The sequence below is a fragment of the Panicum hallii genome, chromosome 3 (genome assembly GCF_002211085.1).
Source record: "Panicum hallii strain FIL2 chromosome 3, PHallii_v3.1, whole genome shotgun sequence".
Lineage (NCBI taxonomy): Eukaryota > Viridiplantae > Streptophyta > Magnoliopsida > Poales > Poaceae > Panicum > Panicum hallii.
Genome location: NC_038044.1, coordinates 8,059,867 through 8,192,937, shown reverse-complemented (window position 1 = coordinate 8,192,937; position 133,071 = coordinate 8,059,867). Strand labels below are relative to the sequence as shown.

The 133,071-nt window shown below is 46.2% G+C and overlaps 17 protein-coding genes, 2 long non-coding RNA genes, 1 other non-coding gene and 1 pseudogene across 27 annotated transcripts in view; 15 read left to right on the top strand and 6 right to left on the bottom strand.

Annotated features, from left to right (window-relative positions):
• Positions 1–1,113: 1,113 nt before the first annotated feature.
• LOC112885907 (E3 ubiquitin-protein ligase SINA-like 3) lies at positions 1,114–3,205 on the top strand. Its single transcript, XM_025951601.1, has 2 exons — positions 1,114–1,459; positions 2,065–3,205. The coding sequence occupies exons 1-2, from the start codon at positions 1,289–1,291 to the stop codon at positions 2,836–2,838; spliced, it is 945 nt and encodes a 314-aa protein (XP_025807386.1). The 5' UTR covers positions 1,114–1,288; the 3' UTR covers positions 2,839–3,205.
• Positions 3,206–11,380: 8,175 nt separating this feature from the next.
• Positions 11,381–12,422, top strand: LOC112885119 (E3 ubiquitin-protein ligase SINA-like 10). The gene is made up of 2 exons (XM_025950792.1): positions 11,381–11,587; positions 11,916–12,422. The coding sequence occupies exons 1-2, from the start codon at positions 11,381–11,383 to the stop codon at positions 12,420–12,422; spliced, it is 714 nt and encodes a 237-aa protein (XP_025806577.1).
• A 1,979-nt stretch (positions 12,423–14,401) lies between these two features.
• Positions 14,402–23,176, top strand: LOC112885906 (disease resistance RPP13-like protein 4). The gene is made up of 11 exons (XM_025951600.1): positions 14,402–15,209; positions 15,312–16,180; positions 16,787–18,848; positions 20,284–20,409; positions 20,730–20,840; positions 20,931–21,110; positions 21,253–21,381; positions 21,722–21,817; positions 22,085–22,267; positions 22,471–22,643; positions 22,749–23,176. Exons 2-11 carry the CDS (start codon positions 15,342–15,344, stop codon positions 22,864–22,866), a joined length of 4,017 nt encoding a protein of 1,338 aa, XP_025807385.1. The 5' UTR covers positions 14,402–15,209; positions 15,312–15,341; the 3' UTR covers positions 22,867–23,176.
• Positions 23,177–23,588: 412 nt separating this feature from the next.
• LOC112884076 (E3 ubiquitin-protein ligase SINA-like 10) lies at positions 23,589–29,227 on the bottom strand. Of its 4 annotated transcripts, none has more exons than XR_003227028.1 (3): positions 28,882–29,227; positions 24,168–24,886; positions 23,589–23,737 (listed from the first exon to the last, which is right to left on the bottom strand). XR_003227028.1 is itself a non-coding variant. In XM_025949393.1 (2 exons), exons 1-2 carry the CDS (start codon positions 29,110–29,112, stop codon positions 24,362–24,364), a joined length of 756 nt encoding a protein of 251 aa, XP_025805178.1. In that variant the 5' UTR covers positions 29,113–29,227; the 3' UTR covers positions 23,842–24,361. The 4 variants fall into 4 exon arrangements, 1 of the variants encoding a protein (XP_025805178.1); XR_003227027.1 differs by lacking the exon at positions 23,589–23,737 and adding an exon at positions 23,842–24,068; XR_003227029.1 differs by lacking the exons at positions 23,589–23,737; positions 28,882–29,227 and adding an exon at positions 27,548–28,864 and having other exon boundaries at positions 23,842–24,886.
• Positions 29,228–29,523: 296 nt separating this feature from the next.
• LOC112885118 lies at positions 29,524–33,085 on the bottom strand (annotated as a pseudogene).
• A 14,471-nt stretch (positions 33,086–47,556) lies between these two features.
• On the top strand, positions 47,557–49,031 carry LOC112885117. The gene is made up of 2 exons (XM_025950791.1): positions 47,557–48,283; positions 48,460–49,031. The coding sequence occupies exons 1-2, from the start codon at positions 47,557–47,559 to the stop codon at positions 49,029–49,031; spliced, it is 1,299 nt and encodes a 432-aa protein (XP_025806576.1).
• Positions 49,032–49,927: 896 nt separating this feature from the next.
• Positions 49,928–51,481, top strand: LOC112886769. The gene is made up of 2 exons (XR_003227430.1): positions 49,928–50,815; positions 50,896–51,481. It is a non-coding gene; the product is annotated as an uncharacterized LOC112886769 (long non-coding RNA).
• Positions 51,482–52,343: 862 nt separating this feature from the next.
• Positions 52,344–53,216, top strand: LOC112885116 (E3 ubiquitin-protein ligase SINA-like 10). Its single transcript, XM_025950790.1, has 2 exons — positions 52,344–52,550; positions 52,965–53,216. Exons 1-2 carry the CDS (start codon positions 52,344–52,346, stop codon positions 53,214–53,216), a joined length of 459 nt encoding a protein of 152 aa, XP_025806575.1.
• A 5,353-nt stretch (positions 53,217–58,569) lies between these two features.
• LOC112887418 (disease resistance protein RPP13-like) lies at positions 58,570–66,288 on the top strand. Of its 3 annotated transcripts, XM_025953588.1 has the most exons (11): positions 58,570–58,729; positions 58,832–59,691; positions 60,272–62,411; positions 63,464–63,589; positions 63,910–64,020; positions 64,110–64,289; positions 64,432–64,560; positions 64,901–64,996; positions 65,263–65,445; positions 65,652–65,824; positions 65,905–66,243. In XM_025953588.1, the coding sequence occupies exons 2-11, from the start codon at positions 58,862–58,864 to the stop codon at positions 66,020–66,022; spliced, it is 4,086 nt and encodes a 1,361-aa protein (XP_025809373.1). In that variant the 5' UTR covers positions 58,570–58,729; positions 58,832–58,861; the 3' UTR covers positions 66,023–66,243. The 3 variants fall into 3 exon arrangements, with proteins under 3 accessions (XP_025809373.1, XP_025809372.1, XP_025809374.1); XM_025953587.1 differs by having other exon boundaries at positions 65,652–66,288; XM_025953589.1 differs by lacking the exon at positions 63,910–64,020 and having other exon boundaries at positions 65,652–66,288.
• Positions 66,289–67,015: 727 nt separating this feature from the next.
• LOC112887421 (E3 ubiquitin-protein ligase sina-like) lies at positions 67,016–69,695 on the top strand. The gene is made up of 2 exons (XM_025953593.1): positions 67,016–67,324; positions 69,080–69,695. Exons 1-2 carry the CDS (start codon positions 67,046–67,048, stop codon positions 69,161–69,163), a joined length of 363 nt encoding a protein of 120 aa, XP_025809378.1. The 5' UTR covers positions 67,016–67,045; the 3' UTR covers positions 69,164–69,695.
• A 647-nt stretch (positions 69,696–70,342) lies between these two features.
• LOC112887420 (E3 ubiquitin-protein ligase SINA-like 5) lies at positions 70,343–72,092 on the top strand. The gene is made up of 2 exons (XM_025953591.1): positions 70,343–70,474; positions 71,081–72,092. The coding sequence occupies exon 2, from the start codon at positions 71,148–71,150 to the stop codon at positions 71,661–71,663; it is 516 nt and encodes a 171-aa protein (XP_025809376.1). The 5' UTR covers positions 70,343–70,474; positions 71,081–71,147; the 3' UTR covers positions 71,664–72,092.
• Positions 72,093–73,799: 1,707 nt separating this feature from the next.
• Positions 73,800–75,418, bottom strand: LOC112885115 (E3 ubiquitin-protein ligase SINA-like 7). The gene is made up of 3 exons (XM_025950788.1): positions 75,404–75,418; positions 74,276–74,548; positions 73,800–74,225 (listed from the first exon to the last, which is right to left on the bottom strand). Exons 1-3 carry the CDS (start codon positions 75,416–75,418, stop codon positions 73,800–73,802), a joined length of 714 nt encoding a protein of 237 aa, XP_025806573.1.
• Positions 75,419–84,315: 8,897 nt separating this feature from the next.
• LOC112885114 (E3 ubiquitin-protein ligase SINA-like 4) lies at positions 84,316–84,671 on the top strand. Its single transcript, XM_025950787.1, has one exon. It carries the CDS (start codon positions 84,318–84,320, stop codon positions 84,669–84,671), a length of 354 nt encoding a protein of 117 aa, XP_025806572.1. The 5' UTR covers positions 84,316–84,317.
• A 1,407-nt stretch (positions 84,672–86,078) lies between these two features.
• LOC112887419 (disease resistance protein RPP13-like) lies at positions 86,079–93,510 on the top strand. The gene is made up of 11 exons (XM_025953590.1): positions 86,079–86,237; positions 86,340–87,199; positions 87,781–89,842; positions 90,677–90,802; positions 91,123–91,233; positions 91,324–91,500; positions 91,643–91,771; positions 92,112–92,207; positions 92,475–92,657; positions 92,865–93,037; positions 93,118–93,510. The coding sequence occupies exons 2-11, from the start codon at positions 86,370–86,372 to the stop codon at positions 93,230–93,232; spliced, it is 4,002 nt and encodes a 1,333-aa protein (XP_025809375.1). The 5' UTR covers positions 86,079–86,237; positions 86,340–86,369; the 3' UTR covers positions 93,233–93,510.
• Positions 93,511–107,314: 13,804 nt separating this feature from the next.
• Positions 107,315–112,440, bottom strand: LOC112884882 (heparan-alpha-glucosaminide N-acetyltransferase-like). Its single transcript, XM_025950506.1, has 13 exons — positions 112,106–112,440; positions 111,876–112,013; positions 110,938–111,019; positions 110,762–110,838; positions 110,556–110,662; positions 109,952–110,084; positions 109,121–109,237; positions 108,903–108,994; positions 108,671–108,737; positions 108,469–108,547; positions 108,280–108,371; positions 107,879–108,022; positions 107,315–107,710 (listed from the first exon to the last, which is right to left on the bottom strand). The coding sequence occupies exons 1-13, from the start codon at positions 112,310–112,312 to the stop codon at positions 107,570–107,572; spliced, it is 1,476 nt and encodes a 491-aa protein (XP_025806291.1). The 5' UTR covers positions 112,313–112,440; the 3' UTR covers positions 107,315–107,569.
• Positions 112,441–118,224: 5,784 nt separating this feature from the next.
• Positions 118,225–119,160, top strand: LOC112884883 (sentrin-specific protease-like). The gene is made up of 4 exons (XM_025950507.1): positions 118,225–118,384; positions 118,465–118,568; positions 118,688–118,763; positions 118,842–119,160. The coding sequence occupies exons 1-4, from the start codon at positions 118,229–118,231 to the stop codon at positions 118,962–118,964; spliced, it is 459 nt and encodes a 152-aa protein (XP_025806292.1). The 5' UTR covers positions 118,225–118,228; the 3' UTR covers positions 118,965–119,160.
• LOC112884884 lies at positions 118,881–122,031 on the bottom strand. Of its 3 annotated transcripts, XR_003227203.1 has the most exons (7): positions 121,795–122,031; positions 121,557–121,701; positions 120,823–120,903; positions 120,555–120,639; positions 120,356–120,436; positions 119,078–119,187; positions 118,887–118,982 (listed from the first exon to the last, which is right to left on the bottom strand). It is a non-coding gene; the product is annotated as an uncharacterized LOC112884884 (long non-coding RNA). The 3 variants fall into 3 exon arrangements; XR_003227202.1 differs by lacking the exon at positions 119,078–119,187 and having other exon boundaries at positions 118,881–118,982; XR_003227204.1 differs by lacking the exons at positions 118,887–118,982; positions 119,078–119,187 and adding an exon at positions 119,012–119,035.
• A 92-nt stretch (positions 122,032–122,123) lies between these two features.
• Positions 122,124–122,197, top strand: TRNAT-AGU. Its single transcript has one exon. It is a non-coding gene; the product is annotated as a tRNA-Thr (tRNA).
• Positions 122,198–123,434: 1,237 nt separating this feature from the next.
• Positions 123,435–128,178, top strand: LOC112885875 (importin subunit alpha-1b). The gene is made up of 11 exons (XM_025951559.1): positions 123,435–123,719; positions 123,855–123,951; positions 124,470–124,561; positions 124,660–124,791; positions 124,882–125,067; positions 125,157–125,320; positions 125,417–125,495; positions 126,413–126,541; positions 126,707–126,834; positions 126,946–127,314; positions 127,409–128,178. The coding sequence occupies exons 1-10, from the start codon at positions 123,501–123,503 to the stop codon at positions 127,310–127,312; spliced, it is 1,593 nt and encodes a 530-aa protein (XP_025807344.1). The 5' UTR covers positions 123,435–123,500; the 3' UTR covers positions 127,313–127,314; positions 127,409–128,178.
• Positions 128,179–130,522: 2,344 nt separating this feature from the next.
• On the top strand, positions 130,523–132,491 carry LOC112885861 (GATA transcription factor 23-like). The gene is made up of 3 exons (XM_025951540.1): positions 130,523–130,709; positions 130,835–130,936; positions 131,657–132,491. Exons 1-3 carry the CDS (start codon positions 130,686–130,688, stop codon positions 131,942–131,944), a joined length of 414 nt encoding a protein of 137 aa, XP_025807325.1. The 5' UTR covers positions 130,523–130,685; the 3' UTR covers positions 131,945–132,491.
• A 203-nt stretch (positions 132,492–132,694) lies between these two features.
• The window catches only part of LOC112885860 (nifU-like protein 4, mitochondrial), a 4,475-nt gene continuing 4,098 nt past the window's right edge, over positions 132,695–133,071 (bottom strand). The window contains exon 6 of the mRNA XM_025951539.1: positions 132,695–133,071. This exon is cut by the window's right edge and continues 28 nt beyond it. Coding sequence (XP_025807324.1) covers positions 133,028–133,071 — 44 coding nt within the window. The 3' untranslated portion in view covers positions 132,695–133,027.

Sequence of the window (133,071 nt, the reverse complement as noted above, 5' to 3'; positions counted from 1 at the left end):
CACACGAGAGTATATTATTGATCATTCATGTACAATTTATCTGAACAAATATACCGATTACATATTCCTCTGCATGCAGCGCAACGTGGGGCATGTCATCTGTTCGGCATGCCGTGACCACCACGGTCAAGGCTGCCACCATGAACTACAAGGATGACGATGATTACGAATTCAAGCTCCAACTCCATGATGGTTTCAATTTTCTCCTCGCTGACTGTGCCACTGCTGACAGCAAGCAAGGGACCATCCACGGCGGCCTGTATCTGTTCCTGTTGAATGCGGTGAGGCAACAGCTTGGATGCATCATCACTGTCCTCTGTATCCATCCTCACCATGATGAAACCGGCCGTGGTTGTGGACCGTCACCCTTAAAGGAAATACAATGCGAGCTCAGTTACTCACATCATGTGTACATCAAGAGCCGCCACATGGTGGTCATAAGTTAATCAAACATTACCAGGAATCCACGTTCGAAGTAGAATGCACGGATCTCTCCAATGGACTGCCCAACCCTGATGAGTGCTGGTTATTCTAATTCTTAACAGCCTTGACATGGTAATAGCAACCCATCAACCGGAAGCAAAGATGCCGAGGGCTATTCTTTTTGTGCTATCAATAGATGAGTTGCTCTACGGATGAAAAGAGCAGTACAAGTTCCAGCATCTTTGTTCTTGAACACATCTTCGTATTGTGAACTGAATGGTAATTTAGTATATTTTGCATAACATCCATGGTATATCGTCTGATATAATCAAAAGTGTCAAATATATTACAAAATGGAGGGAGTGAAATATGTGGACCTTTGAAGTTCTCGTATACTCCTGTTCTTTTTTTTTCTTAGAACAAGTTCAACAACAAAATCCACTACATCTTGAAACCCATGCCATGTCATCTAGAGGCAATACTAAAGACGACCAATACCATGAGCTAGCTATCTCTAATATTATCGTGAAATCTGGAGAGACCTGGCACCCAAATTCCCTCTTTTCTAAAACCTTTGTTCCCAGAAGAAGATGAACGGATGCGTCGCAAAATGAGCGACCCGTTGTAAAACAAAAAAAAAATGGTTCAACAAAGTCTTTCCTGGACTTGAAACGACAGTCCCAGTCTCCTTGGCTCCAAGATGGGCCAAAGCTGCCTCCTTGGCTCCCGTTCTCCGCTTGGGGACGCGTGCAAATCAATGTGAGAATGAAGTCCAGCGGCTCTATAAATTGGAGGTGAGGGTGAGCCGCACAAATCACAGCGGGGGAGAGGGCCGGGTGAGCTGCGACGGCCACCGGATCGCAGGATGCCGGCCGGAGGACGCGAGCCAAAGCGGAAGCGGTCAGCTCCCCTCAACGGAGGAGGATCGGAGGTCGCTTCATCCGGTTTGGCCATGGCGCCGTCGTCGTCGGTGGAGGACGCCGACGCCCTCGACTGCGGCGTCTGCTTCCTCCCATTGAAGCCCCCCATCTTCCAGGTACTGTGCACGACCACAACCTCAAGATTCTGCTCCCCTTTTTTGTGTGTTCGCTCTGTAGTCTGTTGTGTTATTGCATTCTTCATTATAAGAAAACGCCAGCATGTAGATGGATAAACTACCTAATGGTCTAGAAAATTACATAGAACTGATGACTCGAGTAGGACTTCTCTAATTTAAAGAGACAAATTCTTCTGATCCTTTTACAACCCCAAAGTGTAATTAATAATAGTGGTTGTTCAATCCTCAGGTGAAATATTTTTCACCCCCAAAGTGGAATTGAAGTTCTCAGAGTTTAGGTTCAATCCTCAACTGAAATCTTTTTCTCACCTCAAGGTACCCCAACTACATTACCATACCTAAAAAATAAAGTGTCAGAGTGAGTCCTCAGCTCTTATCTTTCTGTTTGTTTTCATGGTCAAAGTTGATTTTGACAGTAATGTATCATTTCTGTGATAAGCCATGCATCTCCATAAAAAACTGTTCGAATGCTTTACACGTCAACAGTCTCAGTTGTATCTGACCATACGCATGTATATTACATTATTACTGGCTTCACTCATGGATGACATACTTTGGTCAATGCTGATGACAAATGCACGCAGTGTGAAGTGGGCCACGTCGTGTGCTCGCCGTGCCGCGACAAGCTCAAGGCCACGGGCAAGTGCCACCATGTGTGTGGCGTCGCCACCGGCAGCTACCGCCTGTGCCATGCCATGGAGCGACTGGTGGAGTCCATCCGCGTCCCATGCCCGCACGCCGCCCATGGCTGCACCGCGAGGCCGGCCTACAATGATCGAGACGGCCACCGCCCGGCGTGCCCGCACGCGCCATGGCACTGCCCTGGTGAGGCATGCAGCTTTCTTGGCTCGACTAGCGCGCTCCTGGACCACATCAGCGAGGTACACAGCTGGCCGTGCATCACCAACCTCGAGGCCGACAAGTACGGCGAATTTGCTGTCCACCTCCATGACGGCTTCGACTTCCTCCTTGCTGATTGCCCCACAGCCAACATGAAGCAAGGCGCCACCGCTACCGTTCAGTGCCTGCTCCTGCTGACTGTGGCGCGGCAACCGGTTGGCCGCACCATCTCTGTGCTCTGCATTGACCCTCATGCCGCCGCCGCCGCCAGTGGTGGTGATGGACCAGCGGCCTCAAAGCAAATGGAATGCAGGCTTACATATTATCGGCCCTGGGACTTGAACGACAACAATCATCATGGAGGTCATCAGGTATGGGACCATCACCAGCAATCCAACTTCAGAGTAGCATGCACGGACCTCTCCGATGGGATGCCTAACCCCGATGGCTGCTTCCAGTTTGTCCTGACAAACTCAGTTATTGGAGCCTATTATAAGTACACCGGCCGGTGTGTGTAGTGATGTAAACTAGAACCTGCTCTGCTCATCACTGGTTTAGCAGTTTATGGACGTGCCTGCTATGCTAGGGTCGAACAAACTGCAAATGGCAAAGCGTAGTAGTATGTGTACTTTTATTACAGTGAATATGAAGAATGGTACTTTTATTACAGTGATAATGTGGGAAATTATCTCTAAATCAATTGATTTATCACATGGGTACAGCATGCCATAGGAGATGGATGAAAGGCAGAAAAACTGGATGAAATGGTGTTTGTGGTGCATTGTCAGAATGAGTCCAAGGTTGCTCAATTACAAGTTCTAAGGATATTAAGCTACACAGGGGGCTTACATTTCAGCCAATACCCCATTGATATGATGCAAGTGTTATAGTTTTATGTAGTTTCACCACTAGAATCCTAACTTTACCCAAGAGTTACTAGAATTCACCAACCCCCGGTTGGTAACGTTAGGAATGGCCAACTGCTGTTATATTCCCAACAGTGCAGCCTTGGCGTCAAAGCCTCTCTTCCCTCATCCATGGAAGGATCGTGCACATCCTGACGACTCTTGCGAAATCTGAAGCGGCCCATCAAGATGCCTGCACGCAGGAGCCGATTGCCGCCGCCTTAAGCCGTCGGCGGCTGTGATGTCGTCCTCACCATCACAAGGGGGTGCCATGCCGAGGGATCGTCAAAAGGTTAGTAAATCAGGACTACCAGGCATCTCTGATATGACGAGCACCATTATTGACAACCGTCCTAGCTCTTGCCCCCAATGTCCGGCGTGTTACGTCCATCCAGGTATAGGAATAGACTAATGTCTAGCCTGAAATCCTCAATCCATCCTGAACTAATCTGTTCTTATGCTTATTCTTTTTCAGAATTCGTCATCTTCCCAGAGAGATCACTGCACGCCAGAGGTATTCCCAATTAAAATCATTTGTTATTATATCAACTACAAACAATTTTTTATCCTCGGGTTCTAATCTGTTTGATTTTTTCTGATAGATTTTATGCGTCAAGGTTTCTGACAATGCGTGGAGGAGGTTGGAAAGAAGAAGACAAAAGATGGATTCACTTTTTTTAATCTTTTATGTGAACTTCGTAGCTGGCCTGAGTCCCTGAGAAAAATGTATGATAGGTTAATCTATGTAATTTTTGTTGTTTTGTTTTCTCGTTCAATGTATGCAGCTTTCCAGTGAGGTGTAATCTAATTAATATGAGACGCTATACAACTAACATTAATTTGACTCCTTTTAATTTCTGCTTTAAACTTTGGACCAATATGAAATGATGAAGATAAAATACAATATATGAATGCAATTTGTTTGTCGCATGTTCGCAGAACTTTACATGAAGCAACGTCAGAACTAGGATTGACAGAATAAAATATAATTTTAGTTGAATATTGGAATAAAGAGGGAAATAAAAATAATTTCAATTAAAATGGCCATGGGCCAAGAGTAATCACCCGTTGGCCACTGGATGGATGACCATCTCCTTCCATAATGTGGTCAGCACATCGCCGATGGTGAACTGTCGGATATTCACCGTCAGCGATGGTGAACTGTCGGATATTCACCGTCGCTAACGAAGTGGCCAACAGACCCTTGGCAATTGGTCGAATGGCCGACCAAGAGTCGCTGAGGGGAAGTTCCCGACGGTCAACTGTAGGCTATTGCTATTTCCCAGGGTCTTAGGTAATGACCGACTGTACAAGAACGCTCGGAGATTGTTAGGATTCTAGTAGTGTTTGTACAAGACTAGTGAATAGATGGTTAAGAAAATGGAAACAAAACCTGGAACAATTTAGAGAATTGGTTGTTAATTTGCACAACTCAGAAATACAGGGCTTGCAAGTAAATACAACGCAGAAACAGCAGGTTAGATGTCAAACAATGGTCAGGACAAAGTTTGTAATGAACTCATACTTATCGTAATAAATTAGAAGCAATGTAAACAAATGCCTCAGTATTGGAAACAGTATTATGTTCAGGTACCGCATCCAGTGCGAGACTCTAAATTGTGGAAACAGAATACTGGTTCTTTGAAACAAGTTCATGGGATTTGAGTAGAAATTTCCAGCAAGGGATTGCGCAAAATGTTAGATTGTTGCAAATCCATGAACAGTTTTTTAGTAGTTCATAATCGTCATAGGACGGTTCCTAATGTCATGCGAGCCAATCGCATACATAAATCACTCCCTGTCTCGTCGCGCGCGCGGCGACGACCCCGAGAGGAAGAGCATGCAGGGGACGGAGTAAGGCTAGCGACGGTGAGGTGGACGCGACTCTCTCCGGCGTGGCATGGGATCGACTGACGCAAAGGAGCCGGCCTCCACCCGCCGCGCCCAGCACAGTTCGTCGGTCTGAGTTCGGCGGCGTTCCAGCGCGCCGTGGCCGGGCAGGAACCCAACGGTGGACGGTATCTCGGATACCGACTGGGTGGACGGTATTTCAAGTACCGTCGACCCCCAAGGCGCGGCAGGCAAGGCTGCAATCACCGGCCTTGGCGCGGCACCAGCGAATAGCATGTCCGGAACGCGTCGCGGACGAGAGGAGCGCGGGCGTCTGGTCGTCGGTCCTTGTCAGGGCCGGAGCTCCGAGGACGGAGGGGTGGTGACCGCGTTGGGTGTCCGGCACGCTGCTGCAGCAAGCCAGCAGCAGCCTGATGCCATGGTAGTTCGTCGGCCATCGAATCAGAAATCTGCAGCATTCCCTACCTACCTGCATAATTCTGAAGATGATGCGATCCATATTGAGAGAGAGGACCTTTGAGCAGCGGTCTCTTCCCTCAGCACAACCTGGAAGAACTAAATATTCTTGGATTCTTTGGTTCAAAGTATCCTGCTTGGCTTGGTGCTACTCCCTGTTTGTCTTTAGTGAAATACATGAACTTCATGAATTGCAAATCGTGTAGTTCTCCAACTTGAAATATCTGCAGATCAAATTGTATTGTGAAGAATTGCATGCAGGTGTTGCTTCCTGATCTGCAGTTCTGCACGCATGTTGCATGTAACAGCAGCAAGGTACGTAGTCCATGTTTTGTTACAGTAAAACAATGTTTTCTCTGTACAACAGCAGATAAACACTGTCTCCTCATCATGGGAGCTTTACTCTGTTGTGCCGTTGGTCTTGTCGATTTCATATGTTCAGTGAGTTGTGATGTGAGGCTACTTGTCCTCCTGAATTGCAAAGCCGCCCTGCTTGCAGCAACTGATGACCAGCAGGCACAGGCATGCCATCTTCTGCTCGTTATGGCGGTTCTGCCGTTGTTTGTGTGCCCCTGTGATGATGGAGCAGAGGAATCAACTCAGGCTGGCCTGGCTCCTCGTCTTCCTCTGAAGACGCGTTGATCAATGAGTCAACGCCTACGCCTGCCTTTTGTTTGAGAAAAGTAAAGTGTATGGTTGGTCCTTAAATTTATTTGATTGTGTCATTTAGGTCTATACTTTGAAATTGTAGATTTAGCTCTTTAAACTTAGCCTCACATGTCATTTAGATCCATTTACTCTTAAAATACAAATCTAGGTCTCTAAACTTAGTCTCTGGTGTCACCTAGATCATGTACTATCAAAATGTAGTGACATCCTAATTAAATTAATAAAACTTATTTTATAGATATAATTTAATTATAGCCAAATAAAGTAAATTTTAGCTCAACATGTATAAAAGAATATTGATGAGTATGAATCCAGGAAGCTTAAATTGACGATGTTTTACTTTGGAGGCAATATCTTAGTTTGTTAGGTGTGCATGAAAACCGTACTTTATTCTTGGAAGATTATTCAAACTTAAATAACTTGTAGCTGAACATACCAATCTAGAAAATAGAATCAGGGGCTTATGAACACCATGAATTACCAAATGAAGGAGGAACAAAAGTAGTTAGAAAAGGAGGCAATGAAAGTAATGGCATGCTTGAAAACATAATATTTGATCATATTGTATTTTATTGATGGGGTGTAACTACATTTACATTTTAAGAGTATACGGATCTAGATGGCACCCGAAGCTAAGTTTAGGGATTTAGATTTGCATTTTGAGAGTATATGGACCTAAATAACACCCGAGGCTAAATTTAGGAAGCAAGATCTGCAAAGAGTATAGGAACCTAGGTCAGACAGCCGAACAAGTTTAAAGACCAGCCATGCACTTTACTCATGTGAGGAGGCCGAATCGCTCCCTAGAGTTTGAATCCGAGTCGTCCCACCACTCGGACTCTTAATTGACGAATGGTGCCGTGCTCGGATCCGCCGCTGCCTCTGTCGTCTATATGAATTATGAGCTCACCAAGAGATGTACCAGAAGCTGATCGGCAATTCTACTAACCCGGGGGGGGGGGGGGGGGGGGAGGGACGGCACTCCCTCTCCCCGTGGTTAGTAGACTCCTACACTGACACTGGCGGTGGCGTATGGGGATCTGGTAGGAACTAGGAAGAAGAGACTGTTGGAGCCGGGCCAGCTAGGAAGAAGAGACTGTTGGAGCCGGGCCGGCTGGCGTTCGTGGCGAGGGAGGACGGCATCTACCACTAGGGAGGGTAAAGGGTCTTAATTTTTAGCCTAGACAATCTATTAATCTTATACAATTTTGAGCTAAAAATATGTAAAGGTCAAGTTCGATTGTGAAAAGAATATTAGAGCCATGATCCGTTAGCACTCCTACCTACCACATTCTAGAGATGCCCAAGAAGCACAGGTGCGGCTATGATGTGGCAGTGAACCCGTGCCGCCGTGTCCGGTCACACCTCTTGACCGATGACGGCGGCAGCACGGCGGGTAGAGAGAAGAACAAGAGGAGGAGGGAGCTGGAGCTCGACGAGCCGAAGTTCGTGGCAGCAGAGGAGAGCAGCGGCGCCTACGACATCTTGGACATGCCCAAGAAGTACGAATGCTCTCGACGCCGACAAGGCGCGCTCGCTCGCCATGCTGTTCGGCATGTTGAGGGTCTCCGGCAAGTATCTACGGATGCTCAAAGCCATGGCCGCTGCCCATGGCAACTGATCAGATTTAGATCATGCATGGATCTGACAAAATTTTGTTCAATTAATATATTTGTGAAACCTCAAAGGTGATTGTGGCAAGGTTTCTGTTAAAAATAACAATGCATACTTGAGAAAGTTCTAGAAGAATTCAGAAATAGTAAGAAAGAGTAGTTGCCATGCTTCATGGCAAGGTAGGATCCCTTCAGTTTTTTATTGCATTTTGCCATGATATCTGAAACAAAACATTCTTTTAACCGCTGATTACACCATTACTATTTGTGTACCTGCCTTTGTTGGATTGCCACAACATCTCATTCTCGGTGGCCCTAATTTAAAACCTGAATAATTTCTGCAGCTCCCCATGCTAGGATGCAACTCACATGTAATATGTTTTCTTCTAAAAGAAAGGTTACTTTGATTGGCTTGTACAACTTTGCTGATCATAACTGAATTGAGATCGTTCAGGCAATTGGAATTCTAAAAGAGCAGTCTCCAGTCAAATTATCATCACAAAAATTATATTTCTACCATACCTTGGGATTGAATTTCATATTCCCACCATATCCTTTCAAGGAATCAAGGATCCCTTTTCAAAGCTTCTTATAGTCTTCCAGCCGATTAGTTACATGAAAGATGTTGTCATCACGCTCTTAATGTATTTGTTGTGTAGGTACAAATAACAACGTTTGTCCTGGTGAAATCTACCAAATCGAAATCTGCAGCAAAAGTTCAAAACACTTGACTAAAAGTTACAAATCTCATAGCATCCCCACATCCTTTTGCAATAACTCATATGCATGTGTGAAGGAAAAATGTAAGCCCCCTGTAGCTCAATACCCTTGCACATAGTAAATGAGCAATTTTGGATGTATCTTGAGTTCTTGACTGTGCACCACATCATCCATTGGTCTGTCTTATATCTAAGATCCATATCGGCATTTCCCAATGCGTAAACAATTTTGTTAGATTTCACTGAAATAACAGTGCTATGCTTCATACATTTTACTTTTTCATCCTCGGATGTCACAGGGAAAGAATCCATGTTGTTACCAGCAAATCCTAAGAATTGAGCACATGGCAGTAGAAGTTTCTTGGGAAAATTCCCTGGAAGGCCCTCAAGCAAATGACGCTTCCTTCTATGACCCTGGAAAACTGAGACGCCCTTCTGTGGCCTCCTTTTTATTTTCGTTCCCTTCGACGGCCCTCCCATTACATCTGCAGTTAAGTCCCAGTTAAGTGGCTGTGAAAAGACCATAGTACCCCCGGGCGAAATCCCCTGCAAGGCCCTCAAACAAATCACGCTTCCTTCTATGGCCCTGCAAAACTGCAACTTCCTTATTTGACCCTGATGAGCTCACAATGTTTCCTACATTTGAAGCACAAGAAGAAAAATGGCACATAAAATGAGTAGCCTACTTCCAGATATCATGAAATGGCAGCAAAGAAACTTCCTTATTTGACCCTGGAAAATGCCCGCAGCCGCCCGCTGAGTGCCCGCCGCTCGCCGCCCGCCCGGCGCCCGCAGCCGCCCGCACGCCGCTCACGGGATGGATGGGGAAGATGGGGTCGGGGGCGTGTGGGAGTGCCAGGGGCAGTTCAGACCAAGATATTTTTCTTCTCACCTCAAACCTTAAACCCTAACAGAATGGGCTAACGGATCTAACGGGAGGGCCATGGAAGGGAACGAAAATAAAAAGGAGGCCACGGAAGGATGTCTCAGTTTTCCAGGGCTATAGAAGGAAGCGTCATTTGCTTGAGGGCCTTCCAGGGAATTTTCCCAAGTTTCTTCTCTTGGTTTGCAACTAAAAAAAAATACGATCCATCTGTCAAGCGTACCTCATCTGTATTTGCATCTCTATTTGAAGAAACTTGAAAATCTTAAAAATAATTTATAGAAACCTGAACTTTTGTTTAGAAAGAAGAAAAATGGATATGTTCTGGAATATGCTTGAATAGTTAACCTCTGCTTTTATCTCTTAACACAACATTTGTTTATTATTTGTTCATTCCTGATAATATATATTGATATGCATGCTGATGACTGATGCCTGCAGTGTGCCGTGGGGCATGTGGTGTGCTGAGGCCACCGCCAAGTCATATGTTTGTGGTGACGCCACTGGTGGCTATCAGCGGTGCTACGCCATGGAGCGCATGGTGGAGTCCGTCCGTGTTCCATGCCCGAATGCCGCCTATGGCTGCTATGCTAGGCCGGCCTACTATGACCAGCAAAGCCACCGGGAGATGTGTCCTCATGCACCTTGCTCCTACCCGGGCAGTAAGGACAGTGGCTTCGTCGGTTCGTCGGAGGCAATCTTGGACCATTTCACCGGCGTGAACGACTGGCCATTCACAATGAAGATCAGGGCAGAAAACCTCGAGATGTGCAGCGCAGACCTCTATGACGGCTTCAGCTTCCTCGTTGCTGATCACACCCCCGATGATCAAGCAGAATGCTATCCGAGTGAAGGCATTTATTGAACATCCAGCATAGCCCCTTTTGAGACTTCAAAGTTTAGAACGTTTTCTCCAATCCAAGGAAGTATTTTTTTCCCCTTCTTGAGACCTTGAACCCGGTGACATAGTTATCCGCCTTGTTCAGTTGCAAGGTCAACTTCTGCATCAGTTGTTTTTTCTTTTGCTTAATTAGGACCTGCTGTTGGGCTGTCATCACTCACCACTAGTTTGGTTTCTGGATGTGTATATTGGCATACAAAGACTGGATTGATCTTTTTGTTGATCCTTGTAGCTAAATTTTTCGTGAAAGCTGCTAATTAACTCTCTCTCCTTTTTTGCAAACAATCTTTACATATAACTCTTGGACTCCTGGAGCAAGTGTGCAACACTTTGCACAAATTTGTGATAGACAAATTGTTTGTTGGAACGTTGTGGATTTGCACAAACTCGCACATTTGAAACATAATTTTTTAAAAATAAAACATAAGAAACAGAAGTGGATTTTTGTGACCTGGATGTCTCGAGTTCAACTCACCCCTGTTTGCGGGTTATGCTCACGAACCATGACAAATGCCCGTTAGAGATGGGCCTTGTGTTGTGTACTACACGAGAGTTTGCATTTTACGGTCTGACACGTCTTTTATCTCGAGTTGTATGAAAGTGCCTTCTCACAGAATTTCTTATGCTATTTATTTGTTCCAACTTCCAGATGTTATTGTAGAAATTTTCTCCGACGACATTTGAGTTTGCTAAAGTTTTTTCATTTCGTTTTCACCCTAAATGGATAGGCCAATAAGATTAATAAAATAAACTTAAAGCCCATGGACTTCCATGACGGCAAATAAACAATAATAGGATACACAAAAATCCAGAGAGAGAATTCAGTTTTTTGCGTGCTTGTCGGTTCAACTAATCTTTGGTTTCCTTCCAAGCTGCTACGAATTCTTGCCCGTTACCAGCAGTTACCTTTCTCTGCGGAGGAAGCCATCCACAAAACCCGCGTCAAAACGAAATTCAAATTGCATTTCGAAAATCAAATCGTTTCCCGTGGAACTATATGTCCCCATTTCATTCGATACAGAACTGAGAGCGAGAGGGAGAGAAGGGAGGGGTGCGGGCGCGGATGGAGACGTTCTCGTTTGGTGATCACCTACGCGCGAGGCTTGCAGCGGCAGCACAAGTGAAGGAGCGGAAGCGGGCAAGAATGATCACCTCCGCCTCCGGTCCGTCGTCGTCGGTGCCGCCGGTAGGTGGCGTCGTGGCGGTGGAGGACACGGACGCCCTCAACTGCGGCGTCTGCTACCTTCCGCTGAAGCCCCCCATCTTCCAGGTAGTCCTCATCCTACATGCGCTCGCACCTGTTCATGCTTGCTTCCAGTGCAGGTAGGCAGACAGATCGTTGCATAATTTAGCACCTTTTTTTTCAAGAGGCAAAGATTTTTGACACTCCAGAGCCACAAGTAACCGAAAAGTTGAAACCATCGGACAAGAACTCTCTGATGACGGAATTTAGCACTGGAATATGTATATAACTTCCACCATATTTCAGAGGTATACGACTGCCTACTACAATTGTATCTCTATTTAAATACTAAAATTGTACAAACATAAGCATTTCTTGCTTGAAAAAAAGGATCTTTTGAGAGTGTACGGTGTAGGTGAAGGATACATCTAATTTTTTTCAATCTCTGAACAATCTTGCACATATTGATATAAAACTTATCCATTTCCTGAATTATATTGATCCTGGGGCCTGGGCTAATCTTGGTACTCCATGCCTGCGGTGTGACGTGGGGCATGTGATGTGCTCGCCGTGCCGTGACAAGCTCAGTGACAACCGCAAGTGCCACGTGTGCCGCGGCTCCACCGGTGGCTTCTGCCTGTGCCACGCCATGGAGCGCCCGGTGGAGTCTGCCCACGTCGCGTGCCCGAATGCGGTCTACGGTTGCGCGGCCAGGCCGGCCTACTACGAGCAGCAGGCCCACCGGCAGCTGTGCCTGCACGCGCCCTGCCGGTGCCCCGGCGACGCCTGCAGCTTCATCGGCCCGACGGAGGCGCACCTAGATCACTTCGCCGGCGTCCACGGTTGGCCGTGCTCTACCAAGGTCAGGACCGGCGAGATGTCCAGCGTCCGCCTCAAGGACGGCTCATCAACTTCGTCTTGAAATTTTTTTTTGACAGTATAAATCTTAATCTTTTGGCATCACATAGTACTAATTCTATAATATACACAAAGATATAACATAGAATTGTGCAATTAATCATAGACTCATAAATTTCATCTGAAATTGTTGAACATAAAGCACAATAAATCACTAAATTTCAAGACTTCTATTCAAAAATACAAAATAATAATATGTTGAAATAGGAATCCAATTTGCAAAATTAAATTACAACTAGAAATCTGGCGCGTCTAAAATTGGCGCGCCCATAGGGCCGTGAGCTGATAATGCAAAAAGGAACAAACGATAAAAGAGTGCTTATGTTTGATAAACGTCTTGTCTATATTAGTACCTTCTCTCCAAGGTTTCATCAGTTTGCATAGTATTTTATTTGTATGTCCTTAGCACTCTATAATTAATTAAATATTTATTTATCTTTGAGAATTTATTTTAGAAATTGGCGGTAGTCTATCTCTCTTTCTTTTGCTTATTCTCTGTTGCACAGCTTTATCATTTTTTGAGACGGTTGCTAGTGTGCATGTAATCAAAATGAAATTCATAACTTTAATCCTACAAACTCGTCAGGTATAGAGATATTTAGGGCATGTTAGCTAATTAAATTGGTAAGGGAAATGAGGTTAGATAAATCGAATTCTTTATCAGTTTGCCAGATGATAGCTATTTCTATCTCTGTTCTTTTACTGTGTCTGTGCCACGAGCACAGGCTCGGTGAATCCTGATTCGGTGATTTAGTGAGCAGCAAGGGCAGGAAGGCCCAATCACCGATTGGGCCACTTCGTTACTGGGCCAGGAGCCTGTGCCGCCGACCAGCGCCTGTGCTTGAAGAAAGTGAGCTGCGAGCTCACCTACCAGCCCTGATGGGCCGACTTGGGCCGTGATCATCCAATTCTTTGATTTTATGAGCCGTGCCCAAAAAAAGAAAAAAATCTATGATTTCATCCCTACTTCTCCAGACCAATGCTTCCAAACGAGGATGCCGTTGAACTCTGTCACTGTCACGTGGGAAGCACAAGGAATCTGCGATAGAGTCGAGGTCTCGAGGATGCCACCTCCAGAGTAGATAAATCAACTGCAAATGGCATAGCTCAAAGTAAATTTAATGAATTATCTTGAGATTGGTCGGTTGAATATTTCAAATGACAATATGGATTAACGGGCTGTACATTTGGATGAAGGCCTGCGCGATGGAAATCGAACGCCCGAAAACGCTGCCTAGGGTAATCACACTGTGCATGTGATTTTTATGTCTCTTAACTAGTCCTAACAATCCTAGAATCCCTTATACGTACACGATCTTTTTGGCGGCGCACTTCAACACTCTCATGTCTCGTTTCATGCAATGCGACATGATGTTTTTATGATGTGGAGAAGAGAGAGCAAAGTAAGAGAAAAAATATTATTACTGTTTCATAAAACGACCATCTCATAAATTAAATTAAATTTTAGTACTATAAAATCACTCCACCATTGTATGATTTGTTGTTACCATACAACTCATGGTATCTTTTTTTCTGCATACTAATTAAAAAGCTATTATTATTATTTTTACAATGGAAAGTAATAGACGAGTGAGGCATTTAACCGAGGGTAGGTGGTGGTGTTACCGTATCAAAATCTGGCATGGTTGTTGGATTAAAAAATAAAAGACCCGGCATTGTTCCCCAAACGAATCACGCCATATTTTTTACCGGCGACCTACACGTATACATGGGTCGCATCTCGAAGTAGCATATAAAAAGAACAAACCACGAGGGATAATATTAAACGGGTGCTAAATCAACTTGTTTTACGTGTAAAGTGTGTTTGCAACTTGAAATAATATATAGGCTGATTTTTGCCATTTCCTCAAAGCTCGTAAAAGTATTGTCCTCGACTCCTCATCCTCGTCCTCATCCTCATCCTGCGGCTGTCCACTCCGTGTTCACATGGAACACCCCGAGTCAGAGACCGACCCCTTCCCTCCCCTACCAGCTGGATCTGGACGGAGACGCCAGGAGCACTTTCCTCACTGACTCACTGTGGATCCCCCGGCCAAGAGCTGGTGGCAGAATTACAGCGCTCCGCTCCGCGAGAATAGAGCAGAGCGCTGCCAAACGCCGCTGCTCCACCTCCGAACCACTCCGCACCGATTCACGATTTTGGCCTACGGGCGTGGAGCTGAAGATACCTGCTCCCCCCTGATTCACCTTCGATTCCCCTCCTTGTAAAGCCATCCATCACCTGCACCCCTCCTCGCGGCCGCATCCCTCTTCAAGAGGCAGCGCCGCCCCTCTCCGCCGGCCGAGCCGCCCCTCTCCATGGCTGCTGAGGTCCACCAGGGCATGTAGAAGCCATAGCCTGGGTGAATTGAGAAGAGGCTCACCGTGGGCGACGGATTTCGCGGCGTGGAGGTCCTTCTCTGGCGCCGCACCTCTTCCTCACGCTCGCGCAGCAGGTGGCGCAGGTTTTCACCAGCGCCCGCGACTCCTCGCGCGAGCCCTCTCTGGCGCCCAGACCGCCTCGCACGGGCGCAGCCCCCCGCGCCGCCCCTCTCCTGCCCCACGCCGCTTCCTCGCGACTCATGCTACAGCAGCCACGCCTTCTCACGCTTGCCTGCGGCTCGCCCTCCTCTTCCTCTGCCTCTGCGGCCTCCGCGCCGTCGAGCATGAGCAAGACGTGGAGCTGGAGCTGACCGGGAAGGTGTACCAAACGATTGGGTCGCGAATCGATACAGAGCCGGAGCTGGAGCTGGTTGGAGCCGCGTGAGAGCGGTACCAAACGGGCCCTTAGGTGAGCTTTCCTCACTGTCAAGTACATGCTAGCTGCTCACATTGCTACCAAGTACCAACACAGATAGGATCTTCCACACACTTACCAAGCTGCTGTGCGCAGGAGCCACCTGCTGAGCTTGGTGCTTGCAGCATGGAGCTGGTGACGGGTGCGATGGGGAGCCTGCTTCCCAAGCTGGGCGAGCTGCTCAAGGAGGAGTACGGCCTGCAGAAGGGCGTGCGAAAGAAGATCCAGTCCCTCTCGCAGGAGCTCGAGGCTGCGCATGCCGTCCTCCGAAAGATCGGCGACGTGCCACCGGAGCAGCTCGACGAGCTTGTCAGGCTCTGGGTGCGCGATGTCAGGGAATCATCGTACGACATGGAGGACATCGTCGACACGTTCCTGGTGCGCGTCGATGATGGCGCAGAGCCTGCCGACCCACACAGGCTCAGGCGCCTCCGGAAGAAGGTGGGCGGTCTGTTCAAGAAGAGCAAGGCTCGCCGAAAGATCTCTTGCCTGATCCAGGAGATCTACGCGAAGCTTGACGAGGTGGCAGCAAGGCATGGTAGGTTCACCGTCGACAGCATTGTAGCCAAGCCTGCAGCTGCGACGACCATCGATCCTCGAATTCTGAATCTGTTCAAAAGGGCAACAGAGCTTGTTGGCATCGAGGGGCCAAAGGATAGGCTCATAAACATGCTGTCCCTAGGGGGTGATGTTGATATGCCCCGTAAGAAGGCGATGATGGTCGTCTCGGTCGTTGGATTCGGAGGGCTGGGCAAGACCACTCTTGCCAAAGCTGTCTACGACCAGCTTAAACTGCATTTCGAGCGTAGTGCTTTTGTTCCAGTGGGTCGGAACCCTGACGTGAAGAAAGTCCTTAGAGACATTCTCATTGATCTTGACAGGGGAAAGTATGCCAACTCAGATTTGATGGTGCTGGATGAAAGGCAGCTCATGGAAGAACTTGAGGAATTCATCAAGGAAAAGAGGTACGACTACTATAATCATATCACCGACCAATGTTTTTAATATATAGTGACTTTTGTTTTTTGTAGTCGTATATATATTCTTTCTTTATTTTATTAAACCAAGTCTGAAAGGGGCTAGCATGTGCCATCTCATGTCTAGAAATTACTATGTTAGCCCTTATTAATTGATGATGCAGTTGATTTAAATGGTCGCTGATGAAGTAACTTTGTATTTTCAACAAGAAAATACAAGTGGTTGTGTAAAATACAAATCTGTTTTCAAATATAAATTGATATTGTCTGCCATTTTTGTTGCACTTTTACTTAAAATAGAAAAGATAATTACTACAATGGTTCATGAGGCATCGAACCACAAGTGCTATGTTTTGCTGTCGCTAATAAATTTATACCAAACTTATTAGGGTGCTTCGTGTTTTTCTTCTTGCTAGTTTTTCTTCCTCCATACTTCTTCGTGATTCATATAGGAACGAAGCATCTTCTCTTTTTCTATGGCTGACAACGCCCATTTATCTGTTCTTATGGTTGGCAGATCCATTTTCATATGGTTTTCTATACTTAATTTGAATCACCATCTCACGGCTCTTTTGCTATCATGTGAATGCGTAGGTGTTTCATTGTTATTGACGATATATGGGACAAGGAATCATGGAAACTAATCAGATGTGCTCTGCAAAACGGTCATTGTGGAAGTAGAGTAGTCGTAACAACTCGTACTTATGAAGTGGCTGCACAGGCAGACCAAGAGTACAAAATACAACCACTTTCTCGTGACAACTCTAAAAAGTTATTGTATGCAAGAATAGCTGATGGTGAAGGGAAGTACTTTGATAGTCCATCAGCTGAGGCATGTGACAAAATTTTGAAGAAATGTGGTGGTGTGCCATTAGCTATCATTACAATAGCCAGTTTGTTAGCTAGTAAACCATGGGAGGACTGGTCCGAGGTCTACAACTCTATTGGTTTTGGGCAGGGAGGCAATGATGATGTAGATAATACTAGAAAGATATTGTCTTTCAGCTATTATGATCTGCCTTCACATCTAAAGCCTTGCTTACTGTACCTAAGCATATTTCCAGAAGATCAAGAGATAAAGAAAAATAGATTGATATGGATGTGGGTAGCTGAAGGTTTTGTCGTCCATGAGGAACAAGCAGCAGGCATTGGATTATTTGAGCTCGGGGAGAGGTACTTCAATGAGTTGATAAACAGAAGCATGATCCAGCCAGTGGAGAGAGATGATAAAGGGTATGTAGATGGTTGCTTTGTTCATGATATGGTTTTTGATTTGGTCCGCTCAATGTCGAGCCAAGAAAATTTTGTCACGGTATTGGATGGCGATGATGAGCGACAGAAACTTTCGGGAAGCATTGCTCGCAGGATAGCCCTGCAGCGGATCGAACAGCATAGCGGCAGTCAACTGCTAGCTAATATTGCTGTGGATAAAATAAGATCCTTTATTACCAGTGAGTGCAATTTTGGTCCGTCATCATGCCCACACACTCCAGTTTTACGTGTATTAGATATGCAAGACTGTTATAATGGAGAAAAAATACATGAAGGTATGCTAGATCATCTTGGGAGTTTGCTTCACCTGAGGTACCTCCGGTTAGCATCATCAGTTGGAAAAACTAATATCAAACTGCCCAGGGAAGTGAGATATCTCAAGTTTCTGCAGACACTGGATTTATTGAAATTCTGCATAAATGAGCTGCCCGATGAGGTGGGATTGCTGACGCAACTGGTTTGCCTACGTGTTGGTTCGGGAACAAGGATTCCGAATGGTTTGATAGGTAAACTGACCTCGTTGCAAGAGCTGGAGAGATGGCCTCCTGCTGATGATGATTATGATGATGCTAGAAGAATGCAGGTTGTGAAGGAGCTGGGCATGCTGCGGGAACTGAGGGTGCTCCGCACTAAAATTCCTGTCAGGGATGAGAGCATGGCGAGAGCTTTGCTGGAGTCCCTAGGCAATCTGCACAATATCCGGATGATGCACATTAAGGGCGCATCGCTATATATTGTTAAGAGCATGACGAGTCATGAAGGATTCATCACCTGTCGTCATCTCCAATTCCTGTATTTGAAGTGCCTCGTGTTCTCTGGACTGCCTAAGTGGATAAATTCATCGCTTGCTCCAAACCTCTCCTATCTGTATGTGCAAGTGCAAGCTGTTAAAGGGCAGGACATGGAAACCCTTGCAAGGTTGCCAGAGCTCCGTAGCCTCACACTGATATTGTGTGATAAAACCAAATTAGTTAATATAAAGATTCCTTGCACGGCTCAAGGTGTTGGCTACTACTTTCGAAAGTTGAGAATCTTGAAGATCGATGGTGCACCTTTCTGGGTTGATCTGCGCGATTGCGTCAGCAACGGCAGTGTTGCATCTGCTATCATGCCAAGTCTTGAATCCCTTGAGTTTAAAGTCAGTGTGCAGTTCTTAAAAGATGCGGCCCTGCTTAGTTTTGGCAGGTTGCTTGGTTTCGAGAGCCTTGGAAGAACATCGCTCCGGAGTGTCATCGTGACAGTGAACTGTGAAGGTGCCCGTATTTTGGACGTGGAGGATGTGGAGGATGCGTTGGTGCGCACGGCCGCCGTCCATCCCAAACGTCCCTATCTTGGAACAGCACGGGAGCAGGAAGAAGAAATGCTCTCATCAACCTACCAAGAGGTACGAACTGATCACGCATGCAAATTGATTGACTAAGCAATTTTATGTTTTCAAAAACTGACGGCTCCATTTAAGTAATTATTGCTTCTCTTATTGATTCTTCTCTCCTGCCTTGTGAGGGCATCCACAATGTATAGCATCATTGGTAGTGCTAATGTAGGACGCACACAGAAGGTGCTAGCTTGGTAAATTTTGCTCGAGCGTATAGCAATTCTAGTGGGACCCATGGTAGCAGGTAGGGAAGTTAAAAAAAACTCCGTTCTCTCCCCACCATCCCCACGTGCAGCTCCATGCAGTGAGCACGGCTAATATACCAGTTTTACACTCTAGAGAGGTTACACAACTTTACCCACAAGTCGTGAGCTACGCTAGTTGTTCATCACACTTCCTTTGGTGAGATGACTAGCAAGCACACTACGAGACCGTTACAATTGGATCACGTTAGTAAGGTGTAACCGCTAAGGTTTCTGGATCAGCGATGATGGGCCCCACCTCACGGGGGTACAAGCACACAGCACAGACCAAGCCGGAGGAGCAGGGACCATTGAAGCTTACCACCCCTCTTGCCCCGCAGGTAAGTTACTCCCAAACCAAAATGACCTAATTAGTAAGTTGAGACCGTCCCATTCCAGTCTTGTGGTTGCGCGGTTGTCCCTGGTTGTCGCTCTATGAACCGGTCCTTATGGAGAGTGGCCACCGAGGTGCAGCAGGCCAATAAATGCAGAGGCACCAAACATTTTTTATTCTAGGAACCAGGTGTAAAATCAGGCACCAAGTGCCAGGATAACATCCCATACAAGATTCTCTCCAGTGCACCCTCTACATCGTTTTCTCTCTTTCTAGTACCCTCAAAAAACACACACCGGAGCTGCCCTGATGGGCTCAATAAATTTCCATCAGATTAATTCGTTGGTAAACTGCGAGTCGAATCTAGCTACTCCTAATCTCTCGGCTGTTCTGTCATTGGCTCCTACCTGCAAGTTAAGTCTAGCTACCCTAATATTCTAGAATTGACTTCATTCCTTCTTCCCTTCTATTGTACTCCACCTGTATGACAAATAATGCAACTATTGTAGGATTTTTTAGACAGCCTAGTGGGGAAAGCAAATGACTTATTAGCTGCCCTTCATTAATTGCAGTTTGTTACTATAAGAGCTTGATTAAGTTTTTCAGCACCTCCAAATAGAAAAAAAGTGTGATAACTCCTCAAGGATTGTAAAAATTTGAAGGAAAATAACCCCACTTTTGCTTACAATTGATGAAACCAGCCATACCATTGTGAACCCCCTTTGTTCTATTTGCGTAGTGTGTACTGTAGTTCTATTGCAGAAAGCTCATGACACACATGAGTTGCCAGCTACTCTTCCACAATCTTTTTCTTTATTTATTTGCTGCTTAATATGTTCATGTGCTAACTATAACGAACAAAATGTAGGCACGTATGGATGTTAGCAGAACCCCTGACTTCGTATTGAAGGCCTGGAAGTCGGCGGACATCGTTGACTCTGGACATATTCGAGCACTGCGTATTCCACCAGATCCAGAAGCATCTTCCACCAAAGTACGTTCACCAATTTTTGCATCTAATTTTTTTGGTATTAGTATGCCCTTGTTGAGTTATAACTTATAAATATTTAGCATGCAACATCAACCTGAAACATATGAGCTCATATTCTATTTAAGCCAGGGAAGGTCACAATATCAATTGATGTTTGCACGTGTTTAGTTCACAAATGTTTATATTTGTCCTTCTTGTTCATATTGTCTTTTGATGTGATACTCATTTTGTGCTACAGTATTAAAGAGATTATGGTCAGATTCAGAGCAGTATAGTACAAAATTCTGATAAAGTACTGTTATTATTTCTTTTCTCCTTCATAGGTCCTCCGTCTTCTGTATGCAAATAAGGGGAAATATCTTTTGACTCTCAGCTCCAATGCTACTCTTAAGCTGTGGAAATGGGGGCCCAGTGAAAAAAATCCTCGTGGCAGGGTTAGATGCATGGGAGAACTGAATTATTTTTATTTTGATATTGTAGTTCTTTTTAGTTGTTTTCTAAAAGCTGTCACAACTTTTTGTTAGCCCACCACATCTGTTCCACCTCTACTGTGGCAACCGAAAGAAGGCATTCTAATGACAAACGACACAACTGAAGCCAACACTGGAGCAGCAGCTGCCTGCATTGCCCTATCAAAAAATGAGAACTATATAATTTCTGCATCTGGTGGCAAAGTCTCGTTGTTCAACGCGAATACATTCAAGGTACTTTTCTTTAGCGTCACCAATATGCAGTTACTTTCATGATTTAGCTCTCACAGTATGACAGCTTCTGTAAACTAATTTTTGTTTCATGATTATGCCATGGCCTTTCATTGACTTCACTAATTTTGTGAATCTCTCACAGATCATGACTACTTTCATGGCACCTCCACCTGCCGCGACTTTCATCGCATTCTATCCACAAGACAATAACATCATTGCTATTGGGATGGAGGACTCTTCAATTCAAATCTATAATGTCCGCACTGATGAGGTGAGTATTAACGGTTAGTCTCTGTTATCCCCTGCTTTGCATGACCTGAATGAATTGGCTATCATTAAGGGGTATAGGTGACACTTTGGGCAAATTAAAACTGTCACTTTCAATGTATTATGATACTCATAGGAAGTTCCGTGTACCTCTCGTGAAATACCTCGCCATCATTTCAGACTACACACCTCCTCTTGCTTTTACTTAATTACTAGTTGATCGTGTGTGCTTTGCTACAGAACATCAAATACACCGTATTCTTGCCTTACACCATATTCCTTAGGTTTATTTATATTTAACATCAACATGTCAAATATTGACATATTATGATTGAATTACGTAGGTCCAAAGGGTGCTTATGGGCCATCAGAAAAAGGTAACTGGACTGACATTCTCGCAATCGATGAACGTGCTTGTATCTTCAGGCGCTGATGCTCAGGTGTGAATTCTAATGTTACCAAGTATTATTTTGGGTTGTTTATTAAAATGAAGGCTGAGTTAAATGTAAGCTTTGTGCATGTGAGCATAGCCTCAACCTCCTTATTTCATATCAGTACAATTTTAGGCCCTCCTTTTGTCCAAAGAAATTTAAAGATGGAATCTTGATTGCAAGGACAATTATTTTTTCTCCATATGAAATTTAGACGTGAGAATTAAAACTATACTTGTTTTTGTATAGTTTTTTATAATATATGAAATTTTGCAGCTATATGTTTGGAGCACTCGCAATTGGGAGAACAAGAAATCAAGATACATCCGACCTCCATCTAATGGTTCTGCTTTAGTTGGTGATACAATGGTGCAGTTTCACTATGACCAAACACATCTTTTAGTAGTTCATGAGAGCCAGTTGGCGATCTATGATGGGAAGCTTGAATGCCTACACTCGGTTAGTTATTCATGAACATTTTGTAACATGTTTGCATTTATTACTTAGTATTAGCATATATGCAATCTTGCGTTGAGTCGTGCATACCGTATTACATTGTGGTAGAAGTGTTAGATATAAATATTTATGGTGATCCTAATATCAAAAATGTACATATTTCAATCATCACACTGATGCTTAGTCACCATTACTTGATAATGCAGTGGTCCCCAAGAGATGCACTCCCTTCTCCAATTTCAAGTGCAATATACACATCTGACGGTCTCTTGGTCTACGCGGGATTTCGCGATGGAGCAATTGGAATATTCGAAGCAGAATCTCTTAGGTTACAATGCAAGATTGCAGCTTCAGCCTATATACCTTCTTCAGTATCTAGGTATGTGCAGTCTCCAACAGTTTCTGTTGAGTCTGGGGCGATCTTAATTCTGGTGGCCAACAATATCTTACTGCTACTGCCTTCTGGTTGCATCTTTATATCCAGCGGAGGTGGAGTCGTGTATCCCATGGCTGTTTCTGTGTATCCCTGGCTGAATCCTAACCAGATTGCACTCGGCATGAGCGATGGTGCCGTTCATGTGCTGGAGCCATTGGAAGACTGATCGGCTGGCGAGCTGACCTGCTGGTCAGCGGTGCAAAATAAATGTGGTTGTAGGCTGGATGGCACTGTATATGTGCTCGGCCTATGATTACTTACAGATTCAGTTAACTATTTGGCTTGTTTGTTAGATATTCGGTCAAAAAAGATTTATAGATTTTATGCACCCAGTTGCGTGTACAACAACGCTGGATTTTCTTGAGACCTTTGCACAACTAAGGCAGCACAATGGACTTACACATATTCCTCTTGGATCTGTCTGTCTGCTGCGTATATTTGCATTATAAAAGTTAGTCCTTGCTGTTTGGTTATAATGTTAGAGCTGCTTCTGCGGCCCATTGATCCACGTCGTGGTGCCGCCCCCACCTCAATCCTCTGTTTCATTTCTGTATCGTTTCGTTCCCCGTGGTTCCTCGGCTGTCAGCGCTCCTTTCATTTAAACAAATCTTGGATGAAACGAATGTAGAGATGAGCTCTGTTGTGAAAGGTTCACCGCCTCAGGAATCCTCGAGAAAAAATAACCCTTTATTCGTTCTGCTACAATTTTTTTGTACTTTATAATTTGAAATTGATGTGTTGCAAAAACAGCAGTTTATTCGTATTGTTAGAGTTTTATTGTTTTTAACCACATGGTAAATGATTTTATAATTAATTGGTTTGAAAAATAAGTGCTTAATCCAGGCGGTTATCTCTTTTTATCCCTCCGTCGAGTACACTGGTCTGTCCAATGGGCGTCCCAGCCCTAACAAAACCTCCGCATAATGGCTTCAACTTCCTCATCACCACCGCCCGCCTGCAGGAAGACGCCGATCAAGGCATTTGGCCGTGCCACCACTGCGTCCTGCCAGCAGGACTGAGCTCAGGCTCGCCAAACTCTGCTCAAAGACAGATTGAGAACAAGAGGCTTACTCAAAAGGAAGAACTTGGAACTACACACTTATGACTGTGTGCTATGCGTATGGGTGTGAGGCGAGGGAAGTTTAGGGCTGAGGGGAAACCCCAAACTCTGCTTAATCCTCCATTAGCCTAAACCTCCTCCAATTACATAGAGGAGTTAACTTGTTCCCAAATACTCAGAATACATTGGTTCTTTACATAGATAGAATCCAGTCAAATTACAACCAAACTTTCCAACGTCCTCCCAAGCAGCCTTAACTCCTAGATGACACCTTGCTCCAAGAGTAGGCCCTGCCGACTATGACATTCCTATAGCAGAATTTTAGCTGAAGTTGAAATCAAATGGCTCAGGTAGTAAAGGCCTCAACCTCAAGGGATCTATGAGTTGTTGGCAATACGGAACCCAACCTTGATAGTTTTCTCCTTGTCATCGTCTGCAAGAACGGAATTAGGCACAACAAACTGGAAGTCCTCGTCAGGGTTGGGCAGTCCAGTGGATCGATCAGTGCATGTCGCGGTGAACTTGGACTCCTGGCTATGCTCCACCTGATCACCGCAACTCAATGAAAGGTTCCATGAGTACGTGAGCTCGCATTTCATCTTCATGGAGCACGAACCCTGGTGCTCATCGGCAGCATGTGGGTGGATGAGGAGCATGGAGATCGTGCAGCCAAGCAGCGGGCGCACCACATCCAGCAGGAACAGGCACAGCCAGCGGGCAGTGGTGCCTTGCTTTTCGTCAGGGAGGATGACGGTGTTGAGGCCATCCTTGAGGTATAAGTTGCACATCTGGCCAGTCCTGACCTGGCAAAACAAGGCCAGCCATGGAAGTCGTCAAAGTGGTCCAGGAGGGCCTTTGTCGAGCCGACAAAGTTGCAGTCCACAATGGGACAGCGGCAGGGCGCATGCAGACATGTCTGACGGTGTCTCTCCTGGTCATAGTAGGCCGGCCTGGTGGTGCAGCCGCGACCAGCATTTGGGCACTGGACGCGGATGGCCTCAACCACGCGCTCCTTGGCGCGGCTCCGTGTGTAAGAACTGTTGGCAACACCACCACACATATGGCAGCTTCCGGTGGCTTTAAGCTTCTCGTGGCACAATGAGCACCTCACATGTCCCGCTTTGCACTGCACGCATATGCAATTAGAATGCACATTAAAATAGATAAGTGAAAAATGGGACAATGTTATAAAAATCATTTATGTTGATGTAAAACCACGGGTAACCCAGACCTGTAACCATTTAAGCTTCAACACATTCAAATGGGATACGAGAAATGTGTATAATTCCTCAACTAGATATGTAGATAAGAAATTGCTCAAACACCTACACTAGAGAGATTACAAAAAAAAATATGAATAGTGAATACCAAGCTAAGAAACAGAGCTACATATGCTTGCTTGTCATATATACTACGGATCCTATCATTGGTAACTACTAAAGCAAAACAGAAATCCACGTGCTTCTTTGTGACTCAAGAGGATAGCTCATTATTAGCTCACCGGAACTCCAATTGAAAAGGAATTCATGGCGAGTGTCCCTATGTGAAATTATCCTATGTCACGGTTATGCTGCTCCTGGCCAGGGGCGGGGAGCAAGGCTTGTCATCGGGGTCTGCTGACCCCGATGAATTTTGAAAAACAAAACAGTGGCAGATCACTGTATCTAGCTGTTAATGATTCATTACGACCCCATCCTCTTCAGACCCCGGTTCTCTTTTGGCCTGGCTTCGCCCGTGCTCCTGGTTTGCAACAAATCGTACTAAGACAGCTGGGTGTTAACCCATCTGATCAGTTTAGATTCATGCAATTCCACCAGTTCTAATCTACGTAATCCTTGATTCAGTTGAGCCGATGAAGCAATATTTGCATCATAAGGTTATCAGAGCCATATGTGCATCGATGTGAAGTCTACACCAGATTGTGTAGAACATGTCTCGTTAACAATCTAAATGGTATGATTTGACATGGTTATCTCATACCTTGTAAAATCCTCATCTCTACGCTGCAAGTCGCATGCAGTTGCATACCATGCCATGAAGTATTTTGCTGGTAATAAAATGGGTTTCTTCTTAACGTGACAACTGCTGCCTAGTAAACAATATGAAGAATGGTACTTTTATTACAGTGATAATGTGGGAAATTATCTCTAAATCAATTGATTTATCACATGGGTACAGCATGCCATAGGAGATGGATGAAAGGCAGAAAAACTGGATGAAATGGTGTTTGTGGTGCATTGTCAGAATGAGTCCAAGGTTGCTCAATTACAAGTTCTAAGGATATTAAGCTACACAGGGGGCTTACATTTCAGCCAATACCCCATTGATATGATGTAAGTGTTATAGTTTTATGTAGTTTCACTACTAGAATCCTAACTTTACCCAAGAGTTACTAGAATTCACCAACCCCCGGTTGGTAATGTTAGGAATGGCCAACTGCTGTTATATTCCCAACAGTGCAGCTAATCACCTTCGGGTATAATACAAATGGCCAACGGTTATTCTAATGATTGTATTCTTGTGGCGGTCGGCAAACTATGGAAATACGTGACAGTTTTCTCGGTACAGTCAGCAACCTATGGAAGTGGCCGACGGGTCTAAAGAAACACCATCGGCAAAACACGTCAACCAGAGAAATGAGGCGGATTGAATATTTGATAACCGTCATCGCTTACCTTTTCTTGATTTTTTATCGCATGATTTTTTTAGAGTCCCTCCCACGTTGTGATTAAAGCACCCAAGACCGTAAGATCGGGTAACCAACCATATCACAACCATTCATGATTGGATGATCGAGTACATATACCAACCCTTGGCGTCAAAGCCTCTCTTCCCTCATCCATGGAAGGATCGTGCAGATCCTGACGACTCTTGCGAAATCTGAAGCGGCCCACCAAGATGCCTGCATGCAGGAGCCGATTGCTGCCGCCTTAAGCCGTCGGCGGCTGTGATGTCGTCCTCACCGTCGCAAGGGGGTGCCATGCCGCGCAGCGTCGCGAGGGATCGTCAAAAGGTTAGTAAATCAGGACTACCACGCATCTCTGATATGACGAGCACCATTATTGACAACCGTCCTAGCTCTTGCCCCTAATGGCCGGCGTGTTACATCCATCCAGGTATAGGAATAGACTAATGTTTAGCCTGAAATCCTCAATCCATTCTGAACTAATCTGTTCTTATGCTTATTCTTTTTCAGAATTCGTCATCTTCCCAGAGAGATCACTGCACGCCAGAGGTATTCCCAGTTAAAATCCTTTGTTATTATATCAACTACAAACAATTTTTTATCCTGGGGTTCTAATCTGTTTGATTTTTTCTGATAGATTTTATGCGTCAAGGTTTCTGACAATGCGTGGAGGAGGTTGGAAAGAAGAAGAAAAAAAGATGGATTCACTTTTTTGAACCTTTTATGTGAACTTCGTAGCTGGCCTAAGTCCCTGAGAAAAATGTATGATAGGTTAATCTATGCAATTTTTGTTGTTTTGTTTTCTCGTTCAATGTATGCAGCTTTCCAGTGAGGTGTAATCTAATTAATATGAGACGCTATACAACTAACATTAATTTGACTCCTTTTAATTTCTGCTTTAAACTTTGGACCAATATGAAATGATGAAGATACAATACAATATATGAATGCAATTTGTTTGTTGCATGTTCGCAGAACTTTACATGAAGCAACATCAGAACTAGGATTGACAGAATAAAATATAATTTTAGTTGAATATTGGAATAAAGAGGGAAATAAAAATAATTTCAATTAAAATGGCCATGGGCCAAGAGTAATCACCCGTCGGCCACTGGATGGATGACCATCTCCTTCCGTAATGTGGTCAGCACATCGCCGATGGTGAACTGTCGGACATTCACCATCGCTAATGAAGTGGCCAACAGACACTTGGCAATTGGTCGAATGGCCGACCAAGAGTCGCTGAGGGGAAGCTCCCGACAGTCAACTGTAGGCTATTGCTATTTCCCCAGGGTCTTAGGTAATGACCGACTGTACAAGAACGCTCGGAGATTGTTAGGATTCTAGTAGAGTTTGTACAAGACTAGTGAACAGATATGGTTAAGAAAATGGAAACAAAACCTGGAACAATATAGAGAATTGGGTGTTAATTTGCACAACTCAGAAATACAGGGCTTGCAAGTAAATACAACGCAGAAACAGCAGGTTAGATGTCAAACAATGGTCAGGACAAAGTTTGTAATGAACTCATACTTACCGTAATAAATTAGAAGCAATGTAAACAAATGCCTCAGTTTTGGAAACAGTATTATGTTCAGGTACCGCATCCAGTGCGAGACTCTAAATTGTGGAAACAGAAGACTGGTTCTTTGAAACAAGTTCATGGGATTGGAGTAGAAATTTCCAGCAAGGTATTGCGCAAAATGTTAGATTGTTGCAAATCCATGAACAGTTTTTTAGTAGTTCATAATCATCATAGGACGGTTCCTAATGTCATGCGAGCCAATCGCATACATAAAGCACTCTATGCCATATGTGCTAGATACTATTTGCTGGTAAAAAAATGGGTTTCTTTTTTATGTGACAACTCCTCCCTAGGAAACAATGCGAACCATAGTACTTTTATATGGGAAATTATCTCTAGACCAATTGATTTATCACATGGGTACAGTATGCCTTAGGACAGAGCGACTGGATGAAGTGATGGCTAAGAGATTGGAAACAAAACTTGGAACAATCTAGAGAATTGGGTATTAATTTGCACAACTCAGAAATGCAGGGTTTGTAATAGACACTCGTACAGTAATCAATTAGAAGCAATATAAACAAATGACTGAAATTCGGAAACAATATATGTCCAGTTACCCCGTCGACCGCGAGACTCTAAATCATGGAACAGAAGGTTGGTTCTTTAAAATAAGTTGGTTCTTCAGATGGTGGCCAAGGGATTGTTCCAAAATGTTAGATTCTCATGAATTAATTTGACTGGAGGCTGACATTTTAAAACGGCCACCCACGAACTATTTTCAGGAGCACATGCGAACCAGTCGGATACACAAATCTGTCTTTTAGAAGAAACGCTACTGTAGATTTGCAGGGGAAGCTCCAGGAGCATCCGAAAGACGGGTGAGACGACCGTGAGAGCGCGCGCGTACCTGGAAGATGGGGGGCTTTAATGGGAGGCGGCACATGACGCAGTCCAGGGCGTCGGGGTCCACCACCGTCACGCCATCGACTACCGTCGCGGACGACGGCGGGCCGGAGGACGCCGTCATCTCATCGTTGAAGGCGGCGTTCCTCGAAGCCGCCTCTCCTCCTCCGCCGGCGAGGGGCCTCGCCCGCTTCTGGCTCCCATGGACCGCAGGCGAATCCCCAGACGCCGCCATCCGTGGCTGGCTACTCTTTCTCTCTCTCCCCCCTCCTCCCGGCCTCCGTCCTTGTGGTTTCCGCGGCGAGTGGGGAGGAAAACCCCAAGGCGATCTGTTGGGCGTCGGCGGAGGAGAGCTGTTTCGAGAGCTGCTTTTTTTTTTTGAGAGGGCCGTCTCGAGAGCTGGGATTTGGGAGTGGCTTGTGGGCCGCGTCGTAGCTGTAATGGAGGCCCATGTGAGCCTTTCGTGCGTGCGGCACTGCGGCCCATGTACGTGGAGCCGGGAACTTTTTTTTTTGGAACGGAGGATTAGTTTCCAAGAACGAAAACATATCACAAGAAACCATTATCGCAGTGCAGTACTCTGATTCCTAATTAAACTTGTGAGTTGTAACCATGTTACTGTTATTCAAGAGCCAATTAGTACGAATTACGGAGCTACTAGAAGGTTGCGGATCGAGGGCCGGAAGTGCTCAGCGACGGGACGGCGAAGCTGTCTGAACTGCTCGCACTCCTCGGCGCCGATGTTGACGAGAGCCTCGACGAGCTGCGGCATGGTGCTGGCGAGCGCGAGCCCGAACACCTTCGAGCACCGCCGCTCGCCGCTCCGCTCCGGCGGGGCGCGCGCCTCGGCGGCCAGCGAGCCGACGGGGCACCCTGTCTGCATGTACGCCGCGCAGGCCCGGAGCACGAGCCTCCCGCGGCGGCGGAAGTGGCCCTCGACGAGCGCCTCGAACCCCGCCGGTGGGCGCCGGAGCAGCTGCAGCATGCTCCGGAGCGTGAGGTAGGCGTTCTCGGCGTAGGGGGCGGGAGCGCGTTGCGCGCGCCCGCGGGCGTGCTGAGCAGCTCCTCGTAGCCGGCCTCGTTGTAGTAGGGCTGCTCCGTGAGCACCAGGCCCTGGATGGAGACGACCACCTGGAGGACGCTGGAGTTGGCCGGCGACCAGAGACCTCGGGGCCCTCGCCGTCGAAGGTGCCGAGCAGGCTCAGGCACACGGTGCCGGACTTGTCCAAGTTGGGGTTCACGCAGAGGCCGAAGGAGCGGTAGCTCACCTGGGGTGGCGCCGCGGGGTACGACGGCGGCAGCTGCAGCCTGCAGGTCGAAGAAGAAGAGGCCGTCCTGGTATGGCGTCCCCGCGGCGCCCACCATTGCCGCCCGGAGGAGGTCCATGCGGTCCTCGAATGCCCGAACGTAGATAGTTTCTGAATATACACATGAAAAATTCCGTTAGGACCTTCTCCTATATGTAGCAGGTATCCAGCTTAATGCACCGGCCACTTTTTTTTGTACTAAAAAAACTAAGCAGGTGGGAATCGTGGTAGAAATTTTTTCAATCATGTTGTACTGTACCTGGTAAGTAGTTCTGCAGAATTTTCCACTCATTTTGCACTCTCCTGTCCACTTTCTACCGACGGCAGCACCCTGCAGTTGATCGATTTAAAATAAAGTAAAACATCAATCAAGCCGTTATATATGCTCCCCAAATAGCTATGTAGTTAAACCTTTTGTTTTGATATCCATATAAGATGCACAGAGAAGATTATATTCTTCATGATATCTGCATTCACTTTTATAAATTTGTGTCAAACATATTGCAGTAAATTGTAACTGTCGGATTGCATTTTGATGAGTTTTAAGCCAAGGCACTATTCTAACTAAATGTAGTAGTAGCTACCTAGTTTTCGAAAATCAGCATCCTACATAAAAGTATGAATGAACATGATTGCATCACTGTTAATTTGCCAAATAACATATGTTCATGAAGATAGGGTCTGCGTATCGTGTACATTATTTTCAGTGGTGGGCGTGCATGTATATATGTGAGCACTAGGCTCTATATTATGTTTCATAAAAAAAGGTATCAAATTAACCACGCACCTGCTCCATATCACTTAGGTAACAGATCACCGAAGGGCTTTGCACGACGTCAAACTGTAGGAAGCGAAGTCACCGCCACCGGCACCGGCACCGGCAGCATCAACAGCCACCTTTACCTCCTCAGCACAGTCACCGCCACCGCCTCCATCGTCGTCTTGTCCTTCGATTCCATCAGCAGAATCGTGGTCTCCTTCCCTGTCACTTTGGCGCTCAATGAGAACAGTAGTAGTGGCGCCGCCATCGGTGGCGGCAAGTTCTTCATCCCCCTTCCCTTGTGCCTTTTCCCAATTGAGCCGTTGCTGATTCAGTTCGTCGTCATAGAGCTCGTCGACACTTTGCTATCAGATGACAGTTAAGCAAACTATTTTATTCCTCTCTTTCGAGAGGCAGAACCTGAAGTTGACAGATATCAAATTTGAAAACAATTTTGGAGTGAGTTAAGCGTAGTTTGGATTTTGTTCAGACTCCAGAATAGGCCGTTTCAGTTTTTAGTTTTTGTATAATGGAACAGTGTAACAACATCCCAGATTCAACATCCAAGGATTGAATAACAACTTTAAATCTGGCATAAGAACGTATATAATTTTAGCAATTTGAAACAGAGTTTCCTTTGTTGCTAGAGTATTTTTTTTGGTTAATTGGGAGATATGGTGATACCGTGGACGTGTTGCCATCGAACGATCTGACTTGGACGTGTCCATCGTCACATAGATCACTAACATGTCCAACCCATGAAATATCATCGGCAATGGCGGCGGTGGCGGGGGCAGCAACTCCCTTGCCGTCCTGTGCCGGTGCACCACCGTCGCCACTGCCGCCGCCGGCTGATGATCCCCGGCGGCGATGGGAGGCGTACGACTGCACATCCGTAGAAAATATCGCAATCCGTCCTCCGATCGTATGCGCTCACGGTTTCATCGCACTCCATCTCGCAGCTGGCGGGCTCCTCGCCCGGCCCGGAGACGACCAAGGCTTGAGCCACGACACGCGCACGGTGTGGTCACAGCAGTCGTGGCTCCTCACGACGTACGCCGACGCACGCCTCGCCGCCGTCGACGTTGTCTGCTTCGTCGCCATGGGAGCCGGCATCGGCAACGACACGCTCTCCCGGGAAGAAGTCGTGGTCTTTGATCACCGCGAATGGCTCCAGCGACGTCGAGGGCACGATGCGCTGCCGCGTGCCGTCCTGCCACAGCACGTTGATGGTGGTGCGGACGTCAGCGACGCACATGGACCGCTCGAACTCCGCGCGCGCCTGGTCATCTCGACCATGGGGATGACGGGGTTCCGAAAGAAGCGGTGGTCACCAACGCCCCACTCGGCATCGGGGTAGAAGGTCAGGCTGCCGACGTCGCGGTGGAGAGGAGGCGGCGCGGATGCCCGGACGAGGCCTCGGTCGGTGCCTAGGTGCGCCGACGCGAGCCAGTAGACGAGCACGGCGGCCATATGGTCACCTTGCAGACGGTGCCCTCGACGCAGCTAGGGTTCCAGCTAGCACCCGTTGAGCCACTGGCAGGGCTCGAAGGTGGACTACTGGTGGCCGGCGGGCGACGACGCGCTGCCCAGGATAGTAGGGGCTGTTCAGGGACGGGAGGTATACGTAGTCAGGCGCCTTGGCTACCAGATTAGCCAAGGCGGAGTCCGGGCCCACCCTGCAGACGGAGCCGTCGTCGAACAGCACGTCGACGTTGAGGAACACCCTGATGACGACCACGCCGAGCCACGGCCCGGACACGACCTAGTCGCCGTAGCAAAGCTCCCTGACGCGCCGCAGCTCGCCCGGCGACACGCCCATGGCGACCACCACCGGCGCCCCGGCCTCGGCTGCTGCTGCTGCTGCTTCCTCCCGGTTGCCGCCGTTCAGCCGGATAAGGTGGAGCTCCGTAGCGACGGCCGTGACGTTCTGACACCGATACATGGAGCAGCCGAGTCACCACGGTGCCGTTGACGCACAGAACGCGCGCCGACGACTCGCTGGCCGTGGGAAACGCCATCCCGCGGTCCCCGAGCGCGCCTGCCGGCTTGAACTTCACGAGCTCCATTATGTGAACGGTTACAGGACGCGCCGGCGTGGCCTCGCCGTCCGTCGGCACCGCGGGCTCGCCGCCGTCCATCGTGTGTTCTTCCCCTGTAGCTTTACGATGTTGGATTATATAGTATAATAATTTGTCATGCAGATAGATAGGGGTACCTTCTGCTAGTGTGTCCAACCCGAGAGGCGCGGGGTTATCCGTAACCTCACACTGAACCTTTGGATGACGAGGCGTATGGTCCGGGCCTGACAGCTGGGGTCATGGTCTCCGAACCTTACTGAAGCGTCCCCCCATCAGGGAAGACCTAAAAGTGTTATTTTATCAGTCCCAGAAGGCTGATAACACTTTTATTACATCAGATGGTACATCACCGTACAACCCTTCGCGGTAATGGGCAGTGAAGCGCCACTATCGCGAGAATTACAACAAAAACCCACACAACTATATTAACTATGAACAGGGGATCATCAGAGTCTTGCGCCATGCGGAGCTCCAACGGTGACCTCACCCACAGGCAAGACTGGGTGCAGGACGGGACCCTACTCGTCGTTCTCAGGGACGTAGTCGGGATCCTCCACTGTAATGTAAGAACGGGGTGAGTACAAACGTACTCAGCAAGTCCAACCACACCGCGAGGGGGGGTTATAACAGAATTAAATGCACAGGGTAATCCAAGGATAACGTTACGGTTCTTTTGCGGAAACACAATTGTATGCAAGGGTTCGTTTTAAAAGCACTTTTTCAAAACAAGTTTTCCAAGTATCAAAGGACACACGACGTTGATCCACACGGATCCAAGTTTCAAACCGCTACCGGACTCCCCGTCCGCCGTAGCGCACGGCACAACCGCCGGGTACTTCCCAAACAACTCACACCAGCTCAACCATTCCCAGAGAGAAACACTAGTTATGTGACCACACCGTAACTTGCCCATTACCGTGGGCACGGCTATTCGAATAGATTTTCAACTCTGCAGAGGTGTGCAACTTTACCCACAGGTGGGGTACCACAGCACGAACACCTTAGTGCCGGTGCAGATCCCATCGAAGCCCTTACCCACATTAGCTAGACCCGACTAGCCACCACGGGATCTATCAAGGGGTCATTCGACCTATCACCGAGGTTTAACCGGGGCATAAGTCACACAGAGCTTATCCCGTCTCCTTGATCACCCGCTACTCCCAGCCCTCCTGATGGCTATCAGACCAACTAGTGGGGTTAGGCCAAGCCGTTGCCCATACAACGGTCAAGTGGTTTGCACGACAGGAAGCTAGGTGAGACGACACATCAACTCGGTCCTTAGGGGTGACAAGATGGATATCTCCCTTCCACGCTCAACCACACAGGTACGAGCACACCAACGGCAATTCACACAGAAATGCCATCCATCCCGTCTGACTCACTTTTCAAAACCATATTTTATCCCTTCCCACACACACACGTTTTCTTTATAAAATCAGGTGTTCAAGGTATGGTTATCACAGCAAGGGTGGCTATCCTACCATGTTTACGGCACGCAAAACCATGCAATTTTATAAAACAGGCCACTGGGTTGTGTTTATAAAAACTAGGACAAAAACATGCATCAAAGGGCGGAATTGAACTTGCCATCGTCAAACCCTTGCGGGAAGTCCTGATCGAAGCACTGTCCTTCGGGTTCGGGGTCGCAGAACTGGTCCTCAGTTGCTTGGTCGCGGTCGGGAACCTCGTCGTTCACTCCGTGTCCTACGACGCAAACAAACAGACACACAATCAAGCGAAAGAACTAAAAGCTTTTATCGTTGGGCTTGAATCGGAAATAATTTAGTTACGGAGTTAGGGGTGGTATCTCTGGGTGGTTTCTTGATGGCATGGCTAAAACTATACCATGAAAGGCGTGGTAAAGTTTTGGGTCGATCGGAGGTCGTTTCGCACATAAAATGACGCGCTAAAGGTGGTTTCAGGGCTTAAACGGGGGTCCAGGGACTTGTTCGTAATTATCTAAAATGGGTAGGGGCTTATTTGCGAACCCTAGGATTAATCAGGGCATGCTAAAGGGTGTCGGGCATAGTTGGGTTCTTATGTAACGGAGGGATTCAATTTGAATTAATAGAATGGGCAGGGTTCCTTTTGCGAAAGGGAGCTATTAGAGGGGGGGGGGTCCTTGTTTAGAAATGAGAGCAAGGGTGGGGGGGGTTATTGGGCATTTTGCCCTGTTCTTCCTCCTCTTGCCGGTTGAAACAGAGGAGGGGGAGGAACAGGGCGCTGGCGGCGGCGGCCTTGCCGGCCGGCCGGGGCCAAGGGCCGCCCGGGGCAAGGGAGAGGAGGGAGAGGGGTGCGCGGGGAGCCCTCTCCCGGGCTCACCTTGGGCTGAGGCGGGCGAGGGGGGCGTGCCCACGGGGCAAGGGCGGCGGCGCTAGGCGGCTCGGTGGAGGCGGCGCCGGGCTGGGGGAGGCGAGGGGCCGGGTGGTGGAGTGGGTCGTGGGGTGGGTGAGCCGCGCGGGAAGCCCATTTATAGGGGAAGGAGGCGGCGGGGCGGAGGGGATTGAGATGGGGCGGCCGGCGGGCGGTGCGGGCGCCATTAATGGCGCTCCGGCCGCACGCGGCCGTCGCGACGCGGCATGGCGGCGGGGCGCAGGCGCCGAGGGCACGTGGGGGGGAAATGCTGTGCGGGCACAGGCGCGCGCGCGGCGGGCGGCGCGGGGTGCTAGCGGCGGGCGGCGCGGCACGCGCGGGACCGCGCGCGCGCGTGCGCGCACAGCGCGGCGGGCGGCGCGGCCACGCGATGCACGCGCTGGAAGCGCGCGCGAGCGAGGGCGGCCGAGCGCAGGGCGACGGGGTGCGAGGGAGGCAGGGGCGCGCGTACGGGGGCCGAGCAGGGGGGGCGGCGTCCGGGCACGCGGCAGAGGAAAGAGGAGGAAAAGAGAGAAGGAAGAAGAGGGAAAAGAAGGGAGGAAAAGAAGAAAAAGGGAGGGAAAGAGGAAAGAAAAAGAGAGAAAAGAAAAGAAATGGAGAAGGGGAAAGAAAAAGGAGAGAAGGAGGGAGGGGAGGGAGAGGCGCGTCGGCGCCGGCCGTGCCGGCCGGTCGGCCATGCGCGCGCGAGATTCGCGCGTCGCACGAGGAGCGCCGGCGCTAATCGCGGGCAGTGGTCGCGCGTGAGCGGTGCAGGATGGGGCGGCGGTCGAGCCTGCCGCCGGTTGAAACGGGCTAGGGTTAGGGTTTCGGTGACGGATGACTTTTAAACGGAGCACTCTAGCGCGTGATTATTTTGGGTGAATTTTTCAGGGCGTTACAAACCTACCCCACTTAAATGAATCTCGTCCTCGAGATTCGGCTGGCTCCTAAATAGATGGGGAAATTCCTTCTTTAGAGCCTCCTCGCGTTCCCAGGTTGCCTCTTCTTCTCCGTGTCTGCTCCATTGAACTCTGCATATCCGTACTTCGGAGTTTCTTGTCTGCCTAGTGACAATGTCCAGAATTTTGACCGCTACTTCCTGGTATCGCAAATCCGGCTGCAAGTCTATGGTTTCCACTGGCACATGTCCTCCCTCGGGCACTCTCAAACACCTTCTTAATTGTGAGACATGAAATACTGGGTGTATGTCCGACATTTCTTCTGGTAACTCCAGTCGGTACGCTACCGCTCCAACTCTCTTCAGAACTCGATATGGTCCAATATATCGAGGGGCTAATTTTCCTTGTACCTGAAATCTTCGCGTCCCTCGAATAGGCGAGACCTTGAGATAAACAAACTCGCCTGGGTTAAAACTTATTTCTCGCCTTTTCTTGTCCGCGTAGTTCTTTTGCCGGGACTGAGCTGCTTTCAGTTTCTCGCGGATCTCCGCTACTTTTTCTTCTGCCTCTTTTATAAAGTCGGGTCCTTCTAGGGCACGCTCTCCTACCTCCGACCACATTAGGGGGGTTTTGCACTTCCTACCATAGAGGGCTTCGAACGGGGACATGCCTAGGCTGGCTTGGTAACTGTTGTTATACGAGAATTCCGCATACGGCAGACTTTGTTCCCAATCTTTCCCGTAGGTTAGGACACACGCTCTTAGCATATCTTCCAGAATCTGATTCACCCTCTCGGTTTGACCATCCGTCTGCGGGTGATAAGCCGAGCTGAAGTCCAGCTTTGTACCCATGGATCGGTGCAAGCTTTTCCAAAACCTAGAGGTGAATTGGGTCCCTCTGTCTGAGACAATCCTACTAGGCACTCCATGTAGCTTTACTATGTTTTCTATATAGAGTTTTGCCAGCTTCTCTCCACCGTAATTGGTTCGTACTGGTATGAAATGAGCCGATTTAGTGAGTCGATCCACAATTACCCATATGGAATCGTGTCCCTTCTGTGTTCGGGGTATTCCCACTACAAAGTCCATCCCTATCTCATCCCACTTCCATACCGGAATAGGCAAGGGTTGCAATAATCCTGCCGGCTTTTGATGCTCGGCCTTTATCCTTTGACAAATGTCACAATGAGCCACGAATCTTGCAATATCCGCCTTCATTCCGTTCCACCAATATTTTTGCTTTATGTCCATATACATTTTGGTGGATCCTGGGTGGATGGAGTAGGCTGAGTTATGAGCTTCGTCCATGATTATTTGCCGGAAGTCTCCTTCCCGGGGTACACAAATCCTATCCTCGTACCATAACACCCCTTTATCGTCCACTCTAAAACCTGGTGCTTTGTTTTCTCCAGTTTGCTTGCAGATCTTTACTAGCTCTTGATCCGAGTTTTGGGCTTCTCTAATCCTATCTTCTAGTGTCGCTTGAACGTTTAGCACTTGGCTGGAACCTCGAGGAACAATGTGCACGTTTAATCGGGCCATTTCCTTGCGCAGATTGTCATCCTTGGGTCCATAGGATTTCCGGCTTAAGGCGTCGGCTACCACATTCGCTTTTCCGGGGTGATAATGGATTTCTAAATCATAGTCCTTGACTAACTCTAACCATCTCCTTTGTCTTAAGTTCAGATCTGGCTGGGTGAAGATATACTTCAGACTCTTATGGTCAGTGTAAATCTCACACTTATTCCCAATCAAGTAATGCCTCCAAATCTTGAGGGCATGTACTACGGCTGCTAATTCCAAGTCATGGGTCGGATAATTCTGCTCATGAGTCCTGAGTTGGCGAGAGGCATATGCAACGACTTTCCCGTCTTGCATCAGTACACACCCTAATCCTTGCCGGGATGCGTCACAATAAATGACAAAGCCCCGATGAATGTCCGGCAGGGTCAGCACTGGGCGGTTGTCAACCTTTGCTTCAGTTCTTGAAAACTTCTTTCACAATTTTCCGTCCAGGCGAACTTCTTCTCTTTCTTGAGAAGTTCCGTCATGGGTCGGGCTATCTTGGAGAATCCCTCAATAAATCTCCGATAGTATCCGGCTAATCCAAGGAAACTTCTGATTTCACTTACGTTAGTCGGTTGCTGCCAATTGGATACGGCTTCAACCTTCTCTGGGTCCACTGCCACGCCTTCCGCAGTCAGAATGTGACCAAGAAAAGCTACTCTCTCCAGCCAGAATTCGCACTTGCTGAACTTGGCATATAACCTATGTGCCCTCAGCTTTTCCAATACTACCCGCAGATGTTGCTCATGTTCCTGAATATTCTTAGAGTAGATAAGTATGTCGTCGATAAAGACTACGACAAACTTATCCAGCTCGTCCATAAATACTTTGTTCATGAGGTTCATAAAATAGGCAGGGGCATTGGTTAGTCCGAAGGACATTACAGTGAACTCAAACTGCCCGTAGCGGGTGACAAAAGCCGTTTTGGGGATGTCACTTTCTCTAATCTTGAGCTGGAAATACCCTGACCTTAGATCGATCTTGGAAAAGTACTTGGCTCCTTTTAGCTGATCGAACAGGTCATCAATCCTGGGAAGAGGGTACTTGTTCTTAATGGTAACCTCATTCAGTGCCCGGTAATCTACACATAACCTCATACTCCCATCCTTCTTCTTGACAAACAGCACTGGGGCTCCCCATGGCGACGAACTTGGTCTAATGAAGCCAATTCGCTGCAGTTCTTCTAATTATTTCTTTAATTCTGTTAACTCAGAAGCCGCCATCCTATACGGTCTCTTGGCTATCGGGGAGGTTCCGGGAATAAGGTCTATGACGAATTCTATATCCCTGTCCGGTGGCATACCGGGAAGCTCTTCGGGGAATACATCTGGGTATTCGTTTACTACCGGGACTCCTTCTAAGGGCTTGGTTTCCATGCTAAATACCATTGGGTCAAGCTTGCTATCCCGGGTATGGCAGATTACCTGTATTCCTTCGGGGTTCGTTAGGTGCACCACTTTGTTCGAACAGCCTATGAGACCATTGTGTCAGCTTAACCAGTCCATCCCAAGGATCACGTCTATTCCCCCAGGCTTAAGTACTACCAAATCTGCTAGGAAGTCTACCCCACTTAAATTGATCCTTACCCGGGGACAACCTAATTGACAATTGATGTCGCCTCCAGGCGTCCGGGTTAATAGGGGTGTTTTTAGTAGTACTGTGCTTCTCCACATAGCTCGAGAATATAAACGAGTGTGATGCTCCAGAATCAAATAATACTGTCGCCAGAGCTGAGTTGACTAAGTACTCACCGAGCACTACGCCCTGAGCTTCTTGAGCCTCCTGCGCGTCGATGTGGTTGACGCGGGCTCGTCCAAATGATTGCTGCTTCACCTGCTGGCTGCCGTCGTTGTTGCGGACGGGCACTCGGTTGGCACCGGTCAGGGCTGGTCTGGGCCCATTCACTGTGTTGGAGAAGGCTGACGTGGCCGGCTTATTCTTGGCGTAGGGGCAATTGGCGATGAAGTGCCCCGTCTCACGGCAGTTGAAACAGGCCCTAACATTGTTGTTGTCGGAGGCGGCCAGACTTGTGTTGCTCTGCGGGGCCCTCATGGTATTCTGACTCTTGGGCTGTGCTTCAGAGGCCCGTGATCCAGTCACTTGGGACTGAGTCCTATACTGCATTGGGGCCTGGGATCTTGGTGCAGTGTAGTTGGAGTTCCTCGGCTTTTGGAAGCGGTCCTGTTGGCGAGCCTTACTTTCCAAGAATTTGCGTTTATTGTCCTTTCTTTCTTCGGCCTTGGCCCTTTCTGTGAGGATGGCCTTGTTCATCAGGGTGTTGAAGTCCGGATAGATCTGGGGAGTAAGCAAGGTTCGGAGCTCTGGGCTTAATCCCTTCTTGAACATGTCTTGCTTTTTGTCGTCGTCGTTCACTTCTTCCGGCGCATATCGGGCCAATTCTATAAACCGGTGGGTGTATTCTTCCACCGTCATGCTCCCTTGTTGTAGTGCACGGAATTCATCCGCCTTGCGCTTCATAGTGGCCGAAGGGATGTGGTAGCGGCGGAACTCCCTTACAAATTCCCCCCAGGTGATGGTAGAGGCATCTTCGGCTGCGGCACAATAGTTTTCCCACCAAGATAATGCTGTTCCGGTGAGCTGGTGGGCTGCTAGAAGGACTTTATCCCGGTCCTGGCATTCGAATGGTTCGAGCTTCCTCTGAATTACTCGCAACCAGTCGTCAGCATCCAACGGATTGCAGGATCCGGCGAAGGTTGGTGGCTTGGTCCTTAGAAAGGCCGTCAGCTTGTCGTTCATATTTTGCCCTCGTGGCTGCCGGTTAATGAGGGCATTCGCCAGAGTCTCTAGTATGAGGGTCTGGTTATGGATGATCTGCGCCAGGTCTCCGAGGGGTGGGGGTGGTGGTAGTTGTCCTTCTCCTTGATTCTCTCCTTGGTTCTGGCTTACTTCTTGTTCTGCCTGAGGAGGACTCTGCCCAGCAGGCTGTGCTCTGGCACCAGCGGCTGCGGGGTTCCGGCTACGGGAGGCCCTCGTGACGCTCCGGGGAATCATCTGTTGATTGGGTAGAGTGGGATTACGATTAGGTGATGTTTAAGTTGTTTAATACGTATATACGGCGGAATCTACTTCCTGCCAGTAGATATTTAAACAAGCAGCACACAGCACACAACATCACACACAACAGGCACAAACAACTTTATTACTGCGGAAAGGGGGTACAGCTTGGGGTAGGGCTAGGTCTCGCACTACTCGTCCAGGGTCACGCCCGAGGGCACGACTTAGACAAAAAGGGGCTGGGTGTACACCGCTAGGGTGGCGTCGGTCATTCTACTCGCGGGGCAGGCCTTCTTCTGGGGCGGAAAGCGTGAGTGATCCTTGCTCGCCGTCCTCTGGATTTCCATTGGTCAAGGGTTGCGCTGCAGCATCTCCCTCGACGGCGGCAGCAGAGCTTTCAGGGTTCCCGGATGGGGCTCGTGTGCTCCCAAAGAGTGATCCCCACCCTATGACGGGTGTCCCGAGTAAAACGTGGTCTTCCCCTATTGCCGGGACTGGCGTCCCACTTTGGGTCCAATCTTGCATACGCCGGTCTCGGGCCTGCCTGAGGCTTTCTTGGGCGACTGCTTCGCTACTGACCGCGGCTGCGGCTCTCGCCTCGGCGTGGGCGGCTCTGATTTGCTGTATCCTGACCGCGAGCTCTGCTTGCTCGGCTCGATGGGTCTGCTCCCTTAGGAGGTTGGCTTGCTCGTCAAAGAGTTGGTCCAGGGCGGCTAGGTAAGTAGCCACTTGGTACAGGGGGCCCTCTTCATGGCGACGCCGCTCCAGGTTCCTCATGCGTGCTTCCCAGACTAGGGTTCTAATGGCCGGCGGGAAGAACTTCGCTGGCGTAGGGGCGAGGTGTTCTTCAAAAATCCGGCACAAATAACGGAGTGCTTTTCTGATGGCCAAGGGGTAGGTGTCTTGGTGTCTAAACCCTGTGGCGGTCGCCCGCCAGGGCTGGATGTCGGGGTAGCGGTTGCTCCTGGCGATGACCAGGATCACCCTGCAGTGGAGGGTACCATGGTGCTCGTACTCTCGGCTGTAGTACCTTGGGCGCTCTGTAACGCCAAGGCCTTCCAGGGTGTCGATCAAGAGGCTGGGGAATCCAGGTGCAGCTTGGCAATCGCCCTGGGTCCATCCTTCCTCAGCCATCTGAAACAAGGACAAGGTAAACAATAGGTGCAAAAGGGGGTAGATATCATTTATTATTACAACAGGGATGGTACAGTTTTCATGGGTACGTGGTCATCAAGGTAGGGTTCTAGCTCGGAGTGCTAATCCTATCATGGGGATTCTTCCTCGGTCCTGATAGAGCGCTTCTTTATTGGAAGGAACCGATCCATCTCATTTTCGGTCTGAGTACCCTTATCCCAATGGGTTTCCATGGGTTCTTCTTCTTCTTCTTCCTCTATCCATCCACCTATTCCGTTGCGGCTCTCGTATTCTTGCATCTGGGCTTGGAGGGCGGCTAAGGAATACTCGGCGTTCGCGGCTCTTGTCCGTTGTTCCTCCGATCCAGTTCTTGGGTTAACTTTCCAATCCCATGGATTAGCTGCTTCAGTTGTGCCGCCTGTTCGCGGTAGAGTGCATCCAAGCCAGTGAGGTAGATGGACAGGTGGGAGACCGTGTCTTCTAGATCTTCTTCTTCTCGTCCAAGTCCCCTCATTCGGGCAATCCAAGTGCGTCCTCTTCCCTCAGCGGGTGGGAAAAATCCCATAGGAGTCCGCTGAAGTTGGTGCCTGTAGAGCACACGCAGTCGTCGCAGGGCTTTACGAGCGGCCTTTCGATAGGTGTCGGGGAAGCGGAAACCAGTGGTGGAGATGAACCAAGGGTCCACATCAGGGTAGCGGGTGCTTTTCTCCACAAAAACCATTATGTCGCACCGAAGGGTGCCTCCGGCGATGTACTCACGGTAGGCATACTCCGGTGGTTCCATAACCCCGACGCGTTCCAGGCTGAGCAATAGCAACTTGGGGAGGCCGGGCTCTGCGTGGCAGATTCCGCTAACCCATCCATTGCCAGCCATCTGGAACAAGGCAAAGACCAGTGGTGAGTGTTTGTGCAGAAAGTTTCTAAATCCGGACAAGCTCTAGGGCCTAAAAAGGGGTCTCGCTCCTAGGGTCACGTCCTACGGCCAGCCTACGGCTCTGATACCACCTGAAGCGTCCCCCCATCAGGGAAGACCTAAAAGTGTTACTTTATCAGTCCCAGAAGGCTGATAACACTTTTATTACATCAGATGGTACATCACCGTACAACCCTTCGCGGTAATGGGCAGTGAAGCGCCACTATCGCGAGAATTACAACAAAAACCCACACAACTATATTAACTACGAACAGGGGATCATCAGAGTCTTGCGCCATGCGGAGCTCCAACGGTGACCTCACCCACAGGCAAGACTGGGTGCAGGACGGGACCCTACTCGTCGTTCTCAGGGACGTAGTCGGGATCCTCCACTGTAATGTAAGAACGGGGTGAGTACAAATGTACTCAGCAAGTCCAACCACACCGCGAGGGGGGTTATAACAGAATTAAATGCACAGGGTAATCCAAGGATAACGTTACGGTTCTTTTGCGGAAACACAATTGTATGCAAGGGTTCGTTTTAAAAGCACTTTTTCAAAACAAGTTTTCCAAGTATCAAAGGACACACGACGTTGATCCACACGGATCCAAGTTTCAAACCGCTACCGGACTCCCCGTCCGCCGTAGCGCACGGCACAACCGCCGGGTACTTCCCAAACAACTCACACCAGCTCAACCATTCCCAGAGAGAAACACTAGTTATGTGACCACACCGTAACTTGCCCATTACCGTGGGCACGGCTATTCGAATAGATTTTCAACTCTGCAGAGGTGTGCAACTTTACCCACAGGTGGGGTACCACAGCACGAACACCTTAGTGCCGGTGCAGATCCCATCGAAGCCCTTACCCACATTAGCTAGACCCGACTAGCCACCACGGGATCTATCAAGGGGTCATTCGACCTATCACCGAGGTTTAACCGGGGCATAAGTCACACAGAGCTTATCCCGTCTCCTTGATCACCCGCTACTCCCAGCCCTCCTGATGGCTATCAGACCAACTAGTGGGGTTAGGCCAAGCCGTTGCCCATACAACGGTCAAGTGGTTTGCACGACAGGAAGCTAGGTGAGACGACACATCAACTCGGTCCTTAGGGGTGACAAGATGGATATCTCCCTTCCACGCTCAACCACACAGGTACGAGCACACCAACGGCAATTCACACAGAAATGCCATCCATCCCGTCTGACTCACTTTTCAAAACCATATTTTATCCCTTCCCACACACACACGTTTTCTTTATAAAATCAGGTGTTCAAGGTATGGTTATCACAGCAAGGGTGGCTATCCTACCATGTTTACGGCACGCAAAACCATGCAATTTTATAAAACAGGCCACTGGGTTGTGTTTATAAAAACTAGGACAAAAACATGCATCAAAGGGCGGAATTGAACTTGCCATCGTCAAACCCTTGCGGGAAGTCCTGATCGAAGCACTGTCCTTCGGGTTCGGGGTCGCAGAACTGGTCCTCAGTTGCTTGGTCGCGGTCGGGAACCTCGTCGTTCACTCCGTGTCCTACGACGCAAACAAACAGACACACAATCAAGCGAAAGAACTAAAAGCTTTTATCGTTGGGCTTGAATCGGAAATAATTTAGTTACAGAGTTAGGGGTGGTATCTCTGGGTGGTTTCTTGATGGCATGGCTAAAACTATACCATGAAAGGCGTGGTAAAGTTTCGGGTCGATCGGAGGTCGTTTCGCACATAAAATGACGCGCTAAAGGTGGTTTCAGGGCTTAAACGGGGGTCCAGGGACTTGTTCGTAATTATCTAAAATGGGTAGGGGCTTATTTGCGAACCCTAGGATTAATCAGGGCATGCTAAAGGGTGTCGGGCATAGTTGGGTTCTTATGTAACGGAGGGATTCAATTTGAATTAATAGAATGGGCAGGGTTCCTTTTGCGAAAGGGAGCTATTAGAGGGGGGGGTCCTTGTTTAGAAATGAGAGCAAGGGTGGGGGGGGGGGTTATTGGGCATTTTGCCCTGTTCTTCCTCCTCTTGCCGGTTGAAACAGAGGAGGGGGAGGAACAGGGCGCCGGCGGCGGCGGCCTTGCCGGCCGGCCGGGGCCAAGGGCCGCCCGGGGCAAGGGAGAGGAGGGAGAGGGGTGCGCGGGGAGCCCTCTCCCGGGCTCACCTTGGGCTGAGGCGGGCGAGGGGGGCGTGCCCACGGGGCAAGGGCGGCGGCGCTAGGCGGCTCGGTGGAGGCGGCGCCGGGCTGGGGGAGGCGAGGGGCCGGGTGGTGGAGTGGGTCGTGGGGTGGGTGAGCCGCGCGGGAAGCCCATTTATAGGGGAAGGAGGCGGCGGGGCGGAGGGGATTGAGATGGGGCGGCCGGCGGGCGGTGCGGGCGCCATTAATGGCGCTCCGGCCGCACGCGGCCGTCGCGACGCGGCATGGCGGCGGGGCGCAGGCGCCGAGGGCACGTGGGGGGGGGGGGAAATGCTGTGCGGGCACAGGCGCGCGCGCGGCGGGCGGCGCGGCACGCGCGGGACCGCGCGCGCGCGTGCGCGCACGGCGCGGCGGGCGGCGCGGCCACGCGATGCACGCGCTGGAAGCGCGCGCGAGCGAGGGCGGCCGAGCGCAGGGCGACGGGGTGCGAGGGAGGCAGGGGCGCGCGTACGGGGGCCGAGCAGGGGGGGGCGGCGTCCGGGCACGCGGCAGAGGAAAGAGGAGGAAAAGAGAGAAGGAAGGAGAGGGAAAAGAAGGTAAAAGAAGAAAAAGGGAGGGAAAGAGGAAAGAAAAAGAGAGAAAAGAAAAGAAATGGAGAAGGGGAAAGAAAAAGGAGAGAAGGAGGGAGGGGAGGGAGAGGCGCGTCGGCGCCGGCCGTGCCGGCCGGTCGGCCATGCGCGCGCGAGATTCGCGCGTCGCACGAGGAGCGCCGGCGCTAATCGCGGGCAGTGGTCGCGCGTGAGCGGTGCAGGATGGGGCGGCGGTCGAGCCTGCCGCCGGTCGAAACGGGCTAGGGTTAGGGTTTCGGTGACGGATGACTTTTAAACGGAGCACTCTAGCGCGTGATTATTTTGGGTGAATTTTTCAAGGCGTTACACTTACCCCGCGCTCTAGCAGGTCTGGTGTCTCCACGTGCCAATGAGGACGAGGTCCTCAGGAACAGCTACTGCGAACCCGGACCACCACGGGGTGGTCTTGGGCCCCTATGTATGGAAGCCGGACCCCCAGGGGACCTGTGCGCCTGTGCCAGCCAGGGCGGCCCGGACTTCCCTTCCCACCGGGGAGGAGGTCCGGTGCCGCCACGTGTCCCTGGGGAAGCGGCCGCTAAAACCAGCACCGCCACGTGTTTGGTGGCACCTAGCCTTCTGCGGGAAGCCAGCCCAACTACCGCATTAAATGCGGGTGGTTGGGGTGCGCGTGCCCGAGACAAGGCATGACCTGCCCACTGACACGTTGGGCAGGTATGCTGACACCACGGTAAGCCCGCCAGTTACCGAGGCGGCGCATCGCATCACCGCACTGCGTGCGCGGGCGAGCGGTGTATAGTCACATCACAGCGCTACGCGCGTGAGCGAAGGGTCATAATGACCTGCTGCAGGAGGGCCGCGGCGTGCGCTGCTACAATTTGTGGAGGCTACAGCACGGCAGGTCAACATAGCCCTTTCGCCTGTCAGCGGAAACTAACCCTACAGTGGTAGCACGTCTCCGACTACGCATGTCACTGACAGCTAACCCTGTGCCTGCGAGACGGCATATGACCATACCCTGGAAGAGGATACGCACATCAACTTCCCGATCGAGGACTACAGGGAGGAGCCGAAGAGGAAGATTTTCTAATCTGTGGCATTTAAGGCTCCGATATGTACGTTATTTAATATGTCGCCGGGTCCACTTGTCGGGACCCCGCTCAGTGTACACGCTCCCCTTGAGCCTATAAAAGGGAGAGCGCGCAGGTTAGAACACAAGCTCTCAGGCTTTCGAGCTCACAAGCTTTTTTACATTCCACCAACACACAAGTTTCACAGACTCGCAAACAATACAGCACATAGTGGACGTAAGGTTTTACGCTCCAGCGGCCTGAACCACTCTAAACCTTTGTGTGCATTCCGTGTTCATACGCCTCTTGATCTAGCATTTCTTGACTTCCCCAAACTCATTCTAAACTAGGATTAGGCGAGTGCACTCCGCCACCCGGCTGGAGAAATCCTCCGAGATAATCCTAATTTATCTATGAGCTCTGATGACGAACTGAAGTCGTATTGTAGCAGCATCTGCTGGATGTCCTGGTATTCTGGTAATAACCAATAAGGTCCTCAACAGGGAACAATTAGTACCTCATTGATATTTCATATATTTATTATTTAATCTTCAAGTTCTAATTGAATTCATCTTGCTGAACCCAGGGGTTGCCTATTCACAAACAGTGGCCGGATCGGACATGAACACGGTACGGTGATCGTTAATGGGTTGAATTGCAAGCATAGTCGTCCTTATCCTAGGCGTCTAAATTTACAATTGTGTTTCTTCCCCAATTTGTAGGGATACGGTTATCCACAAGGCAAACTCCTTTTGTATGTGGAAAACAAGGCCGGGGAGGCTCGTCGGCGGCCATCTAGGGTTTTAGTTTGGAAAAAGTAGACACACGGATATAGCTCGACGTATTAGTCCTAAGAAAAAAAAACATGGAGGTCGAGAGGGCCAGCTCGTACCCCAGTCGTCGTTGGCGATCGCCAATTGTGTTCGAGGCCGGGGACGCCTCGTCGTTCTCGTTCAGAAGGACGAAGCGGAGTCGTATCTTCGACGACTCCAGCGACGACGACGACGACCTCCGTTATGTCAAGGCTGTGAACGACGGCGGCGACGAGGAGGAGGTCGACGGAGACGAGGGGGAGCAGGTCGAGAGCGAGACCGAATACAGTCCCTTGAATGCGTACTACGGCGGCGGCGGCGGCGGCGATGCTGTGGCGGAGGATCCGTCGCGGCGAGGTGGAGGACGAGCAGGAGAAGATCAACTGCCGCGGCCAAGGGCGGCGGAGGAGGAGGAGGACAGCGATGACGAGAGACCTATACGTTTCGTTCGTCGAGGCTCCGCTGCACCAGCGGCGCTTCGTCGAGGCTCCACCGAACCGTCACGGGCAGCGGCACCGGCGCCGGTGGCGAAGGCACCAGAACCGTCACCGTCATCGTGCTCGGATAGCTCGTCAGTGATCCGGGACGCGACGGTGGAGGACAACGGCGCCCTTGATTGTAGCATCTGCTACCTCCCGCTGAAGCCTCCAATCTTCCAGGTACAGTACACCCTCTACTCGGCCATGGATTCCATCCATGGAGTTTACTCCTCTTACTTTGTGATCATAAACTCAGATTTGATCAAAACTATATGGTTAGTTGTTCAAGATGATCAGGTAGGTTAATATGTTGACGCGTGTGTGTGCAGTGCCACGTCGGGCACGTGGTGTGCTGCCGATGCTCCGACAAGCTGAGGCAGGCGACCCAGCGCCACAAGTGCCGCGCCCCGACGCCGGGCGGCTACCGCCGGAGCTACGACATGGAGAACCTGGTGGGCGCCATCCGCGTCCCGTGAGCGCACGCCGCCCCCGGCTGCGCCCACCGGCCGGCGTACCACGACCGCGAGGCCCACGCCCGGGCGTGCCCGCACGCGCCGTGCCGCTGCCCCGGCGAGGCCTGCGGCGACGCTGGCCCGGCGGCGGCGCTTGCCGACCACGGCTGGCCCTGCACCGCCGAGAACGAGGACGGGGCCGGCACCAACCTCATCCTCCGCGACGGCTTCAACTTCCTCACCGCCTCGCGAGCTGCTGCTTCCCCCAACCATGGCGCCGCGAACAAGTTCCTGTTCCTGCTGAACATGGTGCCGGCGCGGCCGTTTGGCCGTGCCATCACGGCCTTCTGCATACACCCAGACCGCACCGCCACCGCCACGCTCCAGGTCAGCATCTACGGTGGCGAGAGGTGCAACGACATGTGCATCAAGCACCTCCAGTGGTCAAAGTTCAAGGTCTGGTGCACGGACCTCTCCGACGGGCTGCCCGATCCCAGCAGCGGCTGCTTCGTGTTCGTCGTGCCCGGGCCCGGCCGTGAAGAGGGAGATGACACTACCAGGAACATTGTTGGCGTCACCCCACCACACATCCAGTAGTAGATCATCCACACATTTAGTATCTGTTCAAATTCTATCGATCATATATGGAGTAAGTATAGTATTATTAATAATTCCTCAGTCTTCTCAGACAGTTCTCATTTTCTTTGTATGCACGAATTATAAAGCATTGCTGATCATCATTATGTTTGAAACTACTCCCTCTGTTTTTATTTACATGTCGTATTAGGTTCGTACTAAGTTAATGTAGCTAATATTGACCAAGTCTATAGAAAAATATAGCAACAACTATATTATCCAATATATGCACTATCAATGTATACTTCATGGTGGATTTAATGAAACAAATTTGATATTATAAATGTTATTATTTTTTCTATACATTTGATCAAAGTTGATCAAGTTTGACTTACGATAAACCAAATACTACATGTAAATAAAAACAAAGAAAGTATCAAGATTTGCATTCCTTTCTTTTTATTTATTTTATATTGGCATGCTAAATACTCGTTCACCATTACGAACAAAACTCATGATTTTTTTCAAAAAGACGGTAAGTGGTAATATTTATCAGAAGAAGAGAAAACAAAAGGACAAATCGGACCTCAAATCACTCAACTAGGGTGTGCACCACCCTTCATGCTCGCGAATCGAATGACTCCCTCGAGTACACTACTAACCCTGTTTGGCACAGCTTCTCCACGTGCTTCTCCACCGGCTCCTGAAGGAGCTGTACTATAAACAGCTCTAGAAAAAAATAGCTCGTCTGATGAAGCATCCGAGAAGCCGTTTTGCAAATTGGGCTTCACCACTGGCTTCACCACCGGCTTCTGGTGAAGCCCTACCAAAGGGCCACATTTAAAATAGCTCCACCAGAGAAGCCTGAAAAAGTCCCGCAGATCCCGCTCACACAGACCGATCGACGGAGCCGGAGCCTAAAATAGTGGCTCCGCCCGGCTCCTTCCCCAGCCCCGCACCATCCCGTACCAAAATACCCCCGAATTTGCTCATAATTACACCCAAATTGCCACCGCCTGATCTTTCTCCGTCATCTCCTCACGCGCTCCCTGCCCCCGTTCCTCTCTTCTCCTCTCCTCCACGGTGGCGGCGGCGCATGGATCCGGCGACGGCGCAGCCCGGAAACCACGCCCGAGCCGCCAAGATCGATGGATCCGGTGGCTCTGAGCCCATTCCGGGCGGGGGCGCCCTGCATCCGGCCTTCCTGTGGGCGGGAGGGCCGCCGCTGGGTCCGCTCGACGCACTCCTCACGGCCGTGGGAGCGCCACTCAGCGGCGGGGCGAGCAAATGGCCCGGCGCAGCAGGGGCCGGCGCGGCTGGCGCGTGGCCAGGCACGGCCGGCTCGTGGCCGGGCGTCGCGGGTGCCGGCGCGGCCACGGCGTAACGGGGGCAACTGGCGGGCCAGCCGCCGCGGGTGCAGGCGCGGCCTCCGCGTGGCCGGGTGCAGCCGGCAGGCTGGCCGCCGCGGGTGCCAGCGCGTGGCCGAGCGCGGCAGGCACCTCAGGATCCGGGCGCGGTGCCCGGCGCGGGGGCCAGCGCGGCCATGGCTGTGCCTGGTTAGTGGGGCTGGTCGGAATGGCTTGCCGGAGCTGCGACGGCTCTTGGGCTGGATTGGCTTCATTCGGAGGCGGGCACTTCGGTCGGCGTCACCGGCGACAAACGGGGGATGAGCCGATGCTGGTTCGCGCCAGCTCTGCTCCAGCTCGAGGTGCCTCTGCTCGGCGACGTGGTGGCCGCGCACCTAGGCCGCCACCATCGGCTACTGTTGTTCCTAGTTCTGTTGATGTCGACGATACTGATACAAGGTATGGTTAATGCTCTACTGCTCTTTGCAATGTCCGCACATTCATACGCAGCTTCTGATATCATATACATGTGTATTTAGGAAAATGTTATATAATTGATGCTGGATATTCAAATAGATCAGGATAACTAGCGCCATACAAAGGTCGGTATCACGTGCCAGATTGGAGTTGGGGCCCTGCTCCTAATGGTGAGCAAGAACATTTTAACCATTTACATTTAAGTATTCGCAATATGATAGAACACTCTTTTGGTGCGTGGAAAATGAAGTGGAGAGTCCTTCTCGAGTTTCCCAATGGCAAAACAAATGATGATTGTTGCTGCAATCATATGTCTTCGTAACTTCATTCGTGAGAACCATGCACATGATAAAGATTTCCGAAAATGCGATCGCAACCTGATTATGTGCCCACTGTACCTTCAAGATATAGGAAATATCATATTCCCCAAGACGCAGGAGATACAGTCAATTCGGAATCTGATGATCGCACCATGGATAAATTCCGAGATGATCTTGCGCGGGCCATCTTTCTTTCTAGATCATTCTGAGCAAATGTTATGTCTACTCTTGTAAATTATGGACAGTTAATTATGCCTGCTCTTATAAATTGTGGACACTTAATTATGCCTATTTTGTAAATTATGCCTTCTCTTTTAAAAGCTGGAAAGATGCTTGTCGCACATGTTGCAGTCAGCCTGCTGAAAGATGGAATCAAAAGCCTGAAAGGCTGTTGCGTGATCCTTTATGCCTAGTTTTGCTTCCCCTTGTTTGCTGCTGCCTGCCTATCTCCATTTTCAAGATGCTGCTGCTGTTCATGCATGCGTGTCCGGATGGGAGGATGGGATGCCTAATGATGGATCCAAAGCAAACCCAGCAGGAGCAACACGGACCAGCGGCAGCGGAGGGCAAGCGCAACCAGAGACCCGCGGACACGGAGCTAGCTAATAAGGGCATAAAGGATATTAGCAAAGGAAAAACCATTTAAAAAAGAAACCATTTTAAAAAAAGCAAGAGAAGCCGTTTTGCCAAATAATTTCTAAAATAATGTTATTTATTTGTATGAAAGTGCCTTCTCACAGAATTTCTTATGCTATTTATTTGTTCCAACTTTCAAATGTTGTTGTAGAAATTTTCTCCTACGACATTTGAGTTTGCTAAAGTTTTTTCATTTCGTTTTCACCCTAAATGGATAGGCCAATAAGATTAATAAAATAAACTTAAAGCCCATGGACTTCCATGACGGCAAATAAACAATAATAGGATACACAAAAATCCAGAGAGAGAATTCAGTTTTCTGCGTGCTTGTCAGTTCAACTAATTTTTGGTTTCCTTCCAAGCTGCTACGAATTCTTGCTCGTTACCAGCAGTTACCTTTGTCTGCGGAGGAAGCCATCCACAAAACCCGCGTCAAAACGAAATTCAAATTGCATTTCGAAAATCAAATCGTTTCCCGTGGAACTATATGTCCCCATTTCATTCGATACAGAACTGAGAGCGAGAGGGAGAGAAGGGGAGGGGTGCGAGCGCGGATGGAGATGTTCTCGTTTGGTGATCACCTACGCGCGAGGCTTGCAGCGGCAGCACAAGTGAAGGAGCGGAAGCGGGCAGGAATGATCACCTCCGCCTCCGCTCCGTCGTCGTCGGTGCCGCCGGCAGGTGGCGTCGTGGCGGTGGAGGACACGGACGCCCTCGACTGCGGCGTCTGCTACCTTCCGCTGAAGCCCCCCATCTTCCAGGTAGTCCTCATCCTACATGCGCTCGCACCTTTTCATGCTTGCTTCCAGTGCAGGTAGGCAGACAGATCGTTGCATAATTTAGCACCTTTTTTTTTCAAGAGGCAACTATTTTTGACACTCCAGGGCCACAAGTGAACTCTCTGATGACGGAGTTTAGCACTAGAATAGGTATATAATAGGTATATAACTTCCACTATGTTTAAGAGGTATACGACGCCTACTACAATTGTATCTCTATTTAAATACTAAAATTGTACAAATATAAGCATTTCTTGCTTGAAAAAAGATCTTTTAAGAGTGTACAGTGTAGGTGAAGGATACATCTAATTTTTTCTCTGAACAATCTTGCATATAATGATATAAACTGATTCATTTCCAGAATATATATTTTTCTGAATATATATTGATCCTGAGGCCTGGGCTAATGTGGATGCTCCGTGCCCGCGGTGTGACGTGGGGCATGTGGTGTGCTCGCCGTGCCGTGACAAGCTCAGGGACAACCGCAGGTGCCATGTGTGCCGCGGCTCCACCGGTGGCTTCCACCGGTGCCACGCCATGGAGCGCCCGGTGGAGTCCGCCCGCGTCGCGTGCCCGAACGCGGCCTACGGCTGCGCGGCCAGGCCTGATTCTATCTCTGTTCTTTTACTGTGTCTGTGCCACGCCTGATTCGGTGATTTAGTGAGCAGCAAGGGCAGGAAGGCCCAATCACCGATTGGGCCACTTCGTTACTGGGCCAGGAGCCTGTGCCGCCGACCAGCGCCTGTGCTTGAAGGAATTTTTTTTAAAAAAGGGTTTAAAAAAATTAAAATTCGAAAAAGGGGTGCCGGTTGAGAAAAATTTGAAAAATGGGTGCCTCCCGCCCGATCATCGGGCGGGAGGCGTGGGGCCGGGGACATCCCGCCCAACCAGCGGGCGGGATCCTCAAAAAACTTTTTCCAGACCCCCCCGAGGACCCCTTCGCGAATAAGAAACTATTCTTATTCGCGAACGGGTCCCTGAGGGAGCATCCCGCCCGGCCAGTGGGCGGGATGTTTAGAGCCATTTTTTTTTGTTATTTTCCTTTGGAATTTATGATTTACAATCTATTTGAAATTCAGACTGTTTTCAAATGCAATATTGATTCGCCATATTCTTTTGTGTACATATAAAATTTTAATTCAAATTTACGAAGAAGATTGCTCTATCTAAAATTCGTATGAAGATGGTTAAACGATAACGTTTTGCAACGTAGAATCCGAATATTACGACAGTACGATAGATCAACCGATTAAAAAGAAAATAGTATCATACAAAAACAGTTTAAATATAAAAAGTTCACCAAATCAAGAGTATCTACTCCGCATGTCCCGGACCTCGCGCTCTCTTGGGCCTCCCGCCTCTAGTCCTAGGCCGTCGGCGTATGTGGTCCTCCGAGTACGTAAATGCATCTGGAGCACGGTGAGGACGAGGCGGAGGAGGTGCAGGTGTGAAGGGGTCATCCTGGGACTGTGCACCTGGAGCGTCATATGTCTGGGATGGACCAATGATGTCAGGCTCGGCGCCGCCGCCCACCAGCTCTGACCAAGTGGCGGAGCCGCCCTCCCAGGCGTCCCAGTCCGGCACACCGAATGGACCGCCGTATGCAGGAGCTCCCGTCGACCATGCATGCTGAGCATAGCCATAAGAGTACGGTGCAGCTGGCCTCGAGCCTGACGGGAGAGACGGTCCTGGAGCATAGGCGCCAAACGTCTGAGGCTCCATTCTTGCAGGAGGAGGTCCCATTGCCGTCGAGTGCATGACTACAAAAAGAAATGAAATTAGTCGTGTAAATCATAGGTGATTGAAATGGCAATTATGAAGAACTTACAGCTTGAACTAGCGGCAGTACCGCTGGACGCTGCGTGCGGTGCTGTAGAGGTCGACGGGCCAGCTGTGAACACGTGGGCGGACGCATGAGATGAACTGGAGGTCCCCACGTCATCTCTGCCGCGACACGTCAGTGCACGTAACGCTCGCGTCAAGCTGTCTTGAATCTTACGGAAGCTGTCCTTGTACTGTGCCTCCGGTACACGCACTCCATGTTCAATCAACGTGATCTGAGATGTAGCTTCGACCTCCGCGAAGTTGATCAGATCGATCTGCATACGTAATGGGATGCAGATTACTATTGGTATCGATATTTTAGAAAAAATATTTAATAATTCAAGTTGCGAAACACGTACCGCGCCACGCTGGTCCTGATCACGGTACGAGGGATACGTGTCAGAAATGGTCGGCTGGTGCTGATCCTCCGCGTCATGAATATGCGAACGAGTGACGTACGGACGCGTACGAAGGAGGTACCAGCGGAGGTATGCGCTGTAAGACGCCTCTGTGTGTGGCTGCGGCTCGTCCCACACATCATCAGGTGCGTCTAGCCACCCTTGCACGTACTCCTGCATCTTGACGACCCAGTTCACCTCGTTGGCATGATATCCCCTGCGCGAATATCTGTTGCGAACATTTGAAATTCAACATTGCTTTATGATAACGAATATATAAGTCATACAAAACGTGTTATCACAAACTTACTCGTGTACGTTGCGCGGCACGGCCTGGAACGCTCGAGGTACGAGAGGAAACTGCTGTCGTCGCCCGAACTGTCTCATCACACGCTCGACGCAGTACGGCTCGACGAGAATATCGAACACTAGGTTCGCCTTTGTCAGCCAGTACTCCTCGTCACGCGTGCAGAGGGAAGACAACCCATGCGGCGCACGTGTCTGGATAGCCGCAGCGGTGTACGGTGTCCAGATGACATCCTGTGGCCGCATCCGATCAAATTCGGACACGAACTGAGGGTATGCTTTTCGGACCTGCCGATGTGCCCAGCTCATCTGAAAAAATTACACAACTGCATCGGTACTCCTCGTATACAGAAACGTATAACAGTAAATTAAAGAGCTTAAAAGAACTTACCCGTCGATCGGTCCAAAGCGAACCCATCGTGGGGCTATCCTCGTCCCACATCCCGTACATCTCGGGTGGATAAGGCTCTTCGCTGATTAGGGGACGCGCTATGGCGAATCGCTCGTACGACCATAGCTGCAGCAGAAGTGGGCAGCCTGTGATGACGGCAGTCCTCTCCGTCTTCAAACAGGCCTGGCAAAGACCTCGGTACGTCGCAGCAAGCACTGCCGATCCCCAGCTCCACCCAGGTACCTGGCCCGGCTCCGCATCCGTAATCGCGCGCGCGTATTGCATGAGCACCTTGTCCACGTAATTGCCGGTAGAGTTGCAGAAAAGAGTCCAGCCGAACAACCATAACAGATACGCCTCCAGGTATCGTGACACCTCGTACTGCCCAGCCAGAGGGTGCAGATCCTGAGCCTGTAATATATTTGTTCAAAACTTAGAGGTACTCACATATGATTCAATTAAATTAAATAAAAAATAACTGGACGTACCCTAAATTGTATTACCCAACTCTTGGCGGGGCCGGGCAAATCAGGTACGTTCACAACAAGTGGCGGGTTCGCGGGACCAAACCGCTCCTGCAGCTCCACCCTCCAGAAAGGTGGCACGGCAACCGGGCCAACAGCTTCACCCGCAATGGGAAGCCCGAGCAGGTACGACACGTCCTGCAACGTGGGGGCCATCTCCCCGCACGGCAAGTGGAATGTGTGCGTCTCCGGACGCCACCTGTCCGCCAACGCTGCAAGTAGAGAGCGGTCCAGCTGCATCCGCTTCTTCGCGCCACCGTCTTGGCCGTCGCCGGCCTGAAGCATACGTGCGAGTGGCAGCAAACCAGCCTCACGTAACCTGTATATTTTGCATTGTGGTTACAATTATCTTACACGCTATACATTAGTTTCGTAAAAAAATATAAAGTATCACCTGTCAAGCCAGCGGTCGTCCAGGTGCAACAACTCCTTTGCTACACGAGGGCGCAACTCGTGAAGCTCCTGCCCCTCCACCGCAGCCAGGTACGACCTGTGCCGTTCATCGATGTGCGCGTCAAGGAGCTCTGGTGTCTGCGCCATATCTGCATGAAAAATATAAGTACCGTAAGACACATTCCTACGAACAATTGAAAATACTATAAACTATTTACAATAGAACTAACCTAACAAATATTTGTAAAAGCTATTCAAAATACTGAAATCTATTCAAAATATAACTACCCTAAAAAATATATCTAAAAACTACTGCAATTATAAAAACTATTCAAAATATAACTACCCTAAGAAATATTTCTAAAAGTATTCAAAATACCGAAACCTATTCAAAATACCGAAACCTATTCGAAATATAACTACCCTAAAAAATATATCTAAAAACTACTGCAATTATAAAAACTATTTAAAATATAACTAGCCTAAGAAATATATCTACCAACTATTAAAATACTCAAAACTATTTAAAATAGAACTATCCTAACAAATATTTCTAAAAACTATTGAAAATACTGAATTCTACGTATAACTACCCTAACAAATATTCGTAAAAATAATTAATAATTATACGATTATAATACCTCCAAACCGACGTGTGGACAGGGCTTCGCCGCTTCATCTCCTCTCTTCCTCTCCTCTCCTCCTTTTCTTTTTTCTAATTTTTGATGAATTTTATGAGAATTAGGGGGTGGGTGGGGGCTTAAATAGTGGGGGGGGGGGACATCCCGCCCGTTGGGAGGGCGGGACGTGCGCCTCCCGCCCGTTGGGGGGGCGGGAGGACCACGTCCCGCCCTCCCAACGGGCGGGAGGCCCCTCGGAGGACATCCCGCCCGTCTCTTTGCGAAAAGTCAAGGGACATCCCGCCCTTCCAACGGGCGGGAGGTACCCATTTTTCGAAATTTCCCAAACCGGCACCTTTTTTTGAATTTAAATTTCTTTTTAACCCTTTTTTAAAAAAAATTCTGCTCGAAGAAAGTGAGTTGCGAGCTCACCTACCAGCCCTGATGGGCCGACTTGGGCCGTGATCATCCAATTCTTTGATTTCATGAGCCGTGTCCAAAAAAAAAAATATATGATGTCGTCCCAACTTCTCCAGACCAATGCTTTCAAACGAGGATGCCGTTGAACTCTGTACTAATTCATCTGAAATTGTACTAATTCTATCATATATACAAAGATATAACATAGAATTATGCAATTAATCATAGACTCATAAATTTCATCTGAAATTGTTGAACATAAAGCACAATAAATCACTAAGTTTTAAGAGTTCTATTCACAAATACAAAATAATAATATGTTGAAACCTCGGAGGCCAAGTCGAACGCCAGCATCTTGCCACCTCGGAGGCCGTGTTGAACTCTGTCACTGTCACGTGGGAAGCACAAGGAATCTGCGATAGAGTCGAGGTCACGAGGATGCCACCTCCAGAGTAGATACATCAACTGCAAATTTGGATTAACGGGCTGTACATTTGGATGAAGGCACGCAGGTCCATCCGATCCCGCGCGATGGAAATCGAACGCCCGAAAACGCCCGAAAATGCAATGCGACATGATATTTTTTGATGTGAAGAAGAGAGAGCAAAGCAAGAGAAAAAAATATTATTATTGTTTTATAAAACGACCACCTCATAAATTAAATTAAATTTTAGTACTATAAAATCACTCCACCATTTTATGATTTGTTATTACCATACAACTCATGGTATCTTTTTTTCTGCATACTAATTAAAAAACTATTATTATTATTTTTACAATGAAAAGAAATAGATGAGTGAGGCTTTTAACCGAGGGTAGGTGGTGGTGTTACCGTATCAAAATCTGGCATGGTTGTTGGATTCAAAAACAAAAGACCCGGCATTGTTCCCTAAACGAATCACGCCATACTTTTTACTGGCCTGCACATATACATAGGTCGCATCTCGAAGTGGCATATAAAAAGAACAAACCACGAGGGATAATATTAAACGGGTGCTAAATCAACTTGTTTTACGTGTAAAGTGTGTTTGCAACTTGAAATAATTTATAGACTGATTTTTGCCATTTCCTCGGAGCTCGTAAAAGTATTATCCTTAACTACTCATCCTCATCCTCATCCTCATCCTCATCCTGTGGCTGTCCACCCCGTGTTCACATGGAACACCCCGAGTCGGAGACCGACCCCTTCCCTCCCCTACCAGCTGGATCTGGACGGAGACGCCAGGAGCACTTTCCTCACTGACTCACTGTGGATCCCCCGGCCAGGAGCTGGTGGCAGAATTAGGTGAGCTTTCCTCACTGTCAAGTACATGCTAGCTGCTAACATTGCTACCAAGTACCAACACAGATAGGATCTTCCACACACTTACCAAGCTGCTGTGCGCAGGAGCCACCTGCTGAGCTTGTTGCTTGCAGCATGGAGCTGGTGATGGGGGCGATGGGAAGCCTGCTTCCCAAGCTCGGCGAGCTGCTCAAGGAGGAGTACGGCCTGCAGAAGGGCGTGAGGAAGAAGATCCAGTCCCTCTCGCAGGAGCTCGAGGCCGTGCACGCCGTCCTCCGCAGGATCGGCGACGTGCCACCGGAGCAGCTCGACAACCTTGTCAGGCTCTGGGTGCGCGATGTCAGGGAGGCATCCTACGACATGGAGGACATCGTCGACAACTTCCTGGTGCGCGTCAATGAGCCTACCGACACACACATGCTCAGGCGCCTCCGGAAGAAGGTGGGCGGCCTGTTCAAGAAAAGCAAGGCTCGCCGCAACATCTCTTGCCTGATCCAGGACATCACCGAGAAGCTCGAGGAGGTGGCAGCAAGGCGTCGAAAGTACTCACTCGACAGCATTATTGTCGCCAAGCCTGCAGCTACGACGACCATCGATCCTCGCATCATGAATCTATACAAAAGGGCAACGGAGCTTGTTGGCATCGAGGGGCCAAGGGATGAGCTCATAAGCTTGCTGTCCCTAGGGGGTGATGTTGATGTGCCTGATAAGAAGATGAAGATCGTCTCTGTCGTTGGATTTGGAGGACTAGGAAAGACCACTCTTGCCAAAGCTGTCCACGACCAGCTTAAATCACATTTCGAACGCAGCGCTTTTGTTCCTGTGGGTCGAAACCCTGACGTGAAGAAAGTTCTTAGAGACATTCTCATTGATCTTGACAGGGGAAAGTATGCAAATTCAGATTTGATGGTGCTCGATGAAAAGCAGCTCATGGATGAACTTAAGGAGTTCGTCAAGGACAAGAGGTACGAGAGAGTATAATCACTGATCCAATGCTGATCACAACTTACATATATCAGCTTCTAATTTCAATAGCTGTAAAAATATTTCTTTATAGTTTATTTATTTCATTACATAAGGCTGAAAGAGGCTAGCATGTTTTCTTCCATCTCAACTCTAGAAATTATTACGTTCATCATTAATTGATGCAGAATAATTTAAATTGGTAATAAACAAAGTAATAAACTTGTATATATTTTCATCAAGAAAGAACATGTAGTTGTAATGGACATTAATTCTGTTTTAAATAAAAATGAAATGTAATTGCTATGATTGTTCTCAAAAGAACGAAACCACATCTGTTAGATTTTGATATCCGTAATAAATATACATCAAAGATGAGGTGATTCATGAATTCTTTAGTTGGTATACCCATTTCTTTGTCCGTACTTTCTGCTTGTGGATGATCCATATAGCAAGCCTGCCTTTTTATGGTTGGTAATACCATAATTTTTTTCAGATGGTTGGCACACCTACTTTTATATGCCTCCTCGATAGTTTTAATTACTATCTGATGCCTCTTTGTGCTGTCATGTGAATGTATAGGTGTTTCATTGTTATTGACGACATATGGGACAAGGAATCATGGAAACTAATCAGATGTGCTCTGCAAGACGGTCATTGTGGAAGTAGAGTAGTCGTAACAACTCGTACTTATGAAGTGGCTGCACAGGCAGACGAAGCTTACAAAATACAACCACTTTCTCGTGACAACTCTGAAAATTTATTGTATGCAAGAATAGCTGATGGTGAAGGGAAGTACTTTGATAGTCCATCTGTTGAGGCATGTGACAAAATTTTGAAGAAATGTGGTGGTGTGCCATTAGCTATCATTACAATAGCCAGTTTGTTAGCCAGTAAACCATGGGAGGACTGGTCAGAGGTCTACAACTCTATTGGTTTTGGGCAGGGAGGCAATGATGATGTAGATAATACTAGAAAGATATTGTCTTTCAGCTATTATGATCTGCCTTCACATCTAAAGCCTTGCTTAGTGTATCTAAGCATATTTTCAGAAGATCAAGAGATAGAGAAAAATAGTTTGATATGGAAGTGGATAGCTGAAGGTTTTGTCGTCCATGAGGAACAAGCAGCAGGCATTGGATTATTTGAGCTCGGGGAGAGGTACTTCAATGAGTTGATAAACAGAAGCATGATCCAGCCAGTGGAGAGAGATGGTGAAGGGTATGTAGATGGTTGTTGTGTTCATGATATGGTTTTTGATTTGGTCCGTTCATTATCGAGCCAAGAAAATTTTGTCACTGTACTGGATGGCAATGATGAGCGGCAGAAACTTCCGGGAAGATTAGTTGCTCGCAGGTTAGCCCTGCAGGGTATCAAAGAGCACAGAGGTGATCAACTGCTAGCTAATATTTCTGTGGATAAAGTCAGATCCTTTATTGCCAGTGAGTGCAGTTTTAGTCCGTCATCACGCCCATACACTCCAGTTTTACGTGTATTAGATATTGACTCTGGAGAAAATGTAACCGGAGGTACGCTGGATCAACTTGGGAGTTTACTTCACCTCAGGTACCTCCGGCTAGCATTGTCATATCCACATAGTAATTTCGAACTGCTCAGGGGAGTGAGATATCTCAAGTTTCTGCAGACACTGGATTTAACGGAATTCTACATATATGAGCTGCCCGAGGAGGTGGGACTGCTGACGCAACTGGTTTGCCTACGTGTTGGTCCGGGAACAAGGATTCCGGATGGTTTGATAGGTAAACTGACCTCGTTGCAAGAGCTGGCGAGATGGTCTCCTACATACGATGATTATGATAATGCTGGAAGAATGCAGGTTGTGAAGGAGCTGGGCATGCTGCGGGAACTGAGGGTGCTCTGGGCTCAAATTCATGTCAGGGATGAGAGCACGGCGAGAGCTTTTCTGGAGTCCCTAGGCAATCTGCACAATATTCGGATGATGCACATTGAGGGCTTACCGCCAGATTGTGATATGTGCATGCAAAGCTATCTGGAGTCCCTAGGCAATCAGCACTGTATCCGGATGATGTTTATTGAGCGCTTACCGCTATATGTTGTTAAGAGCATAACGAGTCATGAAGGATTCATCACCTGTCGTCATCTCCAATACCTGTATTTGAACTGCCTCGTGTTCCCTGGACTGCCTAAGTGGATAAATTCATCGCTTGCTCCAAACCTCTCCTATCTGTATGTGCGAGTGCAAGCTGTTAAAGGGCAGGATATGGAAACCCTTGCGAGGCTGCCAGAGCTCCGTCACCTCACACTGATATTGTGTGATAAAACCAAATTAGTTTATATAAAGATTCCTTGCACGGCTCAAGGTGTTGGCTACTACTTTCAAAAGTTGAGAAACTTGAAGATCGGTGGTGCACCTTCCTGGTTTGATCTGCGCGATTGCGTCAGCAACGGCAGTGTAGCATCTGCTATCATGCCAAGTCTTGAATCCCTTAAGTTTAAAGTCAGTGTGCGGTTCTTAAAAGATGCGACCCTGCTTAGTTTTGGCAAGTTGCTTGGTTTCGAGAGCTTTGGAAGAACATCGCTCCAGAGTGTCACCGTGATAGTGAACTGTGAAGGTGCCCGTATTTTGGACGTGGAGGATGTGGAGGATGCGTTGGAGCGCATGGCCGCCGTCCATCCCAAACGTCCCAATCTTAGAACAACACGGGAGCAGGAAGAAGAGATGCTCTCAACCTACCAAGAGGTACGAACTGATCATGCATGCACATTGATTGACTGAGCAATTTTATGTTTTCAAAAGCTGATGGCTCCATTTAAGTAATTATTGATTCTCTTATTGATTCTTCTCTCCTGCCTCTGCCTTGTGAGGGCATCCATAATGTATATGTATAGCATCTTTGGTAGTGCTAATATAGGACGCACACAGAAGGTGCTAGCTTGGTAAATTTTGCTCCAGCGTATAGCAATTCTAGTGGGACCCATGGTAGCAGGTAGGGAAGTGAAAAAAACTCCGATCTCTCCCACCATCCCCACGTGCAGCTCCATGCAGTGTCTAAACCGAGGTGCAGTAGGCCAATAAATGCAGAGGCACCAAACATATTTTATTCTAGGAACCAGGCCCAAAATTAGGCACCAGATGGCAGGATAACATCCCATACAAGATTCTCTTCATCCTCTACATCGTTTTTCTCTCTCTTTCCAGCACCCTCAAAAAACACACACTGGAGCTGCCCTGATGGGCTCGATAAATTTCCATCGGATTAATTCGTTGGTAAACTGCGAGTGGAATCTAGCTACTCCTAATCTCTCGGCTGTTCTGTCATTGGCTCCTACCTGCAAGTTAAGTCTAGCTACCCTAATATTCTAGAATTGACTTCATTGCTTCTTCCCTTCTATTGTACTCCACCTGTACGACAAATAATGCAAGTATTGTTGGATTTTTTAGACAGCCTAGTGGGGAAAGCAAATGACTTATTAGCTGCTCTTTATTAATTGCAGTTTGTTACTATAAGAGCTTGATTAAGTTTTTCAGCACCTCCAAATACAAAAAAAAAGTGTGATAACTCCTCAAGGACCGTAAAAATTTGAAGGAAAATAACCCCACTTTTGCTTACAACTGATGAAACCAGCCATACCATTGTGAACGCCCTTGTTCTATTTGGATAGTGTGTACTGTAGTTCTATTGCAGAAAGCTCATGACACACATGAGTGGACAGCTACTCTTCCACGATCTTTTTCTTTGTTTATTTGCTGCTTAATATGTTCATATGCTAACTATAACGAACAAAATATAGGCACGTATGGATGTTAGCAGAACCCCTGACTTCGTACTGAAGGCCTGGAAGTCTGCGGACATCGTTGACTCTGAACATATTCGAGCACTACGTATTCCACCAGATCCAGAAGCATCTTCCACCAAAGTATGTTCACCAATTTTTGCATCTAATTTTTTTGGTATTAGTATGCCCTTGTTGAGTTATAACTTATAAATATTTAGCATGCAACATCAAGCTGAAACATATGAGCTCATATTCTATTTAAGCCAGGGAAGGTCACAATATCAATTGATGTTTGCACGTGTTTACTTCACAAATGTTTATATTTGTCCTTCTTGTTCATATTGTCTTTTGATGTGATACTCATTTTGTGCTACAGTATTAAAGAGATTATGGTCAGATTCAGAGCAATATGGTACAAAATTTTGATAAAGTACTGTTTTTATTTCTTTTCTCCTTCATAGGTTCTCCGTCTTCTGTATGCAAATAGGGGGAAATATCTTTTGACTCTCAGCTCCAATGCTATTCTTAAGCTGTGGAAATGGGGGCCCAATGAAAAAAATCCTCGTGGCAGGGTTAGATGCATGGGAGAACTGAATTATTTTTATTTTGACATTGTAGTTCTTTTTAGTTGTTTTTTAAAGCTGTCATAACTTTTTGTTAGCCCACCACATCTGTTCCACCTCTACTGTGGCAACCAAAAGAAGGCATTCTAATGACAAATGACACAACTGAAGCCAACACTGGAGCAGCAGCTGCCCGCATTGCCCTATCAAAAGATGAGCGCTATATAATTTCTGCATCTTGTGGCAAAGTCTCGCTGTTCTTCGTGAAGACATTCAAGGTACTTTTCTTCAGCGTCACCAATATACGGTTACTTTCATGATTGAGCTCTCATAGTATGATAGCTTCTGTAAAATAATTTTTGTTTCATGATTATGCCATGGCCTTTCATTGACTTCACTAATTTTGTGAATCTCTCACAGGTCTTGACTACTTTCATGGCACCTCCACCTGCATCAACTTTTCTCGCATTCTACCCAAAAGACAATAACATCATTGCTATTGGGATGGAGGACTCTTCAATTCAAATCTATAATGTCCGCACTAATGAGGTGAGTATTAACGTTTAGTCTCTATTGTCCCCTGCTTTGCACGACCTGAATGAATTGGCTATCATTATGGGTTATAGGTAACACCTTGGGCAAATTAAAACTGTCACTTTCAATGTATTATGATACTCGTAGGAAGTTCCGTGTACCTCTTGTGAAATACCTCGCTGTCATTTCAGACTACATACCTCCTCTTGCTTTTACTTAATTACTAGTTGATCGTGTGTGCTTTGCTACAGAACATCAAATACACCGTATTGTTGCCTTACACCATATTCCTTAGGTTTATTTATATTTAACATCAACATGCCAAATATTAACATATTATGATTGAATTGCGTAGGTCCAAAGGGTGCTTATGGGCCATCAGAAAAAGGTAACTGGACTGACATTCTCGCAATCGATGAACGTGCTTGTATCTTCAGGCGCTGATGCTCAGGTGTGAATTCTAACGTTACCAAGTATTATTTTGGGTTGTTTATTAAAATGAAGGCTGAGTTAAATGTAAGCTTTGTGCATGTGAGCATAGCCTCAACCTCCTTATTTCATATCAGTACAATTTTAGGCCATTCTTTTGTCCAAAGAAATTTAAAGATGGAATCTTGATTGCAAGGACAAGTATTTTTTTTCGATATGAAATTTAGACATGAGAATTAAAAGTATACTTGTTTTTGTATAGTTCTTTTAATATATGAAATTTTGTAGCTATGTGTTTGGAGCACTGACAATTGGGAGAACAAGAAATCAAGATACATTCGACCTCCATCTAATGGTTCTGCTTTAGTTGGTGATACAATGGTGCAGTTTCACTATGACCAAACACATCTTTTAGTAGTTCATGAGAGCCAGTTGGCGATCTATGATGGGAAGCTTGAATGCCTACACTCGGTTAGTTGTTTATGAAATTTCTGTAACAACGTATTTGCATTTATTACTTATTATTAGCATATATGCAATCTTGCGTTGAGTGGTGACATACTGTATTACATTGTGGTAGAAGTGTTAGATATAAATATTATGATGATCCTAATATCAAAAATGTACATATTGCAATCATCACACTGATGCTTAGTCACCATTACTTGATAATGCAGTGGTCCCCAAGAGATGCACTCCCTTCTCCAATTTCAAGTGCAGTATACACATCTGACGGTCTCTTGATCTACGCGGGATTCCGCGATGGAGCAATTGGAATATTCGAAGCGGAATCTCTTAGGTTACGATGCAGGATTGCACCTTCAGCCTATATACCTTCTTCAGTATCTAGGTATGTGCCGTCTCCAACAGTTTCTGTTGAGTCAACAATATCTTACTGGTACTATCTTCTGGTTGCATCTTTATATCCAGCGGAGGTGAAGTCGTGTATCCTATGGCTGTTTCTGCGTATCCCTGGCTGAATCCTAACCAGATCGCACTCGGCATGAGCGATGGTGCCGTTCATGTGCTGGAGCCATTGGAAGACTGATCAGCTGATGAGGTGACCTGGCCTGGTCAGCGGTCCCAAATTTGTGCTGGATGGCACTATATATTATATGTGCTCGGTCCCAAATTTGTTGGATATTCAGTCAAAAAAGATTTATAGATTTTATGCACCCAGTTGCGTGTACAACAACGCTGGATTTTCTTGAGACCTTTGCACAACTAAGGCAGCACAATGGACTTACACGTATTCCTCTTGGATCTGTCTGTCTGCTGCGTATATTTGCATTATAAAAGTTAGTCCTTGCTGTTTGGTTATAATGTTGGAGCTGCTTCTGCGGCCCATTGATCCACGTCGTGGTGCCGCCCCCACCTCAATCCTCTGTTTCATTTCTGTATCATTTCGTTCCCCGTGGTTCCTAGGCCGCCAGCGCTCCTTTCGTTCAAACAAATCTTGGATGAAACGAAAGTAGAGATGAGCTCTGTTATGAAAGGTTCACCGCCTCAGGAATCCTCAAGAAAAAATAACCCTTTGTTCATTCTGCTACAATTTCTTTGTACTTTATAATTTGAAATTGATGTGTTGCAAAACAGCAGTTTATTCGTATTGTTGGAGTTTTATTGTATTTAACAACATGGTAAATGATTTTATAATTAATTGGTTTGAAAAATAAGTGCTTAACCCAGGCGGTTACATCTTTTTATCCCTCCGCCGAGTATATAGGATAGAATTTATGCATTCAGGTTTGTGACCCAATGTGGTTTATAGGGATGTTGTGTTTTACAAAAGAGTAATATGTGAACTGTGAAAAAAATAGCATCCCTTAATAAAATAAGCCATGCATATGCACTTCGGACCATAAAAGAGAGGTACAGTAACCATTACGTTTAGTTTTCGAATACCGCATTTATGAAAAAAAAAGAATGTATACGTATGTGTGTTTGACAAGGAAATCTACGTGTTCATTTCTGTTTTTATTTTTTTTCAAATATTTTTTTTTTTATTTTTGAAGTATTTGCCTGCTTGGCACCAGAGCACAGAGCAGAGCCGTCGACGAGCCATGGTGTCATGGTGAGGCTTCGCGACGGCGAATCGCTCCCAGTGCGAGAGTTGCCGCGGCGGTTGCTTGTCGTAGCGGTGCGGAAGAAGGCAACCACAGCTCAGGCAAGCGCTGGCGTCCACAAGATGAGCAAGGGCTCCGGATCCTCCCATCCGGCAATGCCGTCGCCGCCGCCGTCACAGATGCAGCCAGAGGGAGCTGCGGCGGCCGGGGACGTGACTGTGGAGGAAACCGACGCCCTCGACTGCGGCGTGTGCTTCCTCCCACTGAAGCCCCCCATCTTTCAGGTACACGCGCGCGCACTCCTTGCGCATTCGTCGGATAGATCCCTAACCAATGGAATCGAATGCACTCATTGATCCATGCGTCGGATCGAGCCGTAATCGATTGAATCCACGGAAGAGCTCATCCTTTGATCCAATCCACGAGTCCTACAACCAATCCCCATTGCTATCCGAGTTGCCGAGTACCAAAAGCAGCATAATCTTCCGGAGCCAACATTCCGAGCTGCAGAGGGGCGCTGTACTGGCTCTGTGTACTCAGTACATCGACACACAAGAACAGAATATGAGTGACACTCCAAATTTGTTCTCTTGGATACATGTAGCGTAGTCTTCTGGTTGATGAAAATGGATCCTGACCTCTTCTTGATGCCCTCCAAATTGCCGACTTTACCTGTTCCTGAGCCTTGTCGTTGTGTCAATGCCTCAAACAAGTCTTGTACTCCTTAATCAATTTGGTCCACAATCCCGTTTTGACTTCACACAACTAAGGCAAGGATCTAAACCTGAATCCCCGATTGAAACTTCTATGGAATATGAGTGTCCCTGACCATCAGCAGCCTTGAGACCCTCTTCTGGCTCCACCCTCTCAAGTGACCTAGAAACCTTTTTCTCTTGATAATCACCATGCCCACAGGGCTAGAAACCGACGGAACCACAATATCCATCAATTGAAGACCCTCTGAAGGCACTCCTATCCTGCACCCGACCTCACTTTCCCTTTTTCTGTTATTTTGATTCTGAATGGGTGAATCCAGAGCCTTATTTGGATCGCCCCACAACCTTCTACACCCAACCATAACACTCTTGAAGGCTATTGCTGACTCTGTTTCTGCTGTCAGTAACTCTTTGGTACTTAGCTGACCTTCTGTGTTACCTGCCTGTATCTGTGTGCAAAAAATTACTGCCATCCATATCATTAACGTTATGATATTGTTGCGCATTCCACCGCTTCTAGTTCCGTGGTCCCTGAACAACCAACAGTATGCATATTAAGGGCCATTTGGTCTAAGCGTCTAAAAATACCCCGAATCCATTTGCTCTCCTCATCCCCATCAGGAGCATAATGTTTTCCTTCACACTGGATATAACTTGAACTAGCACTAACCATCGAACAATTTGTAAACGTGGGTTCCTGATTTTTACCCAAGCAATTTCCATGCTGCCCACAGCACCAACTTCATCATCCTATTGAGGCGTGGGCTGATGGGCTGCTAAAATTTATAAAGTCTCTCATAGCTCAATAACCTTATTCCTTGTAAGATCAGCAATTTTGGACACATCTTGACACTGGACTGCAGACATTATTTTATTATCGAATTAGCATATCTTACATTGAGAACCACAAGACACACCCAACTGATCCAGAATAAATTTCGTAGAATTATAGTCTGACGACAATACATATATGTTACTTTTCTCTCCTATGGAGCAATTACCAGAAACAAATGCCTAGAATAGTAGCAGCATATGGTATTGGAATTTTCCATCCAGTTCGTATCTATTTCAAGCAATTTTCATCCACTTGGTATCTATTTCAAGACATTTCAAGCGTAGCTTAGTAGCTTGTTTAAAGAAGATTACAGAAATAAAAAACATTTTTGGCATAGAAATTGAATTTGCCTTCAAATATTTTAAGCAACTTCAGTCTCTATTACCTGGTTTTGTGTCCGAAGTCCAAACACACGAGAGTATATTATTGATCATTCATGTGCAATTTATCTGAACAAACATACCGATTACATATTCCTCTGCATGCAGCGCAACGTGGGGCATGTCATCTGTTCGGCATGCCGTGACCACCACGGTCAAGGCTGCCACCATGAACTACAAGGATGCCGATGATTACGAATCCAAGCTCCAACTCCATGATGGTTTCAATTTTCTCCTCGCTGACTGTGCCACTGCTGACAGCAAGCAAGGGACCATCCACGGCGGCCTGTATCTGTTCCTGTTGAATGCGGTGAGGCAACAGCTTGGATGCATCATCACTGTCCTCTGCATCCATCCTCACCATGATGAAACCGGCCGTGGTTGTGGACCGTCACCCTTAAAGGAAATACAATGCGAGCTCAGTTACTCACATCATGTGTACATCAAGAGCCGCCACATGGTGGTCATAAGTTAATCAAACATTACCAGGTATCCACGTTCGAAGTAGAATGCACGGATCTCTCCAATGGACTGCCCAACCCTGATGAGTGCTGGTTATTCTAATTCTTAACAGCCTTGACATGGTAATAGCAACCCATCAACCGGAAGCAAAGATGCCGAGGGCTATTCTTTTTGTGCTATCAATAGATGAGTTGCTCTACGGATGAAAAGAGCAGTACAAGTTCCAGCATCTTTGTTCTTGAACACATCTTCATATTGTGAACTGAATGGTAATTTAGTATATTTTGCATAACATCCATGGTATATCGTCTGATATAATCAAAAGTGTCAAATATATTACAAAATGGAGGGAGTGAAATATGTGGACCTTTGAAGTTCTCGTATACTCCTGTTCTTTTTTTTTCTTAGAACAAGTTCAACAACAAAATCCACTACATCTTGAAACCCATGCCATGTCATCTAGAGGCAATACTAAAGACGACCAATACCATGAGCTAGCTATCTCTAATATTATCGTGAACTCTGGAGAGAACTGGCACCCAAATTCCCTCTTTTCTACAACCTTTGTTCCCAGAAGAAGATGAACGGATGCGTCGCAAAATGAGCAACCCGTTGTAAAACAAAAAAAAAATGGTCCAACAAAGTCTTTCCTGGACTTGAAACGACAGTCCCAGTCCAAGCCAGGTGTGGGCATGCAGTTCCAAGATGGGCCAAAGCTGCCTCCTTGGCTCCCGTTCTCCGCTTGGGGACGCGTGCAAATCAATGTGAGAATGAAGTCCAGCGGCTCTATAAATTGGAGGTGAGGGTGAGCCGCACAAATCACAGCGGGGGAGAGGGCCGGGTGAGCTGCGACGGTCACCGGATCGCAGGATGCCGGTCGGAGGACGCGAGCCAAAGCGGAAGCGGTCAGCTCCCCTCAACGGAGGAGGATCGGAGGTCGCTTCATCCGGTTTGGCCATGGCGCCGTCGTCGTCGGTGGAGGACGCCGACGCCCTCGACTGCGGCGTCTGCTTCCTCCCATTGAAGTCCCCCATCTTCCAGGTACTGTGCACGACCACAACCTCAAGATTCTGCTCCCCTTTTTTGTGTGTTAGCTCTGTAGTCTGTTGTGTTATTGCATTCTCCATTATAAGAAAACGCCAGCACGTAGATGGATAAACTACCTAATGGTCTAGAAAATTACATAGAACTGATGACTCGAGTAGGACTTCTCTAATTTAAACAGACAAATTCTTCTGATCCTTTTGCAACCCCAAAGTGTAATTAATAATAGTGTTGGTTCAATCCTCAGGTGAAATATTTTTCACCCCCAAAGTGGAATTGAAGTTCTCAGAGTTTAGGTTCAATCCTCAACTGAAATCTTTTTCTCACCTCAAGGTATCCCCAACTACATTACCATACCTAAAAAATAAAGTGTCAGAGTGAGTCCTCAGCTCTTATCTTTCTGTTTGTTTTCATGGTCAAAGTTGATTTTGACAGTAATGTATCATTTCTGTGTTAAGCCATGCATCTCCATAAAAAACTGTTTGAATGCTTTACACGTCAACAGTCTCAGTTGTATCTGACCATACGCATGTATATTACATTATTACTGGCTTCACTCATGGATGACTTACTTTGGTCAATGCTGATGACAAATGCACGCAGTGTGAAGTGGGCCACGTCGTGTGCTCGCCGTGCCGCGACAAGCTCAAGGCCACGGGCAAGTGCCACCATGTGTGTGGCGTCGCCACCGGCAGCTACCGCCTTGTGCCATGCCATGGAGCGACTGGTGGAGTCCATCCGCGTCCCATGCCCGCACGCCGCCCATGGCTGCACCGCGAGGCCGGCCTACCATGATCGAGAAGGCCACCGCTCGGCGTGCCCGCACGCGCCATGCCACTACCCTGGTGAGGCATGCAGCTTTCTTGGCTCGACTAGCGCGCTCCTGGACCACATCAGCGAGGTGCACAGCTGGCCGTGCATCACCAACCTCGAGGCCGACAAGTACGGCGAATTTGCTGTCCACCTCCGTGACGGCTTCGACTTCCTCCTTGCTGATTGCCCCACAGCCAACATGAAGCAAGGCGCCACCGCTACCGTTCAGTGCCTGCTCCTGCTGACTGTGGCACGGCAACCGGTTGGCCGCACCATCTCTGTGCTCTGCATTGACCCTCATGCCGCCGCCGCCGCCAATGGTGGTGATGGACCAGCGGCCTCAAAGCAAATGGAATGCAGGCTTACATATTAGCGGCCCTGGGACTTCAACGACAACAATCATCATGGAGGTCATCAGGTATGGGACCATTACCAGCAATCCAAATTCAGAGTAGCATGCACGGACCTCTCCGATGGGATGCCTAACCCCGATGGCTGCTTCCAGTTTGTCCTGACAAACTCATTTATTGGAGCCTATGACAGGGATGGTATCGAGGTCAGAGTTCGTATTTATAAGTACACCGGCCGGTGTGTGTAGTGATGTAAACTAGAACCTGCTCTGTTTGTCCATGTCACCGGCTCACAGCTCATCACTGGTTTAGCAGTTTATGGACGTGCCTGCTATGCTAGGGTCGAACAAACTGCAAATGGCAAAGCGTAGTAGTATGTGTTTTGTTGCTCTGAATTAAGCATCTCTGTTTGCGACACGGTATATATGTGAATGTCAGACTTTTAGTGTGTATGCAGTATGCTTATTGGCCATTCATCCGATCGTCCCTGGCATGCATCTTCTTTGATTAATCAGTGATGATGACCAGTATGTATTACCCGTTCATTGCAGCACCATCATATGATCATATCGTCTACCAAAAATTCATCAGTGACTTGGTATGCATCTACAAATGTTAGAACAAGGTTTAAGGTCCTAGTGCCTAGGATGGAGGCTCAAGAGCTAGGAAGATTGTTCTGGGTCTTGCTGGAACATGAACTAGGAGTATTACTCTACCCAACGCCATGAGTAGACAGCGGTGTGCTCGACCTGCTGCTGCCACGACAAGCTCAACAAGGCCACCGGAGCGCCCCGGCCGCGTCGGAACGGGCGCCAAGGGCCCTCCTCGATCAGGTGCCACGCCATGGAGGCCAATCCGTACCGAGCAATGTATACCACCCCGCATCAAATGGATGGGCAGCTCTCGATCTCGATGGTTCCGTGTCTAAATTTTGGAAGCTCCTCCGGTTCCATTCTTTACAGATTTGCCACCAAAAACGACCATCAGTCGATCAAAATCCCTCCGTCCGATCCGCAAGTTCTTCTCGAACTTGTTTCGACATCATGGTCCTTTTGTTTAATTTTGGGTAGATATATTCCTCAAAAAAAATGGGTACAAATGAGTAGGATCTCAGCAGTGTGTTGGAAATTGGGTAGAAATGAGTAGGATCTCAGCAGGTTAAACTTCACTGTAACCTAGCTTAAACACACTAGTAAGGTAGTGCATCACTGAAACCTGATCATTTCGGGAGGATGGATGATCTGCGATTCTATTTTCCACAATGTTTGCTGGATGATGATGATTAAATACGAAGCTGACCTCAAGCTCGTGGAATATTACCTTTTCAATTCATATGGTTTCACTTCCAACTCCTACTGTACTGTAAAATTCTGCTTTTGCATTTGTGTTCTAGCTTGTTAATTGCTGTCTGTTCGAAGCAGGCACCTAGAAAGAGTCTGGCAGGCAAGCAACATACATAGTCCCGATTCATGACTTCCTCTATTTTTCTAGGTGTCCTGTTTCATATCTTCCCCCATGTAATCAGTAAACAAATACAGATATCTAGGACTCTTACTGAAATTCATTTACACAGCCAGTGTTAGAAGCAATTCGCACTGGTCTGTCCAATGGGCGTCCCAGCCCTAACAAAACCTCCGCATAATGGCTTCAACTTCCTCATCACAACCGCCCGCCTGCAGGAAGACGCCGATCAAGGCATTTGGCCGTGCCACCACTACGTCCTGCCAGCAGGACTGAGCTCAGGCTCGCCAAACTCTGCTCAAAGACAGATTGAGAACATGCAAGGGACTTACTCAAAAGGAAGACCTTGGAACTACAAACTTATGACTGTGTGCTATGCGTATTGGTGTGAGGCGAGGGAAGTTTAGGGCTGAGGGGAAACCCCAAACTCTGCTTAATCCTCCATTAGCCTAAACCTCCTCCAATTACATAGAGGAGTTAACTTGTTCCCAAATACTCAGAATACATTGGTTCTTTATACAGATAGAATCCAGTCAAATTACAACCAAACTGTCCAACGTCCTCCCAAGCAGCCTTAACTCCTAGATGACACCTTGCTCCAAGAGTAGGCCCTGCCGACTATGACAGTCCTATAGCAGGATTTTAGCTGAAGTTGAAATCAAATGGCTCAGGTAGTAAAGGCCTCAACCTCAAGGGATCTATGAGTTGTTGGCAATACGGAACCCAACCTTGATAGCGTTCTCCTTGTCATCGTCTGCAAGAACGGAATTAGGCACAACAAACTGGAAGCCCTCGTCAGGGTTGGGCAGTCCAGTGGATCGATCAGTGCATGTCGCGGTGAACTTGGACTCCTGGCTATGCTCCACCTGATCACCGCAACTCAATGAAAGGTTCCATGAGTACGTGAGCTCGCATTTCATCTTCATGGAGCACGAACCCTGGTGCTCATCGGCACCATGTGGGTGGATGAGGAGCACGGAGATCGTGCAGCCAAGCAGCTGGCGCACCACGTCCAGCAGGAACAGGCACAGCCTGCGGGCGGTGGTGCCTTGCTTTTCGTCAGGGAGCTTGACGGTGTTGAGGCCATCCTTGAGGTATAAGTTGCACATCTGGCCAGTCCTGACCTGGCAAAGCAAGGCCAGCCGTGGAAGTCGTCAAAGTGGTCCAGGAGGGCCTTTGTCGAGCCGACGAAGTTGCAGTCCACAATGGGACAGCGGCAGGGCGCATGCAGACATGTCTGACGGTGTCTCTCCTGGTCATAGTAGGCCGGCCTGGTGGTGCAGCCGCGACCAGCATTTGGGCACTGGACGCGGATGGCCTCAACCACGCGCTCCTTGGCGCGGCTCCGTGTGTAAGAACTGTTGGCAACACCACCACACATATGGCAGCTTCCGGTGGCTTTAAGCTTCTCGTGGCACAATGAGCACCTCACATGTCCAGCTTTGCACTGCACGCATATGCAATTAGAATGCACATTAAAATAGATAAGTGAAAAATGGGACAGTGTTATAAAAATCATTTATGTTGATGTAAAACCACGGGTAACCCAGACCTGTAACCATTTAAGCTTCAACACATTCAAATTGGATACGAGAAATGTGTATAATTCCTCAACTAGATATGTAGATAAGAAATTGCTCAAACACCTACACTAGAGAGATTACAAAAAAAAAATATGAATAGTGAATACCAAGCTAAGAAACAGAGCTACACATGCTTGCTTGTCATATATACTACGGATCCTATCATTGGTAACTACTAAAGCAAAACAGAAATCCACGTGCTTCTTTGTGACTCAAGAGTGTAGCTATTATTAGCTCACCAGAACTCCAATTGAAAAGGAATTCATGGCGAGTGTCCCTATGTGAAATTATCCTATGTCACGGTTATGCTGCTCCTGGCCAGGGGCGGGGAGCAAGGCTTGTCATCGGGGTCTGCTGACCCCGATGAATTTTGAAAAACAAAACAGTGGCAAATCACTGTATCTAGTTGTTAATGATTCATTACGACCCCATCCTCTTCAGACCCCGGTTCTCTTTTGGCCTGGCTTCGCCCCTGCTCCTGGTTTGCAACAAATCGTACTAAGACAGCTGGGTGTTAACCCATCTGATCAGTTTAGATTCATGCAATTCCACCAGTTCTAATCTACGTAATCCTTGATTCAGTTTGAGCCGATGAAGCAATATTTGCATCATAAGGTTATCAGAGCCATATGTGCATCGATGTGAAGTCTACACCAGATTGTGTAGAACATGTCTCGTTAACAATCTAAATGGTATGATTTGACATGGTTATCTCATACCTTGTAAATCCTCATCTCTACGCTGCAAGTCGCATGCAGTTGCATACCATGCCATGAAGTATTTTGCTGGTAATAAAATGGGTTTCTTCTTAACGTGACAACTGCTCCCTAGTAAACAATATGAAGAATGGTACTTTTATTACAGTGATAATGTGGGAAATTATCTCTAAACCAATTGATTTATCACCTGGGTACAGCATGCCATAGGAGATGGATGAAAGGCAGAAAAACTGGATGAAATGGTGTTTGTGGCGCATTGTCAGAATGAGTCCAAGGTTGCTCAATTACAAGTTCTAAGGATATTAAGCTACACAGGGGGCAGAATGCCTGATTGTATTCTTGTGGCAGTCGGCAAACTATGGAAATAGGTGACAGTTTTCTCGGTACAGTCGGCAACCTATGGAAGTGGCCGACGGGTCTAAAGAAACACCATCGGCAAAACACGTCAACCAGAGAAATGAGGCGGATTGAATATTTGATAACCGTCATCGCTTACCTTTTCTTGATTTTTCATCGCACGATTTTCTTAGAGTCCCTCCCACGTTGTGATTAAAGCACCCAAGACCGTAAGATCGGGTAACCAACCATATCACAACCATTCATGATTGGATGATCGAGTACATATACCTACCCTTGGCGTCAAAGCCTCTCTTCCCTCATCCATGGAAGGATCGTGCACATCCTGACGACTCTTGCGAAATCTGAAGCGGCCCACCAAGATGCCTGCACGCAGGAGCCGATTGCCGCCGCCTTAAGCCGTCGGCGGCTGTGATGTCGTCCTCACCGGCGCAAGGGGGTGCCATGCCGCGCAGCGTCGCGAGGGATCGTCAAAAGGTTAGTAAATCAGGACTACCAGGCATCTCTGATATGACGAGCACCATTATTGACAACCGTCCTAGCTCTTGCCCCTAATGGCCGGCGTGTTACATCCATCCAGGTATAGGAATAGACTAATGTTTAGCCTGAAATCCTCAATCCATTCTGAACTAATCTGTTCTTATGCTTATTCTTTTTCAGAATTCATCATCTTCCCAGAGAGATCACTGCACGCCAGAGGTATTCCCAGTTAAAATCCTTTGTTATTATATCAACTACAAACAATTTTTTATCCTGGGGTTCTAATCTGTTTGATTTTTTTCTGATAGATTTTATGCGTCAAGGTTTCTGACAATGCGTGGAGGAGGTTGGAAAGAAGAAGACAAAAGATGGATTCACTTTTTTTTAACCTTTTATGTGAACTTCGTAGCTGGCCTGAGTCCCTGAGAAAAATGTATGACAGGTTATCTATGTAATTTTTGTTGTTTTGTTTTCTCGTTCAATGTATGCAGCTTTCCAGTGAGGTGTAATCTAATTAATATGAGACGCTATACAACTAACATTAATTTGACTCCTTTTAATTTCTGCTTTAAACTTTGGACCAATATGAAATGATGAAGATAAAATACAATATATGAATGCAATTTGCTTGTCGCGTGTTCGCAGAACTTTACATGAAGCAACGTCAGAACTAGGATTGACAGAATAAAAATATAATTTTAGTTGAATATTGGAATAAAGAGGGAAATAAAAATAATTTCAATTAAAATGGCCATGGGCCAAGAGTAATCACCCGTCGGCCACTGGATGGATGACCATCTCCTTCCGTAATGTGGTCAGCACATCGCTGATGGTGAACTGTCGCACATTCACCGTCGCAAACGAAGTGGCCAACAGACCCTTGGCAATTGGTCGAATGGCCGACCAAGAGTCGCCGAGGGGATGTTCCCGACGGTTAACTGTAGGCTATTGCTATTTTCCAAGGTCTTAGGTAATGACCGACTGTACAAGAACGCTCGGAGATTGTTAGGATTCTAGTAGTGTTTGTACAAGACTAGTGAACAGATGGTTAAGAAAATGGAAACAAAACCTGGAACAATTTAGAGAATTGGGTGTTAATTTGCACAACTCAGAAATACAGGGCTTGCAAGTAAAGACAATGCAGAAACAGCAGGTCAGATGTCAAACAATGGTCAGGACAAAGTTTGTAATGAACTCATACTTACCGTAATAAATTAGAAGCAATGTAAACAAATGCCTCAGTTTTGGAAACAGTATTATGTTCAGGTACCGCATCCAGTGCGAGACTCTAAATTGTGGAAACAGAAGACTGGTCCTTTGAAACAAATTCATGGGATTTGAGTAGAAATTTCCAGCAAGGGATTGCGCAAAATGTTAGATTGTTGCAAATCCATGAACAGTTTTTTAGTAGTTCATAATCATCATAGGACGGTTCCTAATGTCATGCGAGCCAATCGCATACATAAATCACTCCCTGTCGCGTCGCGCGCGCGGCGAGGACCCCGAGAGGAAGAGCATGCAGGGGACGGAGTAAGGCTAGCGACGGTGAGGTGGACGCGACTCTCTCCGGCGTGGCATGGGATCGACTGACGCAAAGGAGCCGGCCTCCACCCGCCGCGCCCAGCACAGTTCGTCGGTCTGAGTTCGGCGGCGTTCCAGCGCGCCGTGGCCGGGCAGGAACCCAACGGTGGACGGTATCTCGGATACCGACTGGGTGGACGGTATTTCAAGTACCGTCGACCCCCAAGGTGCCTGCTGGCCGTTCGATCCAGCCTTTGCGGTACAGATTGGGGGCATCTCAAGAGCGTCTTCTTCGCCTGGCACGCGCGGCGCGGCAGCCGGTGGCCGCGGTGGCTCAGGAAAAGCGGCGACTTGCTCACTTGGCCGGCGAGTCGGCGACGGTGGCCAGCGGTGGCGCGACCACGTACGGACGTGCTCGTCGAGGCGCTGGAATCGGCGCGGCAGGCAAGGCTGCAATCACCGGCCTTGGCGCGGCACCAGCGAATAGCATGTCCGGAACGCGTCGCGGACGAGAGGAGCGCGGGCGTCTGGTCGTCGGTCCTTGTCAGGGCCGGAGCTCCGAGGACGGAGGGGTGGTGACCGCGTTGGGTGTCCGGCACGCTGCAGCAGCAAGCCAGCAGCAGCCTGATGCCATGGTAGTTCGTCGGCCATCGAATCAGAAATCTGCAGCATTCCCTACCTACCTGCATAATTCTGAAGAGGATGCGATCCATATTGAGAGAGAGGACCTTTGAGCAGCGGTCTCTTCCCTCCGCACAACCTGGAAGAACTAAATATTCTTGGATTCTTTGGTTCAAAGTATCCTGCTTGGCTTCGTGCTACTACCTGTTTGTCTTTAGTGAAATACATGAACTTCATGAATTGCAAATCGTGCAGTTCTCCAACTTGAAATATCTGCAGATCAAATTGTATTGTGAAGAATTGCATGCAGGTGTTGCTTCCTGATCTGCAGTTCTGCACGCATGTTGCATGTAACAGCAGCAAGGTACGTAGTCCATGTTTTGTTACAGTAAAACAATGTTTTCTCTGTACAACAGCAGATAAACACCGTCTCCTCATCATGGGAGCTGTACTCTGTTGTGCCGTTGGTCTTGTCGATTTCATGTGTTCAGTGAGTTGTGATGTGAGGCTACTTGTCCTCCTCCTGCAATGCAAAGCCGCCCTGCTTGCAGCAACTGATGACCAGCAGGCACAGGCATGCCATCTTCTGCTCGTTATGGCGGTTCTGCCGTTGTTTGTGTGCCCCTGTGATGATGGAGCAGAGGAATCAACTCAGGCTGGCCTGGCTCCTCGTCTTCCTCTGAAGACGCGTTGATCAATGAGTCAACGCCTACGCCTGCCTTTTGTTTGAGAAGAGTAAAGTGTATGGTTGGTCCTTAAATTTATTTGATTGTGTCATTTAGGTCTATACTTTGAAATTGTAGATTTAGCTCTTTAAACTTAGCCTCACATGTCATTTAGATCCCTTTACTCTCAAAATACAAATCTAGGTCTCTAAACTTAGTCTCTGGTGTCACCTAGATGATGTACTATCAAAATGTAGTGACATCCTAATTAAATTAATAAACTTATTTTATAGATATAATTTAATTATAGCCAAATGAGTATGAATCCAGGAAGCTTAACTTGACGATGTTTTACTTTGGAGGCAATATCTTAGTTTGTTAGGTGTGCATGAAAACCGTACTTTATTCTTGGAAGATTATTCAAACTTAAATAACTTGTAGCTGAACATACCAATCTAGAAAATAGAATCAGGGGCTTATGAACACCATGAATTACCAAATGAAGGAGGAACAAAAGTAGTTACAAAAGGAGGCAATGAAAGTAATGGCGTGCTTGAAAACATAATATTTGATCATATTGTATTTTATTGATGGGGTGTAACTACATTTATATTTTAAGAGTATACGGATCTAGATGGCACCCGAAGCTAAGTTTAGGGATTTAGATTTGCATTTTGAGAGTATATGGACCTAAATAACATCCGAGGCTAAATTTAGGAAGCAAGATCTGCAAAGAGTATAGGAACCTAGATAAGACAGCCGAACAAGTTTAAAGACCGGCCATGCACTTTACTCATGTGAGGAGGCTGAATCGCTCCCTAGAGTTTGAATCCGAGTCGTCCCACCACTCGGACTCTTAATTGACGAATGGTGCCATGCTCGGATCCACCGCTGCCTCTGTCGTGAGCTCACTAAGAGATGTACCAGAAGCTGATCGGCAAATCTACTAACCGGTGTGGGGGGGGGGGGGGGGGACGACACTCCCCCTCCCCGTGGTCAGTAGAATCCTACACTGACACTGGCGGTGGTGGCGGTGGCGTATGGGGATCTGGTAGGAACTAGGAAGAAGAGACTGTTGGAGCCGGGCCGGCTAGGAAGAAGAGACTGTTGGAGCCGGGCCGGCTGGCGTTCGTGGCGAGGGAGGACGGCATCTACCACTAGGGGCGGTAAATGGTCTTAATTTTTAGCCTAGACAATCTATTAATCTTATACAATTTTGAGCTAAAAATATGATAAGGTCAAGTTTGATTGTGAAAAGAATATTAGAGCCATGATCCGTTAGCACTCCTACCTACCACATTCTAGAGATGCCCAAGAAGCACAGGTGCGGCCATGATGTGGCAGTGAACCCGTGCCGCCGTGCCCGGTCGCACCTCTTGACCGATGATGGCGGCAGCACGGCGGGTAGAGAGAAGAACAAGAGGAGGAGGGAGCTGGAGCTCGACGAGCCGAAGTTCGTGGCGGCAGAGGAGAGCAGCGGCGCCTACGACATCTTGGACATGCCCAAGAAGTACGAATGCTCTCGACGCCGACAAGGCGCGCTCGCTCGCCATGCTGTTCCGCACGTTGAGGGTCTCCAGCAAGTATCTACGGAAGCTCAAAGCCATGGCCGCTGCCCATGGCAACTGATCAGATTTAGATCATGCATGGATCTGACAAAATTTTGTTCAATTAATATATTTGTGAAACCTCAAAGGTGATTGTGGCAAGGTTTCTGTTAAAAATAACGATGCATACTTGAGAAGGCTCTAGAAGAATTTAGAAATAGTAAGAAAGAGTAGTTGCCATGCTTCATGGCAAGGTAGGATCCCTTCAGTTTTTTATTGCATTTTGCAGTGATATCTGAAACAAAACATTCTTTTAACCGCTGATTACACCATTACTATTTGTGTACCTGCCTTTGTTGGATTGCCACAACATCTCATTCTCGGTGGCCCTAATTTAAAACCTGAATAATTTCTGCAGCTCCCCATGCTAGGATGCAACTCACATGTAATATGTTTTCTTCTAAAAGAAAGGTTACTTTGATTGGCTTGTACGACTTTGCTGATCATAACTGAATTGAGATGGTTCAGGCAATTGGGATTCTAAAAGAGCAGTCTCCAGTCAAATTATCATCACACAAATTATATTTTTACCATACCTTGGGATTGAATTTCATATTCCCACCATATCCTTCCAATGAATCAAGGATCCCTTTTCAAAGCTTCTTATAGTCTTCCAGCCGATTAGTTACATGAAAGATGTTGTCATCACGCTCTTAATGTATTTGTTGTGTAGGTACAAATAACAACGTTTGTCCTGGTGAAATCTACCGAATCGAAATCTGCAGCAAAAGTTCAAAACACTTGACTAAAAGTTACAAATCTCATAGCATCCCCACATCCTTTTGCAATAACTCATATGCATGTGTGAAGGAAAAATGTAAGCCCCTTGTAGCTCAATACCCTTGCACATAGTAAATGAGCAATTTTGGATGTATCTTGAGTTCTTGACTGTGCACCACATCATCCATTGGTCTGTCTTATATCTAAGATCCATATCGGCATTTCCCAATGCGTAAACAATTTTGTTAGATTTCACTGAAATAACAGTGCTATGCTTCATACATTTTACTTTTTCATCCTCGGATGTCACAGGAAAAGAATCCATGTTGTTACCAGCAAATCCTAAGAATTGAGCACATGGAAGTAGAAGTTTCTTGTCTTGGTTTGCAGCTAAAAAAAAATACGATCCATCTGTCAAGCGTACCTCATCTGTATTTGCATCTCTATTTGAAGACACTTGAAAATCTTAAAAATAATGTATAGAAACCTGAACTTTTGTTTAAAAAGAAGAAAATGGATATGTTCTGGAATATGCTTGAATAGTTAACCTCTGCTTTTATCTGTTAACACAACATTTATTTATTATTTATTCATTCCTGATAATATATATTGATATGCATGCTGATGACCGATGCCTGCAGTGTGCCGTGGGGCATGTGGTGTGCTCGCCATGCCATGACAAGCTCGAGGCCACCGCCAAGTCATATGTTTGTGGTGACGCCACTGGTGGCTATCAGCGGTGCCACGCCATGGAGCGCATGGTGGAGTCCGTCCGTGTTCCATGCCCGAATGCCGCCTATGGCTGCTATGCTAGGCCGGCCTACTATGACCAGCAAAGCCACCGGGAGATGTGTCCTCATGCACCTTGCTCCTACCCGGGCAGTAAGGACAATGGCTTCGTCGGTTCGTCGGAGGCAATCTTGGACCATTTCACCGGCGTGAACGACTGGCCATTCACAACGAAGATCAGGGCAGAAAACCTCGAGATGTGCAGCGCAGACCTCTATGACGGCTTCAGCTTCCTCGTTGCTGATCACACCCCCGATGATCAAGCAGAATGCTATCCGAGTGAAAGCATTTATTGAGAACTAACTATTACATCCAGCATAGCCCCTTTTGAGACTTCAAAGTTTAGAACGTTTTCTCCAATCCAAGGAAGTATTTTTTTTCCCCTTCTTGAGACCTTGAACTCGGTGACATAGTTATCCGCCTTGTTCAGTTGCAAGGTCAACTTCTGCATCAGTTGTTTTTTCTTTTGCTTAATTAGGACCTGCTGTTGGGCTGTCATCACTCACCACTAGTTCGGTTTCTGGATGTGTATATTGGCATACAAAGACTGGACTGATCTTTTTGTTGATCCTTGTAGCTAAATTTTTCGTGAAAGCTGCTAATTAACTCTCTCCTTTTTTGCAAACATTCTGTACATATAACTCTTGGACTCCTGGAGCAAGTGTGCAACACTTTGCACAAATTTGTGATAGACAAATTGTTTGTTGGAACGTTGTGGATTTGCACAAACTCGCACATTTGAAACATAATTTTTTAAAAAAAACATAAGAAACAGAAGTGGATTTTTGTGACCTGGATGTCTCGAGTTCAACTCACCCCTGTTTGCGGGTTATGCTCACGAACCATGGCAAATGCCCGTTGGAGATGGGCCTTGTGTTGTGTATTACACGAGAGTTTGCATTTTACGGTCTGACACGTCTTTTATCTCGAGTTGTATGAAAGTGCCTTCTCACAGAATTTCTTATGCTATTTATTTGTTCCAACTTCCAAATGTTGTTGTAGAAATTTTCTCCTACGACATTTGAGTTTGCTAAAGTTTTTTCATTTCGTTTTCACCCTAAATGGATAGGCCAATAAGATTAATAAAATAAACTTAAAGCCCATGGACTTCCATGACGGCAAATAAACAATAATAGGATACATAAAAATCCAGAAAGAGAATTCAGTTTTTTGCGTGCTCGTCAGTTCAACTAATCTTTGGTTTCCTTCCAAGCTGCTACGAATTCTTGCCCGTTACCAGCAGTTACCTTTGTCTGCGGAGGAAGCCATCCACAAAACCCGCGTCAAAACGAAATTCAAATTGCATTTCGAAAATCAAATCGTTTCCCGTGGAACTATATATCCCCATTTCATTCGATACAGAACTGAGAGCGAGAGGGAGAGAAGGGAGGGGTGTGCGGGCGCGGATGGAGACGTTCTCGTTGGTGATCACCTACGCGCGAGGCTTGCAGCGGCAGCACAAGTGAAGGAGCGGAAGCGGGCAAGAATGATCACCTCCGCCTCCGGTCCGTCGTCGTCAGTGCCGCCGGCAGGTGGCGTCGTGGCGGTGGAGGACACGGACGCCCTCGACTGCTACCTTCTGCTGAAACCCCCCATCTTCCCAGGTAGTTCTCATCCTACATGCTCGCACCTGTTCATGCTTGCTTCCAGTGCGGGTAGGCAGACAGATCGTTGCATAATTTAGCACCTTTTTTTTTCAAGAGGCAAAGATTTTTGACACTCCAGAGCCACAAGTAACGGAAAAGTTGAAACCATCGGACAAGAACTGTCTGATGACGGAATTTAGCACTGGAATACGTATATAACTTCCACTATGTTTCGGAGGTATACGACTGCCTACTATAATTGTATCTCTATTTAAATACTAAAATTGTACAAACATAAGCATTTTTTGCTTGAAAAAAGGATCTTTTGAGAGTGTGCAGTGTAGGTGAAGGATACATCTAATTTTTTCAATCTCTAAACAATCTTGCACATAATGATATAAAACTGATCCATTTCCTGAATATATATTAATCCTGGGGCCTAGGCTAATGTTGATGCCGGTGTGACGTGGGACATGTGGTGTGCTCGCCGTGCCGTGACAAGCTCAGGGACAACCGCAAGTGCCACGTGTGCCGCGGCTCCACCGGTGGCTTCCGCCGGTGCCACGCCATGGAGCGCCCGGTGGAGTCCGCCCGCGTCGCGTGCCCGAACGCGGCCTACGGCTGCGCGGCCAGACCGGCCTACTACGAGCAGCAAGCCCACCGACAGCTGTGCCTGCACACGCCCTGCCGGTGCCCCGGCGACACCTGCAGCTTCATCGGCCCGACAGAGGCGCTCCTGGATCACTTCGCCGGCGTCCACGGCTGGCCGTGCTCCACCAAGGTCAGGACCGGCGAGATGTCCAGCGTCCGCCTCAAGAACGGCGGATCAACTTCGTCCGCCTCGATAGCGATCAGGGCGGCGCCACCACCTGGGTCGACAAGCGGTGCCTGTTCCTGCTGGATGTGGTGCGCCAGTTGCTGACCAGGGTCGGGCTCAGGTTCTGGAGAATAGGTCTTCAAAATTTTAAAGGACAATTTTTTTTGACAGTATAAATCTTAATTTTTTGGCATCAAGTAGTACTAATTCTATCATATATACAAAGATATAACATAGAATTGTGCAATTAATCATAGACTCATAAATTTCATCTGAAATTGTTGAACATAAAGCACAATAAATCACTAAGTTTCAAGACTTCTATTCAAAAATACAAAATAATAATATGTTGAAATAGGAAAAATTAAATTACAACTAGAAATCTGGCGCGTCTTTGGCGCGCCCATAGGGCCCGTGAGCTGATAATGCAAAAAGGAACAAACAATAAAAGAGTGCTTATGTTTGATAAACGTCCTGTCTCTATTTGTACCTTCTCTCCAAGGTTTCATCAGTTTGCATAGTATTTTATTTGTATGTCCTTAGCACTCTATAATTAATTAAATATTTATTTATCTTTGAGAATTTATTTTAGAAATTGGTGGTAGTCTATCTCTCTTTCTTTTGCTTATTCTCTGTTGCACAGCTTTATCATTTTTTGAGACGGTTGCTAGTGTGCATAACTTTTATCCTACAAACTCGTCAGGTATAGAGATATTTAGGGCATGTTAGCTAATTAAATTAGTGAGGGAAATGAGGTTAGATAAATCGAATTCTTTATCAGTTTGCCAGATGATAGCTATTTCTATCTCTGTTCTTTTACTGTGTCTGTGCCACGAGCGCAGGCTCGGTGATTTAGTGAGCAGCAAGGGGAGGAAGGCCCAATCACCGATTGGGCCACTTCGTTACTGGGCCAGGAGCCTGTGCCGCCGACCAGCGCCTGTGCTTGAAGAAAGTGAGTTGCGAGCGCACCTACCAGCCCTGATGGGCCGACTTGAGCCGTGATCATCCAATTCTTTGATTTCATGAGCCGTGTCCAAAAAAAAGAAAAAAATCTATGATTTCATCCCTACTTCTCCAGACCAATGCTTCCAAACGAGGATGCCGTTGAACTCTGTCACTGTCACGTGGGAAGCACAAGGAATCTGCGATAGAGTCGTGGTCTCGAGGATGCCACCTCCAGAGTAGATAATTAAAAAAACTGACGGTAGGCGGTGGTGTTACCCTATCAAAATCTGGCATGGTTCCTGAATTCAAAAACAAAAGATCCGGTACTGTTCCCCAAACGAATTACGTCATACTTTTTACTGGCGACCTACACATATACATAGGTCGCATCTGGAAGTAGCATATAAAAACAACAAACCACGAGGGATAATATTAAACGGGTGCTAAATCAACTTGTTTTACGTGTAAAGTGTGTTTGCAACTTGAAATAATTTATAGGCTGATTTTTGCCATTTCCTCGGAGCTCGTAAAAGTATTATCCTTAACTCCTCATCCTCATCCTCATCCTCATCCTGTGGCTGTCCACTCCGTGTTCACATGGAACACCCCGAGTCAGAGACCGACCCTTTCCCTCCCCTACCAGCTGGATCTGGACGGAGACGCCAGGAGCACTTTCCTCACTGACTCACTGTGGATCCCCCGGCCAAGAGCTGGTGGCAGAATTAGGTGAGCTTTCCTCACTGTCAAGTACATGCTAGCTGCTCACATTGCTACCAAGTACCAACACAGATAGGATCTTCCACACACTTACCAAGCTGCTGTGCGCAGGAGCCACCTGCTGAGCTTGTTGCTTGCAGCATGGAGCTGGTGATGGGGGCGATGGGAAGCCTGCTTCCCAAACTCGGCGAGCTGCTCAAGGAGGAGTACGGCCTGCAGAAGGGCGTGAGGAAGAAGATCCAGTCCCTCTCGCAGGAGCTCGAGGCCGTGCACGCCGTCCTCCGCAGGATCGGCGACGTGCCACCGGAGCAGCTCGACGAGCTTGTCAGGCTCTGGGTGCGCGATGTCAGGGAGGCATCCTACGACATGGAGGACATCGTCGACAACTTCCTGGTGCGCGTCGATGAGCCTGCCGACCCACACATGCTCAGGCGCCTCCGGAAGAAGGTGGGCGGCCTGTTCAAGAAAAGCAAGGCTCGCCGCAACATCTCTTGCCTGATCCAGGACATCACCGAGAAGCTCGAGGAGGTGGCAGCAAGGCGTCGAAGGTACTCACTCGACAGCATTATTGTCGCCAAGCCTGCAGCTGCGACGACCATCGATCCTCGCATCATGAATCTATACAAAAGGGCAACGGAGCTTGTTGGCATCGAGGGGCCAAGGGATGAGCTCATAAGCTTGCTGTCCCTAGGGGGTGATGTTGATGTGCCTGATAAGAAGATGAAGATCGTCTCTGTCTTTGGATTTGGAGGACTAGGAAAGACCACTCTTGCCAAAGCTGTCCACGACCAGCTTAAATCACATTTCGAACGCAGCGCTTTTGTTCCTGTGGGTCGAAACCCTGACGTGAAGAAAGTTCTTAGAGACATTCTCATTGATCTTGACAGTGGAGAGTATGCAAATTCAAATTTGATGGTGCTCGATGAAAAGCAGCTCATGGATAAACTTAAGGAGTTCGTTAAGGACAAGAGGTACGAGGGAGTATAATCACTGATCCAATGCTGATCACAACTTACATATAGCAGCTTCTAATTTCAATAGCTGTAAAAATATTTCTTTATAGTTTATTTATTTTATTACATAAGGCTGAAAGAGGCTAGCATGTTTTCTTCCATCTCAACTCTAGAAATTATTACGTTCATCATTAATTGATGCAGAATAATTTAAATTGGTAATAAACAAAGTAATAAACTTGTATATATTTTCATCAAGAAAGAACATGTAGTTGTAATGGACATTAATTCTGTTTTAAATAAAAAATGAAATGTAATTGCTATGATTGTTCTCAAAAGAATGAAACCACATCTGTTAGATTTTGATGTCCGTAATAAATATACATCAAAGATGAGGTGATTCATGAATTCTTTAGTTGGTATACCCATTTTTTGTCCGTACTTTCTCCTTGTGGATGATCCATATAGCAAGCCGGCCTTTTTATGGTTGGTAATACCATACTTTTTTTTCAGATGGTTGGCACACCTACTTTTATATGCCTCCTCGATAATTTTAGTTACTATCTCATGCCTCTTTGTGCTGTCATGTGAATGTATAGGTTTTTCATGGTTATTGACGACATATGGGACAAGGAATCATGGAAACTAATCAGATGTGCTCTGCAACACGGTCATTGTGGAAGTAGAGTAGTCGTAACAACTCGTATTTGTGAAGTGGCTGCACATGCAGACGAAGCTTACAAAATACAACCACTTTCTCGTGACAACTCTGAAAAGTTATTGTATGCAAGAATAGCTGATGGTGAAGGGAAGTACTTTGATAGTCCATCGGCTGAGGCATGTGACAAAATTTTGAAGAAATGTGGTGGTGTGCCATTAGCTATCATTACAATAGCCAGTTTGTTAGCCAGTAAACCATGGGAGGACTGGTCTGAGGTCTACAACTCTATTGGTTTTAGGCAGGGAGGCAATGATGATGTAGATAATACTAGAAAGATATTGTCTTTCAGCTATTATGATCTGCCTTCACATCTAAAGCCTTGCTTACTGTACCTAAGCATATTTTCAGAAGATCAAGTGATAAGGAAAAATAGTTTGATATGGATGTGGGTAGCTGAAGGTTTCGTCCATGAGGAACAAGCAGCAGGCATTGGATTATTTGAGCTCGGGGAGAGGTACTTCAATGAGTTGATAAACAGAAGCATGATCCAGCCAGTGGAGAGATATGATGAAGGGTATGTAGTTGGTTGCCGTGTTCATGATATGGTTTTTGATTTGGTCCGCTCATTGTCGAGCCAAGAAAATTTTGTCACAGTATTGGATGGCGATGATGAGCGACAGAAACTTCCGGGAAGCATTGCTCGCAGGATAGCCCTGCAGCGGATCAAACAGCACAACGGCGGTCAACTACTAGCTAATATTGATGTGGATAAAATAAGATCCTTTATTACCAGTGAGTGCAATTTTGGTCCGTCATCATGGCCACACACTCCAGTTTTACGTGTATTAGATATGCAAGACTGTTATGATGGAGAAAAAATACACGAAGGTATGCTAGATCATCTTGGGAGTTTGCTTCACCTGAGGTACCTCCGGTTAGCATCATCAGTTGGAAAAACTAATATCAAACTGGCCAGGGAAGTGAGATATCTCAAGTTTCTGCAGACACTGGATTTATGGAAATTCCGCATAAATGAGCTGCCCGAGGAGGTGGGACTGCTGACGCAATTGGTTTGCCTACGTGTTGGTCCGGGAACAAGGATTCTGGATGGTTTGATAGGTAAACTGACCTCGTTGCAAGAGCTGGTGAGATGTCGACCTCCTGCTAATGATTATTACGATGATGCTAGAACAATGCAGGTTGTGAAGGAGCTGGGCATGCTGAGGGAACTGAGGGTACTCCTGACTGCGATTGCTGTTACAAGTGAGAGCACGGCGAGAGCTTTGCTGGAGTCCCTAGGCAATCTGCACAATATCCGGATGATGCGCATTGAGGGCACAGCGCCATATGCTTCTAAGAGCATGACGAGTCATGAAGGATTCATCACCTGTCGTCATCTCCAATTGCTGTATTTGAGCTGCCTCGTGTTCTCTAGACTGCCTAAGTGGATAAATTCATCGCTTGCTCCAAACCTCTCCTATCTGTATGTGCAAGTGCAAGATGTTAAAGGGCAGGACATGGAAACCCTTGCGAGGTTGCCAGAGCTCCGTAGCCTCACACTGTTGTTGTGGGATGAAACCAAATTAGTTAATATAAAGATTCCTTGCACGGCTCAAGGTGTTGGCTACTACTTTCGAAAGTTGAGAATCTTGAAGATCATTGGTGCACCTTTCTGGTTTGATCTGCGCGATTGCGTCAGCAACGGCAGTGTTGCATCTGCTATCATGCCAAGTCTTGAATCCCTTGAGTTTGAAGTCCATGTGCGGCTCCTAAAAGATGCGGCCATGCTTAGTTTTGACAGGTTGCTTATTGGTTTCGAGACCCTCGGAAGAACATCGCTCCAGAGTGTCACCGTGATAGTGAACTGTGAAGGTGCCCGTATTTTAGACGTGGAGGATATGGAGGATGCGTTGGAGCACACGGCCGCCGTCCATCCCAAACGTCCCAATCTTAGAACAGGACGGGAGCGGGAAGAAAAAATGCTCTCAACCTACCAAGAGGTACGAACTGATCATGCATGCACATTGATTGAAAAAAAACTAGTGGTAAATTTTGCTAGCTTGGTAAATTTTGCTCCAGCGTATAGCAATTCTAGTGGGACCCATGGTAGCAGGTAGGGAAGTGAAAAAAAACTCCATTATCTCCCACCATCCCCACGTGCAGCTCCATGCAGTGTCTAAACCGAGGTGCAGCAGGCCAATAAATGCAGAGGCACCAAACATTTTTTATTCTAGGAACCAGGTGCAAAATTAGGCACCAGGTGCCAGGATAACATCCCATACAAGATTCTCTCCAATGTATTAATTCGTAGGGTAAACTGCGAGTCGAATCTAGCTACTCCTAATCTCTCGGCTGTTCTGTCATTGGCTCCTACGTGCAAGTTAAGTCTAGCTACCCTAATATTCTAAAATTGACTTCATTCCTTCTTCCCTTCTATTGTACTCCACCTGTACGACAAATAATGCAACTATTGTAGGATTTTTTAGACAGCCTAGTGGGGAAAGCAAATGACTTATTAGCTGCCCTTCATTAATTGCAGTTTTTTACTATAAGAGCTTGATTAAGTTTTTCAGCACCTCCAAATAGAAAAAAAGTGTGATAGCTCCTCAAGGACCGTAAAAATTTGAAGGAAAATAACCCCACTTTTGCTTACAATTGATGAAACGAGCCATACCATTGTGAACGCTCTTGTTCTATTTGGATAGTGTGTACTGTAGTTCTATTGCAGAAAGCTCATGACACACAAGAGTTGCCAGCTACTCTTCCACGATCTTTTTCTTTGTTTATTTGCTGCTTAATATGTTCATGTGCTAACTATAACAAACAAAATCTAGGCACGTATGGATGTTAGCAGAACCCCTGACTTCGTACTGAAGGCCTGGAAGTCGGCGGACATCGTTGACTCTGGACATATTCGAGCACTGCGTATTCCTCCAGATCCAGAAGCATCTTCCACCAAAGTATGTTCACCAATTTTTGCATCTAATTTTTTTGGTATTAGTATGCCCTTGTTGAGTTATAACTTATAAATATTTAGCATGCAACATCAACCTCAAACATATGAGCTCATATTCTATTTAAGCTAGGGAAGGTCATAATATCAATTGATGTTTGCACGTGTTTACTTCACAAATGTTTATATTTGTCCTTATTGTTCATATTGTCTTTAGATGTGATACTCATTTTGTGCTATAGTATTAAAGAGATTATGGTCAGATTCAGAGCAGTATAGTACAAAATTTTGATAAAGTACTGTTTTTATTTCTTTTCTCCTTCATAGGTTCTCCGTCTTCTGTATGCAAATAAGGGGAAATATCTTTTGACTCTCAGCTCCAATGCTACTCTTAAGTGGTGGAAATGGGCGCGCAGTGAAAAAAATCCTCGTGGCAGGGTTAGATGCATGGGAGAACTGAATTATTTTTATTTTGACATTGTAGTTCTTTTTAGTTGTTTTCTAAAAGCTGTCATAACTTTTTGTTAGGCCACCGCATCTGTTGCACCTCTACTGTGGCAACCGGAAGAAGGTATTCTAATGACAAACGACACAATTGAAGCCAACACTGAAGCAGCAGCTGCCTGCATTGCCCTATCAAAAAATGAGTGCTATATCATTTCTGCATCTGGTGGCAAAATCTCGCTGTTCAACATGATGTTCAAGGTACTTTTCTTCAGCGTCACCAATATGCGGTTACTTTCATGATTGAGCTCTCATAGTATGATAGCTTGTGTAAACTAATTTTTGTTTCATGATTATGCCATGGCCTTTCATTGACTTCACTAATTTTGTGAATCTCTCACAGGTCTTGGATACTTTCATGGCACCTCCACCTGCCTCGACTTTCCTCGCATTCTACCCACAAGACAATAACATCATTGCTATTGGGATGGAGGACTCTTCAATTCAAATCTATAATGTCCGCACTGGTGAGGTGAGTATTAACGGTTAGTCTCTGTTGTCCCCTGCTTTGCATGACCTGAATGAATTGGCTATCATTAAAGGGTATAGGTGACACCTTGGGCAAATTAAAACTGTCACTTTCAGTGTATTATGATACTCATAGGAAGTTCCGTGTACCTCTTGTGAAATACCTTGCTGTCATTTCAGATTACATACCTCCTCTTGCTTTTATTTAATTACTAGTTGATCGTGTGTGCTTTGCTACAGAACATCAAATACACCGTATTCTTGCCTTACACCATATTCCTTAGGTTTATTTATATTTAACATCAACATGCCAAATATTGACATATTATGATTGAATTGCGTAGGTCCGAAGGGTGCTTATGGGCCATCAGAAAAAGGTAACTGGACTGACATTCTCGCAATCGATGAACGTGCTTGTATCTTCAGGTGCTGATGCTCAGGTGTGAATTCTATTGCTACCAAGTATTATTTTGGATTGTTTATTAAAATGAAGGCTGAGTTAAATGTAAGCTTTGTGCATGTGCGCATAGCCTCAACCTCCTTATTTCATATCAGTACAATTTTAGGCCATTCTTTTGTCCAAAGAAATTTAAAGATGGAATCTTGATTGCAAGGACAAGTATTTTTTTTCGATATGAAATTTAGACGTGAGAATTAAAAGTATACTTGTTTTTGTATAGTTTTTTTTAATATATGAAATTTTGCAGCTATGTGTTTGGAGCACTGACAATTGGGAGAACAAGAAATCAAGATACATCCGACCTCCATCTAATGGTTCTGCTTTAGTTGGTGATACAATGGTGCAGTTTCACTATGACCAAACACATCTTTTAGTAGTTCATGAGAGCCAGTTGGCGATCTATGATGGGAAGCTTGAATGCCTACACTCGGTTAGTTGTTTATGAAATTTCTGTAACAATGTATTTGCATTTATTACTTATTATTAGCATATATGCAAGCTTGCGTTGAGTGGTGACATACCCTATTACATTGTGGTAGAAGTGTTAGATATAAATATTTATGATGATCCTAATATCAAAAATGTACACATTGCAATCATCACACTGATGCTTAGTCACCATTACTTGATAATGCAGTGGTCCCCAAGAGATGCACTCCCTTCTCCAATTTCAAGTGCAGTATACACATCTGACGGTCTCATGGTCTACGCGGGATTCCGCGATGGAGCAATTGGAATATTCGAAGCGAAATCTCTTAGGTTACGATGCAGGATTGCACCTTCAGCCTATATACCTTCTTCAATATCTAGGTATGTGCCGTCTCCAACAGTTTCTGTTGAGTCAACAATATCTTACTGGTATTGCCTTCTGGTTGCATCTTTATATCCAGCGGAGGTGGAGTCGTGTATCCTATGGCTGTTTCTGCGAATCCCAGGAATCGTAACCTGATCACAGTCGGCATGAGCGATGGTGCCGTTCATGTGCTGGAGCCATTGGAAGACTGATCAGCGGTGCAAAATAAATGGTCAGCAATGCAAAATAAATGTGGTTGTAGGCTGGATGGCACTGTATTTGTGCTCTAACTATTCGGCTTGTTTGTTAGATATTCGGTCAAAAAAGATTTATAGATTTTATGCACCCAGTTGCGTGTACAACAACGCTGGATTTTCTTGAGACCTTTGCACAACTAAGGCAGCACAGTGGACTTACACGTATTCCTCTTGGATCTGTCTGTCTGCTGCGTATATTTGCATTATAAAAGTTAGTCCTTGCTGTTTGGTTATAATGTTGGAGCTGCTTCTGCGGCCCATTGATCCACGTCGTGTTGCCACCCCCACCTCAATCCTCTGTTTCATTTCTGTATCGTTTTGTTCCCCGTAGTTCCTTGGCCGTCAGCGCTCCTTTCGTTCAAACAAATCTTGGATGAAACGAAAGTAGAGATGAGCTCTGTTATGAAAGGTTCACCGCCTCAGGAATCCTCAAGAAAAAATAACCCTTGCTCATTCTGCTACAATTTCTTTGTACTTTATAATTTGAAATTGATGTGTTGCAAAAACAGCAGTTTATTCGTATTATTGGAGTTTTATTGTATTTAACAACATGGTAAATGATCTTATAATTAATCGGTTTGAAAAATAAGTGCTTAATCCAGGCGGTTATCTCTTTTTATCCCTCCCCCGAGTATATTTGATAGAATTTATGCATTAAGGTTTGTGACCCAACGTGGTTTATAGGATGTTGTGCTTTACAAAAGAGTAATATGTGAACTGCAAAAAAAAATAGCATCCCTTAATAAAATAAGCCACGAATATGCACTTTGGACCATAAAAGAGAGGAACAGTAACAATTACGTTTAGTTTTCGAATGCCGCATTTACGGAAAAAAAAGAATGTTTACGTATGTGTGTTTGACAAGGAAATCTACGTGTTCATTTCTGTTTTTATTTTTTTCCGAATAAACTTCTTTTTATTTTTGAAGTATTTGCTTGCTTGGCACCAGAGCACAGAGCAGAGCCGTCGACGAGCCATGGTGTCATGGTGAGGCTTCACGACGGCGAATCCTTCCCAGTGCCGAGAGTTGCCGCGGCGGCTGCTCATCGTAGCGGTGCGGAAGAAGGCAACTGCAGCTCGGGCAAGCGCTGGCGTCCACAAGACGAGCAAGGGCTCCGAATCCTCCCATTCGGCAATGCCGCCGCTGCCGCCGTCACGGATGCAGCCGGAGGGAGCTGCGGCGGCCGGGGACGTGACGGTGGAGGAAACTGATGCCCTCGACTGCGGCGTGTGCTTCCCCCCGTTGAAGCCCCCGATCTTCCAGGTACACGCGCGCGCACTCCTTGGCTCCTTGCGCATTCGTCGGATAGACCCCGAACCAATGGAATCGAATGCACTCATCGATCCATGCGTCGGATAGAGCCGTAATCGATTGAACCCACGGATGAGCTCATCCTTTGATCCGATCCACGAGTCCTGCAACCAATCCCCATTGCTATCCGAGTTGCCGAGTACCAAAATCAGCATAATCTTCCGGAGCCAACATTCCGAGCTGCAGAGGGGCACTGTACTGGCTCTGTGTACTCAGTACATCGACACACAAGAACTGAAGATGAGTGACACTCCAAATTTGTTCTCTTGGATACATGTAGCGTAGTCTTCTGGTTGATCCTGACCTCTTCTTGATGCCCTCCAAATTGCCGACTTTACCTGTTCCTAAGCCTTGTCGTTGGCTCAATGCCTCCAACGAGTCTTCTACTCCTTAATCAATTTGATCCACAATCCCGTTTTCACTTGCACACAACTAAGGCAAGGATCTAAACCTGAATCCCCGATTGAAACAATGTGTCTTCACAACTTTATTCGTGAGAATGATGCATTTGATGACGAATTTCAAAGGTGTGATCGAGATCCTGATTATGTGCCTACAATTCCTACACGCTATAGGAGGCATATGCCTCAAAATGCATCGGACACATCCACCACAGGAGCTAGTACTAGGAACATGAATAGGTTTCGTGATGATCTAGCTAAGGCAATTTGGGAGAGAAGGTGATTGGTTCTGTATTGTGGTCATGACTTGTGTATTTTGGAGATCCCTATGCTTTTGCGTTGTATCTTGGATGACTCTAGGCTGACAATTGTATTTTGGATGACTCTAGGCTGACACTTGGAGATCCCTATGGTTTTGCGTTGTATTTTGAATGACTCTAGACTCTCAATTGTATTTTGGATTACTCTAGATCCTTAATTCTCTATATATAATATTTATATATAATATTTTGATTTTGTTTTAATATTATTTCAGTTTTGTTTGCAAGTTTGCAAAAAGAATATACAATGAAGGGTATTATACATATTTTCATGCAATCAGCACATAAGAATCAGTTTGCCTGCCAAATGATTTTTCAAACTGATTCTGATTCTCCAGGAGGATCAGGAGAAGCAGCTCCCAAGGAGAATCAGGGAGCGGATCAGAAGAATTAGGGAGCGGAGCTCTGCCAAAGGGACCCTAACACGTCAGAGTGCAATTAACATACACAACGAATCTACATACCTTTCCGATCCGATTCCCTTCCATGCATCTTATATCTCTTACCTTTCCGATCCGATTCCCTTCCATGCATCTTATATCTCTTGATCGCCTTCTGCTATGTTCCACAAACTAACCAGTCGGGCACGTCCCACGCCTCAGACATCTTTGGCTCTGGTTGGGACAGCCAGACATTGACGCCACCTCCTCTATTCTATTGCTTGGCACTGTCATCTAGATCTTCTAGAGGTAGCTAGCACTAATGCTATTCCTTCTATCCAGTTACAACAGTGAACTGCAATGTTAATATCATGTGTGTCATCTTTATAATATGGGAAATTTGTCTATAAGACACTATCAAAGTATAGTTTTGTGCAGAACACATTGTCAAAGTTTGATCTTATCTACAGCACATCATGAAAGCATGGTTTGGTCTACAACGCACCCCATGGAGTAAAATGATCAATTTGCCCTTTTATCAGGATGCACCTTTCTTTTCTCCTCTCTTCTCTTTCTATCTTTCCCCTATGCCGGCCCCTCTCTCTCTCTCTTCTCTGCTGCACCTCTCCCCTCCCAATTTCCTCTCTCCACGATGGCCTGGGCGATGGAGGCCTCGCACCCGAGAGCCGGCAGGCAGCTAACACGGGCGGGCAGCAGCACATCTCCTGCAGTAGCGATAGCCGGCAGCTTGCACGTGACACAGCTGAAACGACACAACTCGCGACGTTCGTGGCAAGGAGGTCGGGCGGTGCTGTTCGCGGCAACCGGTGGCGGGGGAGTGCGAGCACCAAGCGGCTGCGTGAAGGAGCTCCAGCGAGAGCAGCTCAGTAGCACGTGAGGTCGCCAGCGGGAGAAAACAGAGGGCAGCGGAGGGGGAGAGAGAGAGGAGAGGGAGAATATGACACGAGGGCTCCGGTGAAGGGTAAATTTTTTTTTACATGTCCTTTCAGCTAAGAATGATTAATTTATACGATGTTGTGCGTAGCAGACCAAAACATGCTTTCGCCGTGTGTTGTAGATAAAATCTACCTTATCAATGTGTTGTGCACAAAAAAGCTTTTTCATGATGTCCCAGGGACAAATTTCCCTTATAATATCGCTACTCATCTTGGGCATCTAGAATATTTTATTTATTTTTCTAATTTCTAATTTATTTATTTACCAATCGTATTCAGTATGGACTCTTTGATCATATCCTAGTTTTTCCTATTTCTCAATTCCGAAATTAGCTATTTATTAATACTCCCTCCGTTCCAAAATGTAGAATACTTTAACTTTTCTAGGTTTGTAGATTTTGCTATGCACCTAGACATATATTATATGTAGATACGTAGCAAATACTATGAATCTAAAAATCCCAAAACAATCTATATTTTGGAACAGAGTGAGTAGTATTTGATATGGACTCTTGAGTTAATTTAGACCGTTAGATCTTCGTAAAATACAACGGTGTAAATCCTTCTCTTTTTTTAGATTAACATGGAAATGGAAATTTCTGGACGCTCTTGGTGAACATGGTGATTTGTTTTAATACTCCGTAAGACATGTAATTTTTGGTTCGTATCCGGTGAACCCGAAAGTTTGGTTATACATGCTGAATCTATATTTTGTCAAATTATTTCGGGTTGGCACGTAGCGCTTGCAAATGAAACCATACAGCTTCGAAATGCCCCGCGTGCATATGAGACGGTATTTTTTTTTGAACGCGTGTCCATTTGAGACTTCAACAAACTCATTTTAGAAACAGATACAACCACCTACAAAATCAATGAGAAAACATATATACCACACGATCGGTAAAGTGTTTTTGTCAAATAAATTTTTGTTTGGCTTCTTTTAAACATATATACAAAATCAATGAGAAAACATATATACTCATTTGATCCGCTAAAAGATTAGCACGCCATGCCATCATGCTCATTGCCGGCACGATACTATTTTTTGGACCATGGGTCTGTATCGCCAAGTAGAGATACCTGTAGCGGCGCTAGCTTAATTGTATCATGGATGGTTGCGCACGTGAGACACGTGCTGCCGGTCTTCTTAATCCTCTAGGCATGCACCGAGCTCAACCAGCTTGAGGGATCTTCTGCACTTTGTGGCACCAGAAGTGGTTGGAGGGAATTGGGCGAGCTTCCGCCATGCTGAAATAAACTTCTGCCTTTGCTGCTGCCAGTCCAGGACGCCAAAGTAGCCGCGTTCCTGGCACTGATGATGGACCTATGGATGCTTGCAATAGTGTAGAGGATTTAGTCCCAGATGCCTCCTATTCCCAACAGACTATACCGTGCTTCCAACTCCAAGCGATTGCAGTCTCGCTGGAACAAGAAGGCTAACGATAAAATGATGTGCATATCTTCTTGTATGTAATGGGTACTGCTTTTCAAGCCTTCAAGAAACAGAGGCTATGTTGTTCCGTGAGTGGATGCAGCATTTGCTTCCGCTGCAGTGGACACAGATCCAGACGACTCTAATTCCCAGCACACTGACTGCTTGTGTAATAAGCACCTTTTGATGACACCCATGGGTGTGGTTTCCCATTGCCTTTGCTTGCTGTTTCTCTCTCGTTCGTTGAGTTGGTTTTGGGCTATTTGTACTCTTTTCAGAAACTGGTTGTATGTTTTGGGCTACCTACTAGCTTGCACAAGGGGAGCTAACACTAACGAGATATCTATAGCACTAGCAGAGAACCAATATATATACACCAACGTGTGTACCACCGGTTTAGAACCCTTTCTACATGTAGATTCCGAGTCGACTATGGGTTACTATTTGTACAAGTGGATGGTGAATGGACCCTGCTGATACCTATTTGCTCACTTGGTTGCCAACCAGCCAGCCAATGGTACAAACAGGATTACTACAGTCAAACAGACTGGAAAAATACAACTCCCCTTCACATGGTTTGCACAGGCAGTATTACAGCACATTCATCACAGATAGGAGGCAGCATTCATCACAAATATCGTCAAATGCAGTGTTATGTCATCACAGATATCATCTCAGACAGTATTTTTTTTCTATAAACTTGATGATCAAATTTAAAAAAATATTGACTTGGACAAAACTAAACAGAGTTCCATTTTGGAACAGTGGGAGATATCTCATAGCTGGCTGCCGGTGGGAGTTTGTGCACTGCAAAACATGATCGTGTAGCTCATTCTCTATCAGTAATCTGCAACTCATTCTACATGTGTTTGTCTATCTTAGTATCATGCCATGATTCTGATGAGTCTGCCCAAATTTGTTACATGAAAAGAATGGTCTCTCTAGGACCATGAAAAGAATGGTTGAGTTAAGCAGAACATACTATTATGCATTAAGATGAGAAACTACTAATTAAGGTGTGCTTTAGAGACTATCCAGAAGTTTACCAGTTTCTTTATTTATTCCCTAATGATATCAATCCATGGCGTGTAGCTCTACACAACATGTTCTAAGGGGCAAAGGCCCTGAACACTACTGCCCTGCCCCCAACCTGTGAATTGCTCCCTGGCGTCGACCTGTTGTTGGAGGTTGTGCTGAGAGATCCCGCACGCGTCGCCAACAAGATCAGAGAACCTCTGAGCACCCTGGCAAGTTGCTGGTAGCATAACCGGAGCATGTGACGTAGTAGCCTGAATGGCCTGTGATCTGCTACATATGCAGGCATTAGTGCATTGGACGCAGTTCCAGATGCCTCTAATTTCTAGTTTGTCGGTCGTTCTGGCCCATGGATCTAATTGTTTCCTGAGAACTATATATGTGATCCCTTGCATATATACATATATATCGTCATATTTCGTTGTGCAAAAATCTACAGAACCCATTCATTTAAATGATCGCATTAATGCATGAAATTAGTTTGGAGATACTACCTTTAATTTGGTTGATATATGAATAACTTAGTGCGCCATTGTTCATATAGTAGTGCTACAGAGAGGGGCATCACAAGTGCTAACTAATTAGAGAGTGATATGATTTCCCACTGTATTGATCTAACATTAATGGTATGGTAACCAAAGCTATCTAGATAGTGCTCACTGCTTTTCTTCTTTATGTATACGCACCAATTTTCCGGAGTTATTTGGCAAGGTAGATTTTATTCATATTCTTCAGATGGTAGGAGGGTTCACAAAACAACTGAATCTTGCAACATTTAGAGGCACAAAAGCACTGTATTGACCAGTGGATTTTTTTTGTAAGAATGAATACTGTGCATGCATTTTTCTCATCTTCGGTATTCGGACGAGGCCATGAGGCAAGGCCTGATACTGAAGCAGCAACTTCCTACGTTTTTCTAATCACTTAACTCAAAAAAAAATGACATGGTACTGGATTCAAATCTCCAGTCTCGAAACCCTGGCTTGTTACTCACATATCTAGCTATTCACTCAAAATCTCTGCTCTCATTTCACCTCTCCTGTTACCCTAGCTAGCTGATGTGGAGTCCATGCAGGGGAAGCGTGATCGGAGGAGGACGGCGCATCAGCTTGTCTCGGTGCTCCTGTGGGTCCCCTGGCGTTAGACAAGATCATGTTCCAGATTCTTCGCATTCCCAGTTCTTTAAGCATTGCATGTTTTTGATCAACTCTAGTGCACTGACTTAAAGAAAAAAACTCGTGCCCTGGTAGTTTCTCATTCTCCTTTGCCAGCTTAACCAAGTCTGTTGCCTCTGTTTTCAGGCTTCTGCCTAGCTAGCTAGATATATAAGTAGATAGACTAAGAATGACAATCCAAATCTAAGATAAAGAGGATGCCATGAGAACAAGAATAGTATTGTGCAATAATCAGACCATCTTGTAGATGTGCACCTGTGAACTCACCATCTAATTGATTCACTGGGTTTTTTTCAAAAAAAGAATTGATTCACTCGGTACCAAAGTGCAGTACTGCATTCACCCACAAACTAAATAATAACCACACCAACCCTTCTTATTGAAAGGTTGAAGGGTGGTCGTCCACTCGTCGTTAATTGCATCATCTTCTCAGTCTTGTTCCTGTGACCTCATGCTCTCTCTATATGCACGGCTTGCTCACTTATGCACGGTGATATGCATCGCTGGGATGTAGCTCTGCTCCACATACTGGCAGCATGCATGATGCTTCTAAAGGTTAGCCAAGAGCTACAACGGACATTCCTGATGCCTCATATTTCCATAGCACTAGCCGTGACACTGTTGGGAGCTGGGATCCAAACCAGTATATATAGTTTCTCTCTCACGGGCCTTTCCTCTCTCCAGAACTGACCCTTTCTATTGTTATGATTTTTTCTTGTCTTGGTTTCGGTATGTATTAGGCGCTCCCAGTCAGGTATAGTCGAGCACAGCCATGTCTTGGGTCACAGACTAGCCTATGACTCTCAGCGAACACGCTGAGCAGGAAGCACTCGAACTCGTGCCAGGACTATCCATCACGGGGGACGTCGGCGGCAAGAATCATACACTGCATGTACCAGACAGCCTTGAGCGTCGAGCCACAGCTGAGTCCGAGTCGAGCGAGGGCCGAATCCCGCCTGCTCTCGCTAGACGATTCTCTTGCTGCGAAACATGGTGGAGCCAAGCTCAGCCCGCTCCTTGCTGATTCTTCCCTGTGCAACAGTGGAAAGGATGTCCCTGATGCCTTTTACTCCGGACCAGCGTACGTGTTTGCTCTTCGTGCTCCAGCTCCTTCTCAGCTGGTAGGGTTCTCATCAAACTCTGTTGATTTCTCTTTGTACTGATTGTGTTTTGTTTTGATTTCGAGAGCTGTTGCTGCTAGATGCACCTAGTTGTGTGCAGCTCGTTCGACTGAAGATATAGAGGAGGAGGTGACCGGGCCATGGGAAGGAGACTACCCTCTTATATTATTACTACGGAGATGCAACACTTGGATGATGTAGTGAGAGATACTTATATTAAGAAGAGGCAAAGTGCTGTGGACTTTTAGCTAGAAAACAGATGGTAATAAACGAGGGGCAGAGGTCGAGGATGGTTCAAGCATGCATGGATGATTATTTCTCCTGCTCTATCATCCAGTACAAACGTAGGTCAGGAGCATTCATGTACCCTGGTGACATACGAATATGAGAGTTATTAGGAGGCAACAAGGAATGTTCTATGCAAAATGCAAAATCATGGTATCAACAAACCAATAATATGCAAATTTCGCAGGCACAAATAGAAGTAATAAGGTCGCAAGAAGAAGTGGCATGACGATCGATATATTTGTTGCCTCTTTATATTTGCGTGGTGCTTCAACAAGAGGAGGGGAGGTCACATTGATTATATTATTGTCCAGAGCTCAGCTATGCGCTTGATGATGATGAGAAGGGGTCAACCGGCCTCACACCAACGGGTTTTGTGGCCAGTATGATGAGATTGGAGTATGATAGGGAGTAGTAGTATAATGGGGAGGGAGGACGGTGCTGGCGCCAACATGCATGATCACTGCCACTCGCGTCGTAGGTGATGTACAAGAGTGAGAAAACTAAGGTTTTTCGCAACAATAGTATCCTTGTAATATATAGCCTGGACCTGCTAAAATTGGAGCCAGGTTAATGGCTCTTACTGAACCACACTTGGTACTATTCGCAATGAAATCATGGGAAACTATCCCACCTGTTGGTAGATGAAGAACTTGTCCACATGGTACTACATAGAACTTCTCAAGTTCACCAGCCTATCTAGCTCTTCCTGTATCCCACACGACTTCATCGCTGGGCTGGCCAAGCTGGTTCCACCTTCCAATAGCCCTGGTGGCAGATGTCTTCGAATAGCAGGACTGGGGACCTGTCCTGCCAGTTTGCCATGCTCTGCCACCATGCATGCATCACAGAAGCCGGGGACGCATCAAAAGGTCCTATATTGGTGTTGGTGATCCTTGTACGCAGGAATATACTAAGCAGGAGATGATGTACTTCCGATCCAGATGCCTCCCAACTCCAACTGATGAACTCTGGCTGTGTGCTTCCAACTACGTACAATAATCATCAGGGAAACGGAGAAGAAAACCACGGACTGTACAAATAGCATACAGCTCTTCTGTGTTGCATCTAGTGAGGTGCATACATATGCTAAGAAGAGGCAAGGCAATATGTGTCCCATATATAGGAGCTAATAATAATTAAGGTCTTGCGTTAAGCCTTTAAAACTATGAGGTCGGTAATATAGAAAAAGTCTAAGTCATCAATTTGTATATATATGGATTTAGAGTGTTTTATTTGTTTAGCTAGATATTTCGCACATGAGGCTGGAACCTGATAATAATTAGATAGGAGGGGAGGTCGCTGGAAGAAGATCAGACGACTACCAATGAGAGTAGACATGGGCAAGGCAATGTCTCTTATAAGAAGCGAGTCATGCTCCAAGCCTTAAATAGCGGTACGTCGGCTCATCATAGGTGGGGTGCACTATGTATCTCATAGCACACCAATAGATCATTCATGCACACACTGGCCAGAATATCTTTTGTTGGTATGTGTGGTTGAGAGTCAAGAGTATGAGTAAATATGATTTGATTTTGTAAATGTGCCACACACAGGCACTGACCCAGCTCCTAATTCCCACATCTTTCGCGAAAAGCAGCAGATTGTTGGTTTTTCTGGGAGCTGCGTCATATGGACAACTGACCGATAAAGCTCTGCAGCTTGATGGTTCATGTACAAGCGCACCCAAAAGCAAAAAAAACTAAACTGTCGGGCTTCAGATTGACTTCATTCAAATCACCAGTAGCTTCAGAGTACTGTTGTTTTGCGTACGCGTACTGACTTAGCTTAATTTTAGGCGTGCGTCCAGTGTCAATTTGGGGCCAAATATATACATGCTAGTGCATTTGCTATCCTGCAGTTACATTACATACCACTTTAGAGAGTACTACGCAACGGTGATCGTGGTTTCCACAGCTTCTGATCTCACATTGGCGAGACTGAAGCATACATGCAATGCAAGCAGCCATTGGCCAAGCTCATTCCCCTTCTTCTCGGTCTCTTCCCCTCCACACGCTACTTGATTCTTTGTTCGATCCATGTCTGGGAATGGCTGCATGCAGTTGTTTCTACGATGGTTTCGACAACCTCAGATGATTCGTCTGGGATGTGATGTAGCTGAGCTTCTCCAGCTGCTAGATGATTCCTCTAGTGCACCTCTGATTGCTGCAGGGGATGTTCCAGATGCCTCCTATTCCTAACACATTGTGTACGCCGTGTTTGTTTCAGACTCTGCTCCGAAGTAGCTAGCTAGTATAGTAGTAGCTTCTACTGAATTACATGCACGTACGGCGTCGGTTGTCTGGGGCATATAATAGCAAGAAAAAGAATGTTGTCCTTTGTTGGTATGTATATACGAGTAGTTGAGAGTCAAGAGTGTCAATTCGGGGCTATACATGCTAGTGCATATAGGGACAGCTAATAAGATTGAAGACCCCTGATTATAGGGTCATATATACTACAGTACTCCGGTTATCCTTAGGAGGTAAGAGCTCAAAGAAATCACCACCCTCAATTTTAGAATAGATAAAATACTTAAATAATTAATTAAAATATTTAAAGAAAAAGAAAAGAAACTCCAGCAATTCGGGCGTCCCTTGGACAGCGCCCTGCCCGTTCCTTACTCGCTGAACCTCACGCAGACACGCACGTGTGTACATATGTTTGGGACTCGGGAGAAACGTGTGTGTGTGTGTGTACGTAGTAAGTATGACACCTAGTGACCTGCTGTCTAGATCTGGCTTACATGTTTCTTCATTAGACATGTACGTTCCACGCAGCACAACAACGACCGAGCAAATTGCCTTATTGGCACTCCAAATCATTATTGTGTTTATTTATAAGGAAAAGACTTATTCATATCATAGCGTGTGGTAGTTCAATACTTTATTTATTAGCATAAAACCTGCAAGCGAATTAAAAATTGTATAGGACTCCCGGCCTGCATGGTTGTTGGCAAAATGAAGTAGTGCAGTGAAAGGGTTGACGACGCTCCCAAAGACAACGCAAGGTGATCGATCAGTAAAAAGGAAATGTGCATCCAATGACCAAGGAATTGGAGCATACATGTCATGGTGTGGGCTCTGCCGTCAGCCAAATTTATGAACACTGAACATCACGGCAGGGCAGAAGACGTCCTAACCCTTATTAGCCCATCTGGTTTTCACAAACCAGCCACGATCGAGGCAAACGTACAGTTCACCGACTACCACGGATTCCTCCAAGCCTAGCTAACTAACATCACACCATTTGCAGAGTCCCCCAGTATACATGTATCCAAGCGGCACCACAACACCTGCTCCTTCGTCCTGTGTAGCAATTGACTTCTCCTGGGTTAACGTTGTATCAGACCTTGGCCCGCTGCTTGACGATACCTCTCTGTGCAGCACTGCACGGGACGTCCTTGATGCCTCCCAGTTCCCAGACCACTGCCGTGCTTCCAGCTTCATCTACCATCTTTGGCTCTGAGCGTATGACACGGACTGGCCGCCGATGATGCCGGACAGGTTTCACCGCTCGTAAACGGAGCACTGGCAAGGAGATCGAGCTGAGGTCCACCTGTCAATCGAGGTGTACTGCTGCAACGAGGAGGTGTGGCCGCCGACCGGAACGGCACGCCTCACACAGCTTGCCTTCGAGCTCTGAGACCTCACAGACAAGAAGTCTGTGGCGAGGTGTACCTGCGCGGTTGCCGGTTGCAAGAAGCTCCTTGAAATGAAATTGGTGGGGGATCCTCTCCTCCCCGTTAACCCTCAAAAAAGAAGACTGCCAATGAGATGGGTACACAACACATGGGTAACGCAATTTGTCTCTTATAAGAAACAAGTCCTGCATGCTTCAAAGCCTTAAACAATGGGAGGCTGGTCGTCGCAGTTCCTGTCGGATGCCAGTGCCACTCTGCACTCTGCAGCATTGATGCACCTCAACAGCTGGATGTTACCTTCTTTGTTTCTACCGACTTGCACGCCATATATCTACTAAGAGCTAGCTAGAGAGATGGAAGAAAAGGTACACAGCACATAGATAGCTAAGGAAGAAGAAGAATGCCGACTGCATATGTACAGCAGCTGGATGGTACTATGTACAAGATATGCTGAGAAGAGTTGAGGCCATAATGGCCATAGTTATCAATTAGAAGCTACGAATAATGGCAGTGGGAGGTTGGTGGGTGAGTTCGTGCAGTTCTATTCTACTACCACATCCATTAACTTCTTCCTCCACCGATGACTGGGAGGTCTCTGGTGTTTTACATGAACGAGTGGAAACAAAAAAAAATGCATTTCAGATCAGTGGCCATATTATTCATGTCTTGAAATATTGAACTTTCTAGGTGATTTTGATGGTTGAGCGGAGTGAGTGAGTGAGTGAGCGAACACATGATCAAGTTCTTTAGTGCGTGATGGTTGTTTCATTGAGACACGGTGATTCAGAAATCACAGGCCAATCTATTGCACTTGATTCAGTAAACCAACTACAGACAGATAGAGCAACCAAACTATGTATCAGGTCTACGGAGCTAACTATATCTTAGGCATATATATCCAACAGATTTTTTATATCAGCTGCAACGTGAAGAATGGAGCCTAGTACATAGAGCCATGGATGGTCAAAGGGGTGAAGTGAGACAAGAGGATTGGGGTCTTTAGCAAGCAGTCGCATAGAGGAAATGAGCAAGGCCATTTGGCACCTCTCAACCTGCTACGTGCAGAGGAGCGATGTAGGCTGCAGCATTGTAGCTGAGATCCACCAGTCCAGCCAGCACGGCAACAATTAGTTCTTCTGCATACGCATGCTAGCAGCCGCCAGCCGGAGTAGTAGTTCCAGACGCCTCCTATTTCCAAGCGCGCAGCTGAGTAGTTTCTCTTTCTCGTCGCCAGTCATCTCTACCTCCTCTGTTCTCTCTTCTCTCACGGCAGCTTTCCAACCTCTGTGCTTACATGCCACTGTTATCTACTAGTATGCTTCTTTTTTTATTCGCTGTTATCTACTAGTCATCTCTATAGATTGGTACCCTAAGGATTCGGAGCTAAGTTAACTGACATTTATAGCCAGGTCAGGGGAAGAACGGATAAGACTACATAGACGATGATGATATGGGTTCTACATTGCCATTCATCTGTGCCTCCTCCTCTGTTCTACATTAAATTTAACCCCAAAAGTTCAGGTCGATCGTCACACTGCTTATTTCTGTCGCCATCCCATATTGCACATGATTGCACCAACCATTTGCCATAGCATCAATTAAAGCAAACTGACCATATATCATCTGAGCTAACACTGTCAACAACTGTATACAAAGGGCAGCAGAATTGAGCATGTCATTTCCAAACGTATTTGGCTTATCCACAAAACAGATTTGCCTTCTTATCATACACCTCTTTGTTGTTCAAGGCCCTCTTCCTAGCAACTAAGGACTTGATGTGATCCAGGTAGTCATCCCAGTCAACGTCGCCATCATACAGACACCGGCGCTCTTCCTCGGTCCAGTATGCTTGGGCTGGGGGTGCACCTCAACCACTGATAACACAACCCTATGAAGCAGCAAGCACACTACTTACAGCTTCCAGCCAGCAGGTCCCAGGGAGCACAAGACAGCCATAGGCAAGCTCAGAAATTGGAGGAGCATGATATGGATCATGGGAGCACAAATTTTGGTAAACAAAAAACAGCACGGCAGCACTATTTACAACTTCTGGTTTCTCTATTTGGAGGAGCATGAGATAGATCATGGGCCAATCCCGAAATCAACCGCAACACCCATGGTCCCAACCCACACAGCATTTACAGATGAAACAATGTAGCCAAGCAGCCGTAGTTCTACGCCCGATATTTACAGGGAGGTGGATACCACAATTATATGTGTCCATGATTGGTTCTACAGCTTTAAGTAGACGCCTTTCATGTGGAGGAAGCCAGCGACCAAGCACCAAAAGACTATCTCCAGGAGGACGAACGCCAAGGTTCCCCATCGTTTCGAGTGGAAGATGGCCTGGAGCAAAGACTCTGTAATGTCCACCTGAAAACAGGTTCATGTTATAGTCAGGTCTTCTAAAATTAAATAACAAGGGCACGGCCTACAGTACAACATGATCGCTCCTACTTAGCCTCGGCATGCGTATTAAGCTTGTGTAAATCAGTAAATGTGAGAAGATATAATAAATCTGGCAACACACAAGACATTTACCAGGTTGTTCTCAGGTGACCGCCAATAAAACCCTTGAATAAGAGTGGGGAACAGCTCACAGGCAGCCAGAACGTAGACTATAAGCGCATTCATGCCCATCCACTGGAATAGAATAAATGGCTTCTTGATATGAATAACATCAACCTGCACAAAACATAGGTTTGTTAATTTGATGCATCTGAATCCTCTAAGGAATAATAAGCATTGCCTTCATAAGATTCAAATTTGCAACAATCTGATGCATACACCTTTTACATACTAACATACAGATACTACCAGTCACTAGGAAGCAAGGATTATATGTATCAAGAATTATATTACTTTTCTTCAGTACAATGGATGGACACTCACAATGTAGCAAACAAACCTGAGATATAGGACCCAAAGCATATAAAACTTACTATGTAGTATAACAGCAGCAACAGGAATCCAGATACTCCAGCAGTGAGTAGCATGTAACTCACTGTATACAAAGGCTTGCTGAAAGGCATGCCTAAAAATCAACATATGCATGTGTCAGACTCAGAATGGAAGGACTAACTAAAATAATGAACTTCTGCATGTCGTGTTCTGGAAAAATGCATAATTACCTAATAGTAGCAGTAAAAATGCAAAGATTGTCAATACCGTCGAAGCTAGCAGCCAGAATAGCATTCGCTGTGAATGATTCTGCAGCAGAACCAAAGGTTAGTCTAGAAGTATAATTATTTTACTATTATTTTTGTTCGATACTCAAAGGTTCCCAAAAGATGAGCTTATGGTACAGGAAGTACTGCATTTCAAGTGGCATACCTTGCAATGAATTAAAACATGACCAAAGTGCAAACCAACAAAGCAGGTTACTGCAGCCATCAGTGTACTGCAAAATTAAAAAGGGTGTTATATCCTGATTTGCCTACCGTAGATGTGATTAGTTAATTTTCATGGAGCAGTGGACCAAAATCTGGTTCAGATAGATTTTAGATGTTTTCTCCACACAGTTTATTTTATGGACCAATAGATGATAAAGATGTAGACATATTACCTTAACAAACCCTCAGGATCAAATGGAGCCAGGCACCAGTCTGGTGCATTCGGAGGAGGCGGTCCATAATCAGGAGAATTAATACTGCATTCCTATGGGATGAAACAAAAGAATTTTGATGGTTAGGATATAGTACTAACAAATTTATTTCCTATAAAAAATACATATTATTTGATTAGAGAGTAAAAAAGGGAACATGAGTCCATATCTCGAATGACCTTTGTCCTTTTGTAGACTGGATTCTTGTACAGGTGATTTTCACCGAGCAAAACTCGATCTACCAAGCCAACTGCATTGCAAGGTGGTCCAAGACTACCTCTAACTCCACAGTGGATCTGCAAAATACCAAAAAGAAGTGCAACAAGGTAGATTTGATGATTAGTAGTTTGACAGTAAAAATAAAGGAAGCAGTACTCGATGAATTATAATCACTTTTCTCTCCCAGGTTTCAATGTAGCATTAGCAGCTGGTGGCTCCCAGAAATGCTGGTTGGAACCAGCATTTAGAAAACCAGTTGAACTTTTCTTAATTTGCATTTCAACTTTGAGTTCAAATTTCTGGTTCCATGTGGAAGGGAACTATTTGTAGGTTTAATCCATGCAAGATTGGATTTCAGTTGGTAACTGCCAATGTTCTTAGTTCCACTTTTCCAATCCTATAAATCAATTTAGTGTAACTTCCAACACAAAAACAACACCAATATGGTGAATTCTGAAAATTCGAATCTTGAAATAATACTAATCATACAAACTAGCATTGCAAATATCAGGGCAAAGAGAATTAGCTGATGAGTTAACACAAATAGTCTCATAGCAGATTAGGTGTACATCAACTAGAAATAGCTGAATTGCAGCAGCTTGAGTAAGTTTCATCTCCTTTCAAACATATTACCCACATATTGAGAAGCATCACGTTCTTAAAGCAATGCAAATTATCTATAGTATCAAAAGAAGATAACACTGTACCACAGAAGACAATTTTCATCATACAGCTCACAGCAAAAGGTTTTCAAATAATTAATTAGAATAAAAGGGAGATTCTCTTCTTACCGTCTTCATTTCAACTAAACTGATTGGGGTTGAAAGGGTTGGATTGCTAATTTTAACTTTGAATTCCCAGTTTGGAACATAAAGGCCAAATACCAAGGCAACATAAAGTACTGTAATCATCATGGCCATGATCCTTCAAAAGATAAACAAATCTCAGTATTGGTATTGGTCTACCTTACATTAAAAATAATTTTTGAGCCATCTGCACAACTAATCTCATATGGAGTATACCCAAACTACAATGCACTTATAGGTTGTGGCTCTACAGCTAAATCTTTTCTAACATCTCTAGCTGATTAAATGAACAAAAGATACAAAACGACCGGAATTTTTTAAACTTACACAAAGAAAGGAAGTAATCAACTAAAGAATACAGAATTCCTAAGTGAACAGGCAACTAAACAGGTTATTCGATATCACAGAAAAGTTTGTGTGGAGGCAGAGCTCAGTTTACCGAACCAGGGGATATAATCATGCTGAAAAAGTAGCAACTAGGATGGGATGTAAAGTATATACTTATGAAATGCTGAATAATGATTTGTGAAAAATTCAAAATGGTAGAAACAAACTTTTCCAAATTATAATGTTACCCATATTGACTAACCACTCCATGAAGTATTTCTTCACAAATGATACAGGTGAATCCACCGAATTATTGTTGACAAGCCAAATCTCTGAAATTGCTGCTAGAAAGTATCCAATAGCTATCCTCTACGAGAAGCATAATAAGAATAGAAATTCAAACATTATGTAAATAGAAAAGAAATGGACTATACAACTAAGATAGAAAATATGTGCTCTATATATCACCTGAAGCACACCTAGCCATCGAATTTGATCCAAATCAACACCATACATTAGTTTGTGCCGTCCATGAATGTATCCTCCTACAAGTAAAAAAACATAACAAGGGTAAACTCCAACGCAAAATAGATGATAAGGATGGGCTGATGTGGGCTAATTTGCGAAGTAGGGGCAAGTATAACCTTGCAAAATCACACCCAAGATGAAAAGCTTGATAGCCCTAACCATAGCCTTCTTAGTTGCTGCAGTCTTGTTTGGCATTTTCTGCATTTCACCATCTACAATTGTGAGACGTTATTCTATAAAAATGTTGGCACTGGTCAAAAATGCAAAGAACACAAAACATCCGAAGGAAGAAATACAAATGAACTGTATTCTTATTAGGAACCATGCAGAGTTCATGTTTCTTCATAACCTATAACCATGCCAGCACAATCTTTACAAGTAACCACAGTTTCATAGTTGGCATTGAAGCTGAAAATGACACGGTGCACCCATTTCAACCATAGCCATATGAGCACAATAATTCAAAGCCTGGGTCAGTCCAACATTTGGAATGATCCCCTCCCTGACTTTGTAAATACTTGGGTGGTTCGTGATTTTCCTGAACAATTGGTGAAATAGATCACGAGCTATCAAAGATCAAAAAAAGTCAACGTGTTTGCATTGAAGAGGTACACAAGATTCCAGTAGCCTTGATAGTACTACAAATTTTTGCATGTAGTCAAACTTTAGGCGGAGCCTGATTGACAAACAAACTTACTTTGTTACAAAGGTTAATGTACTAATCGTACATAGAAATAGCATAGCAACAAAATCCTCTGAAACTTCCCGTTCATTTTGGTGGGAGTTGGACATCTTAACAATCCCCGAACCAAATGGTGGAATCAATGCACAAGCACAACAGCAGACGGGGGCCCAAGCTCAGGATACACTACACACGGACAAACTATTAAGGTAATAAACCCAAGCATTCACCATTCTCTACAGCCTGGTCGCTTGATTCTTGAAGTGCTTATTACAGAGATTTATTTGCAATTTTGCAGCAACGAAGCTAGTAACTACCCATAGTTCATTCAATGTTCTACCTTTTTTCTGAAAAAAAAAATCAGTGTTCTACCTTGAAGACGACTGCGGCGGAGACGCCGATGATGAAGAGGAAGGCGGGCATGACGAAGTCCGCCATCGTCACCCCGAACCACGGCGCGTGGTTGATGCCCGGCCACGCCCCGCCCGCGTCGTCTACGAGTATCATCATCTGCGCACGCAATCAGAGTTCGAGCCTACTTGTCCAAATCCGGAAGGGGGGCGGGGGATCAGTAGGGTGAGCCGGATAGAATCTCCACTCACGGCGACGGTGAAGCCACGGAACACGTCCAGCGAGGCCACCCGCAGCGACTTCCGCTGCTGCTCGGGCTGCGCCGCCGCGGCGTCCAGAGGCGCGCGCTGGGAGGAAGGGGGTTCTTCATAGGGGTGGATCTCTTCGGTGTGGGCGAGGAGGGGGCGGCGGAAGGAGTCGTCTCCGTCGCCGGCGATGGCGACGACGGTAGTGTCCATTTGGGGGTCTTCTCTGTTCTCTCAGTAGCAGCAGTTTAAAGAAAACGTGGTTGTTCGTACAAGCTCTCGTGGCTCATTTGGTTAGAGTGCCTAATTGGGAGGTCTTGAGTTCGTCTCTCAGCGAGAGCCTGGTTTCAGATCCTTTTTATATTTTTCTTTTTTCTTTTTTTTTTTGCCTTACCCTGTTTAGAAAGAGGACTAGCAGACGTTCCTCGTGTGTGTAGCCGGTGCCGGACGCGGTTATGTACGGGAGACACGCCGACGAGTATGACCAAATTTTAGTGCTTCCTTCCTGCTGCAACGTGCTTGCACAACCCTACCAAACAAAGTACTCGTCGTAAGAAGAAGAAGAAGAACAAAGTACTCGTCGGAGCTAGGAGTACCGACAAAAAAAATTGAAACGGCAGACGTTTTCTTCAACAGCCGCAGAAATCCGACGAGTACAGTACAGGTGGGCAGAAGAAAACAAAAAAAAAAGTCCGACAACCGATTAACCGGACCTGAGACCGTAAACCAAAACATACCCGAGACCGCCTAGAATCAGCGTCGAAGGGACAAAAGGAAAACCGAAACCCTGGTCGTCGGACTTCGGGTAAAGAAAAGCACACGGGCCCCTCACCTGTTTAAAAATTTGCAACTTGCTCATGGCCGCTTTCCCTCTCCGTGCCCCGGGGTATATAGAGGCCCCCCGGGCTCCGCTGCTTCTCGCTCTGCATCCCCACCCCACCCGTTGGCTCGCACGCATCGTGCCATTGCCCATTGGGCAGCTACACCAGGCACACGCCGGACGATCTGCTCCTTCGTTCTCCAGCTCCAGGAGCCGAGTTCATCTCCTTGCGTGCATTGTGAGTACTTATCACCCCCCAAGACTTTCCCCTCCGTGTCGCCCTTCACCTAGTACAGTTTATTACCTGATCCATCAGTCTATTTCATCCCGTCACCGCATACAGTTAGCTTTTCATCTTCAAGAAATTATCAGGGCTCTGTTTAGACCTCACAGTGATTATAGAAATTTGGTGTGATTATAAATTATTACAAGAATCTAGATAGCGAAGTATAATAGGCTGTTTGAATCCCAAGGTGATTGGATTGCTTCACAACTAGAATCTCCAAATAGGACAGTTGGGAGTACTCCTGGATCATAGGATTACAGTAACTTGGCACTTGGGTGGCTGGATTATTATAATCCACAACAATAAAATCTGCCTGTTGGATCTTATATTGATTTCTTAGCTGACTCCTGTAATCCTTAAGGGATCCAAATATGCCCTAAGTTTGTTCGATTTGTAACTAGCGGCCTAGGGTGGCCGCATAACCTGCAGCTAGTATCAAAATATTACATACGTATACTATTATGAGAGATACCTTTGGACAAGACTAGACACACACTGTCTTGAGAACACACTCTGTTTTGACCACCAATTTCCATGTTAATTACCATGTCAAAAATAATACAGTACAGTATCAAGGTGCTAAATCTTTCTCTTTTACTTCTGACAGTACCAGCATTTTAAATTGGCTACTAGAGAGATTTAGGCCCCAAAAGGGCATTTTGAATCTCTCTCTCTCTCTCTCACCTGATCCTTAGAGTCTGTCTAATTTCTACCTAAGGGCAACTCCAAATTAAAACAGTCCAAAACTACCCCCAATTGTGAAACCCGGTTTGCTCTTAGGAAATTTGGTTTGACTTTTGAGAAACCACCTCATTTGTCCATCCCACGAATTTTGGTTGGACTAATTATTATCTTGGGATGGATCGACATATCCTATTCTGCAAACCAAACGAAAAAAAATGCGAATTGATAAGATGATGACCACCCCATTTGTAAAACCAAACATCCCTTTATTTGTACCCCGAGTATATCCGAGCTTGGGTGTCATCTTTGGTAGTCAGCACTTAAGCCCAATCTTCTTCTCTGCTAGTATGCTACTGCATCTGATCATCTCATTTAGATCGAAGCTTGCACATTCATTTGGTCGCTTCGCCTCGTTAGACACCTATGGCAGGGCGGTCGCAGGAAAGAAGGAAGCGGAAGCGCCTGTCTCTCGTGTGGAATCACTTTATGCAGAAGGGCGACGAAGGGCAATGCAACAAGTGCAAAGAATTTTATAAAGCAGACAGCAAGAGAGACGGCACCAGCGGCCTCAGGAATCATCTAAGGTGCACACACCCGGAACTTTTTGCTGAATTGCTCGAAGAAGAAGAGGCAAAGCGTGCCGGAAAGGAGAAGAAACAAGAAACAAGAAGAGGGAGCGGAGGTGAAGATGGAATAGTCCAGTGCAGCGCCCATGAGGAGGAGAATGGAGAAAGAAGAGCAGGAAGAGGAGGTAGAGCCAAGCGTGTCCAAGAGAAGAAAGGAGAAAGAAGAGGAGGTAAAGGTGTAGTGGAAAGAGGAGGAAGAAATAAGCAGGTCCCTGTCCACTCGAGCTCTGCACACGAAGATGCTGCGCCAGTGCCGGCTCCGTCTCGCCCAGTAGGATCATCAGGTGGTGAGCCTGGACTGGAACAAGGCACAGGCACAAGACACCTCGCCCAGTTATTAGCATTGCACGGGTACGATCCCTCGCTCTTGGACCACGAGTGCTTCAGGAAGTTCCTGAGCAGCGTCAACCCAGAATACAACCTGCCTACGCGCGATGCCATCTCAAGCATGTGCGACCGCATCGTTGCAGAAGCCCAGGAGAGCCTGAAATCCATGCTGAGAAAGTCCCCTCCTCCTGGCCGGGTCACCTTGGCGGTGGGCAGAGCCCAGACCATTAGGGGCGAAGTCATATATACAGCATGCCACATCATCGATGATGACTGGAAGCTTCACAGGGTGCTGCTGGATGCCTACGTGGTTGCACCTGCAATTGGCTACCATGACCCCTTGATGGGGGTAAACGAGGTCACTCCTCATATGTTGCCTGAGCGTGTCGTGGCTGACTGTCTGGAGCTCGGCATCACTCCAGGGAATCTGTACAGGATGGCGGGGGAGATGACGGATGGCTTCCAGTCTCAGCTCATAGATAGCATAAAGCAACTTCTGATGGAGAACCACGGACCAAATTATGGTACCACCTACTACATGGGCAAAGCGCTCGAGACTAATGCAACCTACATGGACAGCGTGCTTCACTCCACTGCTCGATGCCTTGTTCTAGATCGAGCATTCACCGATGAGGTCTTCGGTGACGTCCAAATTTATAGTATGAACAGAAGGAAGCGTGAAGGGCTTCTCCGGTTGCTGCGCCTCGATTCCCCCTTGGAGTACGGTGAACAATGGTACTCCTGGTACTGTATTTTGACAACCATGCACAGGGGAGGTTTGAATGCAGTTGAAGGCTCAAAATCATTTGTTGGTCTGGTGTGCAAAGTTTGGGGGGCAATATACGGCGCCATTCGAAGAATCTCCAACCCCAGCTGTCCCGCTTCAGATCTTTGTCCCGTGCTGCTTCAAGTGAGTGATGCTCTCAAGGCAGAAATAGACAATGCTGATGTCTCCCACAAATTTAAAGGTTTCCAAGGGGACAGGAATGTTGTAGATATATTGAGAGATGCAAAGGACACTCTAGACAAGGCTATACAAGATGAGTTCCTGCTGTGGTCCATTCCACTTGCGCTTGACCCACGACACAAACTCACAACACCCATCTTCGAAAGTGTATTTGGCGCAAAGGAGGCAGCAGAGAACAAGATCGCCGAGGTAAAAAGCAAGATGCATGATCTGTACACTGACTACATTCAAGACTCTGATGCATCACTTGAGCTGGACCGTTACCTGGAGGACGATGCGGCCCCTGGAACAGAGGTCTTCGACGTTATGGACTGGTGGAGGGAGCACGGCATCAGACGGTACCCGACGGTGGCTGAGATGGCGAGGAATGTGCTGGCAACGCCCATGTGTGGTAGGCTACCATCTGAGAAAATGGCGCACGTCAGTAGCATTGTGCGTGGTTATACCCAGGAGAAACACATAAGATCCGAAGAAGAAGAAGCGGTGGATAATGATGCCGAGCAGGTATACATTTATTTTAACCATGCACATCATATCAAATTACACCCGATTCAATTCATTTATACCTCGCCTCACTATCTAACTCTAAACTACTCCGCAGCAGGAAACTCCAGAGGTGGTGGATGGAGATCTCGACGAGGTATATATTCCTTTACATCGCGTACATCAAATTACACCCAATTTATATATGCCTCGCAATCTCTTCATTACGCAGGAAATTCTATATATGAGGGCGCTAATTGTAAAGCAGCGTGGAATGCTGGATGACACTCGTCGCAGGATGAAAAAAGCCTACCGGTCGATGGAAAAACGCATTATTTCCTTGGAAAGAGAGGTCCGGGTAAGTCTACGAGTCCTTATGACAATATGTACGTTATTTACGTACCTACTAGTCACATTCCCAACTAAACTAACATAAAGGCATTCGATTATGCAGAGTGGGAGACAGCGCCAAGCAGCTTTCAGGTCCAACACCGGAACGTCGTCAGGTGTGCCTGCAGATAATGATGAACCCGTTCTGAAGAATAGCCAAGAATATGCGAAAACAGCTGGCAAAGACACGTCACCAGAAAAGGTGCAGTCGAATTTCTCATCTTTGTTTGTTTAAGGTTCTTTTTTCCAGCAATATAACGTATTTTAACCTGCCAAACACCTCTTGAAGGGTACTCGCAAGAGGAAGAAGTTGACAGACCAATCAGACATTCAGATAAGGCCTCCTTCAGAAAAGATGTTCAAACCAATCAAAGACAAGAATGATGCATATAACTACTATCAAACACCTATTTCCATACAAGGTCTGCACATGTTCTTCTCCTATTACTTTGGTTCATTCGTTGAGTATGTAATTATTTTCAACCTTACTTGCACATGGCAGATTTTAGGTGCACCGAACAAGTTAAGGCAACTATGGAATACATCCGTTCCTCAGGCGATGAGCAAATATTGGTGCGCACCACGAGGATCGACAACTTATTCCTAGAAGCAAAATGTTTAAAAGAGATCACACAACAAAACGCGTGGCTAGAGAACCATGTAAGTACATTAATAGTCATATTTCAACATAAACATCTAATCGTTCTTACTTGCAACTATATATTATTAAAGCATATATCAGCTGCCTAAAGGAGGATGATCGCTTAATTTAACAAATAAGTATCACGGAAAAGTTTACCTTGAATGTCCACCCAGCGTTAAAAGAAAAGAGTTTGCCTCTTCCATAAAATTGACAAGTAGATCACCAGTTCCCCTACTTGGACACTGATTCTTTTATTCATTCATGTACTGTTCAGGTAAATCTAGATGTCTGCTAATTTTCGTCAGGCATGACTGTGTGGTTGCATTAGGACTTAAATTTACTACAATTTTCTAGTGTTCTTTAGATGGCTGGATGTATCTTTGCGGTGTATGCAATCTTTCATTTAAGAATATCATTTAACGAAATTTTAGATTGAGTCACTCTGATCTTTTATAATCAGCACTCTGATCTTTTATATTCAGCCAGCCGTAATTTAGATACATCTAGGTTCAACACTGCCCCTTTCTGAATCTATGTTCTTGTTCCCTTCCAGCAAGACTTTAATGGCAATGAAGATTCCTCATAATCTGAAAGCATAGTAGCAAGGGATGATATGAACTGAATTATAGCGCTGTACAGTGCATTTTATTTTGGGAACATGGTTTAATAAATCTCATATAAATGGTATTTGGGCAGATAATTGATGCTTACACCGCCATCGTGCTACAACCCCGCTTTGAGGACAGTAGGTTTTTGTGCCCCGTGCATTACAGTTGGATAGCATCTAACTACTCCTCCGTCTCACAAAGGGTTATTCAGGACCTTGCCAACACAATATTTGCATATGATAAGGTAAATATAGTGTATTCTAGCATGATGTCTACAGAATTTTGTATTCAAAAAATGATCAAATTTTCATTGCCCATGCAGGTCTTTATGCCCTTTCAGGTCAAGCAGCAACATTGGATAGTAGTAGTAATTATGAATAAGGAGGAGGAATTTCAGATTCTTGACTCGTCCTGGAAACTTCAAGATTATGAGCCTGAAATTAAGAAGCTGGTAAGCGAATATGTGATTCTTCTGAATGATCTTGCATGGACATTTTGTGAAATATACAACTTATGAGTGTTGTTATATAGATACATGGGATTGCTTATATAGCGAAGACCGTTCCCACCGCACCACAAAATGTTGGGTCATGGAACATCATACAGAAACAAAATGTGCCTAAGCAAACAGATGGGTATGTCAACTTAATATTGATAATTATTTTGCCTAGTGAATTATTATTGTCTTACTAAATTAATATTGATTTTTCAGACACACTATTGTTGTCTTATATGTATTCTGATTAATATGCAGTTCCTCATGTGGACTATATATTATTAAATACATGGAACTTTGGAATGGTTCGAGACTTCTAAAAGAGTTTACACAGGTTCGAATTTTGAATTAGTTTCCTCATGGACACCGAATTTTTGCTACAAGCTAACTTGATCTGTAATGTCAATTACAGGCAGATATAGACAACTTCAGGAAAGAGATGGCCGCTCAACTTATTTTTGCTGAGGCAAATGAGGCTCTGGGTGTGAAAGAAGCTGTTGAAGCACTCATGAGTCGGGAGGATGCAGATTCTTAGTCTTAGTCTCACTACTATCTTCAAATATGTAGGTTAAGTCTTAGTTCGGTGCATTGCATCGGTTTTAGTTTCTATTGAAAAAATGCGGTAGTTAGAGATAGTAGATTTCATACAAAGGTTGTGTATCTGGGATATCAGTTTGGGTCGTTTTGAATAAATAATTCACTATTGTGCAGCATTGTCGTTTGGAATGAATAATTTGCAGAAGTGTGCAACACTGTGGCTGAAAAATATACCACAAGATATCAGGTCCATGCAGCATAAGTGGAAGGATATCAACTTTACTTCCAGTTCCTGGGAGGTTAGAGACGAAGTGAAAAGCAAAATGCAGACAGACGGGTATACATTGACTGTCATCGCTTCTTATAATATTAGCTCTTGTTACTTAATAAATTTATCACTAAAAGTGTCCCAATAATATAGATCATCTTGCGGTTTGTTCATGCTCAAGTATATGGAATGCTGGACAGGACTGAGTTATCTCCCTATTTTACACAAGTACTCTATACAAATTTGGTTTTAAACCATATTTTGTTCCCACGTTAACAGATCTTCCCTATCAATCATTTTGTGTACCTGAAGCGTAGGAGGATATTGATGGTTTCAAACAGAAATTACCGGTCCTGCTGGTGGACTTAAGCACAACCTAGTCCCTGGAGGTCCAAAGTCCTCACAAACTGACAGCAAAAGGATATGATCCAAAAAATGCTATAACTATAGATTAAAATATTACAATTCTTAGGTGTGAGCATCTCTAAAGGAATGTAGTGAGATTGTCATGATTCCCAGCCAAGTACTTGTCATTGTGTTTGTATCGAGACCTGATTACTTTTAGATTGAAATAATAATTCTCTGCTTCCCATTACCAAGATTGTGAAAGTTTGAGACAATAACTATCTCTATATGCTTTTGATATATTAAAAAAAAAAAATCCTCTGATCCATGATGAGCTTCAATTGAGCAACAAGCCATATTGTTCACAATGTACTTCTCGACAAAAATGTGATACCAAGTGACAAGAGGAAGTCAGAATGATCGCCAAGATGACTCGCTGCCTGGCTTCCTCTTTGTTTCACAATTCCAAAACCCTTGTTTCGTTGGCCTGGGCTTATCCCTTGTCGGGCTTAGAAGTGCAGCACTTCATGAGGGGGGGCATAGTTAAGGTAAGCGTGGTAATTACCACGAAATTAAGAGGGTTCCTCTGAGGAAAGTGTGCCGGTGGTGGTGGTGTGTGCAGGTGGGGGGTGGGGGGGCATGGCATATGATCATACTGTAGAACTATGGTAGAATTTAAAGTATATGTTTCTTAAATGCTGAATATTGATTTGTGAAAACATCAAAAAGATAGAAACAAACTTTTCCAGATCGAAATGTTGCCCATATTGACTAACCACTCCATGAAGTATTCTTCACAAATGATACAGATGAATCCACCAAATTATTCTTGACAAGACAAATCTCTGAAATTGTTGCTACAAAATATGCACCATATTCAAAGAACATGATAAGAATAAGAAGATCAAACAGTATGTAAATAGAAAATAAATGGAATATACAAATTAGATAGAAAATATGTGCTTTATATATCACCTGCTGCACACCTAGCTAAGTAGCCATCAAATTTGCTCCAAATCGACACGAAATGTTAATTTGTGTCGTCCATGAATGTATCATCCTACAAGTAAACAAACCATAACAATGATAAACTCCAACCCAAAATAAATGACAAAAATGAGCTGATGTGGGCAAGTTGTCAAAGTAGGGGCAAGTATATTTTTCGAGAATATGCAAGAGAGCTCTGTATCCTTGCATTAAGAAGAGAAAAGTAGGGGGCAAGTATAACCTCGCAAAATCATACCCAAGATGAAAAGCTTGATAGCCCTAACCACAGCCTTCTTAGTTGCTGCCGTCTTATTTGGCATTTTCTGCAGCTCAGCATCTGCAATTGTGAGATGTAATTCTATAAAAGGTTGTTACAGGTCAAATACACAAAGAGCACCAAACATCCATAGGAAGAAATACAAACGAACTGTATTGTTCACAGGAACCATGTAGACTTAGCATTCCTTCGTTAACCCATGACCATGCCAGAACAATCTTGACAGGTAACCATATTTTCATAGTTGACATAGAAGCTGAAAATGAAACGACTCACCCATTTCAAGCAGAAAGGGTAGCCAAAATCAATGGGTTTGCATTGAAGAGGTACACAAGACTACAAGAGTCCAGCAGCCTTTGCAGTAGCATAAACTTTTGCAGGTACTCAAACTTTACACTGGGCGTGATTGACAAGTAAAGTCGACTTCCTCACAAAGGTTAATGCACCAATCGTACATGGAAATCGCGTAGCAACCAATTTCTCTGAAAGTTCCCCTTCATTTGAGTGAGAGCCAGACATCTAAATAATCCCCAAACCCAAATAGCGGAATCGATGGCCCGGTTCAGCATACACTACACACGGACAAAGTAATAATAAGATAAATAAACCCAAACATTCTCCATTCTCTACAGCTTGGTCGATTGACCTTTGCAGTGCTTGTTACAGAGCTTTGCAGTAAGCAGCTAGTAGCTACCCATAGTTCAGTATTCTACCTTGAAGACGAGTGCCGCGGAGACGCCGATGATGAAGAGGAAGGCGGGCATGTCGAAGTCCGCCACCGTCACCCCGAAGCCCGAACCACGGCGCGTGATTGATGCCCGGCCACGCCCCGCCCGCGTCGTCCACGAGTATCATCATCTGCGCATGCAATCAGAGTTCAAACCAAGTTGCCTAAATTCGGGGGGCGACCGAGAGAAACAATAGGATGAGCCGGATAGAATCTCCACTCACGGCGACGGTGAAGCCACACGGAACACGGTCCAGCGAGGCCACCGCTGCGCTTCCGCCGCTGCTCGGGCTGCGCCGCCGCGGCGTCCAGAGGCGGGCTCTGGGGGGAAGGGGGTTCGGCATAGGGGTGGATCTCTTCGGTCTGGGCGACGAGGGCGCGGCGGACGGAGTCATATCCGTCGCCGGCGATGGCGACGACGGTGGCGTCCGTCCATTTTGGATTTTTTGGGGATCTCCTCTCAGTTGCAGCAGTTGCGCTATATACTGCTGTGCCGCGGTTGTTAAAGAAAATGTTATTTTCTAGATAATATAGTGTAAATTCTTGCATCCAAGCTCTCGTAGCTCAGTTGGTTAGAGCACCCGTTTAGTAAGCGGGAGGTCTTGAGTTCGACTCTCAACGAGAGCAATTATTTTTAGCCTTTGGAGGGGGTAGAAAGGCATTCCTTGCGATCGTGTTGTAAAACTGCGTTCCTCGTGACCATGTGTTTCCATGCTTTGTACTAAAAGCTATTTTGCTTTCTCTCTTAATTGAAAGGTAGCGGCAAAAGCTTAAAATGAATGGCATCCATGATCATTTGGATTTGTAAAGAAGTTTCGACTCTGTTTATATTTCTTCTACTATACAACAAGAAAAGCTTAAAATGATCATTAAAATGGAGTGTAGAACTCAAGACCTCCCGCTTACCTAGTTGAAATAATTCAATTCAATTCCTATCAGAGTAGGGCATCTAATTTGCAAATATTTTTGTACCTTTAGTTCCTGTTCCAAGTTCGCATTTCAAAATATTAAAATTTCCATTATATTACTCTTTTAAATTTCTTTTTATGATAATTCTAACATTAATTGTTTTGGCGCTTGGCTAAGATTGATTACTAAGAGAGAGAGAGAGTTAGGATTTACTCCACTTCATCTAGTGCTAAGTTTTCGTATTCGTTCCTCATCTTATAGAATTTTTAGATTTTATCAAATTTTCTTTTAGAATAAACATTGTAAAAAGTGCAACAAGTTAATTGTATTAACTTAGACGAATTTAAATGAAGGAACTGTATATATTAGTGTTGTTTATGCTAGCCGTAGCGAGTAAAGGGAGGAAACAAACAAAGAAGAATTTTGGATAGCCTACCAACAAAAAATTATACCTACACAATTCAATAATCGCGAAGTTTGTATGAACTCATCCTCCATCTTTCTATGTGACGTTTTGGAAAACTGTTAACACCTCTATCAACGTATGATTTTGTAGTAGCGGTGTCTATATGAACCCGACTCTTGTAGCATGATGATGACAGGACTTTCCAAAATATTCTAAAATGTGCAGTGCCAGCTATAAAACAGTTATACTACGACAGGAAAGCAATTACTTGGCTCGAAAGAAATTTTCAATTACCATAAATCCATAATCACCCGTGCGGAACCGTGTGCATCCAACTCAACCTCCCCGCGTCCCGTTGGCACCACGGCACCGGCCTTTTTTTTGGGACCTTGCTGCCCCTGGAACCTCCTCTCTTCTCACCTATATAAACCTCCCCCACCTCCGCCTCCCATCTCCCCCTCTCCCCTCCCGTTCCCCAATTCGAAATCGAATCGAGTAGGTCGTGCGTGCGTGCGCGAGCGATTCGGCTGCACAACTCCCCCCACTCCTCCTCACCCTCCCCCCACCCCCCCCCCACCCCCCCGGCCGCCAGCTCGCCCCTAGGGTTCCGCCGCGATGTCTCTCCGGCCGAGCGAGCGGGAGCAGATGCGGAAGGGCAACTACAAGCAGTCGGTGGACGCGGATGAGAGCCGCCGCCGCCGCGAGAACCAGATGGTGGACATCCGCAAGGCCAAGCGCGAGGAGAGCCTCCAGAAGAGGCGCCACGTCGGGTTCCCCGCCACCGCCGCCGGCGCCACGGCGCCGGCGGGCCTCTCCTCCGCGCTCCAGCAGAAGGTTCGGCGCCTCACCCCCCCTCTCTCTCGGTGTTCCGATCTGATCCGCTCGCCCGTTCGTTAGGGTTTGGGTGCCGGGGTGGTCTCGATCTGACGGCTTCGGATCTGATTTCTCTCTCCTTGTCTTTGTGTGCAGCTCGAGGGCTTGCCGGCGTTGGTGCAGGCGGTGCTCTCCAACGACCCCAACGTGCAGCTGGAGGCCACCACGCAGTTCAGGAAGCTGCTCTCCATCGGTGAGATTCGGATCTTATGTGTTGCTGTTAGCGGTTCTAGAGTGTATATATATCAGCACAGGAGTGGTGAGATTTGGGCGATAGGGTTTGGCCAGTTCTAAGTGCTTGAGGTGGAGGGTTTAACCATACTCGTTACAAGCTTTTACGGGTTTACTGTGTTACTGTAAAAATTCAGTTATTGCCCCCTGTTTCTTACTTTTTTAGGTCAAGGATGATGATTGTAAAAAAGGAAGTTAAGCTCTCAAAAGCAGTTTATTTTTATGAAACTGTACTGTTTTTCCTGTAGTGCTCCAGTGAGCTTCTGGGTCACTGGGAAAATTATTTCTCCATCCATGTATATTCTATTTCAGTAGTTATAGATCCTAGACTAGATAGCAACTTGGATTATCATGTGTTTTTTTGGATTTGATGCGGTTCATCTAGTTGAGTGCATGACACTTCTTCTTAAGGCCTATGGAACTTTATGTGCAAGTTGTGAAGTGGTCACTTGCTGATTGAGCTTTCTTCTATTTCTGTAGAGCGTAGTCCTCCAATTGAAGAGGTTATCAGCACAGGAGTGGTGCCTCGGTTTATTGAGTTCCTCACACGTGAGGACCATCCCCAACTCCAGGTCTGGGAACAATGCCACTGATCAATCATATTGTTTACTTTATTTGCTTATTGATGGCAAGTTTGATATATAAAACCTTAACTTTTTCTTGGCTGCAGTTTGAGGCTGCTTGGGCGCTCACCAACATTGCATCTGGCACATCAGAGAACACCAAGGTGGTGGTTGAGAGTGGTGCTGTGCCCATCTTTGTCAAGCTCCTCAACTCCCACAGCGAGGATGTCCGCGAGCAGGCATGAACAGAATTTGCAGAGCTATTGCCTCCTTTCTGGGACTTATATGGTGTGATGCTTATGTTGTTTTCTTTTTTATTTGTTTTTCAGGCTGTATGGGCTCTAGGGAATGTTGCTGGTGACTCCCCAAAGTGCCGTGATCTTGTGCTTGGCCACGGTGGGTTATTCCCTTTGCTGCAGCAGCTTAATGAGCATGCTAAACTCTCGATGCTCAGGAATGCCACATGGACTCTATCCAACTTCTGCCGTGGGAAGCCACAACCAAACTTCGATCAGGTTTCTATCTGGGATGATGTTTCTTTTGGTTCTGTTGGCCAAAGTTGATTATTTGAATGATCTTGCTTTATTTGTTTGTGCTTGAGTAGGTCAAACCAGCTCTGTCAGCACTGCAGCGTCTCATCCACTCTCAGGATGAGGAGGTCCTAACTGATGCCTGCTGGGCTCTCTCATACCTCTCTGATGGAACTAATGACAAGATCCAAGCTGTGATCGAATCTGGCGTGTTCCCTCGCCTTGTAGAACTTCTGATGTAAGTGCAATTTCTTTAGTTAGTTTTGCCTGTAGTGTTCTAAAGAACATGACAGATGATTGAAGTCTTAACTTTTTTTTCTTAAAAATAAAAAAGGCACCCTTCGGCCTCAGTACTCATTCCAGCTCTGCGTACTGTGGGCAACATTGTAACTGGGGATGATTTGCAGACTCAGGTATGCCTCCTTTTACATCCTGCTGTTGCTAAGTAAATGTGAACCAGAGTACGTGTTGTAACTCTCACACTAGTTAAAATCTATCTACCTCAGTGCCTTGTATTCCTTTATTTGCTAATTATTAACTATGTAGCTGCAATACTGTTCTACAAGGTCCAGTTTGAAAGCTTATTTTGTCCTGGGTAGTATTGTAAATATTAAACACATGTTTGGTCATGGTGCCCATAATGGGTCCATGCAGGTGGCAGACAGGATGCTGCTGCTTCAGCCTAGAGCTAGACTGTCATGCTAGTTTGTTCCATTGGATCTATAATTTCAAATTAATATTTTTTATTGGCCAGATATCATATCTAGTAGTCAGTTATTGTCAGAGAGTAGAACTTGTCCATTCATCTCTGTTATTCTCACTCTTCTGAGTCTACCTCTCTGCCCTTCTTTCTCTGATCATAGCAACCCCTATCCACTTTGCCATGGCTCTAGTCTAAGAAGTTACCTAGTGCCGCCGATATGACATAATTATCAATTGCGTTGATGTTAACTAAGTTGATATTAAATAATTACAAATCATTTATTTTGAATTTTAGTTCATTTGAGATGATGACAAGTCAATTAGTTGACATTGTTTTCTGTTGTAATACAAATGGACTTTGAAGTAAATGCCTAGTCTTGCTATCAACTCCCATTTTAAGTAATAATTAGATTAGTAGCTGGTGCCTTTTAGGCCTTGATGATGATAAATTGTTAACTAACTGTTCTTGTTGATTGTCAGCCTTACTGTTAATGATAGTTTTGCCAATCTATTGAACTATGCAATATTAGGGTACTCTGTAGTGTGATATTGACATTCCTTTTCCCACCAAACCTGAGATCTTCTTTTATGTTTCTGTATTTATCGTGAATGTTTCTCCTTCCTGCAGTGTGTCATCGATCACCAAGCACTTCCATGCCTTTTGAACCTCTTGACTACCAACCACAAGAAAAGCATCAAGAAAGAAGCATGCTGGACCATCTCAAACATCACAGCTGGTAACAGGGAACAGATTCAGGTTTGTATGCGTTGAAGTTCTGTTGATAAATTAGATCTTTTCAATCCTGTGCATGCATGAGTTGATTTTTTTAACAAGTCAAACATTTTCTGCAAACTATCCCTTTCTGCAAAATGTTCCATTCCTTGTTGGTTTGTGTTGTAAAATACCATCGTCCTGTTGCAGGCTGTGATCAATGCGAACATAATTGCACCTCTGGTGCATCTTCTGCAAACTGCTGAATTTGACATCAAGAAAGAGGCCGCCTGGGCAATTTCAAATGCCACTTCTGGTGGCACACATGACCAAATTAAGTATGGAAACATTTCTTTTTTATTTATCTTCACGTGCTGTGTTATTTCTAGTAGTTTTTTTCCTTTTTCTAGAAAGCTTTCTTATAGCATTGGCAACTCTATGAAATGTAGGTATCTTGTTGCCCAGGGTTGCATCAAGCCACTCTGTGATCTGCTCGTTTGCCCAGACCCCAGAATTGTCACAGTTTGCTTGGAAGGTCTTGAGAACATCCTGAAGGTTGGGGAAGCAGAGAAGAATCTTGGGGCAGGTGATGTGAACGTGTATGCACAGATGATTGATGATGCTGAGGGCCTGGACAAGATTGAGAACCTTCAGAGCCATGACAACACTGAGATATACGAGAAGGCAGTCAAGATGCTCGAATCCTACTGGTTGGAGGAGGAAGATGATGCCATGCCCTCAGGCGACAATCCTCAGAATGGCTTCAACTTCGGGAACCAGCCTTCTGTTCCATCGGGTGGATTCAACTTTGGCTGAAGGTACTCTTTAGCAATTTTAGCATTTTTGGTTGTGTGCATTGCATGAGATATGGTCATGTAGATTGCATTTTCTGACTTGATATTGTACATGCAGATGCCCATTTGGAATGGCGACTGTGCCATTGTACCTTGACTGGGGCTAGTCGGAGGTGCGGTTTGGGGTAGTCGTGTCGTCCAAGTCATGGTATGGTCCCATTGGTCTGGTCTCAGGGAGTCGTCAAAGTCAGTCCCAGTCAGCAGGGTCAGTCCTCGGGCTGCATCGCCAGTGGTGCAGCTTGGTCAGTGGTCAGTCTTCAGGGTCAGCCGGTTGGATCATTTGGGCTCTGGCTCCCACCACCACCTGTGGTGGGAGCATGGAGAGTCGCAGGTGTTGTCGGGAGTCGGGTTTTGCCTCCTATATAGCATGAATGAGTTATATTGTTTTACCTGTTTGAGGTAGAAAGAACCTTGAAAGATAGGGAATGTGTCAGTTTTTTCTCAAAGCGTTCCTGTGCTGTATAACTTGTTGCATGAGTATTGGCACAACTTATAAAACATGAATGTCAACTGGGTTTTGGGAGTCCCATTCTGGTCTCTTGAGTCTATTCATTGGTTTATTGTATGCTCCACAGGTTTGTCGTGTCATGTTGTCCTTGTGTAGCCACAGTTGTCTGAAAGTTTCTCCATTCTCGTCTAGGATAGTAGAATCCGTGTCATGTCTTCAGAAAGTTTCTGGTTCGAGTAATCTGTGACATTCATGTGAGGTGGTTCCAAGTTTTATGGTGGAACCCGTTTATCTTGTCGTTGTATGATGATGACATGAACCTTCAGACTTTTTGTAGCAAATGAATGGAAGAAGATAAAAATGGGGAGCTCAGTCCATAATTTCTGCTGTTGTTTTGCCATTACAATCTGCTTTGGGATTACTTACCTTTTGCTGTTGAGCTTGGATCGTTTTGTGCAATTCCGTGATGATGTGATTGATGCTGCCTTGCTGTACCTGTACTTTGTTAAGGGCCAAGGGCAAAGTGATGATTGCATCTCATCTGTATCCAATCATGGTCGCTGCCACAGCTCCTTAATGATTGGGAATCATGTGGGCGGCCAACGGTTGGATGCTGTGGATTGAAGCGGTTTTGTTGCTTGCCTTGTGGGGGGTTTTCTACTCGTTTTCTTCTGAGAAGGTTGCTCTTGGGTGGCTTAAATAGACAGGCTTCATTTCGTTTGTGTCAGATATCTTAGCGGCTAGACATCAAAAGGAAGCTGTTTCTCTTATATCTTGCTCATAAATGTTATTATTGTTGAGTAGCCTGTGCCTGAGGGCAGGCTAGGGTGGACAGGTGTTCCTGAAATTTATGTGGAGTATTCTCTGTTTTAACCTAGAAAGTATTATTATTTATGTATTCTAAGGACGTACCCTAGGAACAGGAGTACCATCTGTTCTAAAGACGTGCCCTAGCACAGGGAGACCATGTATGGCAAAGGCCATTTTAGGGGATCTGGACATACGGAGGATCATCTATGGCCTGGGGTCTCTCACCATTGCGAGCATTATAGTGATGAGCGAACAACTTTCCAAAGTTGACCAGTTCCATTTTCTTCGTGAGAGCTAAACAATTGATTTACAGGAGGTAAAATCCACTTGAGGGAATGGGAATCTAGCGCTGGGACAATGATAGTTTGTCCCACCTTTCCATTGCCCTTTTGAAGGTTGGTGTGAAGCCTGACTGCAAAACTAAGCTTATTGTACTTGCTGAATGCATAACCTCTTTTGGTCTGTTGAGGCAATGGATGCCTTGTTGGTCCGTGGAGGATGCCCCATAAAGGTAGTGACAAAACTATGGGGTGGTTGGGGGGGCAGAAACTTCCATTCTTTGTTTGCCCATTTCACCTTTGTTGGTCATGCATGCTGCCCTCTTCTAGCAGTATCTTAAAAAGTGTGATTGGATCAGTATATTTCCATTGTAGGAATATGCCCTAATCTATGCACTTGACACAAAATCTAGCATGGTGTAGGGTGAAACTCTGAACAAGACACTTCTGTCAGCGAATTTCTTTCAACTCGGTCAAAAGAGTGAGATTGTTTACATTTGGAAATATTACTGGCTCTGCAGCTGACATGGCACTTAGCACCTTTCTTCTCTCCTTTTTCTGGGTGTAAAAGAATCTATCCCTTTTTTTGGGTCCAAAAAACCATCTACTCCTGCATCCCTTGCTATCAGCTGTCCCTGTCTCACAAAGCAACTCATCACGCACACATCCCGGCTGGACCTGCTCCGCCCCCAAATTCTCTCCCTCTCTTGAGATCCCTGTTCGAGTGCTCGACGCCTTTCTCTCCCCCTCCTTTCTTCGAACATGCTGGTTGTTCATGCATGCATCCTGCAGCTGCCCTTCAGCTTGAGCTGGTCGTCTATTAATACTAGTACTTGCGTCCCTTTTCTTTGCGTTTCATGTATGCGTGCCAACCGGCGCAGGTCGGATTTGTTATCTAGACGTCCATGGTGTCCTTATTGTTTATTTAAGCATGTGCAGAGCAATGATTTGGAATACGCCACTTTCTGATTCCGCGGAAGCAAGCAGTTCATCTCTTCTTTTTTGTGACGAGAAACGATACAACTTTTTTTTTTTGGAACAACTTGTACTGCCATTTAAGCGAGAAGAAGCAGAGTTTACAGTTGATAGAAGTTGGTATTTTTAGGTTCAACTTCACATGATCTGTCAATTAGATTTGTACTGCCTAGGCTTGACGACGTGGCCGGGTTTGAGTGACGTGGAAACCTGTCACATGGAAGTCATGTTGCGCTATTGCAGTGGAACTTTGGCAGATAGTCCTCCAGGCACTCTGACGCTGCAGCAGTAGAATCGTTCAGTACACATAGTGATCCTGCCGGCTCCGGTGGACTCGGATCCGTTCTGAAGCGAAGCGATGGGGATGGTGACACGGACAGATCAAGCCTAAGCAACGTGTCTCGTGAAGTCCAGTGAAGCCGTTCGAGGCATTCCACCAAACTTTCATGGCAAAACCATGTCAGAAAAATTTACAGCAACAGTGACTACGGGGATGGGGATAGATGTAGTAGTACTAGCGGATAAGGGTAGGGAGGACTCGGGAGCGATCGGAGATGAGGAGATGGACGCTAGGGGAGCGAGCCTAGGATCACCTGCCCCCCGCGTGGGGCCCACGGGCAGCCCTATCTATTCTATCTCCCTGTCTCTTAAGACGCTGTTGGCGTGGCTTCCTTCCACACTGCTGCGGCTGCCGCTGGACTCGTCTCGCCTCTCCTCCTTTCCCCACCCCCCTCCACCTCCCTCTCCAAACAGCTCACGTACTCTCCAAGAAACAGAGCAAGGCCGTCTCGGCAGGATCATCGATCCAGGATCGGAGTTCAGAGATGATGGATTCTGCCGAGCACAAGGTGCGCGCTCCCTCTCGTCACGATCAATTCTAGCTATCTTCTGTTTCTTTTGTTCGGAAAGGTACGATCTTTCACGGTGGTTGATCTCTCCTTCGTTGGTTGGTTGGTTGCTTGGCTCCTTGCAGGTGATCGGGATCGCGGCGGCGGCGGAGCCCGGGAGGCCGTGCTGCGTCGAGTGCCGCACCACCGCGACGCCCATGTGGCGCGGCGGGCCGACGGGGCCCAGGGTGAGCTCATCTCTCTCTCTCTCTCTCTCTCTCTCTCTCTCTCTCTCCCCCTACCGAGTGATCCGTTCCCATCGCCCTCCCTGTTCTTTCTTGCTCTGTCCGCAGATGATCGGAGCGCTCGATCATGCCACAGCGTGGTTAGAGCTCACGATCACCGCTGGGGATGATCGCTTCATCACGCCCTGTCCACCTCTTCTTGATATGGATCGCACAGTAAGGGGGTGATCACATAGGAGAGATTGATCTAGGTACTTAGTAATTTGGACTAGGGAGATGGATGTGATGATGGTACTAGTCATGATTGTTCCAATCATGGTGTGATTAGAGCCTAGACGCCCTTGCATGAGAAGTTGAGAATCTTTAGCCACTTTGATACCGTTTGGGTGGTTAGGTGAGCTGTTCCTCGCAACGGTGCTAACCTCCACCCCAATCCCCAAGTGTGAACGCTTAAAAAATGCTGGGAGGGCCAAGCTAGCTTCTCTGGTACTCTCCTACTGCTAGTTCCTAATCTCAATTTTGTATTGCTCCGGTCAATAGTTTAGGGGTATCCTTATCTCCATCACGGTTGTTCCTATCCAGTAACAGCACCAAGCAATCAATCAGCAGGAAACAATCTAGAAAACTCAAAAACAGTGATCGCGCATACCATCATGCTATGAAATGATCTTATCCTTAGTTTGCAGTTGTGGAATTAAGCAATCTTCTTGCATTTGATTGCAGTCACTTTGCAATGCGTGCGGGATCCGGTACAGGAAGAAGAGGAGGCAAGAGCTAGGTCTTGACAACAACAAGAAACCACAGCAAAATCAGCAGCAGCCGCATCCGCCGCAGCAGCCACAGCAGCCACAGCATCAAGATCACAGTCTTGCACCAAGTGCAGTCAAAGACAACAAAAGTAGCGGCCTGCAAGTGGTGAAGAAACGGAGGGTCCTGATGGGAGTGGAGGAGGCCGCAATCCTGCTCATGGCCTTGTCCTCCTCATCCAGGTCCACACTGCTACATGGCTAGGATCTCAACACCACCCAAAGGCTGCTGCTCAATGTGTACATACAAACCTGATACAGGACACAAAGCACAACACAGGCCACCCAATGGTTTCCAAGCCAACCATGTAACTTTCTTGGATTATCAGGATGGAAGGCCTCTTTCGGGATGAAGCTGATGTTGAAAGGGCTGGATTTGTTTTTTGGATTCATCCACCTCTTGTGCAGTAGTAGATCTCGTTTGTGTAGTAGTGTCTTGTTCGATTCTGAAAGCGAAGGTGACTTGGGGAAGACAGGTTTGCCCTACATACTAAGATGGCGGTCCTTATCTGTGTTGCTGATAGGCTCCTTAATTGTGATTAGCAGAGAGGCCCTTTAGCCTCATTCTCATGTCTCTCCCTTTTCTCTTTTTTTTAATCCACATTGCATGTGTTTTATCCTCCTTGATTAATTCCTATGTATGTTCTTTGTTACCCCTTGATTGAGGATGGGTGATCAAAAGCAGGCATCGCCCTTCTTCATGTGTAATAAAAGGTCAAGTGAATAAAAATGATCCATTTGTTTCATTTCAATTACAGTAAAGTAAGTTTTCTGTGCTTGTATGCGGCACTCAGACTTCTGCTAATAAAACAACAAAAAAAATTCATCTTAGGTGAGCACCCAAATTACAAAATATATTTGCAATATTCAACGACTGCAGAAGCAATATAAATCATACAGCTAATGGAGGATTGGAAGGTAATCAGGTGCAAGCAAACCCCCCCGTGGAATTACATTTGTCACGCTAAATTCGATACCTTCGTAATTGATTTGACAAGCTCAGCATATATACAGCAATTCGGCAAAATAAAAGCAATTCACAGTGTAATTTTATTTGGATCCTAGTGCAACTGATGTTGGTTCAGACAACTGCTGCCTCTCCGCTATCTATGGTAGTCTGCCTCCTGCATACATCATGACTGCTATGGACAGCTAATCATCGCAAAAGTCTTTCTCGAAAAATAAACATATGGATAACCTTTTGGGATGTTGAAACTCCCCAAACATACACGCAGAGTTCACTAAGATTTGAAGAGGATGTGCTGACCCTTGCAAAATCTGCAAAAACTCACTCCATCTGTCCAGCTCCAGCTAGCTCAGCTTCCTCATCAC

Excerpts from the sequence above, each read along its gene's own strand:
- LOC112885907 (XM_025951601.1), top strand. The coding sequence starts at position 1,289 with ATGCCGGCCGGAGGACGCGAGCCAAAGCGGAAGCGGTCAGCTCCCCTC. Across the intron at positions 1,460-2,064 it reads TGAAGCCCCCCATCTTCCAG|TGTGAAGTGGGCCACGTCGT; the intron begins GTACTGTGCACG and ends AAATGCACGCAG.
- LOC112885119 (XM_025950792.1), top strand. The coding sequence starts at position 11,381 with ATGGAGACGTTCTCGTTTGGTGATCACCTACGCGCGAGGCTTGCAGCG. Across the intron at positions 11,588-11,915 it reads TGAAGCCCCCCATCTTCCAG|GTGAAGGATACATCTAATTT; the intron begins GTAGTCCTCATC and ends TGTACGGTGTAG.
- LOC112885906 (XM_025951600.1), top strand. The coding sequence starts at position 15,342 with ATGGAGCTGGTGACGGGTGCGATGGGGAGCCTGCTTCCCAAGCTGGGC. Across the intron at positions 20,410-20,729 it reads CAGAAGCATCTTCCACCAAA|GTCCTCCGTCTTCTGTATGC; the intron begins GTACGTTCACCA and ends TCTCCTTCATAG. Across the intron at positions 21,818-22,084 it reads CTTCAGGCGCTGATGCTCAG|CTATATGTTTGGAGCACTCG; the intron begins GTGTGAATTCTA and ends GAAATTTTGCAG.
- LOC112884076 (XM_025949393.1), bottom strand. The coding sequence starts at position 29,112 with ATGGCGGCGTCTGGGGATTCGCCTGCGGTCCATGGGAGCCAGAAGCGG. Across the intron at positions 24,887-28,881 it reads TAAAGCCCCCCATCTTCCAG|TGCAAAGCGGGACATGTGAG; the intron begins GTACGCGCGCGC and ends ATATGCGTGCAG.
- LOC112885117 (XM_025950791.1), top strand. The coding sequence starts at position 47,557 with ATGGAGGTCGAGAGGGCCAGCTCGTACCCCAGTCGTCGTTGGCGATCG. Across the intron at positions 48,284-48,459 it reads TGTTCAAGATGATCAGGTAG|CGCACGCCGCCCCCGGCTGC; the intron begins GTTAATATGTTG and ends GCGTCCCGTGAG.
- LOC112885116 (XM_025950790.1), top strand. The coding sequence starts at position 52,344 with ATGGAGATGTTCTCGTTTGGTGATCACCTACGCGCGAGGCTTGCAGCG. Across the intron at positions 52,551-52,964 it reads TGAAGCCCCCCATCTTCCAG|GCCTGGGCTAATGTGGATGC; the intron begins GTAGTCCTCATC and ends ATTGATCCTGAG.
- LOC112887418 (XM_025953587.1), top strand. The coding sequence starts at position 58,862 with ATGGAGCTGGTGATGGGGGCGATGGGAAGCCTGCTTCCCAAGCTCGGC. Across the intron at positions 63,590-63,909 it reads CAGAAGCATCTTCCACCAAA|GTTCTCCGTCTTCTGTATGC; the intron begins GTATGTTCACCA and ends TCTCCTTCATAG. Across the intron at positions 64,561-64,900 it reads ATAATGTCCGCACTAATGAG|GTCCAAAGGGTGCTTATGGG; the intron begins GTGAGTATTAAC and ends TGAATTGCGTAG.
- LOC112887421 (XM_025953593.1), top strand. The coding sequence starts at position 67,046 with ATGGTGAGGCTTCGCGACGGCGAATCGCTCCCAGTGCGAGAGTTGCCG. Across the intron at positions 67,325-69,079 it reads TGAAGCCCCCCATCTTTCAG|CGCAACGTGGGGCATGTCAT; the intron begins GTACACGCGCGC and ends CTCTGCATGCAG.
- LOC112887420 (XM_025953591.1), top strand. The coding sequence starts at position 71,148 with ATGTGTGTGGCGTCGCCACCGGCAGCTACCGCCTTGTGCCATGCCATG.
- LOC112885115 (XM_025950788.1), bottom strand. Across the intron at positions 74,226-74,275 it reads ACTTCGTCGGCTCGACAAAG|GTCAGGACTGGCCAGATGTG; the intron begins GCCCTCCTGGAC and ends TTGCTTTGCCAG.
- LOC112885114 (XM_025950787.1), top strand. The coding sequence starts at position 84,318 with ATGGAGCGCCCGGTGGAGTCCGCCCGCGTCGCGTGCCCGAACGCGGCC.
- LOC112887419 (XM_025953590.1), top strand. The coding sequence starts at position 86,370 with ATGGAGCTGGTGATGGGGGCGATGGGAAGCCTGCTTCCCAAACTCGGC. Across the intron at positions 90,803-91,122 it reads CAGAAGCATCTTCCACCAAA|GTTCTCCGTCTTCTGTATGC; the intron begins GTATGTTCACCA and ends TCTCCTTCATAG. Across the intron at positions 93,038-93,117 it reads ATACCTTCTTCAATATCTAG|CGGAGGTGGAGTCGTGTATC; the intron begins GTATGTGCCGTC and ends CTTTATATCCAG.
- LOC112884882 (XM_025950506.1), bottom strand. The coding sequence starts at position 112,312 with ATGGACACTACCGTCGTCGCCATCGCCGGCGACGGAGACGACTCCTTC. Across the intron at positions 110,663-110,761 it reads GATGGCTAGGTGTGCTTCAG|AGGATAGCTATTGGATACTT; the intron begins GTGATATATAGA and ends TGCTTCTCGTAG. Across the intron at positions 110,085-110,555 it reads AAGAAATACTTCATGGAGTG|GATCATGGCCATGATGATTA; the intron begins GTTAGTCAATAT and ends TATCTTTTGAAG.
- LOC112884883 (XM_025950507.1), top strand. The coding sequence starts at position 118,229 with ATGATCAAATTTTCATTGCCCATGCAGGTCTTTATGCCCTTTCAGGTC. Across the intron at positions 118,385-118,464 it reads AGCCTGAAATTAAGAAGCTG|ATACATGGGATTGCTTATAT; the intron begins GTAAGCGAATAT and ends GTTGTTATATAG. Across the intron at positions 118,569-118,687 it reads GTGCCTAAGCAAACAGATGG|TTCCTCATGTGGACTATATA; the intron begins GTATGTCAACTT and ends ATTAATATGCAG.
- LOC112885875 (XM_025951559.1), top strand. The coding sequence starts at position 123,501 with ATGTCTCTCCGGCCGAGCGAGCGGGAGCAGATGCGGAAGGGCAACTAC. Across the intron at positions 124,792-124,881 it reads GCGAGGATGTCCGCGAGCAG|GCTGTATGGGCTCTAGGGAA; the intron begins GCATGAACAGAA and ends TTTGTTTTTCAG. Across the intron at positions 125,068-125,156 it reads CACAACCAAACTTCGATCAG|GTCAAACCAGCTCTGTCAGC; the intron begins GTTTCTATCTGG and ends GTGCTTGAGTAG.
- LOC112885861 (XM_025951540.1), top strand. The coding sequence starts at position 130,686 with ATGATGGATTCTGCCGAGCACAAG. Across the intron at positions 130,710-130,834 it reads TGGATTCTGCCGAGCACAAG|GTGATCGGGATCGCGGCGGC; the intron begins GTGCGCGCTCCC and ends GGCTCCTTGCAG. Across the intron at positions 130,937-131,656 it reads GCGGGCCGACGGGGCCCAGG|TCACTTTGCAATGCGTGCGG; the intron begins GTGAGCTCATCT and ends ATTTGATTGCAG.